Source organism: Rhinolophus sinicus, linkage group LG13, assembly GCF_036562045.2.
Source record: "Rhinolophus sinicus isolate RSC01 linkage group LG13, ASM3656204v1, whole genome shotgun sequence".
Classification (NCBI taxonomy): Eukaryota; Metazoa; Chordata; class Mammalia; order Chiroptera; family Rhinolophidae; genus Rhinolophus; species Rhinolophus sinicus.
Genome location: NC_133762.1, coordinates 44,577,121 through 44,721,299, shown reverse-complemented (window position 1 = coordinate 44,721,299; position 144,179 = coordinate 44,577,121).

The following is a 144,179-nucleotide window of genomic DNA, read 5'->3' as shown; positions in this document are numbered from 1 at the left end:
ATGGCACTCTACTAAGACTGCAAGACATAGCAGCTCTACCTAGTACATAGAAACAAACACAGAAAGGTAGCCAAAATGGGGAGACAAAGAAACATTTTCCAAATGAAAGAACAGGACAAAGCTTCAGAAAAAGAACTAAGCGAATCAGAGATAAGTAATCTACTGGACGCACAGGTCCAAACACTGGTTATAAGGATGCTCAGTGATCTCAGGGAGAACTTCAACAAAGAGATAGAAAACATGAAAATGGAGACAGAAAACATAAAAAAGAACCAGTCAGAAATGAAGAATACAGTAAGTTAAATGAAAAAGATATTAGAGGGAATCAATAGTAGATTACATGAAGCAGAGGATCAAATCAATAATTTAGAAGATAAAGTAGCAGAAAACAGCCCATCAGAACAGCAAAAAGAAAAAAGAATAATAATAATAAAAAAGTAAGGATAGTTTAAGGAACTTCTGGGACAACATCAAGTGTACCAATATTCACATCATAGGAGTTCCAGAAGGAGAAGAGAGAGAACAAGGAATTGAAAATCTATTTGAAAAAGTAATGACAGAAATCTTCCCTAACTTGGTGAAGCAAATAGACACACAAGCCCAGAACGTGTGTAGAGTCCCAGACAAGACGAACCCAAAGAAGCCCACACCAAGACACATCATAATTAAAATGCCAAAGGTTAAGGACAAAGAGAATCTTAAAAGTATTTAGCTACCTACAAGGGAGCTCCCATAAGACTATCAGCTGATTTATCAACAGAAACTTTGCAGGCCAGACAGGATTGGCAGGAAATATTCAAAATAATGAAAAGCAACGAACTACAACCAAGATTACCTTCCCCGCCCTCTGCCCCACTCTCCCCCTGCAAAGCTATCATTTAGAATGGAAGGACAAAGAGCTTCCCAGACAAGAAACTGTTAAAGGAGCTCATCACCACCAAACCAGTATTAAAAGAAATGTTAGAGGAACTTCTTTAAGAAGAAAACGAAGAAGAAAAATTAAAAAATATATATGAATAATAAAGTGGTAATAACTACATAGCTATCAAAAACTGCTTTCCATGTGAATGGATTAAATGCTCCAATCAAAAGACATAGGGTAGCTGGGTAGCTGAATGGATAAAAATACAAGATCCTTACATATACTGCCTACAAGATACTCACTTCAGATGGAAAGACACACACAGACTGAAAGTAAAGGGATGGAAAAAGATATTTCATGAATGTAAAAATGTAAAAAAGAAAAGCTTGGTTATCAATACTTATACCAGACAAAATAGACTTTAAAACAAAAGCTTTGATAACAAGAATCAAAGAAGGGCCCGGAAATCCCATTTCTGGGTATCTATCCAAAGAAACCAAAAAAAACTGCTTTGAAGAGACATGTGCATCCATATGTTCCTTGGAACATTATTTACAATAGCCAAGACATGGAAGCAACCTGGCAGTGCATCAATGTATGAATGAATAAAGAAGAGGTGGTACATATATACAATGAAATATTACTCAGCCATAAAAGAGAATGAAATCTTGCCATCTGCAACAACATGGATGGACCTAGAGGGTATTATCCAGAGTGGAGTAAGTCAGACAGATGAAATGTGATTTCACTTAGATGTGGAATCTAAAGAACAAGATAAACAAATTAAACAGAAACAAACTCATAGATACAAAGAACATTTTGAGGCTTGCCAGTTGGAAGAGAGTTGGGGGAATAGATGAAAAAGGGGAAGGGATTAATAAGTACACATTTGTTGTTACACAGTAGTCATGGAGATGTAAACTATAGCATAAGGAATATAGTGAGTAATATTGTAAAAACTATGGTGTCAGATCGGTACTAGCTTTATTGAGGTAATCACCTTATATGTTATATAAATGTGTAATCACTATGTTGTATACCTGAAACTACTATTGTATTGTATGTCAACTGTAATTAAAACATTAAAAAAAATATTAATAAAAACAGTATTGGGAAATGTAAAAAATAAATAAACCCATGAGAAGCGGAGAGATAAGGAAAGATTGATGGATTAGAGAGGGTGCACTGTTAATAATGTGAGTTGGCCCCAGAACAGAGGTAGGAAAGTTTAAAAGAGGAGCTACTGTACTAGTTCAGCAGGCTCTGTGGCTTTCGATTTGGAGAAGGTGATGGAGATATTTGAATGACCTGATTATTAGGGGCTTAAAGGGGCAAAAGAAAAGGGCAAAAATGCAAGAGTCTTAGGGTAGCAGCAAGATAGCTGAGAATTACATACTCTGGGGATTAGTGAGGTAGGAAAGAAAGTGAGGGCAGCAGAAGCTGGCTTGGAACCAGGATCTGAAACAGGCAAAAGTCAAGAATAGGAATAGTAAGGAGAAGGGAAGGAGAAAAAGGCAGTAAGTGTTTTCTCTTAGAGCATGGGAACCTGGAATTTGAAAGGAAATGAAAGTGATCACCATTGATGTTATAGATAATACACAAAAGTCTATCTGAATCTATTGTTGGTGTCATTATTTTCAAAGAATAAATTTCAATAAAAGTTTAAAGCATGACTCACAAAAATTAGAAAAAAAAGACATTTGTCAAAGATACAATTAAACACATAAATAAATGTGGAACTCACTGAAATGTTGAGTGGGCTCAATGAACATTTGAGAAGCTGAATATTTATAAGCAATTTAATATAAGAGCGTTAGAATAAGATCATTAGGCTAGGTACAAAGCTGGTTAATGCCTTACAGGACAATATATCATATTCTTTAGGGTTTCTTTTCTATGAACTAGAGCTCATTAGTATCTCCACCACTCACAGATCAACAAGTTATCATGTAACTTCAAAAAGCACGTACCTTTAATTCACAGACTATGGCAACACCAACCAATGGTAACTTCTCTTAGAAGATCAAACAATCCTTAAAAGAAAATGTAGCCATCCACTTAGTCTTATTTACAGGTTTGGAATTATTTCTCTTAATATTAATTAGCAAGAACTCATTGTACATTTCAAATTCATATTTTAACTGTTAGATAAAACATGCAGAATCCAACCAAATCTAACCACCTCCACTGTTACCACAATGTTCCTAACTATGACACCTCACTTAGACTATTGCAGTTATCTCTTAACTGGCCTGCTGGCTTCTCCCCCAGTTCCTCACTACCCATCTCAATTTGCATCTGAAGAGATCCTGTTCAAGTCATATCATATCACTCTATATAAAACTCTCCAAAGAATGCCTATACGACTCAGTAAAATTCCAAGTCTTTATAGTGACTTGGGAGGCCCCGCTTAACCTGACCTCTCCACCCTCACTCCTCCTTCAATGCAGTAAGCACGCACCTTCACTAATGTTTTGAACTTAACCACATTTCACAATGGCAAGGAATTTTTTTTTTGTTACTCAATGCTGTATCCCAAGTTACTAGCCACGTGCTGTCCAATAAGGTAGCCACTAGCCATATATAGCTATTGAGCACTTGAAATATGGTTAGTTTTAACTAAGATGTGTCGTGAGTGTAAAACACACACTAGCTTTCAGACTTAGTAAGAAAAAAAATGTAAAATATCACACATATGTTGAAATCATACTAGTTTGAATAGATTGAGTTAAGTAAAATCTATTAATTAAAATTAATTTGCCCTGTTTCTCTTCTACTGTTTATGTGGCTACTGAAAGTTTGTAATAGAATATGCTACTTGCATTATATTTCTTTTGGACAGTGCTGCTCTGGAAGAAGGACTTGGCACATGGTAGGTGGTCAATCAATATTTGATGAAAGAAAGAATTGTAAAAACAGATAGGAGATAAGAGAGCTGACTTGTTTTGAGTTATTTAATGTCATTTATATTGGGCCTCAGATTACTTATCTGTAAAATGGGAAGAAAAATGATACTAATTTCAAAAAAGTGATATAACAATTAAAGTAAGACATCCATATAAAGTGCTTAGTATAGTAACAGGCACATAGCCCATACTCCATCTTAATAACTATTATTATTATTATTATTGATGACAAAATACTACTCACCCACTTTCTTGTCCAAATATATAAGAAATTAATTTGGTTTTGGTCTATTAATCAGTACTTTTGGAAGGTTATGGTTTTAATAGACCTTGAAGGTCAAATAAGATTTTTATAGAAGTTCTTAGTGGTATTTTATCTTTTCATAGCTTGTCCACACTGTTGAGCCATACTAGGGTCTTCCTAGTAATGAAATGCTTTAGGACCTAAAGCAATAAGCTCATGGTATGAGATAAGGAATATGAGATTTTGGACTCCTAAGGTAGGTATTTAAGTTCTACTTCAACAATTTTAGTTTACTATGTTAGGAAGTTAACCTACACTTTTTTTTTTTTTTAATGAACTAAATGTTGAAGTGGGGATGAGGGTAACAGAACTTATTATAAAGCTGATCGCTAAGATTGGATAACACTGTCATTACTCCCAAGGTGGGAATGCAGAGAGGAGGCTGTAAATGAGGAAGGTGACACAAGGGCTTCACACATGTTTGTAATATTTTAATTATTAAGCTGAGTGATGAGTATTTACAAGAGGATATATCGTGATCTATCCTTCAGTATAGTGAAATATTTTAACGAATAACGATGGTTTAGTTTATATGAATATGGTGTTCTACATGTAAAGGTTTAACTGAATATTAATTGCTACATCATTAAGTCTGTTTTTCAATGGTCAAAGAAATACCAAAATCCATGTAGGAAGTCAGAAAGAAAATGGGGTCAGTGAAATCCTCTGTTTGTCCAGATTGAATTGTATGTGTAGATTATCACGATGTTCATAATGAGAACTGAGTTTTTAATTTGTCCTGAAGAGGAGCCATTTGCTCCTTGGGAATCGTCTTATTCCAATGTTCTGAGGCCCCAGGCTTTCCTCTGTTGGAATATGTGGCCACTGTTGTGCCCCATTCATGATGACCACCCACACTCTTTTCCAACAAGGCTCTTGTTCTAGGACAAATTAAATTATTATGGAACGTGTTTCAAAACCCATAGCAAGGCATTACTTCTGAATAACCCAGGGATTTCTCAGAAACAAGGACTTTAATTTGAATGGAGCTGGACAAAAACAAGGTGCCAAGCCATTCTTTTCATACACCCAACCCTGACTTCCACTTTTTCTACCCTACCAGAATCCCACAATTTCAGCAACAGGAAGTACAATGTTGCCACTCTCAATCTATGGCAGTACATCAACGAAAACAAACAAAACAAAACAAAAAAACCTTGTTTTTTGAAAAGCAGCTTTTATTCATTCACATAATCTAAAATGCCTCTTGGCCATGATCTTTATCATCTTTGATGTGGCTCCACATATTGTCTTCGCATCACTATGCCTTCCCAAAGAATGGGGACGCCTAAATGAAAGCAATATGGTAAGGCTTGAAAGAAACGCTTAACTATTGAACACAATGTCTTAAAACAGAAGCTCTGTGGATTTCCCCCTGTTGATACAAAACAATCGTTCTCAAGACCTCACAAACACCTTCTCAGATTCACTGCACAGGTCCCACAGAGAAGCACATCCCTGCTGCTCATTCTGGCACATCTTGGCAGAGTTCCACTTAACATCTCAAGGAAATTCAACTCAGGCAATGGCTTAACAAACGCATCCAAGGTCAGAGAAACTATTTCCCAGCGTTACTGTTGATCTCTTGGCTTACTATAAGGAGAAAAGGAATTGCTAACTTAATTTGATGGTTAAAAGTCCTTTGTTTATGGGGTGCTTAGAAAAACAGTTCTTCGGTTCTCCTTTAATTCTTATATTTCTAGGGCTTTGGTTTAAACAGAAAGAAGGGAAACGTAACCTAATAATCTCTCTCTCTTTTTCTCTTTCCATCTTTCTTTCTCTCTCTCAAACACATAAACATGCAACACATACACAAATACATTTGCAGGAAGCTATGTATTAAAACAAATAAACAAACAAGCTAAATATTAAAACAAACAAACAGAACAAACAAAACCCTCAAAGTTCTTTCAAAAATAATCAGAGAAGTCAAAACAGTGGGCTTCTTTATTAGATCTAATTGATTTTCTCATTAGTCTATGTATACCAGAGCACACAAGCAACAATTTTCATTTACTGTGCAGCGCAAATTTATTAAGATAATGCATTTTGACAAACATGCATATTCTCCTTCACTCCTCTATTTATTCCATCCCCATTAACTTGGCACCTCTGCAAAGTATCCTTTTTGATATTTCCCATTATAGAATTTTTTTCACCATCTCCACCAGAGGCAAGACCAACCAGAGGTACAACCTAAGCAAATCAGTTCTAGGTTTCTCTTCTTTCTTCTTGCCACCCCATTCCACCGAGCTACAGAAACTCAATGACCATAAATCCCTTTGTTCTGACATCACACTCTTATCTAACTTCCCTGAAGTGAAATTACTTGTCCTTTCAATCTGAACATAACTTCTTTTTATCCCAGTGAAATGAATCACAGTTACATGTTAGGAGAGAAACTATTTTTTTTAATCTTTCCTACTAAGACGTAAAACAGATACCTGCTGCTTTCCTGATTCTTTAAAGATTATCTGTGCTTAATAAAAGATGAAGGAACAAACACTTAATGATAAAACAGCGTAGGCACTCTCATTTAGTGCTCTCTACCCCTTAATTAGTTATTTTGGTCTATTTAATCTATACAGATGCTGTAGCAACAACAATAAATGAAAAATGTATAATGGCTGATACCCAATGGTAGATATTTATTTCTATTTCCAAAATGGCTCATCAAGATTGATAGGTAGCTCTACTCCAAGCGGTGGTTCAGGGATTTAAACTCCTTTTATGTTGCTTTTCCAACTCAAGCCGCTCGAAAAAGAAAGAACACTAGAAAGCCAAAAATGGAAGATTTTTTTTTTTATAAGATTGGCCTCAAAGTAGTGAAGATCATATTCTATTGGTTTGAAATGAATTACATAATCACATTTCAGAATAAGAGATGCTGGAAATGAGTTCTAGCCGTAGCCTTGGGATGAAGTCAAGACAGGTGTGAAGACCAGCTAGCCAGTCTCTGCAAAGTTTACTTCCTGTTTAGAAAACGTCTTCTTAGTTATTCTTTATGAGTTGGTTTGCAAGCAACACATTCTCTTAGCTTTACTTCATCTGAGAATGTCTTTGTATCCCCTTTATTCCTAAAGGGTATTTTTAGTGGATGTAGAATGCATAGTTGACAGGTCTTTTCTTTCAGCACTTGAAAACATGTGCCACTGTCTCTGGCCTTTGTGCTATCAGATGAAAATAATGCTGTTATTGAGTTGGTGTTCCCCTATAAATTATGTGTTGTTCCTCTCTGGCTACTTTCAAGATTTTTTTCTTTGTCTTTAGTTTTCATTATGATGTGTCTTAGCATGGATTTCTTTGGATTTATCCAATCTTAGATTCTCTAAATTTTTTGAATCTGTGTTTATGTCCTTTGTCAAATTTGGGAAGTTTTCAGACATTATTTATTCAAATCCCTTATTAATCTCTCTCTCTCTCTCTCTCTCTCTCTCTCTCTCTCTCTCTCCCCTCCCTCCCCCCACTCCTTTCCTTCTGCAACTCTAATCACGTGAATGTTAGCTCTTTCATTGTTGTCCCACAAGTCTCTGAGACAGTTAATCATTTTCAAGAGCATTTTCTCTCTCCTGTTAAGTTTGGGTAAATTCTATTGCTCCGTCCTCAGCTTCAATTCTCTCCTCTGTTATCTCTACGCTATGGTTGAGCCCACCCACTGAGTTTTTAATTTCAATTTATTATTTTTTCAGTTCTAAAATTTGCAATTGTTTCTTAATTTTAATTCTTTGCTGAAATTTTCTATCTTTTTCATTTGTTATAAGGGAGTTTGTAATTACTTGTTGAAGGATTTTTATGATGACTGCTTTAAAATTCATGCCAGAGAATTCCAACCTCTGAGTCATCTGTGTTGATTGGTCTCATTCTAGTTGTGATTTTCCTGGTTCTTGGTATTGTAAGTAATTTTCTATTGTGTTCTGGACATTTTGGGTATTATTTTGTGAAATTATGGCTCCTATTTAATCTTTCTTAGCAGATAGTTCACCTATTGAGGTATAGCCTGAGGATGGTGTGAGCTGGAGTGCAGGGTGTGAGAATTTGAGTTTCTAACACATTTCCAAGGGACGCTGATGCTGCAGATCTGGGGGCTGCATTGCAAGAATGAGAATTAGACTGAAGGAAAGCTGGGCTCCCATGCTGGAAACTTTTCCTTTCCACAAGGCTCTGCCAGACAGAACCATGCCAGCAAGTTTGGCACCAACTCAAACTTCCCCGTTGACCTTAAGTCGGGGTGCTGAGGACTTTTATTTCCCTGCTGGGCCTTGCTAACACCTGAGAAGGAATTGTGGAAGCCTGACTCCTACTGACCTGTTGCTGGATGGTGGGAACTGAAACTCAGCTGCCTGGTGAGAACTTCTGGCACCAGAAGAGTGGAGAGGAAGAAGTAGAGTACAGATTACCCCATCTGCCCACTACCACATTATGCCTTGTTGGTGCCAAGTGTAAGGACGTCACCATTTTTGAACATTGCCATGTCAACATGCTGCTTCCCAAGTCACTGGGACATAGAGAAAGATTGGCGGGGGGGGGGGGACCCTGATTCTCTCACACCTTCTTCAGTTGAGACTTTCCTAGAGGTCTACCGTATCCTGGCAGATCTATCCAGGCTCCAACTCCTGTTTCTCTTTTGTCTCCCCATCCACAATTAGCTAAACCTCATGTTCCAACACGCTTTAAGGGAAAGAAAAGGGTTGAATGTCATCGGTTCACAAAAGTATGAAAATCCTTAAGGCGTAACCTATTAGCAGGGAACAGTCCAGGGATTTACATGATTTACTCAGCGTGGTAGTAAATTTTATGTATCAACTTGGCTGGGCTACGGTGCCCAGATGTTTGATCATACACGGGTTTAGACTCTGAGTAAAGATTTCCCCCCACAATATGGGTGGGCTCACCCTATTAGTTGAAGTCCTTAAAATAAAATGATTGAGATCCTCTAGAGGAAGAATAGATTCAGCCTCCAGACTGCCTTTGGACTCAAGCTGCAACATTAACTCCCCTGAGTCCCCAGCCTGCTGACCTGCTCTGCAGACTTTAAAATAAATATTTCCCTCTCAATCTCTCCCTGTTCTCTCTCTCTCTCCTCTCTCTCCACATCTACACACACACACACACACACACACACACACACACACAAGTGTATGTATAATTGTAATATATATATATATATATATATATATATATATATATATATATATATATATATCTGTATGTTACACATAACATATATATTTTAATGAATAGCTATATATATATATCACACACACACACACACCATATTGCCTCCATTTCTCTGGAGAACACTGATAGAGGTAAATAGTATCAAATTTCATTATTTTAATCTTTACTAATAGCTTGATATTCTCTACTTAAAATTCAAAATTACTGTTTAAGCATTACTATTTCCACTTTTTAAATGAGGAAACTGAGTTACAAAGACATTAAGTAACTTGCAGGTTAGACACTAACATTTGATCTGAATTCAGTCTTTTAACAGCCACCACACAAACCTCAACTGAAATTTAGATCTCCTTGGTAACAACATTAGAGTTGTCTTGTTTTTTTGTTTGTTTGTTTGTTTTTCAGCCTTAAATGCCTAAGTCATGAACATGGGGCACCTTTACTCCCGGCTCTGTACCATGCAGTGTACATACATACATGAACTATATGTGGTCTCTGCAGCCCAAGAGAATAATTCCATAGGAAAGTTCATCTGCTCACTTTTTTTTTTCCCTTTTGCATTTTCCTGACTGTAAACGTGAGTAGGGAGAGATACTTGGGACTTCTTCACTATTGATGAGAGAATAAAAGAGAGTTGGTCACTGCGGTATTATCTTCTATAATCATTTATGGAGCCCATTATGGACATGCTTAGCATTGTCAATAAACCAATACGTGTTTGAGAGTTTCTTCCTTGTTCTTCCCTGTTACTGCAGCCAGGAAGATATAGTTCTATGAGATACAGTAACTTGTGGTGGCATTTAAAGACTGTTGGTGAAGGATAATGAACATATATGAAGCAATTACAAAGCAGCATAATCCAGAACATAGATAAGTGGCAAATTGTTCAGAGAAGTGAATTTACAAATTGACTGCAATATCTATGAAAGATCATGCCAGAACCAAAGCCACCAGGATTAGAAAAGTAAAAATGCTGCATGAGGTCCATGTGGTGCATTATTTTAGGCCAGTGGCTCTCAAACTTGAGTGGACAGTAGAACCACCTGGAGGGAGGCGTTGTTAAAACATAGATTGCTGAACCCCATCCCTAGCATTTCTGATTCAGTGGGTCCGGAGGGCCACCTGAGCATTTGCATTTCCCAGGTGCTGCTGAGCCTACTGGTCTGAGGACCACACTGTAATAACCACTGATCTATGTAGGCCATTCACACTAACTGCCTGGGTCTGTTAGCACCTTATGTACTTCAGAGATCAACTTATAACACTTGATGTTGGCTTTGAGGTCTTCTGAATTTTCTTTCACCTTCTTGAATTTCATTGCTCTGCCTGCAATAAATTTATCCTAACAACAAACTCCAGGCTATGCCACTTCAAAGAAAAATATGGCGATGGAGCAGAAAACTGACTGCCTGAATGAAATCAACATTGGATGTTCTGTTTGAAAATAGTTCAATCTTTGATACTTTCATATACAAATCCAACATCAAAGTGTACTCCCAGGTTCTGTCAGATTTCTTCTTTCTAGTAAGAGATGAAACGTTTGTCTGCTGTCATTCTCTTAACGTGATAATTAGACAGTGTGATAATACAATTTTCCTGGTGTTTATAATCCTTGATCATATATTGTAATCGTAAATATAGGCCACAGACTCAATGACTTAATTATAACCTTGATGGTAGACTGATAGAGAAAAACCTCACTCTATCCTCAGGGTAGAAAAGAAATCTTTTGAACATATTTTAGAATCAATCTATGGTAAACATTTAAAAATGTATTGAAGTGTGATACTCAGTCTAATATGATTTGAATTACCCTGACATACTCACTTTCATGTCTTTACACATGTTCCATTTAGCATGTTCTTTCAACCCATCTTCATCACACTAAATTCTTCAACTTTTTTCAAAGCCCAGATCATGTATGCTCAATCCAATGACGATTACATTACTCCTCTTGTTGACACCCACTTATTTATTAGATATATTTTATATACCACGCTGTGTGCTTGTGGTGAGGGAAACAGATTGAAAAAAATATATAAATGCAATAAAGTGTTAGAGAGGCTGTCATAGAAGTATAATGGCCACATTTGGACTCAAAGAAAAACAATTGACCCTGTTTTTATATTAGTCTCTAAAATATCACATGAGTGCATTCTGTCTGCCTCTGCCAATGCAATCGTTCCATATATCCTCAATAAATCTTCTCTCAACAAATGTTGAAACAGTTATAGATTTATATATTTAACATCAAACTTGTCCTGTGTGAAACCTATTTAGAAAACGCCTCTACTTGTAGTGAGAGCATAGAAAAAAAGTCATCAAGTAGTAAGTAACCCCCACATTCCAATAGGTTGAAGAGTTCAAAATATAGACTCTCTGCATAAAATATAGTTACATAATAAATAAATTGATTTTGAAACATGGAAATTATCAACACTAGTAGTGGGAGACAGAAGAAGTTAGATCATGGCCAGATATTTCCGTAAGATCCCCTTCCCACCATCACCTTGAAAACAAAACAAAGCAAAGCAACCTTAAGAGATTTGCTATGTCCTAGTGAGGGGAGACTAAGAGCAGGTGATGTCTGGCTACATTGCTAGTGTTTACACATATATGAACTCTATCAATAACTACACAAATAACTTTAAATCATGCAATTCCGTCTTTCTCTAAGTGTTCAATGGTGTTAAGAAATATTGTGATAGAAAAACACTCAGCTATCCTACCATAATGACATTTGCAGGCATTTCTCTGGTCACTAATATATGTCTACAACAAGAGGGCTATTAACTATCTAATGGAAAAAGTGGCTGGAACAGTTACATTTCTCTTGGCCTGGGCCATCCTCTAATTCGTGTGATGGATCCATGTCTAAACAGTAATAATAAATCATAGAAACATATAATTATTAACGTGAACCCCTGCTTTCTCTTCTGTGGAGCTCAGTGATCCCTCTAAAACTTTATAAACTCTCAATTCCATAGGTACTATCACTCTTGGACAAACGATATATGAGGTTGGATAATTAAGTTTGCGAACTCATCCTAGAAAAAGTGCTACATACCTCATAGCTAAATATCACTATGGTCATGTTTGAAGTACTCCCCTTGGGAAGCTATGCACCAATGCCAGCGCCTAATCCACCCTTCAAAACAATTTTGAAACTCTTTTTCTGGAATGGCCATCAGAGATGTCGTTGTATTATCCTTGATGTCCTGAATGTCATCAAAATGTCTTGCTTTTGATATTTCCTTTATCTTTGGGTAAAGAAAGAAGTCATTGGGGGCCAGATCAGGTGAGTAGGGAGGGTGTTCCAATACAGTTATTTGTTTCCTGGCTAAAAACTCACTCACAGAAAATGCCATGTGAGCTGGTGCATTGTCATGATGCAAGAGCCATGAATTGTTGGTGAAAAGTTCAGGTCGTCTAACTTTTTCACGCAGCCTTTTCAGCACTTCCAAATAGTCAACTTGGTTAACTGTTTGTTCAGTTGGTACAAATTCATAATGAATAATCCCTCTGATATCAAAAAAGGTTAACGACATAATGGCAACAAGTTCACAAACTTAATTGTCTAACCTCATATGAGTTGGTAATTTAATTAGTTAATAAGTAACTTTAAAGGTCTTCCTTTGCAAAGACACTTTCCCTTGAAATTTTAAAAGCAAGATGTAGCGTGGGGAATATAGTCAATGGTATTGTAACAGCTATATACACTGTCAGAGGGGTAGTAGAATTGGGGAGGATATCACTTTGTGAGGGGTATAAATGGCTAACCATTATGTAATTTTGTATACCTGAAACTAATATAATAAAAAACAAAATAAAAATAAAAATAAATAAAAGCAAGATGTAGCAACTTATACCCTATTTTGAAATGGGAAATCAATTTCCTAGAGAAAATTATAAATTCAGAGAAAAGAAATCCTCAGGGCAATCAAAATGCTTGTTATAAAAAAACTCTACCCAAATGCTTATGATCTCATCAAAGAGTTAGTCCACCACTCATTGGACACCCTGAGTTTTAAAAGGAATATATTGACACTAAATTATTTTATGAAAGCTATTGGGTTTCATGGTTTCATGTTAGTTATTTTACTTTATTTCAAAGGCATATGCATTTTGTTCATTCAAAGGCAACCCCAATGATTCCTAATTGCTTTTCTATCTAGAGTCAATATGAAGATAGGAGGTACTGGGGCAGCAAGAAGGAGTGGCCACTAATTGGTCAAGAGGAAACAGAGCAATTATAAAAAGTTGACTTAATCATTAAAAAAATACATAACCAAACAGAACTATTTAGTATTGGAGCAAACAATCACATACATTTTTAAAAACCCCTCAGTCTACAAGTTCACCATTTATCCATTCCTCTGAGCCTAGACCAGCCCTAGCAGACTCACTCCCTTAAACTGTTCCCAAACAATAAAGCTGAGTCTCAGCTTCGCTATTCATAATATTCTCACTTAACATTCCCAAGTCGGACTCTTGAGCACAGTTTAATCAGTAGCTAGCTTTTAATGACGCCTACCCTATGTCAGACTATAGGTACATGTATCATGACCAATACTTACAAGTAATTGAACAGTCCTATAAAAAAGACTACAATATTCATCTTCCATGTATCCAACAATCAGTCAATGGCCGAATTAGTTTTGAAATGATATCCTCATTTCAAATCCCGTATCTTGCCTCTGTCCTTACTCTGTCGTGCTCTTCCCACACATGTAGCCTCAAACTCTTTAAGAAATGGGCTTAATCACAGTTTCATCACTAAGCAAAGTTCTCCATTTCTTTGTTATAAAGATGCTGCTTTTCTTAAAAAGCTTTTCTTTTTTTTTTTCATGAATCTATGATTCAGAGAGGAAAGGCCCTTATGTGCTTCTGTTCTTTAGAATCAAATTGCTAGAAGAATTAAAACCACAACATTGCATCATTATAAGGATTAACACAAGAATAAGAGGGTGACCTTATTAATCACTCCTCAAGGGCGTGGTATGACTGTCTAATTACATAACTGATAAAATACAGAGCATTACTCTACCTGATTCATACTTAGTTTTGTTTCTTTGAAACTTCAAAAGATTTAGGAGTCCAAGTAAAATGAAGTGGATACTAAAAGATAAAACCATTATATGAGGAAGAATTACTTAGGATGTACCAGGTCTTCTTCAAATCTAGTTTCTTGGGAATGACTATTTACACGTCACACAAACTCATGACCTTGGAGTGGAATGAGAAGTCTTGAAGGCATTGACACAACTTTAATTTTTGGAGTGAAATCTTTGAACCTAACATTTCCCTCACATTCACTATCCGAGTGTAAAATGGTCACACTAATAATTTCCGCTTTATGCTTCAAGGATGTCACATGCTATCATCTTGATTATAACACTTGGAATTTTTGTAAAGTAAACATGGCTATGATTATTTCTTATATGATTTTAATGAGGAAATAAGGTCAAAACATGAGGTCTGTAGTTCTAGAGGTCTGTATGTGCTCTTACTTCACTTGACTTTAGTTTTCTTTCTCCTCTAGATTTTCATTGACAATGCTAACATTTTTACAAAATTAATTTTATAAAATCATCTTATGGGCAGAAAACGTGGCTTGGAATTCTGGCTGAATCACTTAAATGGCTTTGTTATCATGAAAGAAGCCAATTACTTCTTGTCCACTTCCTCTTGTGATATTCCTCTTGTGATGTCAAGAATTCTCCACAGGACTTAGGGGACTATAAAAGGAGAGGGATCTCACCCTACCCCACCAATCTTCTTTTGTGCTCCATCAGCATATTTTGCTCCGGGGAAACTTGACCACTGGAGTTTCCCCCATGTGTCATGTTCTCAATTATCCTGGGGTTTTGCACCACTTGTTTCATTATCTCTGCTCCTCATTTCTCTTCCGTCTTCCCCATTCATCTTCTGCCATCTGTTTTGCATTTGTCATGTGACTTTGCTATCCCGAGCCCTCTACCCCAGTCCCTTACTTTTGTTTCTTCTTCCTGTTCCAGTTATTTAACACTTACAGTGACTTTGCTTATCTCCCCTCCCATCCCACAAAAACTGCAAACCTCTTAAAAGCAAAGACCATGGTGCACCTGCTTCACACCCTCAACCTTACAATACACTCAAATCAGAGTAAATCCTCCGAGATATTTGCTGGATGAGTGGAGAACTTGCAGATCATGTAAGGTTCTATACTACTGTGCTCTGCTTTATGAATAAAAATGGGACTTCTGTCCTATCAGGAGAAGAAGTTGGGCATTGTTTTGCCATGAGTTTTTTTTTCTTTGGGGGGAACTTCATCTCTAGTAAATAACCATATGCTAATAGAGAAAAATAAAAACTTTCCCAATATTAAAAAAGTGACCATATTAAGAATGAAAATAAGAATTCACCTTGTGTAAATTTTATTTAAATTTCATAATTATCTTGGAAGATAAAGAAATAAAGCATAGAAGTGTTCTGCCCAAGGTTATACCGTGAGTCTAGCACAAGTGGTAAAATGCCTGCCTTCCCAACTCTATGTCACAATCAGGCCTCATTCATCCTGTGGTCACAATTCCCCTGTGTCTTTAGGGAGAGTTTCACTATCCCAATGCCTATTCCTCAGGCTAGCTTGGAGGAACCATGCGGTAGTATTAGTCAGCCAGTAAAGGTCAGACTGACTTTCTAAGCCTGCATCATGCTGAGACTTTGCTTAGGTTGCCAAGTTCAAGCATGGTTCCTCTTGCTAGAGAGTTTTGCTATTGTGTAGCTGAGACTTCTAAGTCATTTCCATCCCGCTGTGGGCACTGCTTCAAACAGGACCTCACCTCACCATCTCCCAATGAAGAGGAGCCACAGGCTCTGTTAAATGAAATGACTGCTGAGCCTCCAATGGCATTGCTAATGTTCTTACAGTCGGCCTTCTCCTCTCAGAATTACACTTGAAAGGGAGTAATACCCTAAGGGCTTGATCCTATTCATTTAATTGGTTCTAATTTATGCTCCATCTGGATCTCTATCCTACAAGAGAATTTAAATTAAGGCTAAAGAGTACATCTCTCTGTAGACAGTAGGAAAGGTGGCCATATTTGAAGGAAGAGGGCAGCTGGTTGTCAAAGGTAAGTCCATTTCCAGCTATTTATGTCTGACAACTTCTCATTCCTGTCTTTTTAAGGGTTGGGATGTAGGACCTCTCCAGACATCTCATATTTGAGAGATATGGTCTGATCTCTTTGAGTGCCATAATTAGCCAGGCAATTTTAAATTTTGTCATCCCAGAACAATTCTATTGTTAGAAAGTAACCAAATCAATTGAAAATATGACAACATAATGTTATTTTAAATACAAAAAGCTCCCCTTGCTGTAAAATTTGGTTCTAATGTAAAAGCAAACAAACAAACAAACAAGATCCTGCTCCAATTGGTACATCCACTATGGGAAACAATATGGAGGTTCCTCAAAACATTAAGAATACAATTAGCATACAAACCAGCAATCCTGCTTCTGGGTATCTACCTCAAAAATCTGAAAATATGTATCCATAAAGATATATGTATCCCTATGTTCATTGCAGCATTATATGCAATGGCCAAGACATGGAAACAGCCAAAGTATCCTCCCATCGATAATTGGATAAAAAAGATGTGATACATATATACAATGGTATACTACTTAGCCATAAGAAAAGATGAAATACTGCCATTTGTGACAACATGGATGGATCGTGAGATTATAATGCTAAGCAAAATAAGTCAGACAGAAAAATTCGAGAACCATATGACTTCACTCATATGTGGAATATAAAACTGAAAGCAATAAATGAACAAGACAAGCAAACAAACAAAAACTCATAGACACAGACAACAGTTTATTGGTTACCAGAGGGTAAGGGGGTAGAGGGGGTGGTACAAGTGTGTAAAAGGGGTCAAATATATGGAGATGGAAGGAGAATTAATTTTAGGTGGTGAACACACAAGGCAATATATAGATGATGTATTACAGAATTGTACACTTGAAACCTATATAATTTTACTAACCAATGTCACCCCAATAAATTTAATAAAAATTTTAAAAAAGAATAAACTGAACAAGATAAAAAGAATCCTGGTCCATATTCAGAAATAACTATCAATTGGTATGAATACGTGTTGAATATTGGTGAGCATGAATATTAAGGCCACGTCATACTCAGCTTAAGTATGGATTAATCCAAAATCTGAATAGCCTAAGAAAGAGGTCAAGACTTTTTTGTTTTATTTATTTGTTTCTCTTTAATTATTCTATCAAATTATACTATATGAAGTTTAGGATCTAGAATATGTGAATACCCCACCTCACCCACCAAAAATAAAACCATGAATGACAGTAGGAAAAAGTAAGAGTTCAAAGCCAATCTTTTAGATGCACTAAATGTGGCTGGAACACAATACTAATGCGATGAGCAGTGAACATCAGTTTGGAATACAGTGTAGTACGTTTGGTAGCATCATTTGAAACCATTGGAACAATGTCTTAGTAAAAACAACTGCAAGTAAGTAAATTTAGAGCACATAGCATAGAATTGTTTAAAATACTAAGTTTTGGGGCCAAATTGTTTCTGTTATAACCCAGATCCTTGTTAGGGTCTCCAAACACCTTGGCATCTAGATGATGATAAATTAAGCCACTAGATCACGTCCTATGAAAATTCAAGGCAATCTCCCCTCCTCACGAGTACTGTGATGTTTTAAAGGACCTTACATTTAGGGGAGGGGTGCTCCCATTTTAAGTATCAGCCTCTTTGGTCTCTGAATACTTTAACAATTTTTTTTTTAATTGAGCATTGGCATATGATGAGCCTAGCTATTATGTGGCATCTATCCAGATGAGCCAAACATAACATGCCAGTTCTTACCTAGGCAACATATACTGTTTTCACCCGGTGCTTATCCCAAACCATCAAGAGGTAATTTCACTCTCTAAACCACCAATTGTATTAAGAGGGGCAATCTCAGAGAAATGCTAATAGGGAAAGGTCAGGGTCTTCAGGACTTGGTCTCTAATGATAGTCTTCTATTTATAGCTTCTTGTAACTCCTCTTATTACTCTCCTTCGCCATCTAACAAAGTGCTTCTATTGAAATAAGAGTTATAGCAAATTATCCACCTGAGTCTTATTTGTAGCTGTGTTGTATGAAAAATAAATCCTTCAATCTACAAGACTTTGTTCCTTAAAGGTACTAGTTGGGGCTGGGGCCCTATTTTTTTTTTTTTTTTTTTTAAGAAATGACAGGTTTTAATATCCATACCTCCCAGGAACAATTAAAGCATGCAAGTCTTTCAGGTGATAATAACTTAGCTAACAGTCTTCTAATTGGTTACTTTTAATAACAGAAAATTTTCACCAAGAGTGTAGCCCTTATACATAAAAATGGTAATAGAGGGGTAAATATTTTGGAAACACAGTTGGTATGACAATGCTTTGTTCATTTAACACCATTCTTGGTCTCTATTCTTGTTCTCTAACACCATATTGCTCTACATACTCTAAAAGAAGTATAACGGGACTCAGTTGGATGGGACTAAATTAAGGAGAACTCAGGAAAATAGTTTAAACAAATGTTCACGTCTCCTTGTAGTTATACACAGTCCACAGTTGGTCTTTTACACCTCATGATACTCATGTAGATTGAAGGGTGACTTAAGAAATAGATAAACTGTTGGATGTTTTCATCCTAATTTGCATTCCCTCCCTCCATTGCAGAGTCCAAAATTGCTTATCTAGTACTCTCCTTTGCCTCATGAGTCACCATATGCCTTTACTCAAAAATGAAGAGTTCATCTATAGACACATTATCTTCCTTTCAAGTATAGGCCCCACACACCTCCCTTGGGGAAGGACCCTATTAAATGGGTACAACAAGACCATGTGTCCCATTTCTTAACCTCTAGCAAGTTTTCAGCACTGTTATTCTCTTCCATGGCTCTCTATGACTAAACGAAAGGTTTCGACCCGCAACACCACTGACTTTTCCCATTCTCATTTAAATTTAAACCTTAGCTTTCATTCTGTGAGCATCTGGGTTTGACCCTAGACATTTACCTCTCTCATTTGAAACTAAAGCTCTGTGGGTATCCTGATTTCTGTAAAAGTCTGAGAGGGTGTCAGATGTTCACAAGAAATGAATTTCCAGGACCTCATCAAAAGGGAGATGAATGGAAAACTCATTGCCAAGTCAAATTCATCTCAACCTTGTTTTAGTAATGCTATTTTATCTGTGCAACATCCCCTCAGTGTTCTAGCCACTGTTGAATCTCGTCTTCTGCCACGTTCAGGTTAGGAGATCATGATCTATTTCAAAGATATTTTGATTCAGTCTTCCCTAAGCTCATGATCTGAGATGCCCTGGCCCAGTTACATTTCAGGGGTTGGGATGATGTGTGATTAAAGCCATGATTGGGGGAACCCAGTACTGTGGTCTTGCTTCCATCAAGGACTCAGAGCCTTGAGATATATATATATATATATATATATATATATATATATATATATATATATATGTGTGTATATATATATATATATATATATATATATATATATATATATATATATATATATATATAATAACACCATGAATGACAGTAGGAAAAAGTATATATATATATCTCAAGTGTGTATGTGCATATATGTGTATGAATATATACATATATCCACACACAGTGCTAAAAATGTATACACATTTTAAGAAAGGAAAAAACTGTATTAATTGTAATTCTCAATATATACTGATAACAAAAGATGAATAGAAGTCACGTTTGACGTCTGCTATTACTAGAAGCATCCTGACACTTCTGATTATGGCAAACTACTGCTTGAGCACAGATAACATCTCTTAAAATGTGTATACATTTTTTGGTACCCCTAATATATGTTGGTTATGACCAGCCCCCTGTACTCATCAGGTCACTGACCCAAACAAACTATCTGGTTAAGATGCTGGTCAGCTTGTGGCAAAGGGATAATTAAACCTTTTTGAAATTGCTTTCCAAATGACAATCTTTTCAAGTACAGTCCAATAGTCTAGAGTTAAAAGTGAAATCTCTGTAACTGACCTGTCCCTCTGTCAGGGGCAGTAGGTAGATACATAGGCACCCACAACTCTTGTGGAGTGTTTTAAATTCTCACAGGGTTCTAGAAGTTCAAGGGAGTAAGCATTCTCCAGACTTAACTGACTTTACATGCATACAGCTCTTTCTTTAACCAGTATGTTAAGAAGGAAACCAAAATGCCATGCACTCACTGACACCCAAGAACCACAAGGTGGCCATAAAAGCATCTGCTGGAGACATACAAGCATATATGCTTGTTGCATGAACAAATGGTGTACGCTGGTGTCACTGGGCAGCAGTTCGAATCTCTGAAGGCAAAACTGCAAGGTCCGGGAGCAGCAACTCTGCCTTGGCCCCCCGAAACATGGCAAAGTCGAGGTCCTAATGAAAGTGGTGATAGTGAGTTCATGATCCAGAGGAAAGCACACAGGGAGATCAAGAAACAAGTTTCATGTAGCTCACAGTTTGCAAAGACCAGTTCAGAACAATATTTTAGAAATGAAGCATATGTGCTGAAGATACCCACTTCGGTATTTATGGCTATCTTAAGGAACCCCATTAAGCTGAATAGATGTTTGGTAAATTTTGGCTGAACCTGACAATAGTTCCAATATTTGACTCTGTCAATGAATCAATTTTGGATAATTTCATAGGGTACAGTTTTAGAACTTGAGTCAAGGTCCTTCTTGGTTGTTTAATGAGCTGTTCTAGGGGGAGACATCACAGAAGGGGGATATGTAATCTGTACTGAAGAGAAAACTTTAGCAGGAATAATTTTCTATTGTTAATAAATTGTCATCAGATCCGTATGAACATTAACTCCAATTGAAAAATGAGAAAACTAGTGTAGGAGGCTGGGGTAAGAGTGGGATGGGGATGGACCTCAGTTGACAACCTCTATTACTGTTTCTGTAAGAGAGAGTCACTCTACCTGTTCCAGGTGTGAGCCAAGCCACACCGTCACCACCTGACCCAGCACCAGTTGGAAGGCATCATCTTCTCCTATCCTGTACTGTTTCACCACATATAATGCCACACAGTCTGTCAATCAAGGGCATCATGTGCTCTTCTGGGATCAATACCTGCCACAGACAAAGATGTTTCTGAGAACTGTCTATTTTCTCTTCCCATTGTTTTAAGTCAAGTCATCAAAATCATCCTCCTCCATGATTGGTCGTCTTCAATTCTATGCCACAAATAGAGAAAGCCATTGCTGCTTTACCATGGTTATCTTCATACTATTTTATATTTTTCCCATGGAAGTCAATATTGTTACCTGGGGATATATTTACACAGTGAAGAGGGGCAGAAAAGTGATCAGAAAACTTAGAGCTTGCAAAAGACTAATGTTCAAGGTCACACAGTTGGGTTAATAACAACCAGAACCATATCCAGATTCCTGAATCTCTCATCAGGTTGTTTCCATTCCATCAATCTCTTTAGACATTTCAAGAACACTTGAGGTATTCCTATGTGGGTAACAGAAGATTTTACCCAGGATTCTGTCCCATTCCCCATCCCTAGGTTGAAGTCTCATTTCTCCAATGTGTTTGTTTGTAAACCAGAGACCTTCTCTTTTCTATTTCCTGGTAATGCTTTAAATTTTTTTTTCATTATTTGTGATCAGTGTGTTAGAGCAGGCTTGTCTAAACTCATGAGTCAATTGTGCACATGCTTTCCCAACTTGAAAAACAGTTTGATATCCGCCATGGTAAAAGTGTTTGCAATGAAAATTGGCAAATGCTACAAATCATGGTTTGGGGTATTATTTTGTCTTTTGTTTTCTTAAGTAACAATTTTATTGAGGTATAATTTGCAGAGAGTCAATTGTTAACCTTTTCATTTATCAGTATACTCCTCTTTCTGACTCATCAGAAAAAAGCAAGCCTCCTTGTTCCAGACAACTTTGTTCACTTTTGTTTAAAGCTTAGGATAAAGCTCTGCCTTGTGATACCTTCAACAATACAACCTGCTGCCTCAGCCTGGAAATTCCTCTGTTCCTTAAATCAGAGTGAACTAGATGGACTTGGGCTATCTTCTCTAGGCTCACACTTGTTAACACCTCAAGGAAAACAGCTGCCAGGGTTTTGCCTTGGTTTACCGTTTGTATTTCCCTTTTGTACTGAGAAGGATGAGGCTATTATAGACACTCCAGCTCCAACCAATCCAACAGATAAATTCAGCCACTTGAATGAGCCCTAGTGAAACCAACAGAAGAACCACTTCATAGCCCTATAATCTTGACAAGTAATAAATCCTGTTTTAATGCACTAATTTTTGGAGTAGATTGTTACATATCAGTGGATAACTGATAGAGCATCTTCCAACTGTATAGATTTACAACCAGATATGAGCAACTACCTGGCTGCTTTCTTTGCCTTTTGGGGTATCTCGCCCCAAAAGGAGGTCATCTTTGGGAAGATTCAATCATAGCACAAAGGGGTGAAATTAAAAGCAAAAAACAAAAGCAACCCCATGATTGGGACTACAACATGTGATGGAGAGAAGTCCAATGTATGAAAGCCAACTGAGTAAACAGCAAAACTTTCAAAAATAAACACACACAACTACAACTGGCCACCAGTCTCCTGAGTGAATTCTGAAAAAAATTCCCAAAGATAAGAGCAGCTTCCAAAGATTAGACTAGAAGGAGTACATTTCCCCACCCTTTTTTGCTGTTGAGTCATTACAGTTGCTAATAAAAGGCCTCACTGTCTTTGTTGTACATATTTTGTGCCCTTCTTGAGAGACTTGGAATAACGAGGAGCTGCCATATGCCTTTAAAGAAAACCTGTTTCATAGTCCCCTAAGCCTAGAAAAGAGACAGAACCCAGAACAAGAGACTTAACTAGTGGAAGTGGAAGATGCTTCCTGGAACCATTAAAAAAAGTATCTCCTGGATGCCCACTTGTCTGTATGTTGCTTCATGCACAGAATAGCAAGATTGTATACACTCGGCAGACCATTCCATGGAGGATTCCCTTAGTAACCACCTACACTTGAATTTCCACTTGTGTGGGTACACCTCACGATTTAGCATCAGTCTTTCTCAACCATATGGTTTCAGACTACTATTTACTCTGATAGCATGCCTTAATTAAAGACATTATAGTTGAATTAAAAATATAAAGGACCAACAAATTCCTTCGAGTACTTAACAAATCTTTAATGGTAGAAAAAAGCAACAAACCTAGAATTTATAATTCTGGTCATATGTTACTTGCTGGGGATTATACATTATTAAAACTTATTGAAAAGGCACAATTGGGTTTTTCCTTCTTCATTTAGCCTGTTTTCTCTTTGCACTTCCCTTAGCAGAGCCTATAAAATGGGCCTGAGCAGGTTCCCATTAGCTGTGGTCAGTTTTAATTTCTGATTCTCATGCACAAAGCTGATGTGTGTAGGTTCACATCTTGGAAGGAAAATGCCACAAAACCATTTTTGCCACTGCTTAATTAGAACAAAAATGCAGCCTGCAATTTACACAGCAAAATTTAAGACAATACTTTATGTCATGTGGACAGACTTCTTCATTACAAATGTCCTCAAAGATCATTTGCCAATATCCTACAAAAATTCTCAAGTACAAAGAAAGGTGGTGAAATATTTTAGACATTTTTCCCTCTTTCCCAACCAAAGTTGGAGTATGGCCTGTCTCAACTTTTGTGGTAAAAACAGAGAAAAAACAAGCTCTCAGTATTCAGACCCCAGAGTCCATGCCTTGCACTCAGAGCTAACAGCTGACCACAATATATATCATAAATTGAGAGACTATGGTACCCGAACCCCATCTTGCTGGCCAGCAGTACAAAGAAAGCAAACTGAGATGAAATCTAGTTCATATCTGAATTAATCAGAACTCTTTCAGTTTCGGGAAACAGAAACTTAACTCAACCTGGCTTTCAAAATAGTGAGAGGGGAAATTGGCTCAGATAATTGAAAGGCCATGGGGTTGATCAGAGTTTCAGGTATGGCTGAATCCATTAAGAAAATTTTCCTCTCCACTTCTTGACGCTGTTTTCTAGATTGCTGGCTTTGTTCTCAAAAGGGCTCTTCTCGTGTCATAGAAAAGATGAGGAGCAAGACAGGACTAGCTTATATTTCACACACTGAGTCTCAACAGAAAGTACGCCTCATTCAGTGATCCCAGGAAAAGGTCTGGGTCTGTCACTGTCTGACTTGGGTCAGGTTTGCATCTATAATCAGTCACTAAAGCCAGGGGATGGAATGCTTTGATGTGCCAGGCTTTGGTTTTGTCTTAGTTCAGGTTCCCCCAGAAGTAAATTGTGAGCCAAGTGAAAACAGTTTATTGGAAGTTTCAAGGAGCATAGGTGGGTGACAGGAAAGTGAGCCAATACAGGAATGTTACATCAGATACCAGTGAGAGATCAGAGTTTAATATTGCAGTAATATTCCCTCTCAAAACAAGGGAATTAGCCCAGTTAAAGAGAGAGGTACTTGGGGCATAGTTGGGGTATTTACACCCCCACATCCACTAATCATTAGGTAAGGGCTGCCTCCTGGGTGCATTTACCCCTTCCCCCCCCCAAAGGAACTTCCCACCTGCCTTGTGCAAGTGCCAAGTTGGTTTCATGGACTTGAAGGCAGTCCTCTAACAATCATGCTTTGGGTGGCTATTGGAAGCCAGAATTCCCCTTCTTGAGAAGATTCAGAAATTAGTGTGCTAGCCTTACCTAAGCCACATTTAAGAGGAGAGTTGGTGCTCACTAAAGAAAACCAGGGTGCTGTTCCCAAGAAAAAGGGGGATATGTTTTCTGACAGGCAAAAATAAGAGATGTTCACTTAACTAAACCCTGAATTGTGCTCTTTCAATGTGAATCTGACAATAAAGAGACTGGTACCACATGGTGAGTGGAATGAAACTGAGTTTGGTCCTGATACAGATATGCACCATTATTGTTAGCACTTCTGCTGAGTTCTTGGAAGTGTATACCAAGTGTCAAGAACATGGGATGGTACACTCATAAACCTCCACGCCTCTGGTAGTACTTGGTCAAGAAAATACAATTCTGCAACAAACGGAGGCGAAGAAGTGTTACTGAAGACAGGGCACATGTGATTGGTGCCTTTTGGAATAAAATAATTAAAAGAGAGTATGGCAAAGGCATAAAGACTCTATCTGTAAGGGTCTATGGAGAGAACCATGTTGGCCAAAAAGAACGTGATTATGAGATGATTCTAATCCCTTTGTTTTGCTATTGCTGTCATCATCATTACTTGGTGATGAGCGTATTTAGTGCTTGGCAGTTTATTCTTTTAAAGAAATGTGTGTTGCCAACAGCTCTTCCAAATGAGGATCATTGCCCAAGGAGCACTGTATAAGCAACAGTGAGACATTTGCAACCAAGCAGGCATTAACGAAGTCTGGGGTAATTTCTACCGTGGTGAGCATGAGCAGAATAATGCCAAACCTGCTTGCTGTCTGGATTTCTGGCTGCCTAATAAACCTTTCCTTTGTGTAGCTTGTGAATGTTGGCTCGTGATCTTCTTACATCAGACTGGCTCTAAAGGGGCTCACTAAAATTGACCCCAACATCTCCACATCCTAACATCAACTAAATCAGAAGAGGACTTTACATCACTTATCAATAGAGAGAATTGTTCAGTAATGTTCAGACAATGTGTATCTATTTATTTGCTGTGTTTGTGTAAATGGGGATACAAGTTTGTTTTTTTGTTATTATTTCTTTTTTTTTCTTTTTCTTTTTTTTTGATGCTTTAAAGAGTTGAAGGGCAGGCAGAATTCATGTTTCTAGACTCCGAGAATCTGTTGGAAATACAAAAAGGATGTTCTCCCAGGGGTAGAGCCCCAATTAAATTTCACTTCTCAGCCTCTGCCAACTCACTTTCTAACTCAAAGTCTCAGCTAAGTTCTATATGAACACCACTACCTTGATACCTATCCCTGACTAACTGATTTTTCTTAGTAAACAGAATTTCTTTACTTCTGCTCCTTTTTCCCTGGGAAGGAAAATGGGTAAACACTATTCTATATACTTTAATTCTGTGGCCCACAAGTGCTCTGCGACTAGAGTAAAATTATGGAGTTAAATGACCTATGCACTATTCATTGGGAAAAAATTCTAGCTACAAAACACAACTTCCTTTGTGGTAACAACCTGGGATGGCTGGGGTAGGAAAATATACATTGCAAATGTTCATGTACTTAGGACTACAGATGTCTGCCATGATGAAAGAAACAGGGAAACAAAGGAGAAGTGATTTAGTGGTAACCCTGGTGAATTGTATATTTAGACTCCTTCTCCAAGGGAACAGTTCTCTTCAACGAAAGACTAAAGACCTTCAGCAGAAACTTTTGGCGTATTGTTAATAACCATCTTCAAAGACCAAACACATGCTTTCTACTAGTGGTGATTCACCACTTACATAGTGACACACTATTACATCCTAATTTGACTTTTTGTTAAGGAAGGAGTGTTTTTGGAGATAGTCAGAGTGGGTTAAAGATTCAGCAAAGCCTCAAATCCAAAGGAATGTGGTTAGCTCCACTCAACAGAGAGAATCCTTAAAACGTAGAGTCTGTTGTTCTTCCACCGAAGGCCTGTTTCCCCCTTAAGCAGTGGTTTCTTGGATAAGTAATAATATGTGCTAGAACTCAATGGTAGATTCCCTCAGGAGAGGCCAACAGGAAAATGTCTGAATCCAAAAAGGTGCCTAATAGCAGCCAGTTCTAGGCAAAGAAAAAAAGGGAAAGAAAAAAACCCCTCCCTTAAGCCATTCCAAACTTGGCTTCGGGAGAATATGGAAAAGGGGAAAGAAAATGTTTGGGTGTTTTTCTTCTTTTTTTATGTGTTCTGTCTTGTTGGCGTCTTGTTGCCAGAAGATATTGGAGAGCCAACAATATGCAATGTAGAACTTTAAAAATAAATCCTGTCTTGGAGCAATCCAAACTGCTTGCCATGAAAATGAGACTTTCCCAGTGTGCCAGCACTGAACGAATCTGAAATCAAGCTCCCTAATGTTCACATTAAATATTACAGTGATGAGAAAAAGAGCATAGGAGAGACTACTATGATGGCACAAAAGTGGGTAAACAAAGTGGACAGAAAATGAGTGGGTGAGAACCTGAAGATTGCACATGTTCAAGTTACCAGGATGTGAAAGGATGGGTTATATGTAATGCACAGCACATCACCGAGAGCTATAAACAAAGCCACTTATTTATGTGGTAAACGCAGTAGTGTAAGGTTTAGGGGACCTGGTTTTTATTGTGTAATTTTCCTTATGGTAACTTCCTCACTCTATAATCCTGAGTCTCTAAGCTTTTACTCAAACCGAGACGATCCTCCTCTCTTTTGCAATATTTATCTTCCTTTTCTATTGAGATGTTGACGGTTTGCTCAATGAGAATGAATTACAGAGTTAGACCACTGAATAAATTGTTCTTTTTTTACTAGTCAAGTAGAACAGAACTTAAACAATATGCTATTCCCAATAACCTCTAGGGTAAAAAAAAAAATCAAAAAAAAATCTAGGCATTGGAAGCCAAAAAGAAATAAATATAAATGCCAATATATGCACCAGGAAAAAGCTTTCAAAATCCATGGTTTGATGGCCTTTGATCTAGCATCTTGGTAAATGGCGGTAATTGGTAGAGATAATGATGGGGACTGATGATAACAGTGAGGAAGAGGATAAATGGAGGTAGGAAATCAACAAGTATAAAGGGTCGAATAGAATTCTTGCAAACTCAATTCTTTGGGAAAACTATTTAGAATACAACTTTGTTGGGAAAATAAAATGTTGAAAAGTCCATGAGAGTGAAATCAAAGTTTAGGCACATTCAAGGAGTACTGATGTTCAGAAAGGAAGTTCCAGAAAATAAGCAAAATCGTATCATGTACGGAAGAATATTGCAACGTAAACAGATAAATATTAGGTTTTTTTGGTTTACAAATAAATATTAGGTTTTTTTGTTTTGAAATTAGAAAGTTTTCCCTAAATATCAAGAAAAAAACTACCCGCCCAGCAATGATCTATACCATCGTGTGGAACAACGAAGACCTTTTAGTAACTTTTAGAAGTGATCAAATAAACTTCAGTCTAACATGAAAGAGAAAGCAAAGCAGAATAGGATTTTGAGCTACCGTTTTAACAGTTTAAATTTTCTTTTCCAAGTCAATCATTTATTTCACACACACACACACACACACACACACACACACACACGTCCCACAGTGACCCACAGCACCCTGGGAAGTTCAAATCTAGTGGTGGAGATACCCTCATCAAAAAAAATCACAGGAACAAATTTAAGTTATGACTGTGGCAAGTGCTACCAAAAGAGGTGCTCAACATAGGACCCCTGTTTCATAGAAGTTTTATTGAAGAGCTGAATAAAACATCCAATGCATTTGGTGTCCTTATGTCTGGCGGACAGTCTTTATCTTCCCTGGCCTCTCAACAGCATTAGTCAATGATGACCACTTCTTTCTTCTTCTTTGTTTTATTTTGTTTCAGGGGGGTATTGTTTGCTGTTTCAACTTTTGACCACTGCCTTCTTGAAACATTCTTTCCTTGGCTTTAGTGGCACAGCACGATCCCTGTTTCCCTCTTACTCTTCTAACTTCTCTTCTCTCTCCCCCTCACTTGATCAACCTCTTGTATCCTGCTGGTAAATGTTGGCACTCTTTAAGGTTTGACCTTAGACCCTCTTATCTTTTCTTTCTGTATTTTCTTTTTCAGGTGATTGCATCCTGGTTCATGGCTCCATCTGCCTAAAAGATACGACCATAGATTTTGTCTCCTATCAGATCTCTCCTATGGGCTCTCGCTGGATGTTCCAAAGGACCTTCAAATGCATCCTGTTTAAAACCAAACTCCCATTCCCCCATGTGGTTATCAAGTGCTCTGCATCTCAAATTCCAACTAGTAATGCAAGTCGTGTTCAGAAGTAATCCTTGATATTGCGTTTTCATGAACTGTATATACCCAATTATCACTAAGTGCCGATAATTTTTGCACAGCATATACATTTCTAAAGTGTGTTCATTTGTCTCCATTTCTTTAAGCATCATCTTGCTTTCAAGCTGCCTCTCTTTCTGGGACTCTGCACTAATGCTCCTCCAACTAACCCAGTCCTCTTACAACACATTGGTAGCCTACTATTATCTATAAACTATACTTGATTTTGAAGCATTTTAATAATTTATATTCATTTCTTATGATATGAAGAACAAACTTTTCATCACGCCTACAGAGCTCTTCATGATTTAATCATCACTCCTGGAAGATAAAAATTTCCCTCCATTCCAGCTAACTCCTTGAGTGATAAGGGTCATGTATATGGCTTATTGCACCAAACTGCCTGTGTTCAAACTCCTGCACCACCCTTTGTACTATGTGACCTTGGGTATATTATGTATCCTTGTTCTAAATATTCTCATCTGTAAAGTGTGGGTAATAATAGTACCTTCGTCATAGGCTTGTTATGAAGATTAAATGAGTTAATAAATGCAAATTGTATTTACAAATGTCTGAAACATTGTAAGCACTATATATTAGCTACCAATATTATTTTCTGCCATTTGCACCATTTATCTCACTTTTGCAGTACTTGCCAGTTTCAATTTTACATTTTTTTGTTGTTGTTATTTTCTGATTGATGGCAGACTCAACTGTTAGACTAAAAGCTCTAACAGTCCATTTTTACCTATCACTATATCCTCAGAACCCTGCACATTCTTGGGTCAATAGTTGTTCAACAAACACTTATTTAATAAACAATAAAATTAATGCATTAATAAAACTCAGGTGACCGGAGGATTTCAAGGAGAAATTGTTCAATACATTCAAACGTACTTAAGCAGCCAAGCAAAGGAAGAGATTGTGTATATTACTGATGCATGAAGAGCTATAAATAGCATATTGTTAGACATGAAGATATCGGAAAGAACTATATCAGTGAAGCTGTGGGGTTAGAAGGTAGAAGAATGCAATGAGTTAAGAAGTAAATAGGAGGTCAGAAATGAGACAGCCCTTTAAACAAATGCGTCCAAACTGTGGACTCATACAAATATGCAGATCACATCACATGGAATTCAATTCACAAGTAGCATAGCACGTCAAACTATCTATATCTCACTGTCCAATGCAGAAGACACTAGCTCCATGTGGCTACTGAGCACTTCAGATGTGGTTGTGCGACTTGAGACATTCTGACACCACACACACACACACACACACACACACAGACACACACATCGCTGTAGTTCAAAGATTTAGTATAAAAAATAATGCAAAATATCTAATTAAAATTTTCACTTGATTACATGCTTAAATGATAGTATTTCGGATATACTGAGTTAAATAAAATACATTGTTAAAATTAATTTTACCTGCTCTTTCTTAAAGAGGCTACTAGAAAATATAAAATTATATATGTGGGTTGAATTATATTTCTATTCCACGGTGCTAATTTGTATTGGTTTTAAGGAGACAAGTCTACTGATTCCTGTTTGAACATTATGATAATGCCATATTACTCTCAATGTTTCTAAATGCTTATTCTCAATAAAAGAACAACTCATCTTAACTCTGACAGATAACACTGTACAGTTGGCAGTGGTCCAGAGATCACACTTTGAGTAGCACTGTATTAGACAACATGTAAAAGAAGTTTGGCTTGACATGTGACATCACAGAAAATGGTAGAATAAGGCCTTAAAGAATCGGTCCGTCCACTGAAACAACCAATAAACTGTCAAAGATGATCAGACTCAACCTTTTTGGAACTCTGGAATCTAATGCAAAATTCGCAGGAACCCTGAGACTCTTTAATGTATAGGACAGCTGAAATTCAGTGAAAGAGTTTTGTGGCATTTCTGCCCACCTGACTATCACCCCTCATTCCCTAGAGAAGCAGCAGTGGCAGTGGGGACAGTGGTGGGTGTTCCTTGTCAGCTTGCTGATGCCAGAGGGTTACTACAGACCTGGTTTTTAAAAACTCTGGTGGTGCACTTTGATCTGTCTGGTGCATTCCCCTGAGGGAAGGGGGCAGAGGCTAACATTTGTTTCACCTCCCCATCACCCCATTCCTCCACCGCCCTATTCTTCCTCCTACTATATCCTCTACCTCCTTGGGCTGGAGTAGTTTTCCAGGCTTCCAAAGCTAAGTGTGGAGGCAGCTGTGGAAAGATTTAAAGACATACATACCCTGTGTCCACCTGGGGCAAGGAAAAGCAAACAGGACAAGCAACAGACAAAATCCAAAGGCCTGGGGAAAAAGGAGGCTAAGTAGAAAGGTTAATGAGCCCATATTCAAAGGCTCAGAAAGGCCATTACATATACTGGGGAAGAGAGTGAAACCCAAATGCCCAGTACCTAACGCATGCTCAGAAAAGACTGAGAGATCCCTAGGCTTCCTACCTCTTGTGGCTCTGTGGATTCCATGCAAACAGTGGGTATGACACTCAGGCAGAGTTAGAGGCAGGCTTTAAGAAAATCTTTTAAGGAAATCTCTGTCAAGCCATTGGGTGATCACTGAGATAATAGAACAAAGGCTTTAATAACCACATGTGGCAAGAGATGTAGTCTTTGCAAAAATAGTTTGGAAAAGTCACTAAACAAATGGACATCTATAAACATCAAATATTAACAGCAGCAAATTCTGGAAAAAGAGTAGAACCTGATCTCTATTCTACCACACTGTAATAAAGAACCACTTCACACCATCTAGTATGGCTATAACAAAACAACAACAACAACAACAACAAAACAGTTCAGTGGTTCTTCAAAAATTTAAACATAAAATTACCATATGATCCAGCAATTTCACCCAAAGTTATATACCTCAAAACAATTGAAAGTTGGTTCTCAAATAAATTCATGTACCTGCATGTTCATAGCTGCAGTATTCACAATACCCAAAAGATGGAAACAGCCCAAATGGCCATCAATGGATGAATGGATAAACAAACTGTAGACTATACATTCAATGGAATACTATTCAGCCATGAAAAGGAAAGATGTGCTACTGATAGATGCTACAACAAGGATGGACCTTGAAAATATCATGCTGGGTAAAATAAACCAGACACAAAAGGTCATATATTGTGTGATTTGATTGATCTGAAATATCCAGAATAGACAAATCCATACAGACAGAAAATGGAGTGGTGGTTGTCAGAGGCTTGGAAAATAAAGAATAAGGAGTAATGGGCTATTGAATATGTGATTTCCTTTTTGGATGATGAAAATGTTCAGAAACTAGGTAGCGGTTGTGATTGTGCAACGTTGCTAATACACTAATAGCCACTGAACTGTTCACTTTAAGTTGGCTGACTTTGTGCTATGTGAATTTCACCTCAGTAAAAAAAAGGGGGAAGGAGAAGCTTAACTTGAATGAAGGAAGAAATAGAGTGATTGTAGTGGGGTAGCTTGAAGTAAGTTATCTCTTTTTTTTAAATTACTAATCTAAGAGTGATTTGAACTTGGTGAAATACTATTGAACAGGAGTCAGATAAGAGAGAAGGTAAGGGAAACAAGGCAGAGAAGAAATAGTCAACAAAGTAGATGTAAGTATGGATATAGAAGGATAACTGGAAGTGGAGGTTGTTCCTCCTGTTGGGACACATTTTATCTTTGAAGTAATCTGTGAAGCGATGGGTGCCAAGTTCAGAGAGGAGAAATGTTTAAGAAAATGTTTAAGAAGGGAAGAGAGAGCTGCATATGGAATGACTAAGAGCTGAAGACCCAAATGAGCTTTAAGATGATTCACTTAAGGTTGCATGTGTACATATCTTTGTGAGATTGAGCATGTGCAGTGTGTTACCCAGAAACAACCAACTGCCTGACTGTGGACATAAAGAAAACAAATGCCTGGATTGGTCTAGCCTACAGCTTTGTCAGGTGAGTGTTATAGACATTGGTGAAGCAGGGGGTTAAAGATGGAATGGAAGAGTGTGGTCATTCAGAGTGGGAAATTTTAATTCAATAGTTCAGAAATAAAGCAGGCCTTGTTGAGGGCAGGCTCAGCCATGGAAAAGTGTAACTGAGGTTGGGAGGGGGTGAATTCATAAAAATGAGGTCATGGATTGGGGTCAGGTGGATGCTGAAGTCCCCAAGGATGATGGCAGGAATTGAGGTGGAGGAGACAACACATTCTTCAATGAAAGAAGGAAAGGGACAAAAATAGGAATGAGAAGAAGGACAGCAACAATAGCACTGGATGTCCAGTGGTATAATCATTGTCTGAACATGGCATTGGTAAGTGAGGGGATGACCACCCTAGCTCTATACCTAGGGAGGAAAGGCATATTTAACTGGTGCAGTAAAAAAATAAATAAATAAATAAAAAATAATCTGGGCCAGCCCAGTGGCTCAGGTGGTTAGAGCGCCATGCTCCTAATGCCAAGGTCGCCGGTTCAATTCCCCCACATGGGCCAGTGAGCTGCACCCTCCACAGCTAAGATTGTGAACAACAGCTCTCCTCGGAGCTGGGCTGCAGTGAGTAGCTTAAGGATGGCATAAGCTGCCGTGAGCTGCCACGGACTGCTGAGTGCTGCCGCGGATTACCGTGTGCTGCCATGAGCGGCTGGCAGCCAGCATTAATGGCCAGCAGCCAGCGTGAGTGGCCAGCAGCCATTGTGAGCGGCCGGCAGGCGGCAAGCGCTGCCATGAGCTGCTGTTAGTAATCGACCGACAACTGGCGACCCACGGCCTCAGCCTGGGGGAGTGCAAGACTCATAATACCAGCATGGGCCGGGGAGCTGTGTCCTACACAACTAGGCCGAGAAACAACGGCTTGAACTGGAATGGGGGTGGGGAGGCGAAAGAAAAGGGGGGAACAAAATAACCCCATAAAATCTAACTGATAAGACTTCTAAAGCGAATATGCATCAAACTGAAGAAAGGTGATCGACACAGAAACAGAAAAGAAAAAGCCAACAGTATGCCTCTGGCATTTCCTAAGCAGTCACAGTTATGGTGATGAGAAGAACTTGAGAATAAGAAAAGTGTCTGAGGGGTAAAGGTGTTTCCTAAGCTTTACCTGAGTCTGCACTAGAGTCGCTAGCCTTATTCACATCCCTTTGTTCTTACTCCACAACATCCAAAGGAGCCTCTGCAGTATCATCCAGTTTTCTAGAAACTTAAGTGCCAGAAATTGGGGTCCATCTTGCATATCAGATGTGAGTATTGTAGATCTAAGTTTGGATACACTGGACATGTATATTCTTTATTGTAATGAACCTCCATTCTGATTTGTCAGTTGGCTTCTCCTTCACTTGGCTACAGTGTATTTATAAATTGAGTCAAATGTCATATGAAAAAATGACATATTCAGGGCATCATTTGTTTACATATAACGTTATAAAATGGAGCATCTGACATCTGGATATTTAAAAATCCTGGATGATTGGGTGAAATTTTTAGTTCATGCCCCACTCTTTCTTAGCACATACCCAGAAGCCTCCATATTTTTACTTCCTCCCGTGACTGAAAGCTGAAAAATACCATGTGAACATTGACTCAGCTGATCTGCAGCATATCTGCTTTGAAGTAGTCATGCACCAAGTTAATAGGACGCACACTGAAAGGTCTTTAATTATATAGTTTTATAGAACAGTAACGGAGCTGATTTAACTGTCTAGTGTGCAAATATGTATGAATGCAAGTATAATGACCTCATATTTACTTACTATGCAATAGCTCCTTGAGGGGTTATAGGTGGGGGCCGAGAGGACTGTGGGATGATTTTACTAATAGGTATTCGAGGTAAATGGAGAAAAATAATACCTTTTGTGTAATTTATTAGTGAATTTGGGAAAATCTAGAAAAAAACTCTAGGTCATTATTCCACGATGCCATTAGGTAATCTCAAAGCTTTAATTCTGTATATATCATATTCCCACTTCTATTTCCAATATGCCTGTATCAATTATTCAAATATTTGTCATCCTGATACCAACCAGCGATACTCATCTCTACACAAACCTATACTAGAGAAAAACTGCTGAACAATCAGAAGCTAAGTGGAACAGATTTGACACATTTAAACCAACAGTATTTGAGAAGAGAAATTTGACTACCTGTACATTAAAAGTAAGCACACGGCATGAAGATTCCCTTGCCATTTGGAATAGGAAACCATGACAAATTACTGAACAAAAGGAAGGCCAAACATCAAAAGGGTTCATTAACAATGTTAGTAGCCAATTATTATCAGCTTTTGAGGCTCCTTAACATGTCACATTTTGTTATATCTGACTAAAATTTGAAGTTTCCCATGGTGTAGAACTCTGAACAATACATTACTAGGAGTGCCATTCAGAAATATAACTTGCCCTAATCTATATTTTTATGTCAATATTATTGAAAAATAAAATATAAGAGTCATTTATAAATTCCACTATTTTATTTTTTGGGTATTCTTATACAGAGCATGAAGAGAAATTATTATATTCTGTCTACCTAATATCATAATCTAAAAGTAACCATATTACTGATTTGATATGTAATATTCCATATAATATTCTATACCTTCGAACACACACACACACACACACACACACTATACTTAATGAATTACATTTTTCTTTGTTTTGTCCTTAACAATGTGTCATGAGCCTCTTTCCAGGACATTACTTATGATATTTCATATTAATGGCTGAATAGGCTTTCATAATATGACTAATGTGGTGTTGAGAAACTTTCTCTGTAAAGGGTCCCCCAAAGTACCTCCAAGTTTGGTGATTTGCTAGCAAGACGCACAAGACTCAGCATATAGTTCAACTCAGAGCTATGATTTATTACAGCAAAAGTAGACAAAACAAAATCAGCAAAGGAAAAAGGCTCATGGGGAAACCAGGAGCCAGCTTCCAAGAGTCCTCTTTCAGTAGAGTCGCAGAGGACACACTTAATTCCTCCAAAATTGAATTCTAACAATATGTGTGAAATGTTGTCTACCTGTGAAGCTCATTAGAGCTTCATTAGAAACTCAGTTCCCAAGGTGTTTATTGGAAACTAGTTACGAGGTAACCCTCTGCCTAGCACATATCAAGATTCCAGACTCTCAAAAGGAAAGCAGGTGTTCTGCCTAATCCACATCATTTGCACAGTTTGGGCACAATAAAGGCTTTTACCAGTTAGGGAATGGTGAGAACCTTCCACTATCCAACTTCCCAGACAATAGTCAAGGGCCAACCTGGCAAGCAGGTCTATCTGAGGAATCGTTGCAGGTGCTATATTAATTCTCTTCTGTATACTGACTCTCTGGGTGGGAAAATATCCAAAAATCCTGATTTGTACTCCACTAATTTTCATGGTATAAATACTCCCATCATCACCAATTTCAACATACTAACATAATGACACTGAATACAGAGTTGGGAATAGATTCCAACAATTGCCTCTCCATAAACCAGTACTAGCACACCACTGGAAATACCATTATTTATGACATTTTTCCCTAAGAGTATGTGCCTCCAATAAACTCTGCAACAATCACTGGGATATATATCCTTTCATAGCCAATTAAAGTAAAAAGAGAAAATAATTTAGAAATCTTAGGTGTTACAGAGAACCCTTCGCTCTCCATGACTGTCTTGAGATGGAGCAGGCTGAATACCAGTGGTTCTTTTCCCAAGGACAGTAAAATTTTAGAGTCACAAAGAATTTTTGATTCGCATGTAACATTTCGCAAGTAAACAACTGAAGAACCAGAGATGATAAGTGATTTTCCATGACAGCCCATTGATGATGGGCCAACTATCCAGAAATAAGAATCTAGTTTCCATCAGTGTGCAAACCATCATCGTCAATAGTTAGAAAATAAACCCTAAAACAAAATAAAAAAAAATCATTCATGAATTTCAGATTCAAAGCCTTAGAGAATTTAATCTAATTCGTCAATCCCATCAGAAGAACTAAGTGTGGATGCAAAAATTAAAAGCTGAAAAGAAGAAGTAGGTATGATTAAAAAGTGAACAAATTCCTCATCTTTAATAGTAAGACTTAAGACATACAGTCTAAAGAAGACAACTCAAGAAGTATTTGATTTCACATCTGCAACAGCAATACCAGAGAAAACTAAGAACAGGAAATATGGCAGTGAACTAAAAGGAAGGGTAAAGAGAATTTTACTATTTCATTTTTTAACTTCTGTATTGCTTGCTTTTTATACATGTATTTGCATTTTTATCTTTTAAAAATTTGACCTAGTTTTAAAAGACCAATAAGACTGGGAATCCATATATTAGTAGTTATGCCTCAGTTGTACAATTAGGCGTTAAGGTGATTTTTTTTCTGTTTTGCATTTCTCAACTCTTCTGCATGAACATTTATTATTTCATTATAAAACTAAAGCTTTTTGCTATTATTATTATTATTTTGTTATTAATATTAATGAGTGAAAAAATGATGTAAATTGCCATCTATAAATTGAAGATGTTAGTCTAAGCTAACCCCCCCCCATTTTAGCACTAAAATCTCATATTTCTATACCAAAAGGATACAGCCACAATTAAGTCCAAGAAAGTGTGTCTATTCTCCCAAATGTCATGACACATATGTAGCAGATATCAGGTTAATACAATTATTTGAAATTTAATCTAAGGTCCAAAGCCTCTTTCTTCATTCTCCCTCTCATTCATGGGCACAAAGAAAGTTGTGGGGAGATAATGGCTTCTGGGGGCACAAATAGTAATATTTGATAAAATTTGTTATTATATTATAGGCATATTTATCAGAGAAGAGACAGGAGGAATATTTTAAAAGATGATAATGCACAATATGGTTAGCACAGGTCATAAAGCAATTATTTTTTAAAGTAGAAGTTTCACACAAGCTTTTCAATATGTTAAAAGATTGAAATTAATCAAAAGCAGCTTTCATTTTTCATGTAAAAAATTTTAGTTAATATTCTGGTGTGTCACCTTAATAATAAATTAATTTTTATTCCTTATTGGAAATATTCTCATAAAACTGATCTTAAGTATGTATTTTACAAACTACGTAATTGGAAACACTTTGCAAAGTGTTCTAAACAGCTCAAAGATAAGATTCAAAGAACATTAAAGAGAAAGTATTATCTCAGGAAAAGAAGAGAAAGAGAGGCTGAAAAAGAGTTTGTATCTTACATGTGCCCTTGGGTAAACTTCTAGTGAACAAGAGTTGGGCTAGAGAGTTTATGTTTTCACAGATATAATGAATCAAGTTTGTGGATTTTATTTCTTACAGCCCTGTTTTATATTTATGGTTTCCCCGGTTATTAGATTAAGACAAATCCTACAATTAACATGACACTCCTAAGTAATACTGATTGGTTCCCTTTGCATTGATTGCTTTGTCTTCAAATGTCTCAGGGTAGGTTTGATTACCCTGAGTATGACCAAACAAGACTGAACTCTGAAAAATTAGAAAAGCTGTTTGCATTTGTCCACATCTCTGATCTCAGACAAAAATTACACTCCCGGTGGTATTTTAAAGTCACTAACCCAAAAATAATACCCTTTATAGTTCAGGAATAACAGGAAATTGGGATATGGGCAAATGCACAGGCATTGAGAAACAGAAGAGAGGCATATTCCAAATGCGAACACTTTAAAATAATATCCGAAAAATTCAGTTTATCTAACCATTTAATTATTCATCTGTCTATCTATTCAACAAATATACGTATATATTGAAAATCTACATAATATTTACTAAGTGCCGGACAAATATCCACATACTTTGAAAGACCAAAATTCAACCTGTGATAACTAGGAAGAAATTGTGCTACAATACCATGATGAAGGTCGAACATTCTACCCAACTTCTATTGCGGGGTGCTAGATTCTAACCCCAATATTTTCCTGTCACTAGTAAGTAGTTCCACAGTGAGTGGATGAACTTCATGGAACCATAAAAACACCATCATAGGGATTTCATCTACTTCTATGGCCTAACATCTGAGCCATATCTCTTGGGGCCAAATTCACTCCATCCAAGTTGTGACTGAATTTGTCTCTGGATTCCATTAGGCAGAAAGGCTGATGTTTAATAGAGATGAGGCTCTAAGGATGTGTCCTTTCCCCCCATTCTCCTTCTACTCACTTCCTTCTTCCTTCTCCTCACTTTATTCTTGAAAGCCTCAGGCTTAGGATCAGCTCTTTGTGAAAAGGATCTTCCAGAAAAGATTGATTAAAATGGCAAAAAGCATGGAGATACTGAGTTTAAAGAAAAATGCTGGTGAGGTGGAATCTGTAATTTATTCATATATTTGCAGGGTAAATTTTAGGAGAAGAAATACTTGTGGTCTACAGTTTTCTGTGGACCAGGACCAGGGCATATGGGTGGAATTCACAGAGAGAGATTCTGATTCAATAGAGGGCTTTCTAAACACTGCAGTTCCCTGAATTATGAAATGACCTGCCTAGCAAAGCAATGAGATTGCAGGTGTGCAAAATTTCTGCCAGATAATCTAGTTGGATGTTGTAAAACAAATTCCTTTAATAAGTTACTCACACTACTTGATTACTTCTAAGAGGTCCTGTCCAACTTCAAGATTCAGTGCTTTGACAGCTTGTCTTCTGGAAAGGAAAGTTGGCAGATTCTTCTGAATTAGACCTTGGTTTAGCATCTCTGGACCCTGACATAGGAAGATACAAGACTGGGATCATGGCTTCCCATAGATGCATTCATCAGGAATGGAGGCTCCTGCACTAGCGATTTGATCTTAGAAAAGACACCCAAAGCTCCTGATTCCTCACCCATGTTGGGGAATAGTGAGACAGGGCCACAGTTTCTTTCCAAAGCCCTCAGGGCTACATGGCTTAGAATCCAGAATTTTCCAGATATCATCTAGTCAAAAGTGCTTTCTGTGTATATCGTGTTAACACTGTTAGTGGGACCTGGGCAGTGTACTCTAATAAAATCCATTAATAGTTCTTAATTAAAACATTTGAATATTCCCATGAATTCAAAGAAATAAAGTCTATAAATGAACTTACATCTGTACACACCAGATTTTGTCACAAAATGAATTGTAGGTGCTCTGTTAGTGGCCATTCATTCACCTTTTTGCTTTTCACCATTGTGGTCTTTAGGTAAATGTGAAGATTTGTACATGAGACGTGGAGATTTAGCTTAAAACCACAGTTTGGTTAGTAGCTTGATGTTGTAGAAAACGTGTTAATTATAATCTAATTTCCTGATTTGGGTACAGGTATCCAACACGTATGATGTGCAGTGGTCACTCTCAGTGCCCCCCGGTCCGAGTTACCACTTCACAGCTCCTCCTTTCTTCACAGAATTGCCCTTGACCAAACCAGAGTCACAGTGACTAAGAGCCAGCTCCATCCTTACCCCCAGGGCTAACCAACAGCCAATGACTAGTTCAGGGGGTACAAAATCTGGCCCTCTTGAACCAAACAGATCATCTCTGTGGTTCTATTCATGCTCCAGGCCTCCCCATGGGATCAGGCTAAGGACACAAACGCATGTTCTTACCTTTTCCTACCTTCCGCTTCTCTCATTGCCTCCCATCATTCCCCTGAGAGCACTCTCTCAATAAATCCTGTGCATCCAATCCCTGTCTCAAGCTCTGCTTCTAGAGAACCCAACCTAAGAAAATACTCAATGTGTTTGTTTATGTTCTATTCATGCACAGATTGGTTTAATTGTAAAGATTCTTAAGCATTCACCTGTTACACTATTATAGCCAAGTGTAATAGAAAAGAGCCTAGCCTCTGAGGGCTGTCAGGCTGAATATATTAATCTAGTTATCCAAACTTTATACATCTCAATGTCCCCATTAAGGATAATGGTATGTACAATGCATGGGGTGTTATAAGTGGATATAAAGTGCCTACAATAACTGACAGAACACACACATAATAAACAGATGTTTCATGCCCCCATAAGGGTCACTGCTAACTTTTGGCCCTCTTCATCTTTGTATACATTTGTCAATCATCAAATTATTTTCTGTCTGATAGAACGTGAACCTGAAGTTTAACGAGGTGAGAACAAGATCACCCATTGTAGATACTTCCTTACTGCTACCTTGCCTTGCTTTGGGATGGAAATATCTTCTCCATCTTATGCTTAGTCATTTCCCATGTGCTTGTATCTTTCAGCCTATAAATGTTATATGGAATACATGAGTACTGTTATGACTTTCCACCCTCATCTGAAAACCAAACGCTTGCCATGTACCTGAAGAGCTCTGTTCATTATGAAAGAAGGTTGATGAAGACAGTTACACAACCCCAGAAGGAACACAGAAACAGCTGTGTTTATTTGAGTTTTGTTCTGCTGGTCTCAAAGTCTCATCTGGAAGAGTCACAAACAGAATGAACAATACTCATGTGGCCTTATGTCAACCCTACTCCAGGAAACCCCTTTTCTGTTCATCCTTCTTGATGGAAAAGGAAAGAAATGTTAAGATTAAATTATTGTATGCAAATTACAGGAGCTAATAAGGAAAAGACTTGCAATCTTTCCTATTTATTCATCATCTTTATTCTTACAGCAATTCTACAAAGATGGTATCATTAATCCCATTTAGTGATGAATAAATTGAAGCCCAGAGAATTTTAATAATTTTATCAAGTTATACACCAGTAAGCAGAGGGATTACTGTTTGGACCCAGACCTGTCTGACTCATGTGTCACAATATCTATATACACTGTTCATACAGATTTGTAAGATAGTGACTAAATCCCCAAAGCTAGGCATTTCGTATCTTTTATGAAGGTTAGCTTGAATCAGAAGGTCAGGGAAGTAGAGCCTCTGTAGCACATAAAGATATAACAAAATATTCAAATTATGTTCATAATTAGTTTCAGATTTTATGAAGCATCAATATCTAAATTATAATAAATAAATTTAATTAATTAGGGTTGATGTTACTTGAATCAAATGGCCCATTAGAGATAGATGATTGGTAGATCAATAAATAGATAAGATGATACTTTTCAGAAACCAACTAGATACTTCCAGGATTTGCCAACTATGCAACAACCACCAAACTAATCAATTCCCCAACTTATTAAATCCAACATCTCTGTATAAAATGAAGACTGGACTTTTTAGCATGAAATAAAGAATCTGGATTTTGAGTATTACGTAATAAAAGAAGTTCCTTTTGTGCAGTTTAAAAAGTCAAGTGATCTAGAAACTTGACAGAGAAACAGCACTATTTGTGTCTTTGCCCAACTGAGTAATTTGCTGAAATGTAAAAAGATGCCTACCTACATTGCGATGTTTGATTCCTAACTGTTGTGTCATCTGCCTCCTCTAATTTTCATTTTTGGTATAAAGAAAAAAACACAAACTTTCAAAATCCAAATCCCACAGCTCTAACATCAAATAAATATCCATGAAGTCATCTTTTAGCATGGCTGAAGGAGAGAAAACTAGGGTGGGGGAATATGTCTGCTGCCATTACATTTATTTCATTAGAATTTCACTAAATGGGGCTTTGAATGGATGAGAAGCTTCTAGAGCTGAATAGAGAAAAGCAGATAGATCCCTAGTCAGTTTTCCAAGAGGAAACAGTACCTTGTGAAATAATAATAATAATAATAATAATAATAATAATAAATAATAATAATAAAAAGACAGTGTTAAGTGTACACTATGTCCACCTTTGGGTATTATGAATATTGCATGTATTTTACTCTATCTGAAACAAATATAGAAGTATTTTCCTTACATTTTTTATATTTTGTGCTTTCCTTTATTCTTAATGTTTATTCTTGCATCTTGCACCTGTGGATCTCTTCTTAGATACTTCTTCCTTCCACATAGTGTTTCTTGGCTTCTTTTTTTTCCCTCTCCCTCTGAGGATTTTAAGGGCTTACACCATAGTCTCAGCTACTTACAAGGTGTTGGATAAGTACTTGTTTGATTGATTTATTGTTGACCAGTTTCACCCACTCCCCTGTCACCTCCCTTCTATCCCTCTCGCATTTTCTTTGGGAAGGAAGAGACAGATAATTGAATCCAAGCTGGCAGTCAAGTCAAGGAGAAAGATGTAAGGGAGACAGAGGACATTCATACTATTGGCACTGCTGGACAGGAAAGAGCAAGGGCAAATGGTTCTACTTGGGAAAGTTCATCTTTCAAAAGAGTTTAAATAAAGAGAGAACACCTTCTTTCTCAAAAATGATTAGCAGCTCAAGTAAAGGAAAGCTTAACGATATTTGTTAGAGACTACGGCAAACATAACTCAATGAAAAAAACCTTCTCAGTGGTACAGTTCAGAAATGTGAGTCTTTTCCCAAATTGTTGGGACCTATAGTTACCAATGGACAAACACCAGACCTAACTTTGACTCTTATATCTTCTTGTCTCTCTGTGATTTAAGAGGAAGGTTGCAAACTTATTTGCAATACGAAGTGATCAATGCTGAACAACTAAGTGCTGCCGCAGGACAGAACTACTCAAGGAACATAGTTTGCTTCATAATTGCAGAAATTATGCCTTTCATATATTTTGGGCATCGTTGGTTTCAGGAGAAAACACTGCAAGCTGACTATTACAAATATAAAGTTTGGCATTAAGATAAAAAATTAAATTTTACAACAAAGGTTTCAAGAAAGCAATATATTTATTTTATATATACATACGTCCCTGAAATATGGTAGCTACATTAAAGGACAATTTCAGGAAAAAATATTTATTGATATTACTGTGCTTTCTCATAGACTACTTCATTCTGTCCTAATGTTATCCGGTTTACATAGCAGAAAACTAAGACTCAGGGAAGTTGAGTGTCATTCCCAAAAGCCTGTATGTCATGTACTAGATCCAATTTTCACAGGCTGGAAAGAGCCAATTGTGCACGTTGCTTCCCAGCCTGAGTTCAGTGACTTACAGTCTGTAGCTTAAAATTAGTCATGGTGGATTTGAAAACACTACATGGAAATTGGCAAACGCTACAAATCAAGGCCTGTTTTTGCTCTAGAGCTGGTTGTTAAACATTTACCAGCACGCCACTGTATAGAGGTCACATAGCTGGTAGATTTGGGATTTGAAGCAATTGTTTCTGATTTTAATCCTGAAGTTTTATAAATCTCTCAGCTACTCAAGTACATTTTTTTCATTTGAAATGAAGTTGAGTTGTTGTTTTTTTTTAAATAAAATAAAACCATCATCATTAAATGGCATTAAAATAATTCTCCAAGTCAAGGAGAGAGGTAAGTATATACTCAGTGAGTACAGAATAAACCCAATAAATGTATAACATCTATAAATATATCCACTTTGAGGATGATAATCTTAAAATATCTTAATTGGAGAACCTCAGAACACAAACATATCCTTAGATAAAACTATTTAAAAGAGAAGGATAGAGTCAAACACAATGGAATTTAGAAAGTAAGAGAGGTTGAAGGGAATACTTGGTTCCAGCAGAAAAACCAGGTGGCAGTGGGGAAAAAAAGTTGAATCCAGAAGGACAGTGAGAGGACCTAATGTGCAAAATCAGTAGAAAAGGCCAAGAAAAAAGTGTTATAAAGCTATTAAGAAACCTGCAGGGATTTTTCATGGCAAATGGAGACATAAAACAATACCCTGGTTTCCCTGTATCTACAGCATAAATTGGCCTGAAGCTATCTGGGACTGGTTAAATTTGCTGGTATCATTTTTAGTGAGCACACACGATATTTGACATGGATTTACCTACCACCAGCAGCTGCTGCTTTCTTTCAATAAAAAATAGGGGAAGAATGGGAGAGATCGTCAGATGTGTTAGGAAGGGTTTGGAAATAATTTGGTCTTGTAGTTCTCTCCTTACTTGAACACCTTCATGTGAGCAAAAATGAGCTCAAATTTAAAAATTTGGAGAACAGAGCAAAAACAGTCCCAGTCTTTTAGGATTTGTCATAAGGTCTAAGTATAAAAGTATCCCAGTGGATAATAGATTCAGAATCCATTACATTTGAGTGCTAAAGCATAAATATGAAATAGTAGTAAACAGTCAAAAAAGGACCACAAGGTCACGTGAGTAACCAAGTGTTACATCTTCAGTTCATCTCGTTTGGTTCTCTGATATTTGTTCACTCGTGACTGCAGAGATTCTAACTAAAAATCCAGGATAACCGTAGGCAGAGGGAATGTGAAGAAAAGGCCCATAATGAATTCCTAGTATATATGACTCAATATGATTTATGATCTTGAAATCCGTAGTGAACCGAAAGTTGAACTTGAGTGCGTATGCGAGAGCGCATCTAAATGTCTTTGCTAAAGGGCACTGAATAAACGTACCATGTGCCAAATAAATATGTCTAGAGCAAATTTTTGAGGCCAAGTCTCTGGGAAAATAACCAGGAAGGAAGCTTTGGATTGACTACAACAGACTTTTTCCCCTTCAAGTAAAGAGCTGAGAACATGAAGAGTAAGATCAAAGAGTAAACATTGGGAAACACAGCCTCTCTCCTAGCTTCTTGGCACCTTCCCCTCACTATCTCACCAGGCACAAACTAATCCAGCCAACAGCATCAAGCCCAAAGCCAACTAACTACTGGCTCTACAATGCATGGGGCAAAAGGATGCTAAAAATGAATGAGTGGTTATTATCAATGGGCTCCTAAGAGAAACAACCAGTCAGTGTGCCAAATATCAATGCTCCTTCAAAACACTCACTTACTATGCTTTTTATTGCTTTTTCTTTTTTTTTTTTTGGTCCCCAAAGTAATTGCCAATAATTATTTTAACATTGATTTAGACTTTGCAAGGGTGAGAGGATGGAGGGCGGTCAGCTTATAAAGACCCCTGGGAGATGCCTAGGTGAGATGTTATCAGAAATACGGCTAGAACCACCCAGCTGACCTCAAGTGAGAACAAGAAGCTTCTGAAAAATACCAGCTGACCTCTAGTTACACTTTCCAAAGCAGGTGTGGGCCTCATACCTGCTTGTCAAGCGTCATAAAAGATCCAAGAAATTCAAAATCTGAGTCACTGTCTGCTGAATTCCCAAATAAAATACTCTGTTCTCCAAACAGTGGAGTCCTGCTAAGTTTATCCTCCAGGAGGCCTAAGAGGAAGGTAATTGGCAGCTCTAACCTCAGCGTACTCTTCTGAGGTATATTTTCTAGGATTGTTCATCCATTTACCTGAAAGCAATTAGATGTGACTCAAATGCAACACAGTTTAAAACCCCAAAAAAATATTCTAAAACAGATCTACTCTCCCCACCCCCTTCTCATGTCAGGAACGAAGTGATGCAGAAATAAGAAAATATGAAAAGGTCATATTTTGAGGAAAACTCCTACATTATCGGAGGCAAGAGTACAAATCACAAACACAGGTTAGCACCAGCAGGTGGAGCTGGTTAGAAAATTAGAAAAGTGGTTATATTCTCAAAAGATCTAGATGTTTGTAAATTGTTAGTGGGGGAAGGGAAGAGGGGAGAGTGAACAACAGATTACTCCAAGGCAATTATTCTGAGTGATTTTTTCCCCCATGTTAATCCTGTGGGAAAAAATCCTCTTGTCTCAATGGACTTTCCGTTGTGAGCCCTCAGCAATCTACGAGGATTTGGGTCTTAGAATGAAATGTGAGCACAATACTTGACCAATGAAAGACAGCTGACAAAAAGCTTCAGGGCAGAAACCTATTAGGTTATGATGATGACTGATATTGCTTGCTTTAGACCGTGTTCTTTCTTTTGGATGCATCTATGAGGGAAATTCTTTGGAACGTGAGTAAAAGTCTATGCAAATGAGGTACACTAAGGGAAGGGTGAATTTAAGTCCAAGATAGATAGCTGGAGTTCAGAACTATAGGGGAAAAAAAAAAAAAAAAAGGAAGTTCAGAACTATAGAAAGAATAAAGTTTTATAATATTAATTTTCTCCTTATAACAGTAACATATACACTTTGCAAAATTTAGAAGTTGCAGTAAAATCCCTTTTCAATTCTCTTGGAGACAGGATCTTGACTTGTGCCTCAGGAGCTCTTCTCCACCACCCTCATTCACAGGGTTCAGTCAGAGAATGCACGTCTATGGGAACAGCGATGAGTTCAGAGGTGAGCAGGTGTCTAACTAAACTTTTCGGGGAAGGGGAGAGAAGCTCGCTCTTTTCTGCTGAACTTCACTGGGAAGATGCTGGGCTGGAGTTGCTGTCAGCCTTTTGGCCATCTCCTAGAGTCTTAAGAAAAAATCCAACACGGAGGATATAAAGCCAAGAAGAGATAAAGAGAGGTCAGGAAATGGTGGTATGCTTTAGATGCCTACATCTCAGCTACATGCTGGACTTTTCACTTATGAACCAACACACTTTCCTGCCACCCCCGCCCCAATACATTATTTTTTTCCCCTTAAGCTGTGCTGAATGGTATTTTCTGTGATTGTCAACCAAAAGAATCATTTTTCAAGTCCTCTCAGAGGCCCCTACTGAAAAACAGCCACTCTGCCTTGATTTCTCTTCTCCCAATTTGATGATCAGTTTCTGTCCTCCTTCCAAGATGCCTCACAAATGAATGCCCCTCCTTCCACGGTCCTCATCACACACCATGGTCTAGGCTTTCACTGTCTTTTCCCTAGATTATTATGATGACTTTCCAATCAGGCTCATTGCTCTCTAATCCATCCTTCACAGTGCTGATAGGGGCATCTGCCTAACCAGCAAGACAGAGCAACTGTGGGGACAGAGCCAGGAGTGCAGTTTCCAGGCTCTCACCCTCACATGGAAAGGTGCTGGCTCAGGTAGCAAATGGCCATCAACTGTGATTGGATGGCCATCAGCTGTGGCTAGTTGGCCGTCAGCTGTAACCAGTGAGACATTGACCACTAATATAACTGCTGTGGCTACCCTAGCAGAAAATGGGGGCTAGCAAGAAGATGGTGGCTGAGCTAGCAAGTGAGACTGGTGCAGGAAGACCCCTTGTTGGGGCGCTGGCAGATGTTTGCTTCATGTGTCCCCAACCCAGCCACCAGCGAGACTATAGTGGTATGACTCCCTTATCTATGGCTCTGTGAGTGTTCCTGTTTGGCCTCACCATCCTGCATTCTTGTGTGGGGAGCTGAGACCCTGCATAACACCCCGCGTGACAGCAACTCACTTCCAGTCTCAAAATTGAGCTTAATAAGTACCATATCATGCCCTGTGTTACGTTCCCACTTAGTAGATTTTAAACTCCTTAAGAGCAGAGACTAGACTTTATACTTCTTTCTCACCTTTCAATAAAGAGAACTATGTTTTATGCAAGACATTAATTAGCATATTGTCCATTGCCTGAAAGTTTAAATAAATGAATATATCATTAAATAAACAAACAGCAAAGACCAAAAAAATAAAAGACTTAAGAATGTCCCATGTAAGTACTGATGCATTTTCCAGGGCTTTGATCAGGTCATTGAGGGGAAAAAAATAAATAAACGCAAGATGAGAATGACTGTTCGGACAGTTTCCACACCACAATAACTAAAGTATAGAAGTGCTTATTGTCTCATTACTTCATAGAGACAACTAAATCAGAGAATTTAAGAACCAAAGGGAGAACTGAAACAGTGGACCCACTCATCCACATACAGGGCCCTAGTACCGGTGTCTATGATAATCATATTTTTGAAGAGGAATTGATCACATTCCATTTTTCTTGCCACTGCTTTTAGCTCAGGTAGCTTTCCTAACACTTCTCACTTCTCATGGCTATTTCTCAGCAAGCCCACAAGAAGCTCTTACTTCAACTGTGAAAACAGGAAACCTTTGCTGTGCTTTTGAGCACCTTCCCATGGGCCTGCTTTTGACTCTGTGCCTGGTGAGAATGAGAGATTGAAAGTCAGTGAGTGTCCCTGCTTCCAGAAGAAGTCAGAATAACCCCTTCTAGAAAACGGATGAGAATCAGCAGAAAATTGGCCTGGATGGCTAAGACTCCTTGTGGTCTGTGACTCACCTGAACTATCTGAACTTAACCTTAATGGACTTTGTGGATTAACACAGCTCCTGAAAGCCACAAATAGATCTGGGGTTCAGCAATTGACAAGTGCTAACCTACCCTACATCCCCCCAATCCAGAACTGACAAGTCAAAGACATGTTTGAACCAACCAGTCTCTTTTCCTTGTGAAACCATAAGCCTTTGTAACTTACACCTTTGCCTTGGTTGGGCAGATGGTATTCTCAGGGGCTGTTTTCCTGGGCATATACCCATTTACAAGCCAATTCACAATTCTCTTTCACTTAATCTCTGACACTCTGAAGGTCCATCCCACAGAACCTGTATGTAGTATAAATTTTGCCTACTTTGGTCAGCAGCAAACTCAGTTTAACACTCTCAGTCTTTGTTCTGCTTTTAGTATCACCTTTTTGATTGTTAATGTTTTTGGTTATTGTCCAAAGGGTTCTAAGTTGTCAAAACTATTGCAGTTCAGGCTAAACTAGAATGCCAAGCATCTGAATTCTAGAGATAACTGAGAGCTTTGGCACAGGTGTTCAGTTTAGAACTTCAGAACACATACCAGTCAGGTCACTGGAGCTGAGGAGGGCCTGCATGCACCCTTGGATAGCAGAATGAAGCATTTCGTAGTGGTTGAAATTATTTGCAACAGTCACAGTTCAAATGTTGCTGAAATTTGCAACAATCTCCCAGCCCAATCCTTCTATTTACTCTGTTGCAAATCCTGCTATTCATTTTAGCAAGTTAGAAGCAGACAGTTGGAACAATAAGGAAGTAAATAATACTCCTTCTGGCATTCACCAACATTGAAAGAGAAAAAAACCCTTTAGAAACATTGGAGGCATCATCTTAATTTTTTTAAATAATTGAACTGTTTTGATTATAACCTATCAAAATGTGTCACACTGTTTACAACTTTTGTTCAAAAAATACTTTGGTACATATTTATGAATACAAAGAAATACCATTTTACCAGGGAACTATTATTGTAATATGCTTTTTCCCCTGTATACATATAATATATAAGGAATGACAAACGCATAATATTGTAGACACCTGAGTCATAGGTTTAATGTCTACATTTAAAAAGTGGCAAGTTTAAGAAACAAAATTACATCTACAAGAGCCTTTCATTGGCTTTATAGACCTGAATTACTAGCGTTTCTAATACAATAGTTATTATAGAACTATGAGATCATGAAGTACTAAGCATTCACAGTGGATAGAGGGAAAGGTGCTAATTAATATAATCTCATAAAATTATTACTATTATTACTAACAAAAATACTAATAATGAATGATATGAAATGCACTTAAAATATAGTTCTAGCATTTGACGTATTTTCTATGATATGATTCCCATATCAATTTTAAGCTGTAAACCTTTGATTTTGTTGTGCTTTTTATGTGACAGATATACACACACATACACTTTATTAATCACTTCAACAGTCTGTTTTTCTCTTTTTCAACCAATTGCATATCCTATTTTTAAAAGTTTTGAAAATATTTTGGGAGCAAATCATCTATTTCCCTTATTCTTATCAAGGAAAATATTCAATGTTAGATTCTAAGTGCAGAAATAAAATTACTCTTTCAAACATTGTATACCAAAACACTAATTCAAAAAGATATTTGTTCATTGCAGCATTATTTAAAATAGCCAAGATAGGGAAGCAACCTAAGTGTCTATCAATAATTGAATGGATAGAGAAGAGGTGGTACATATATACAATGGAACATTACTCAGCCATAAAAAAGAATGGAATCTTGCCATCTGCAGCAAAATGGATGGACCTAGAAGGTATTATGCTAAGTAAAATAAGTCATACAGAGAAAGACAAATGCCATATAATTTCACTTATATGTAGAATCTAAAAAACAAAATAAACTAACAAAACAGAAACAAACTCAGATACAGAGAACACTTTGGTGACTGCCAGATGGGAGGGGGTGGAAATATGGGTGAGAGGAAGGAAGGGATTAAGAGGTACAAATTGGTAGTTACAAAGTAGTCACGAGGGATGTAAAGTATAACATAGGGAATACAGTCAATAATATTGTAATAGCTACACATGGTGTCAGATGGGTACTAGATTTATCAGGGGGATCACTTCATAAGTTATATAAATGTCTAATCACTATGTTGTACACCTGAAACTAATATAATAGTGTGTGTCAATTGTAATTGAAAAGTAAACAATTATTAAAATAATTTAAAACACAAAAAGTTTTGAAAATATTTGGGGGAAATAAATAGTCTATTTCCTCTTTCTTATGAAGGAAAACATTCGATGTCAGATAATAAGTGCAGAAATAAAATTACTCTTTGGAACACTAATCTATAAATTATGCAATTTTTCCTCAGCTGCAGATCAAAATTGGAGAAAAAGGAAAATATTGAGTCAGATAACTTTGGTGAAGGGTAACTCCATGAAGACTAGAAATTTCATTACAGTTATTATATTTATAAATTTTTTATAAGCATGGTTTATAGTGCATGTACAAACATAGATAGTCTAAATCAAATCAAACAAAGATTTTTTTATTCCATTCCTTCTTTTTAATGGCTAAGGAAACAGAGTGAATGGCACATTGCAGAATGCATAGGGCTATAACATGAGTCCTCTGACAGAAATCTTTATTGAATACTAAACCTCTAATCATAACCATTTATGTTAAATATACTTTGAAACCAATAGTATTAAAAAGATGGTAACATCAGGAAAATCACGTTCTTTTATTTTTATAAGTAAAATTTAGTTTTGAACAATTTACAAAGTTGCAACTGAAAAAAGGATTTAAAAAACAAAACAAAAATGTTGTCTAATTTTGTCCTTTGCCAACTTTCTAAATTCTAAGGTTTCCTTTCACTGTTTTCCCCAGATATTCTTCTTTTGTGATAGCTGCAATTTCTTGGCATTTAATAGATCATTTAAAAAATATTCTATAAAAATCTGGATGGCAATGAGGCAAGAAGAAGAGGAAAATAGCATTGATTCAAAATGTTCTTCTGCTATTTGGGAGGCCATTTAATGTAAAATATAAATTATCTCCTCCAAGCAAAATATTTAAAAAGACCTCTATCAGTGAGCATAGGAAAGCTCTATGTCAGCATTATCCCTTAGAAATAAGTATAATGTGAGCCATACACATAATTAAATGTTCTAATGGTCACATTAAAAAAGTAACAAGAAACAGATGAATTAATTTTAATAGTATTTTTTACTTAAACCAATGCATCCGACATATTATGATTTAACTATATAATCAATATAAAATTGTTAGAGATATTATACATTGTTTTTTCATAGTAAGCCTTTATAATCCAGTATGTATTTTATATCCAAATCACACACTGCAACACGTTAGCCACCTCCCAAGTGTTCAGTAGCCACGTGTGGCTAGTGGTTCCCATGTTGGACAGCATAGCTCTAGATGATTAATTGTGAAAAATCACGAGCTTTCCAAGACTATTTCAGAGCTAGTCAAGACCCTCGTGCTGCCACAACAAGCCACTGGTGCACAGTGACCTTTCCCTCACCACTGATCCCTGAAGGAGCTGGTGAAAACCTTTTACTCATGGGATACAGAGTACAGTGTAGGGAATGGAGTCAATAGAATTGTAACAGCTATATACTAATACAACGTCAGAGGGGTAACAGATGGGGGAGAGGGGTTATCACTTTGTGAGGGGTGTAAATGTCTAACTATTATATTGTTTTGTACACCTGAAACTAAAAAAAAAACACAAATAACAGCTTTACTTTTAATCAACTAGTTGTTAGGCAGACGTTAAATGGAGCAAAACAAAATTCGAGAAATTAAGGTATTTATATAGAACAGATCTAGACTGAACTTCCTTTACCTGGCCCCAGCTGGAGAACCTTGCCTGGGAGACTTTTCTCAACACTGGATCTCAAATTCTACCTGCCCTCTGTGTTTAAGTCTCTCCTGAGAGATTATTTCATCTTTGTATCCCCAGGCCCCAGAAATTCACTCTTGATAGGTGCCTGTAAGTGTCTGTTACACTGATCTTAGCTAACTAGAATCTCTAAATATGAGAGCAAGAGGTCAGACTTGGTGTCTCTTCAATTAAGATAAAATTGATTCTGTAAGTATATTGTTCTTATCCTACTTAGAACTAATTGGCAGGGACACTGGGTATTCAAGAGAATCTTCTACACCAAGTTCTCCATTCCATCCCGGAAGCCTTATTTATACAGTCTTATTCAGTGAAAAGTAAATTTTACCTCCTAAAGAGTTGAAATTTACCTACCATTAAAACATTCTTTTAGTATCACAACTGTGTATTCAAAAATAATATCTCATGAGTGCTGAGAAAATTATAGTATCATTAATTATCAATGTGACATTATTCTATGAAAAATTTTCAACGAGAGAACATGTGACTTCATGTCTTCATCTGATGGACATGTACAGAGATGGAAGTAAATCTGTTTTAATGTATGAATGCTTGTCTTTAACGTGTCTGTCTTGAAGTCATTAATGATGGATTTTCAGGGTACAGAGGTCACCCAAAGGAGTACTTGCAAATAAAAGCCAATCAGTGTGAGTTTAGGCAAGTTTCTTAGCTCTTTTAGCCTCCATTTCCTTATTGGTAAACTTAAAAATAATGCCTAACTCATAGGACTATTGTGGGAAGCTAAACTATAGATAAGGCAGAGCTCATTCTTAGTAAGAGATGGGGAATCTGGTAAATGCTTAAAAACGGTAGCTGTTCATATAAACTTGTTTGATCTTTTAAAGATGAGGTAAAAGATAGAGTAGGATAGGGTAAATAATGTTTGTGTCCTTTCCTAAAGCTGGAAAAGATGTGAGTCATGGTGATGACTGTCGATTTTCCCAGAATAAACAGAATTTGAGACATTGTCACTCTAAAAAGAGGTGATGATTCTACATCCTGCCAAGTCATTGGGTATAGACCACTTAGAGGCCCAAATTCTTTGAAATACTCTCATTTACTGTCCATGGTGTCTCTGGTCCTTTTCTGTCTGGAGACATCTGTGCTGACAGAGCGAGACAGCAACATCCCGTGGTTAGAGAACAGAACACAGAGTCAGTTTCGGTGACTGATGCCCCATTCCTGATATCTGTTCTCAGAATCACCATCAGAACATCATCTGGATCTGGAGACTTCAAACTCCTTCCATCTTGTTATGTTCTTTAGAAACTACGTAGTAGCTCAGAGGCTTGGGAACTTGAGTATTATCTGGAGAACTATATCGATGTATATGCATGTTTTTATCTGATGATACCCTCGCAGTCATAATAATGACCTCACTGTAATGAACAGTTGGGAGGAAAGGCTAGGTGAATTATCAGAAAATTTTAGAGAGTAAAATGAGTTTCTTCTCAGTGGGACAGGAACCCGAGCTGACTGCTCACGGAGTTGGATCTCGTCTCTATCCCTCTGCATTTGTTTCAACAAACAAAGTGCAACCACAACCCATGGATTTATTTGTCCTCTTACATAAATTCTAAGAGCCTCCACCTTCTTAAGCACATCGTTAGTATTCTTAGCAAGTCCTTTTCATGCATATAATGCAGTAGTAATCAGCAAGGCAAGCCCATCCAAGTCATCACATTCACCAAATTACTGAGAAGCAGACACTTTTCTAAACTCATTTAGCAGCTTGACCTATTCATGTGTACAACTACCGATGTAAAGGCAATATAGTCTCTCTGACGGTGAAGTCCAAATTATTAAAAAGGATAATTGGAGTCAGACATCATGGTGCTAAATTCTCACTCTGCCTCTTAAAAGTTCATTCAACTGGCACAAGCCTTTTAAATTCAGTGAGTTTCACTTTCCTAATATGTAACCATGTAACTATATATGCAATATTCCTTTCTCTATGTGTCGTATATAATTGTTAGAACAACAGTTTTATTTTATTTTTGCCACAATTTTTTTTTTTTACATTTTATTTAAGCACAATATGACAAATATTTGGGTAGATGAACCGATGATTCGTATAAAAATACTAATCGTTACTGATTTCAAAAGTGTGGGTTAATGAGTCCACTTAAAAATAATACCCTCTTTTTAAATTAATTGTCTTTTTTTTTTTTTTTTTTCAAATCATTTGTATGCACTGTCCCAATTTCCTTCACATGGAAATTACTTAATGGAAGTAGGGAGTGAAAACATTATTTTCATTCTTCAGATGTCAAAGCTGAGACAAAGAAAGCAACTTAATCATCTTAGCTTAGATTTACACTAAACAACAATGACAACAAAATCAGCCTTGTAAGAAATTTCCACTCCAGCACTCATTTTCTGCTATCATAATTTTTCCAGGGTCAGAATTCTTATAGCAATTTTCTAAGTTCATAATTACCTTAGTTGCATGCACAATTTGGGTAGTTAAGTAATTACTTGATTTGCACATGCAAATACTGCAATCATTGGCATATAAAAATAATGTCCTTCAAACATTTGGGCTCAATGGAGGACAAATCGCCAGGAAAATCAAAATTCCTGTGGTTCCCAAATGGGATAACTATGAACAAAAAATATTAGAAGCCATTCTCAGATGTTTAGAATAGGTTCACTTTTACCAAGAGAAAAGAAGCAAGATGGTGGCATTCTAACTTCAGACTTCTCATCTCTATTCCAAGAAGATTTCCAGGTTAATGACAAGTTATTTGGAACCATAAAAATGTCTGAACTTAGATCAGAACACTTGAATGTAAAATATAGTCCCACCATTAGAGGGATATATCTGGGCAAATCCATTAATCCCTAAAGCTTCTAATACTAATCTCTAAAATGTGGATAATAATATCAACTTTATAGGGTTGAAAAGAGGAATAAATGAGACAATTATATAAAAGTACTCTGTAAACTCTGAAACCTTGTACAACTAAAACAGATTATTACTGGGTTTGAAATGTATATGATGCTATCAAATATCCCAGTAGAGAAGACAGACATCAGGTTTTTTGGTTGACCAACAAGCGGTCTCTAAGGAAACTTAGTAATTTTAGCACATTTCCCCCTTACACTGAAAAGGAGTGTAGCATGAAAGGGTTGTGTTCTTCCTTTTATACTCAGAATTGATGTGGCTTTTATGTTAGTCCTATATCTAGCTTTTGATCCCATAATTGAGAGTGGATGACAGAGAAGCTGGCAAGAATTTCAAGAAGAGCAAAAATAAATGTCTGACGCTAGAAACGAGGCCCTCTAATGAAAACTAGCGGGACAAGACATTTTTCACAATCCCAATAAATTCATGAGAATTATGGCCCTGCTATGGTTTTTAAGAGATATGAAAATGTGTTTTACATATGAGGGTGAAGACAGAGTATTAGCTGAAAATGGAGCCAGAGAACTGTATGTACGATATGGTGCAGAATTGTCTAAAACTGCAGTTGCAAGGCATCAAAAAATGTTTTCATTTGAGAGTGTGCATTTCTTTCTTGGGGATGATTAACAGAAATAGCTTCAGATTTTGATATGGTCAACCTATGAGAAAGCTAAAAAATGAACTGAGCGACATATTGAAAGATTTTGCAAGAGATGTGATTTTAGAATTATAACACTCCATCCCCATTTGCTAAAAAAAAAAAAAAAGCCACACTGATGAAAATGTGCAGCTTCTCTTTTCCAAAGGCCTCTTTCTAACTCGGAAAGTAGTGGGATTCCATGGAAAAGGGGTGGCTTTGGAAACAGAAAAATTATTGTTACACTCTTGTCCCATTACCAGATGGGTGCATGCATTGATCTGGCAAGATATTAATACTTAACCCCTTAAACTCTTTAAGACATTTTCAAATTCCTAAAGTGAAGCAAAGGGCCAGATCACACACAGTTTGTTCATGATTCCAACACGATCACCAAGATCCGGTTTCTTTCTATCTCTCAGATTACATCCAGCTGGCTACATCTAGTGGCAGGACGGCAGGAGTAGCCTCAACCTGTCCTTCCTGACTCCAGGACACAGCAGAAGGATGGCTGGGTCTGTTTCACAACTTTCCATAAAAATGTATATTTTACTTAATTGGTTCTGATTGGTCCAAATGTCATCAAAGCCACCAGGGCGTCGGAGGGACTCGGACTCTGCCAAAACACATGTGCTGAATTTTGGGGGACAGATGGTATTCCAGAGGAATTTAGAATCTGTTTTTCAGAGACCCAGGAAATAGACCCTGGTGGCAGAAACAATAGATACCCACTACCAGCGATTTAGAGATAAACCTATCTAGAGACATGATAGTGAACGGGAGGGCTTCCTTGATAACTTTTCCATGGTTTATGGTTCCAACGTTCTTATCTTCATTTTTATCGCTTCCTCAAGAGGAGAATCTGCATTCCTCCCAACACTTCCATTTGCACAGGGTAGTCATGCAGTTCCCTGAATGGGCAAGCCTTAAAGCTTAGTCATGTAAGGTCACATCCTACACCTTCCACTGAGTGGCTGCGTGCCCTTGTGCAAGTTGCTGACCTCTTCCTGTCTCAGGAATCTTAGCAGTGAAACGGGAATAATGACTTATTCTGAGAGTCATGATGAGGACTGAAGATCTACATGAGAAGATACTCCAACAAAGTCTGCTGTATAGTGGATGCTCAATAAATGAGATGATCACTGTACACAGTTTGGTCCAGCTCTTGTGCTCTATTTCCTCTCGTGCCGTCACCACCACACTCCACACAAATGGCATTATTCAAAGTGGCCCTCATCTGACTTTCAGGATTTGGAAGAAGTCAGCAGTCCAAAGCGAGCTCGAGGCACAGCACATGAGTCTGTGAATCACCGGATGGGACACCACTGTGCAAAGACCAAGAAGAGAAAGGCTGCCATCTTAGAGGAGTACTCGTCACTCTTGCTGTCGAACATTTCTCTGAAGTGCTGAAATGCAGATGAGAAATTCAGAGGAAAAAGCACAGTCAAGTGTTTTATGAAATGAAAACTCTGTAGGGAAGTTGGCTCACTAAAAACTAGCTGTTCTTATTTATCAGCAGATGACCAGCTGCAACAGGTCATCCTGGAACTTCTTGCTACTTGACCTCGTCAGCAACCACCCCGCAATAGGTCACCATTGCTTAATTAGACAAGGGAGTTTTCAAATGTAATCTCTTTGCACTCAGCAGGCCCTGGGTCAAACAGAATCTGACTAACTTGCAGCTTGTGTTTACAAAGCTTCCAACAGTTCAAAAAGCCAAGGGAAGATCAGAAGCTTATCTTCCAGCCAACAGGGGAGGGAAGGTAGGTGGAATTTGACAGAAGGTTGTAATCATGCACATTGGGGGATGGAGAGAAGGCCTGCTCATCTGTTTTTAAGCATGTTGGGACAAGATGTTACATTTCTAGAAACCCAGATGCAGAAAAAGGTGGGCAGATGCCATTCATGTGATTTAATTAAGAAGGAAAGTAAAGATCTCATATAAGTCCAGCTCTGTTGGCTGGGCCTCCTCTCTGGGAAGCAAGAGTAGCGGCGGGGAGGCCGGAGGAGAAGATGAGCACGGTGGGATGTGCTCGCTAGCGCGTGGCAGCTGTTCATGGTGAATCCTATTCTAGCTCATGGCCATGTGGAAAATTACCTCCAAATAACAGATCACGAAAGAGCAACTCCGTCAAAGCCCTATAATTTAGTCCCAAGAGGAAATGCTTCATTCATCAAGTGTACAGGAGGCTAAATTAGTTCTATACCCACGTGGGCCCTGGTTGGCAATTTTATGTGAGGGTAAGCCCTACCTTGGGGAGGAGACCAGCCAGAAAGGAAGGCGGTCAAGGCCAGGCTGGTGCCCAGCTGGGTCAGACCACATATTGTGCCACCAACTGGGTAGAATTCCTGGGGAATATCTTTGGGAGTCAGTCCCTGTCACTATTTTTTCTTTTTCTAAAAGCACATTTTTCAAGGTTTGGGGGGAATGAGTGAATCTGCTTCATCTCAGCCTGAGATTGCTGAAACATTCTTTACCAGGACACAGGGTAGACTTCCAGAAGTACAAGATGGGGTTGAAGCCAAATATAACCTTTCAAAGAATGCTTCAGTTTCATTCTTCATTAGTAAACCAATATACAAAATAATTATAAATACACATATATTATATACAGATTTTTTTTTTCTTATTTGTTGGTTTACTTTTTTTTTTTTTTTTGCTTTTGTTCTGTGAATCTATTCACAGCCTGGAGTCCAGCTCCACTGTTGGTGCTCATTAAAAACAAAACAAAACAAAACAAAAACACCTTAGAAGACGTTTAAAAAGATAGATATGTTTGCGAGGACATCTCTTTTCCTTCAGCCAAATCTTTATTTTTATGGACTTTTTTTTCTTTTAATTGAGAGGTAGTTGAATTCTTCAGCTGTACAGACCATTTCAAGAAGTCTATAAATAAGCAAGAAGTTTTCTTTGTGCTTAATCAACAGGTTGCCTAAAACAAGATACTTTTTTACATTCCCTACATTTTAAGAACGATGTTGCTAAAATTAGGCTACATTCTGAAGTTTAAAAATCTTGCTTCTCTTCTTAGGAATCTGATTCACTGCCTCCCTCTAGGAATCGGAATAAAATGGCATGGTTCTCCTCTTGCTATCTTTTCAGGAATCTCAAATGCTAACCTCATTTATATTTGCAAGATTTCTTTATAGATTTTATGAGCAGCCACTCTGCGTAAATCAAGTCTGCTTTGTAAATTCACTAAACATTATAGGCAGGACATGTTCAAAAAGAAGGTTTACTAATTTGGGGAGAGAATGATTCTGCAGAAATAGAACATAGATGCTTTCACAAATAGTAAAACAGCAATTCAAAAGTAAAATTAGAATTAAAGTACTACATTTTATATATATATCACTAAGTTCAAATAAGACTATGCAAATAGAGTTGGTTGATTTGTACAACTGTGTCAACCTATTTATTTCCTGTTCTCTGTTCCCAGGTGCCATAAAGACCGATGCTGGCATTACATCTCTAAATTTAAACTCATAGAATATAAAAATGGTTGGCTATTCAAAGTAAAGAATTCTCTGCTCTGAAAAAAAAAAAAATCTCGCTAAAGAAATTCTTTACAGTACAGTATACTGAAGAAATGCCTTAAAATGACTGAAATGCATTTTATCCATTGGGCAGACTAATAAAAGTAGTTTAATATATTCACTTTCATTCAAGGTGTTCATATCAAAGGAAGCATTCCTGTAATCAAAGACTTACCTGTCTTCTTAATTTCAATTTGTTCCCCTTATGGGGAGTGGGCAAGAAAAGAACTCAGACCTCACTACAAACCACGCATGGTAGTAGAGAGGATAAAGCTGAATTCATTGCTTACTCACGTGGGTGCCCTGAGCTTAGTAAGTATTTGACTATCTGCCATTTAAATGGCAACCAGAAGCAGGGCTGCCAGTTGTGCCTGTGGAATAAGCCAAGATTCAGGGTTGCACTCCAGCAATCCTTCAAAGTCAAGAAAAATATTAGAGCATGATCACTGACTGGTCTTGACCCACATTTGTAGAGACCGTAAATCTCAGGCAGACAAGGCCAGGGACAGTGGAGAGAAATAGATTCTCAGTGTGTCAAATGGACAGTGAAAGTCAAGACAGAGCCAAAGTCTTTGTCTTCCTCTAACCAGTGAATCATTCATTTCTCAAGTTGGATAATTGACAGTGAACAAAATGTACACATCATTATTTTTTTGGCAAGTGGTCTCTTCTAAGAAAAAGTCATCAGCTTGTGATGAAGAAATGAAAGACGTGGAAACACAACATCTTCAAACTAAAAGAAACTTGTGGATAAGGAAGCCAGTCAAAACTCTGTCTCCGTATAATTTCAATTTATATTTTCATTCATTTCACAAATCATCACTGGGGGTATATTATATACCCAGGCACTATACTACTTGTTCATAAAATGCTACAGAATAAAACAGATACAGTACCTGGGATTTTTCTTCAAGTGGGCTAGAGTGTTTGTGAGTATGGTGGGGAATAGACAGTAAACAAGAAAATAAATAAGCCAACAAGATCAAATTGTATAGTTATATGTACACAGGAACACAGTGATAAGCCAGAAGGTGACTTAATGACTGCCACAGATGGGTGGCCATGGCAGGCCTCTCTTCGGAGGTGACATTTGAGTTGAGAGCTGAATGACAACGTGTGAGCCATGTAAAGAACTGGGGTAAGAGGGCGGGCAGAGGAAATAGCAAGTGCCAAGGCCTCCAGGCAGGAATTAGCTTGCTCTATTTTGGGAATAAAAAGTGTGCTAGCTAGTGTGGCTTGTGCCTGAAGGAGAAATGATAAGAGAGATAAGCAAGGGCCAAAGCATGCACAGCCTCCTCAGCCTAGGAAATGCCTTGGCTTTCATTTTAAGTGTCATGACAAAGTGCTGGAGGCTTTTAATTGGGAAAAAGACATGATGTGATTTCGAATTTTGGAAAAATCACTTCAGCTGCTGTGCCAGAATATACCGAAGGGGGGCCTGGTGGAAAAGAGAAGAGGCGACCATAGTGTTCCAGGCAAGGAAAATGGTGCTTGTGGAGGAACCACAACAGCGAAAATATGAGTCGGTCTATGTAGGATATACTTTATTCTAGTAACAACGTGACTTTTGTTGCTAAGCAGAGTGTCATGCAAAAGGGGAAAGGGCATTCAAAGGTTTCTGGTATGAGAAGGACTTTTTGGTTCTTTTCTACCTAATTTATTCTGCCTAGTCTACCACGGACAGAAGGAAAGTTAACAAAATTACATTCACGGAGTCTTTCTCTTGGTGCTTGCCAGTCTATATCTTCACAGAATTTTACATCCTACAACATATTTCAAATAAGAATAGTATGTTTCCCTTAGGATAATAAAAGATCATGATTTATGTGGCTGTTTAAAACTTTCAAATAAAACTTGGCAGTCATCACAAGACACAAGCGATTTCATCTCCCAATACCTTCCTTTAAATGACATTGTACTGCGCAGGAAGTAAACCAAAATGATGCTCACTCTAGCCATAAATTGTGGAGATTGGAAAATGGTTTGCATGTAGAGCTGACCAGCAGTGAGCACAGAGGACATGCCATGAGAACTACCGATGGGAAACGCGCATGTGCAGCCTGGATCTATGGGTCCTTGAAGCATCTTGATGCTCACCGTTTTGTAGGTGGGAGAGTGCTCTGCCACCTTTGGAACTGGATAAATGTTTCCAAGATGCTTTATTTGTTGCCTGGCCACGTGGTAAGCTGTCTAGAACAGCCTTGTTCGGTAGAAACATAATGTGAACCACGTATGTAAATTTACATGTTTTAGCAGTCATCAAAAGTAAAATCAATTTGCATGGCTGGATGGCTCAGTTGGTTAGAGCGTGAGCTCTGAACAACTGTTGCCAGTTCAATTCCCACATGGGCCAGTGAGCTGCACCCTCCACAACTAGACTGAAGCACAATGACTTGGAGCTGATGGGCCGTGGAGAAGCACACTGTTTGTTCCCCAGCATTCCCCAATAAAAAATAATAAAAATAATAAAAATTAAAATAAATTTTAATAAAATATTATATTTAACCCAATGTGTTTGAAATGCAATCATTTCAACCTGCGATCAGCATGAAAACTGTTAATGACATGTTTTACATTCTTTTTTCCATACTAAAACTTTGAAATTTGATGTATAGTTATCTCACACGTGGTGAATGGCTACTATTTTAGACATTATAACTCTAGACTATATATATATAATATAGTATACAGTAAATATGTATGTGTGTGTGTGTATACGAGTACCGTTAGCAACAATAGCTGAAAACAAAATAACTGATGTTATATCACAGACATGACCCAATGGTAGTTCATAAATAGTTAGCTAAAGATCTGCAATGATGTACCATAAGAATGGCGACCTTGACCTTTGAGAAAACACAACCACATTATAATAACTCGTGCCCGCCCTTGGACTGTTTTTTGCTTCAACTCTGCTCTCTCATACTTGGAACCAAAAGGAGGGCTGCAGAAACAACAAGAAAAATTCAAAGCTGATGTTTTTCATTCCACTTTTTTTTTTTTTTAAAAAGGATGAAGCTACAAAGGGACAATAAAATCATCCCTAAAATAGTTTTAAGAACTCCTGAATTCTGTGTCTGGATTCCCCTTTCCATGTTTAAATGATTATGACAAGTCTGTCTCAAGGAAGAGCATCAGATGACAAGATTGCAGCTGGGTACCAAGGGAGGCATTTGGCTCTGACCAAGATGCAGACAAGAAAACCGTGACCAGGAAGGTGAAATGTCTGGGCTGGCACCAGAGTGAGGACAGATATGGCGTACACATAACTAACACCTGCCTTCCGAAACCAACATCATTCACATCACTGTTACCTTCTGTGTCCTGGGATGGGCATGATGAGGCTTTGTGAACCTCTCATACAGGGTGCCTTGAAGTGATGACACCAATTTAATTATTTTTCCTGAAGCCAACCTGAACATCGCATTTACAAGTTATTAAAACTGTAGTAATTCTTGCTAACTATGGATAGGTTTGCATAAGGAGAAAGCACCTTCTGAACTCAGTCCTCTGAAAAGACAGAGAGAACAGTGTCACAGGACTAGAAACTTCTGTGAGTGGAGGAATGATGCCCAGGTCCTCTTAGTGACAAGTCAGAACTTTTAGACTGCAGAACGGTTTTCCTTTCTATAGGGTGACCAGTGAACATGCATTTTCTAGGAATACAGATAAAGACTTCACTATTTCCAGAGACCGGAAGACTCTGACCGGGTAATAAAGGACTGACAATATGTCAGAAACACATTTTTGGCATCCTCAGACTGGCAGGTAAATATAAAGACTGGATACATTCATTTTTCTCAACCAAACCAACATTTTAGCAAATGGAACAAAGGAATGAATACATATGTATATACATACATACTTACATATATAATAGTATCTAGAGTGGAATTAGCCATGGTTTTTAGAGAGTTTTATGTTACTGTAGATGCATTTGACAGGGAACTGGAGGTTTGCAGAGGAAAAACCTAATATGGTACCTAACTTACCTGGCTGGGGAGAGATTACCCTACACCCTCCCTTTCCTCTGGAACCATACTCACTTCATGCTGTTAAAGGCTAGAGTATGCTTTCTATGCTCGTTGTACACTTCTCTAGATGGTTGTATATGTGCTCATGTTGGGTTGAGCCGAAGATTTCCTTCTTCTGCCCACCTCCATAGTCATGCAGGAAGCCACCGGGGCAGATGTCCACATAAAGCCAGCATCCAAAGCATGCAGACAGGCCCAGAGACCATATTCGGCTTTGATGCAGAGATAAGGCAATGCATCTACGCTTATCTTTAATTCATCCTGTGGGAATTGAAGGGAGCATACAGCCACGAGCCCAGCCAATTCTACAGTATCTTTTCTAAGTGCTAAAACTAATAATTATTTTCATAAGGAAAAACTTGATATATCAAAGGATTGTATTTTCAGTAAAGGAAGACACAGATAGAAGTAAATTGAATTTGGATGTGGTGGCAAGTTTTGTTTGGTTTCCACTACCTGGGGCAACAATCTACACTCTCTGAAATAATAAGCGTAAAATAAAAACATTTCCATTCATAAATATTCTTTGCAATGCATAACTAATAAGCAATTCTTAAGGGCACTGTTGAGACCATGGCCTTGTTAGGAGATTGCTTTTGGGAGCAGAAGTTGCATTTTAACCAGAAGTAAAAAGGAAGTGATTTTATCCTTTCTCCTTTATTCTCTTCTTTCCTTGGAATAACTATGGTAATAGCATCACTGACTCCTAGGCCCCGGGCTCAGAAGACCCTATTGATTGCCAATTGCAGGCCCATTTCCCTCAGTCTTTTCTAAATGGTCACTCAGTCTCTACCCACACATCCTCATTACTTCTCAACATAGATTTTCTTTTCTTTTTTTTTTTTTTCTTTTTTTTTTTTGGAGGGGGGAATTCTATTCATTAGAAAGTTTTAACTTATGTCGAGTCAAATCATGTCAACTAATAACATATCTATTGGCCTTAGTTCTTAGTAAATAATGTACATAGATAATCCCTCATCCCAGACTCGTGAAGATAGCTGTAGCAGACAGAACAAGAATAACGTTTCCAGCTCTTCAGAAAGATGCAATCTAAGGAGAAAGGCAAACTTAACAATTAGTGAAACGTTAGCTACTGAAAGGGACTATGGCTCTGTGTGCAACAGAAGTAAGCATCCATAAAAAAAACCAAAAAAAAAAAAAAAAAAAAAAAAAACAAAGAAAGAAAGAAAGAAAGAAAGAAAGAAAGAAAGAAAGAAAGAAAACAACAGGAAGGATAGGGAAGAGTGCATGGGGAAGGACAAGCTGAGATAAGCAGAAGTAAAATAGAGAACCTCCTGGGACATAGCAGAAGGAAGAGCAGGGAGGCAAGACAATTGCAGAGATTTGGACAAGCTGAAGGTCAAACACAAAAGAACACTTAGTAGATACCTGTGAAACCCATAAAATGTTTTTCACTAAATGAAAACATTTACAAAAATAAGTGTTTTTCACTGGAGCAATGTGTACGGCATTTGAAATATCTGGCAGGTGTAAATTATTTCAGGAATGGTGTTTCTTGAAAAGTAAGATTTAAACACAAATTACTGTACATTTAATTATGTTTTATGTTTGAATTAGCTTTATGCTTTCTTTGGATAGCTGTATAGAACATATGTCAATTATATCAATTTTCAAATTTCTACATACGTCTGTAAACCTTCAGTTTTTGCCCTTTTCTTATCCAAAGCATATATTTCAAATGTATTTTACATTTTTGTTCCTTCAACTCCTGTCAGCAGTAGGATACCTACATTGCTCATTTTACTGTAAACTTTTGCAGAATCATGTTCACATGTTCCATGTGGGGTAGAAACATTGTAGCCAATCTGCTTTTGATTTAAAAGGAAGGCTTGCTTTAGCCTCGAGTCCAGCCTTTCAAACTGACATGACAGCACCTACAATAGCCACAAATATACAAGATTCATGCATTTTCCCTGCTACATCTAGAAAGATACTGAACATTTCTCTAAACATTTTTCAGCCCATCTTCCATCTCGCCATTTAAAATCAAATGGCCAAGAACATCTCAAGGGGGATGGCAGAGATACAGATGCTTACATCATGGAGATAGTACAAAACTGAAAACAAAAAACAAAAAACAAAAAACAACTTTTGGCGCTTGTAAGATTTTGGCAACAATTAATTAATTAATTAATTAATTAATTAATTTAAAAAATATATTTTGGGCAACTTGGATATAATTGAGTAGGCCCAAGATTGAATGGGCCTAGATTTGAATTTCAGTATTGCCTTTAATTTGGTTACGTGAACTTGGACAAGCCACTCTGAGAGCCTGTTTCCTGATCCATAAAGTACAAACAATTATGTTAAGGATCAAGTAAAACATTTATATTAGAAAAGGAATGCCCGGCACATAGTAGTTATTCCAAGAAAACCTTAGTTCCTTTTTTAGTTTATTCACTCACACATTTCCACTAACATAAATAAAATAGACACCTCAGTTCTTTCTAAATTCTTTTGGGTCAAAATAATATTGAACAATCAGGGTTTATGTGGAAACTGTGTGGAAAAAATTGCAATGGATGTTTTTGTCACAAACTTTGTTTCTGATCTCCTATCAAATGAGTAGGTCATTAGAGCTGGCTGCAGTCTTTTAAGCAGGGCTGCCATATGTTTTGTTCTAATATTGATATTTGGAGTTGAGGACAAATCCTGGATGTCTTCTGGGAGAACTTTGGGCAGGGTATAAGGAAAGGCTGACACTGAATCTTTCACAAGGAAGAGGTTGACCAAATTTCTAAGGGAACATCGTAAAGTATGGTTGCCCAGAGACAAATAATTTACTTTCTAAACAATTTCACTTACTTTTTGTAAGTCAAATTTACCTCACAAAGGCTAACAAAAAATAATTTTTCCCTAATATATGATACAGTGTTTCACTTACCAGCCAACTTTAAATGTAATTTTACTCTGTTATTTGTTATTCCAAAAATTTAGAAGAATTATTGTCTTGTGATCTCAAATCTGATCTGCCCTCCAATTTCTAGCTCTTTAAATTATATTAGTTGTTCTTCAGAAATGGTTCCCAATGGCTTTATCATTATTCTTTTGTTATCCACTGAAGGGCCCAGTTCTAAGACCATTTCAAATGCCTTACTTACATCCAATGAAGTTTTCAGAACACATCCATGAATAGCCTTTAGTTTAAAATTTTAATACTCAAAATCTTGTAATATTCCTGATTTTTTTTTCCAAAAATGTACTTGGTCTTAATATTTATATACACAAACATTCACACACAACTTTTACATAAATCTATGGCCGTACAAATATTTCACATTCATACATTTAACGTAATGTAGCTTTAAAAATTAAACGGAAAATCATACAGGTCATCTTAATAAAGGCTCAGACACCTTAAAGTAATTTGTGTAGACTTCTACATCATCAAACTTTAGCTCTTGAACCTTAAATGACTATTATTTTTATTTTTAATTTAAATTTTAAAATTTAAAGAATTATCTGTCATTTATTTCTTTCCTAGACTAATATAGACACGTGGGTTGTAGGACCAGGCTTCTGAGTAGCCAGTACAAATGAAGGACTACATAAACCCTCCCCACAAACAATCCCTTGTGATTCTACACCCACAACCTCAAGAAGTTAGGAATGAACTTTATCTCGGCCAGGCTGACAATGATAAGATTTCAAACAGGAGGGAAAACTGACCACCCACAGCCCGGTGGTCTCTGGAGCAGATCTAGTGAGACTTGCAAATACCAAGATCACAGGACAAGTAGCATCTCCAAACTGACTGTCCTGTTGATTGTCAGGCCTTTGGGGCATTTTATCTAATTGTCTAAGAACAGGAAGGAAAGGAAAGCACACACTCATTTTCATTTAGATGTAGACAATTTTTACCTTTGAGCCTGGGATGGGGGCAGGGAGATGCAGATTTACTCACACTGTTTTTTTTGTTGGAACCAATATGCCCCAAGTGGGATATCTCTTGCAATTTCTTTTTCTTTCTTTCTTTCTTTCTTTCTTTCTTTCTTTCTTTCTTTCTTTCTTTCTTTCTTTCTTTCTTTCTTTCTTTCTTTCTCTCTCTCTCTCTCTCTCTCTCTCTCTCTCTCTCTCTTAATCTCTCTCTCTCTCTTTCTTTTTTTTTTTCTTCTTTTAAAGATTGCCTGAGAGATACTAAACTGAGGACCTCCCCTTGGAAAACCACCTGGGAGTTGAAGAGACTTGTCTACATGTGCGTGAACACTGCCAAAGGTGACAGGGTGGCAGCTGACAGCCCAGGAAGTGAATCACTGACTTTGTTGGTTTCAATTTTGTCAGCAAAGAAAAAAACACCAAAACTAACCCACAAAAAGAAACCAATAAATATTCCATCATCCATGTCTGGGACCCTAGTTTCTAGTTGCCTCCATCCATCCCATCCCTATTATTAAATGAGTCAGTGGTTGAAAAACTCCAAATGTCTCATATTGAGTTAAATTGGATGTTAAATCATCTTACTGTCATGGCAAGTGGCAAAAAAGAAGCCATCACAAAGAACATGCTGGCACTAAGAGAAGGGAGGAGTTTGAGGGACACACCATACTCTAGCAAAAAAAATATCCTATAAATTGAGAATACGTTATGCCCCAGAACAGCACAGCATGCATTTCAAAAATAAATTCAGTTGCTAAAAAACATGAGCTCTTCCCCTCTGCCACTGATCAGTTTGCTGGAAGGACACAGGCTTTGTGGTTAATAAATAATACTTTTTTAGTTTTATAAATATGTCTAATTACTTGCCAGTAAAGCATGATGAAACCTTCCCCACTTAACCCTCCAAAAGTATCTAAAATATCCAAAGATTCAATAAATCATTACCAAAATACTCATACATCCAACAAAAGTAATCCAGAAAATTACATTGGCACCTTCTCAGGCAGAATAATATTTAGGAGATTTATTCTTACATGGCCAGGTTGTGTGCTGTACTGAAAATATTTCAGATTTTACCTCCTCACCATTTAGGTTCATAGATACTATTTTTACCTCCTCCAAGTTTCCTGGATGACTGAAGTCCTTACGGTCTCCAGTTAGTCGTATCCCACACTGTCTCAGATGCTGGGATGACCGTGATTGAGATCACGATGAACTTCTGAAACTGAAGTCCTGTCTTTATCAATAAGGACATAGTCACTGTTTCATGAGTCACCTCAAACTACCTCTTGCATGTGGTGGCAGAGAGTACAGAGGACAGACTTTAAAGCAGCCGTTTTTGAATTACTGACATAGGAAGTGGTGAGTTGTTTTGACCATGTCAATCATTTAGAGTTCGCTTCCCACAAAGGTTACAAATCTATCCCATCTTTGTAAAGCAGTTAGTTAAAATTAAGATGGATAATTATCTAGTTCATCATATGAGGGAGTCATCATTTGCAAGATCTTGGAAAGCCCCTGTTAAATTCCACTGAAAGCCACAGTTCCCCTCTGAAGCTCAAAACCAATTTAGGGGCCATCTAAACAATTTATGAGTCAAACAGAGGTGATGAGAATAGAGTACAATTATCCTCTTCATCTTGCTTCACCAGGCACAGCTGGAAATGTCAACATCCAACTCCTCTCCAGCTCCCATTGACTGCATCTCCTTTTAATCTGAATTTCCTTTTCACTTTTTGGATGTCAGCCAGCACCTCCTTGGTGATACCCACTTTGTATGGCCTCTTACGGCAGCGCATGGATTCACGAATGCCAGGGGTCAAAGCATGTCTCCTGAATGACAACAACATTCATGGTACTGTGTATGAGGTTGGCATTGCCTAACTGCTGTACTTCTATCTCACCAAGACAACAATGGAGAATTGCTGAGACAGGAAGCTCCGTGCTATTATCAAAGAAATTATAAAAAGATCAATGTTGTTCTAAGAAACATAAGGCCGAGGAGTTCCCAGTGTAGAAATAAGTGCAACCAAAGGAGAGAAAAATGAATGATTTACATGCAGAGAATGGCAACTCCTCATGTTAGCCCATGGCAAGCAACTGGCTCTATGAAATTGATTTAACCACGTGCCTCCCGTGCTTTTGTGGTACTTCCTGTTCTCATCATGTTTCAAGCTACAACATTATAAGTTACAGGAAAGGGTAGAAGAATTTACAGCGCTATAGAATCATAGTTGTTCTGAAATTGCTGTGTAGAACTACTCATGTAAGGGAGCTTCCTTTCCACAACTTAATGAAGAAAGGGAAACACACACACACACACACACACACACACACACACTGTATTACAGATTGAGGCTAGAAACACATTAAAGTTAGTTAGCAGTTATAATTATCTCTAAAATACCAAGACTGTTTATGAGTTGGCATTTTTATATTATATTTCTATTGCTATATTCTACATTGTTATATTATTCTATATTATATATATTTACTATTTACATATTACTATATATTATAGTGTAATATAGAATATGAAAGCATACTATATAATAATATAACAATATACTACACAACAATATAAACCTATATTATCATACTCTATAGTAACTTTCCGTTACCGTATTCTGCTTCTTCTCTCGTGCATGAGTGTAAAAGACAGACTTCAAAAGTTTACTCTTCTAATACATAAATTAATCTTATTCTGCTCAATGAAGGAAGCCAACAGAGACTATAGAGCTAATGATGCCTGTGGAGGATTCAAAATGAAACTTTTCTGACATCACTGTCAAAGTCAAAACATAATCCCCCCCATCTCATCCTTCTATTGAAGTCTTTATGATATCAATGGCTGTTTAACATGTGACTTCTCTGCATCAGACATTTCAATAACTATTAGTGGGCAAGTTCTAAGCCTACAGCACCTATCCCCAATTCTACTACTGACAACATACAGAAAAATGGAGTAACTTGAAAGTGCAAGCATCTTGGCTTGGTCATGTTAGTCTTGACTTGACCTGAGAGCCTAGAAATTGGAGTCAGACATAATAATTGGTACATGATTATTGGTGGACTACTATACCAGAAGGGGCTAACATATGATTTAAACTATAAAATCGGTGGTATTATTGAATAGCAGACCACAGTAGGAATTCCTAGCATGTTGGAAATTATTTTGAGTAAAGGAACAACTATATATCAAGGTCAGTTGACAGTTTCATATTTAAGGTGGCTGTTGAACATGTGTATTTATCTCTCCTCCCTCCCAAAACCCCATAGGAAAAGAAAAATAAAAAAAAGAATAAATTAAGGCAGCAGTGGAAAACTGAGAGGATTACGTCAGCCATCTCAAACAATAAGAAATGTCCAGAAGAGACAAAGCAGGTGCAGTGCCAAACATGATGAAGAACCCACAATGCAACACAAGCTCAGATTGATTTTTCAAAACAAATAAAAGTTCCCATTATAATTGCACATTGACCTGATATTGAAGCTTCAGAGGCAGACTGTGACAAGGAGCAGTAGGGTAGGTAGTGGACCCCAGGGCAGTCTGGCTCCCCGAGCTAGCTGATGAGGGAAGCACTTTCCCTCAGGCAGAAGCCAAGACTGTCTTTCTGAATAAGGCTGGGGATCTGCCTGGCAGGAATTCCAAACACTTATGGGGGCTGAGAGAAGGGAAGTAGCACTACAAGAACAAGGCAAGTTTCTGTCACTACAAAGGACAAGAACACTTCCCCTGACACTCCATAAAGCAAGGTCTACCTCCCCCTAAAGGAGAGCCCACCTTGCTACATCAGTCACCTGCTTGTCTCAGAGCCAGAGAGCTTGTCATTTTTTTTTTTTTAATATTAGCATAATTTTTACTATTTGTGTCTGGTCATGTGTACCTATTTCAAGTACTGGTATTGATAAATCAAGCCCTAATTTGCAGGTATAAACCTATACATCAATTGAAGAAACCAATATGCAAGAGAGACAAAAGCTGAACAAATGAACTGAACAAATTCAGGAGAAAAAAGATAATCCTGAGCATAGATAGATGACACTTATAAAATATACGTAATTAACAATGTGTATCAGGGAAATCAATTTGGGCATGAAGGCCAGGTCTGTTTTCAAACGCACTTCTCAGGAATTTCTTATGTACATTAACATTTACAAACCACAGTCTCAGGTCATCTTTAAAATCCTCCCACCTGAGGACACGTGATTCTCTTTCCAGTGTAATTCCTGAGTTTTATCTTTCTCATGGGATACAAACGACTGCTGATATTGCACAAAGGAAAGAACATATTCTGAGATCCTGAGACATCACAAATGATGCACTGTTCCATTGACTGATGAGCCCAAACAGATTAAAGCCTCAGCAGTGTGGAGACCGCCTTGTAGTAAACAGCACACATGTTCAGTCTTTGGATCATTGTCTCAGCGGTGTTCTCCGCTGAGATGGCCGGGAAATCTAGGGTCCTATGCGGCAGTAAAGAGCTACAGTACTTGAAGAAAAATACTTAGCCAGGAGTTAGTATTCAACAGAGTACTTGTGAAGACTACATGGGGGCATATCCCACATAACTCTTTATCGCAACACTTGATTTATTACATTTCCAGGCTAAACTATCTTTGAAACAATGCTGTACCCCATAGCTTTAAGAGCCTAAGGCAAAGTGGAACAATTGTTAGAACAGTCAACGTAGAGGAACTGTTTGAGAAAAGCCAGCTCCCAAATGGGGATTTTCATCTGTGAATTGTATTTTATTTAATCCTCTAAGTATTTTCAGTTTCCTATGAAAGAACTGATATTTCCTGAACAACAATACTGCCAAGAGTTATTATCCCTTCGCTTACCTTCAAAGAGTCTTTTTCTATTAAAATGGTTTATATCAAATCTGAGCATTATTAAGATTACATGCAGCTCTCCAGACATCTACCTAATTGGAAAGAACAATCCAGAAGGAATATGCAGACTTCCATATTCACATAGCATGTATGGTACCGGTTGGTTAACCCTGGGAAGAGAGCTAATGGAAAAATCACTGAAAAAAATGGCTTTTCAAACTTTTATTTTTATGAAGATGTATTGTCACTAGCCTGTTGGTACATCTATGCAGATAAGTTTTGCACTAAAAATGGTTTATAAGAAAAGATGTCTCTGAGGTTTGTTTGTTGTTGTTTTTTTGTCTTTTATTTTTTAATTTATTTTTTGGATAGAATTTCTGTATCATTTCCAGATCATTCATATTGAGTTTACTTCTCTCATGCTCTAAGGTCCTCGCATCAGATTCTGCGCATATCATTTGTTCGCTGATCACCTGGCACCAACTGGGCAATTTGATTCTTTCCATGAGCATTTAGTCATTCATTTATCCAACAAGAACGTATGGAGTGTCTCCTCTTTGTCACACAGTAGTCAAGGAGTTAGAACTACAAAGCTGCCTTCAAGGAGTTTACACTCTAACAAGAGCCAGCTGGATCCAGGCATTCCTTCTAGATACCTTAACTGTTTGGGGGAGCACAGAAGCCTTGCATGTGGTAGTGGTGAGTTTTAGCATTCTGTTTTGATGAAACATCTAAGAAAGACTCATGACTCTCCTTCTACAACTTTCAGAGTTGATATCACGTTCCTTTTCTCACAACTTCCAAGAGTACAAAACCAATTTATCTGAGAACCAAGGGATGTGGCCTTTCCATTCTCCGTTATGTGTTAACCGTCAGCTTAACGGACATCTGGGCTTTAAAATGTCAACATTTTACGTACTTTCTCTTTATCGGCTAAGAAGAGAAGCTATTTTTTAAATGTATTTCTAAATAGAGGTGGGGGGAAAGAATATTTATAGAAGGAAAAGGACTCATTTGCCCCTTTCCTTTTACTTCAGTAGGTTTAAAATTCTGGTTGTGATTTTGGCTCAGTAGCCAGACAAGAGGCAGAGGTCACAGGGGAGGTCGCAGCTTGCCTCCCCTAGGAGAGGAATAACCAGGAGGGTGTGTGCACCAGGGATTTCTAACCACTCATCCTCAGGGATTGCTCCTGTTCTCCCAAGCCCTCCCTATTTGGTAGCAGGGAATTTTCCACTATGGAATTAGGACACTGTACTGCCTCCTGGATCTTTGCACCCTGAATCATTTCCTACATTGACAGGGGCTGGGCACCCAGCATGAGGTATGCAGTCTGGAAGTCAGTTTAGTAATCAGCTAATTCTTTCCTGAGAAATACACCTCACAGTGAGTGAGTACCCTACGTAAATGCAACCAACAGATGAGACATTCAACTGTTTCCCTTATACCATGCCCTGACTGCTCATACCTACTAAGTGCACTGATGCTTGGCATCGCCAGGACTATTCACTCATCTCCTCGCAGCTGATAGGTCTCCTAGGACCGAGAGAACACCGACCTCCCCAAACCGCTCCCTTCCAATACCAGTGGAAATATTTACACAGTAGTTTTAAAAGGCTACAGACACTGTGAGCAACAGTAAAATTTTTTATGTTGCAATATTCATACAGCATCTTTTGAGAGAAATTCAAATGAAATGTACATGCTTAAAATCTAGAATGATATATAATTTAGAACGGGAATTGATCTTTGAGATAACCACCACCAGCCACTATGATCACAAACGGGAAAAACGAGGAGCAGAGTAGAGGTCGGGCTTATGAAAAGCCCAAAGGTAACTACACCTAAATTTTTTCACTTTGGCATCTCTCAGCAAGCCTTGGGGAAGATAATCTAATTACCATGCTTGGGGACCCATGTTGTTACCTGTACTTTTGCATTGCCAGTAGTAATTTATTAGGAATACTCCTTTTTTTATATTTTGAAAGAAGGTGAAGTTTATAGTGTTTTAGGTGAGCTCATGAAAAAATTGATGGAGAGAATCCATGGTTAACTTACCATGGAAAAAATTCAATCAGTACAACTATTTAAGTAAAATCAGGAGTAGGTCTAGGATTATAGTGGTAGGTTGAATTCCTCTCCCCACCTCCTTGCTTGAGATAACAGAAATGTCAACAAGAAAACAGAGGTCTTGATGGGCAATTTCCAGCACTAGAAAAGAGAAAGCTGAACTGATGTGATTAAAAGTTGCATTATACGACTCTAAGGTCAACAAGTGTAGACGTTAATAGGTAACTCCACAGATAAAAGAATGAATATCAGTTATAGCTAGGAGTGTTTGAGAAGAGAGGGCCTATCTTATTAGACTTGGTGGATAGACCAGTTGGTGCCCTATTAGATAGGAGAAGAGCAGGGAGGACTCCTGGCCAAAACTCTCTGTGGGGTGATGAAGGCTGCCCCACAGTCTAGGGATTTTTCTAGCTGCTGCCAGGGACTAGAGATTAATTAGTCAGTTAGTTAGTTAATTAATCAAAACAGAAAGTAACACCAGAGAAAAGGATAAAGATAGACAGAGAGGAGTTGAGGAAGTGGAAAGAAAAAAATATGACCAAGGTGCCTTTAGCTCTCTAAGATTCCTAGCCAAAATTTCGTATTCCAAAATCAGCTGCTTGAAACTTTCTCTTATTTGTTAAGGGCAGGTTTTAGTGAAACACAGGAAGGAGGCAAATTGGATTAGGGTCTGCAATTTCTTCCAGGGTGCATTGTAGATCCATCAGAGCCTCATGAGGTAGACTGGAGTTAAGAAACAAGTTTGCTCATAATGATTCCTTTCTGAAAATATACAATCTTGAACCTCACATGAAAAAAAAAAAATCTCTAAATCCTGATCATATCCCAGGACAATTAGTTCTTCCATATTTATCACCTCCCCTGAACTGGAAACGCCTTAGGAGATAAGCTGCTGAATCTTTTATGACTCCTCCAGGCTTCTTGGGATTCCTTAGATTGATGTTGATATGAGCAAAATTGATAATATGTTTATCTTTTGAGACTGATATTTCTCTCCAGGACACCTCTTATTATCAGTGGATTCCCTGATAAGATCCAAAGCATTCTCCAAAGCAATAGAACAAGAGTATCTATTATGTAACTATTAGTGCTAAGGGTGGGAATGACATCCCAGGTCTGTCCTTATAGATCAGCCTCATTAGGAATCTAACCACCAATAAAGAGCAGTTGTTTTTGCATTGATATGAAAAATAATTTTACATCTGCAAACAGTGAGAGCTGAAAAGAACTTCAAGGAGTATTCAGTGGAGATCATTTTGAGCTGCTAAAAAGTAAAATTCACAAATATATGCCATCTATAAGCTGCTGACTCTGCTTTGATTTGCTTCCCTTCACACTTTTAATCTTGTTGACATAGGAGAAATCATCTCCTCCAATATAATATCCAGGAATGGGAGTACTGTGAATTCAAGCACAGTTTGTATGAGATTAAATAACAGTAATGATATTAATTATTATTATCATCAAAATGTTGAGATGAAGACACATTTCATAAAAGCAGAGTTTTACAAAGCTATTTGATTACACTTTTACTGTTGTGCTCCATAGCTTAGGGACAGGTATGCAGCCAATGGAAACAGATCCTCACCAACTGCTCTGAAAATTGGTTAGGCAAGAGCATATTTACTGCCATAAGGGGTGGCGCACGTGGACTTCTCTGGGCTTTTCTTCCTCCCTCCATAATTATTAATCTATCTATCAGTGTGCATCAAATCAGTCAGCAAAAAACACCCATGTTTCAATGAGCTTGCATGCCCATGCTTAAGAAATCACAGAGTGAGATTTCAGTGGCTGATACATCGTGTCCTATCATATTTCAGGGGGGAAATAAATGTGTTCAGTTTCACTTAACTTTTTATGCACTGACTGACAATACTGTGTTTAGATATTTGGAGAGTAGGCAAAAATAAGTAAACAATCACATAGGTAAGTCATCCTTTGCTTTTCTTTATCTTTTGGTTGGATTTGCCAAGAATGACTTGCATGAAATGCAGCAAGCTCAGCCTCTGCAAATTAGAAAATCTGCTGCTTTTTGTAGGCAGACACAGCCCCTTGCCAGGAAGGGGATAAGGCATGGCGAACAGTATGACTAGTACATGGGCTGAATTTCAAACTTCATTTATCCCACTGACTGGTCCTAGTGTAGTGGCACAACTATATGCAATGCTCCTGCTTAAGAAGATATAAAAATCCCTCAGGATGTCCTGTAAATGCCTGTGGGGATTGCTAAAGACATTTCTTAGCCAAGAATGAGAGTGTTTGCTTCATGGAACACTGGTGTGAATTAATAAGAAAGAGAAGGTGACTAGGGAGAAATGTTATCATAGGACATGTCAGCTAAGCCATCCAAGTTTTACTAACCAGTTGATTTGGGGAAACTATTTCCAAAAATATTTTTTTCCCTTTTCTCTATGGTTCAACTAAACTGTATGTGACAGAGAGTTTTAATGAAAACAGAGAATTATTTAGGAAATACCTTGACAGGACTATCAAAGCCCTTCAACTACGCCAAACAAAAGGATTAAAATGACTGACAATGTACAGAACATAGAGGGCCTGTATTTTCCCTACTAGATGGAAAAGTGGAGTTTGTCTTAGAGGAATACAAGCTTTCTTTAAGAAACTTGGAATTTAATATGGGTAGCAAGAAACATGGCATTAGGTGTTTTATGCTGTTTTGACTCCTTAAAGGAAGAAAACACAAAAGGGGCTCAAGCCACGGTTTTTACATCTTGTCGTAGGCGTCATTTCCTTGAACTGTCTCAATATAGATTCCATTTTTAAAAAAGGCAAGCTGAGACTTTTTCCATTACTCTTGGCTGGGATCTGGATTCAGTCAAACTGGCCACTGTCACTATTTATGTCTAATTAGAACCACCTGTGAGAATTTTGAGTCAAAAAGAGAGAATGCAAGCTAATGTTCATAATGATTACAAGATTTAATCTCAACGCTCATTTTATTTGTTTTAGGCCTGATAGATAATGAGACTTTCCAAATACATCTCACATTTGTAAAACTGTTGTTCCTTGGATATTGGTTGAAAGGTGTTCATGTGATTTACATATACATACAGATATTTAAAATATACAGAGATATATTTACATATATAATACAAATATAATGTTTATATATAAGTATAAATATAAATATTTATATATTTATATTTATCCTACTTATATCTATGTCTATCTACATCTATTTATATATATACAGCTGGTGCCAAAAAATGTATACACATTTTAAGAAGGGAAAAAAGTATTAAAATTGTAATACTCAATATATACTGATAACAAAAGATGAATACAAGTCATGTCTGACTTCTGCAATTACGAGAGGTGCTCAAAGTGGTTACCATTAGCGTCCAGACACTTCTGATTACGGCGAACTACTGCTTGAGCAACGTTGACCAAACTGTCCACTTGCATACATTTTTTTGGCATCCCTGGTATTTATGTACACAAACATACACACACACACACACACACACACACGGTGCCAAAAACATGTATACACATTTTAAGAGATGTTATCTATGTATTACTTTTCGAAGTTGAATTGAATTATGGTAGCAAAAGTCAAATATGACTTGTGTTCATCTTCTGTTATCGGTATATATTGAGTATTATAATTTTAACAGTTTTTCCCTTGCTTAAAATGTGTATACATTTTTTTTTGGTGCCCTCTGTACATAGCAAGAAAGATAGAGAGGTCTTAAAGAGAGACTTCACTCATTTTTTAAGAAAAAGTGTGCAAGACTGAAATCTGAGTTGGAGTGAAAAGCATGGCCTGGTTGACTTTCTATTACTTAGAACGGTACAGAGAGGGCAGAGCTGACACCCCATCAAAGAGTCAGCATTACCACTGTGCTCCCTTCTCACACCCATTTTCTTCCCAATCACATTTTCAACAATTTCTTAAGGAAAATTTTTTTCCAGTCTTAAATTCACTGACTTTGGTCTTATCACAACAGTATAAACAGTTTTGGAAATTTTGAGGGGAGAAAAAAAAAATTATGTTGAGCCAGGTTAGAATTATAAAAGCAGGACAGGGGGAGAAAAAAGCTTGCGTTTCTTTCCCCTTTTTGTCATCAATTGTAAAATGCCAAATCCTGCAAATGTTTGGTTCTGAAATATGAAAAAGTCAACTTCCGGAAAACAAATGAAGCCCTCTGTGAATGAAAAAAAATGCCACTATGTTGTACATAGTATAAACATTTATAACTGGACTTTTTGTTATAATTCTATGGCATAAAGGACATTTTTACAATGTCTTTTTAAAAAAAGTACATATTGATTGAAAATAATCCATGAACTTAAATTTCAAGAGTAATCTTCATAAAATAAATACAACTGAATCTTTTATATACCCTATTTTTTCCTTTTCTTCTATAAACTGACCCATATTCAATGTCTAAACTGAGAAAATGCCATGTTCTTACAAAAGAAAAAAAATACAAGTCTCTCACCACCTCCCCCGCCCCAAGAAAAGCATATTTATTATAACAATATGAACCCACTCAATTAGCACGAAGAAATCTGCACTAGAACTTTGGTAACTTCCCTAGAGACAATGGCAAAATTGTCATCAGAGAAATCAGAAGACATCACCAAATGTCTTTATTTCACCCTCAAATTCTCAAGGTCCTTGACTTTATCATTACTTTGTCAGCCCCAAACTCTATTCTTTCTAATTAGTGGCCAAAGGGAGGGATTTAGGTATTTTTGCCTCCTGAAGCTGATCAAAAAATGGAAGCTGACACTGTTAGTACTTGGCTTATATGTACTCTGGGTTGTGGATTGTAACTACTTTCTTTAAGAGCCCTATTGGAAATTGTAAACATCCTTGATATCTAGTTTCCTTCCAAGACTCTTGAAGCTCTTTTCAGGACAGGGAGTGGAAGACTTAAATGAGCATTACACTAAGAGGCACATCTAGATTTGACTCTTGCCTCCGCTTTCAACTACTAGCTAGGAACTTGGTCAGGCAAGTGTCTTCCCTTATAGACTCGGTTCACTTACCTGAAAAATAAGCTTGAGCATTCCCACCTCAAAGAGCCATGCAGATTGAAAAGAACATTAATGCAAAAATATTTGAGTAAATTGTTGAAAGCTACATGGATACTAGGTATTGTTTGAACTTTTTTCTTAGAGGTTCCCTTGGTTCTAGCTCATCTCTTTATATACACATGAAAAGGACAGAGAGAAAATTTCTATATCTACCTGGTATCTAGGTCCCTTCTTGTTGGAATGATATCATTTGCTCGTTTTTCTCTTAGGAACCTCCTTTAAGTTGGATGAGGGGCCCTTCTCCAGCAACTTTATCTCCCATAACCCACAAAATGCAAGAGATAACACTCACTCCATAGCCCATTCCTGAAGATAGGGCAGCCATAACATTTCCTGCCTTCAAGTTCACTGTTAGATCTTATATCCCAACTCATTAATATACTTTCATTACTGTACTTTGTACCTCTTTTGTTTTTCTCTTCTCTCTCTTTATAGTTCCAGACACACAAAATTTATCATTGTTCTTTCCTTGAAAATCTTTCCTTATATTTACTCACCTGTTTCTTTTATTTAAATTTGTGTTCATTGAAACAATTGACAAATGTAAAGGGCCCCCCAAAGTCTTGCACGATGCCGGAAACAAAACTGTTGTCAATAGCTGAATAAAAATTATTTGAAAAACGTTTTACCTGGATCTTCAGAAAGCATTTTCTTTTCTAAGTATATCCGCTTGATGACTCCATGAGGATTTTTTAATCATCTCCAGCCCCAGGTTTAATCAAGACCTGTGAAAGAGACAATAGAAGGTCTCACCTTCAAGGCACTCATAACCAAGGTGGGGAAGGAAAGGGGTACATCAACTCATAACAGCAACGTTGGACACTGTGGACCTCTTTATGTTTCGGTACCTTCCTGACGGCTCTTTTCTCCTAAGTAGCATCCATTCCTGCAAACACACATGGCTGTGTGTGATCCAAACAGATGGCCCAGACCCCAGACAGTATGTAGAAAGGATAATGCAGGAATACTAAACAACGGAATTCAAAAAGTCCACTTTTAGACAAAATTGGACCCTTAAAGAGATGTAAGAAGCCATATTAGAAAAAGCAGTTTCCACCAAATATCATCAAATTATAGGACAGTCATCTCAGTGGGTGAAAGTAGGGGTTGGTGTAAGGTTGAGATGGGAACATTGACTAAAGAAACATTCTGTTGCAAGCTGGGCATACCTAGATGTGGCTTATTAGGTGGCTTCTACTGCTTTTGAACATGTGAAAATTCCCACTCCTTGGTTCTTTCATCAGTTTGGGAATCATGGAATTTTCCTGCATAGGATGCTTATGCAGGTTTTTGTATCTGCCTACTACCTATTTTATTACCTTTTATATTGCATGTGAGGCTGAGACCGTTTGCAGCAGAACAAAGCTAATTACAACTCTGGTGGCCTAAATATAGCATAATGACAGAGTGTCATTCAAGGGTAGCAGTGAGCTGAAAAACCTTTTGGCAGGCTGAGACAGAGGCTATTCAGCTTCGTGGGGATGTCTCCAGGGCCCGACTGACTGTACAGCTGTAAGTTACCCAAAAGCTGTGAGCAGGTCACTGAACAATCAGCTTGACTTTGGAGGAAAGTTAGTCTCATGTCCACTTTGCTTGTTTTTATGTTGACCCTTATTTTTAGAGAGTAAACAGCAAGTGGATAATAAGCAGATATTTGATATAGACAGGGTCAATACCAATTTCAGAGATTAAGAAGCTCTGGACTGAGATGGAAGAACTGACAGACCCAAAGGATCTAGAAGAGAATATTCCTGGGAATGTCATTTGAAATCATTTCCCAAATGGCATTCCTGGCATAATTTCTACTAGAGAAAGATTTATCATTGGGATTGGTTATTAAAGATGTCCCCTTTCCAAACCTTATTTGACTGTTTTTATTCATTTGTGTTTCGGTACCTTTCCCTACAGTTGTTACATTTAGTTCTATGGATCTATGTATACAACTTGTTTTTAATATACAAACGTGTGGGAATTTTTATGGCAGAGATGCATGTGTGGTAGTTGGTGGTCCTGGTCCTTTTACAGCCTTGATGTCAAACTCTGAAACAACCTTGTTACCCTCAAGCCATGTCTTCCATTGGCAGTTTCATTGCACTAAGGTGTCTGACTTCAGTTACTTTGAGTGTCTCCCATTCTCCTCATTGCTCATTCTACTGTTTGACTCTCCCTGGAATTTCATAGTGATGCTTTGTATCAATGCTTGTTAATCGCATTTAATGAGAACCTTTTAAACATTCTGAGTGAACATAAGAAACAAAGGACATGCCCAGTGCTGTCACCAGAACTCCACTTTCCACCCTGGAGGTGAAGCCAGTTTTGAGCCTTTGAACCTGAGGCAGTTTCTTATGAACCAACAACTCTGCCTTCCTTTGTGAAAAGAGTTTCAAGAGGGTACACACCGAAAGGGGAAAAGGCAGAGAAATTTTAAAAAGAGAAGTTAGTTATAGGCATTATTATTTGCCTAGACCAATAAGACTCCTCCTGCCAAGCCACCATGCCCTTTGGGAAAACAAACATACCTTATATTCAGGAGAAAGGGAAGGGCATTTTTGATGACATCTCATCTGATCTGAGTCTCAGTGTGAATCTGCCTTAAAATTTACAGTGATGTCTTCTCGTGGTGAAATTAATATATGTGGCTTATATATAAAGATAGGCTGCAATAAATAAATCCTAAAATTTTCTGTTGTTAAATGCAAGCACGTTAAAAAAGAAAAAAAAGGCCCAAGGATATTTCAGTATTGCTATCAGAAACTTTCTAATTGTTTTTGTGCTGCAGAAATGGTTTTGTTTTTGTATTGCTGGAATTACAAATCATTTTTTTTACATCATCCTAGAGTTTTATTAATTTACAGATGCTGTCATATTCTACAAAGTTTTCCCAAGCAATCTATTCTAAACCATTCTATGGGCCGCTTGTCTTACTGAGGGTTTAACCAAGGGTGTAAACTGCTCCTTTGCTACTCCCCTCCTCCACCTACTCTGTGCCCTTGGGTCTTACTATTGGTTCTCTGCTTCCTGGTACTTCCATAGGGGATAGGGCAGAAGAAATAAAAAGGCATGGAACCCATATCAGCCAAGTTGCCTCTTCTGCAGAGTTCTGGTTGTTGGGGGGGAGGAGGGAGATAGGATGAAAATGTTGAAACTTGACTTGAAAGAGGTTTAGGCATAACCTGATGATTTCACTCACAGACCCTCTATTCTCCATGCATAGTTATAACCTAAATTTCATCTTTTTCTGGGATTTAAGTCTCCTTGTCTTTGCTTTGTGTGGTATATTTATTTTTGACAACTTTACAACTAAATCATTATTATATCAACTTTCCAGCTATTGAGGAAAAAGCTAAAGAAAAATTTATAAACTTTAGTAGAAATGTGGCCTTGTGAATGTGGGAAGTGTGAAATACAACATTTTTGACAGCTATAAAATTGTCCCATAATGAAAATAGGGGAACCTATAATTTAGTTTTATATTTTTCACATTAACAATAGCATGAGCAGCTAAAAATATAGTTGAAGTCATCCAAGTAGCACTTCTCAATATTATGTCTGGGTTACAAAAAACATTCAGGTTTGTATTTGGTTACATGAATGTAAACAGCCATATAATAACTTCTTTTCATGCCCCATCCCGTATTTATAACCCAAGCACAGACAGAGTTTATGAAATCAGGCTTCCCTAGAAAACCATTTGAATAATGCACGAGCCATAATGCAACAAAACACCAAAAATATATTATCTCTGAGAGTCTCTACTTTTCTCAAAAACAATATTGCTAGGTATAGAGTAAAGTTTTTTATTTTTCTATAAATGATCGGTGTATGTGTTTAAACTTTTACTAAAGCATAAATATACAAAGAAAGGTGTTTAAATCATAAGTGAACAACTGCTCAATGGATTTTCACAAACTGAACACTTCCATGTAACCAAATCCCAGATCAAAAATATGACACATGAAGAAGCTTTGTGAAGCTCCTTCAATTTACCCTCATCCCAAAGCGCCAAAGGTAAGCCTCTCTCATACTGATCAGATTTTTTCATTTTTGAACTTTTTATAAATTCAATCAAGAGTAGCCAGTTTTAACCATCAGCTCACGTGTTTCAGTGATATTCCCTACTTCTTCATGGAAAATTCTGTCGTGGAAATTGAGTATGTTATTACACAGTTTAAATATGTAAAATATAAGCTAGAACGTTCATCTGAATAAAATTGAAAAACACATGGAATATGTGTGTATGAGAGAGCCTGGACCTCTTTGTATCCCTAACAAGATACTGAAGTATAGATAATACCCACAGGAATAATAAAAACAACTATTGATATTCTCTGTGTTAAACACTATCGAAGTGTCAATGGGACATCAGATTCTTTTTTCCCTCACAATAACCCCATCAGGTAGGATTCTATTTCACACAGAAAGCAGAGTGGAAGTAACTTACCCAAGATCATACAGTTAGAAGTAGTGGAGAGGAATGTGGGCTCCAGAACCTAAATGTTTATCCATTACACTAAAACTGTCCCCATAATAAGAGCATCTCTTTACCTTTCTATAGGCAGTGCTTATAACACAACCATTGAAGAAATACTGCCATTTGCAACAACATGGATGGCTCTTGAGATTATCACACTAGGTGAAATAAATCAGACAGAAAAAGTCAAGAACCATATGACTTCACTCATATGTGGGATATAAAACTGAAAGTAACAAACAAACAAGACAAACAAACAAAAACTCATAGACACAGACTACAGTTTAGTCTTTAGTTGTTACCAGAGTGTAAGGGGGGGAGAGGAGGTAGAAGAGGGTAAAGGGGGTAAAATAATGGTGACAGAGAACTGACCCTGGGTGGTGAGCACACAATGTGATATATAGATGATGTATTACAGAATTGTACACTTGAAACCTATGTAATTTTATTAACTAATGTCACCTCAATAAATGTAATTTTAAAATGTCTGATAATGCAGAGGGTTGGTTAGGGCATGGGAAAATGGACAGTCTTATGGATTGGTTAGAGGGTGTTTGGGGGGGAAGCTCATAGGAAAAAGAAGAGTATAGTTTGTGTAGAAAACAGCAAGTACTCTGTGTCAGTATGTTTTTACCACTAAAAGATATCCACTCAGAGAAATAAAAATCTCTTGTTTTTCGTAATAATAATAATAATAATACTAAGACTCAAACTTGTGAGCACAATGATTAGGATAATTAAGCAGAAATTGAATGTCCTTTTTCATGCAAGTATGGAACTCTAAGAAAGTGGAGAAAACAAACTGGCATCAATTGTGGAAGCTTAAAACCTTGGCTATCTGGAACCTCTAATTAACCAGAAGGGGGCAGTCTCATAAGGAAGAGTTATACAATAGAGACAATCAGATTAAAAGGAGGGATAAATCAAACTACACATATTTCTAGGCCAGTGATGGCCAACCAGAGGTGATTTTGCCCCCAGGGGACATTATGCAAATGTCTGGTGACATTTTTAGTTTTCACAATAGTGGGAGGTGGGGACAGGAGAGGAGGGGTAGAGGGATGGGTTGGGGGGAGAGGGGATCAGGTGGAGTGAGAGGTGGGTGGTCTGCTACTGGCATCTAGTGGGTATTGGGCAGGGATGCTGCTAAATATCCCACAAGGCACAGGACAGCCTCCCCACAACAAAGAATTATCCAGCCTCAAATGTCAATAGCACTGAGGCTGAGAAACCTGCTCTAGTTGATGGCTTAGAATTAAAATCTTCTAATTTTCTCTGAATTGTCCCTATGCAGAATGGTGGAAAGAAGAGGAGATTCACAGTGAGAGAGCAGGGAGTGTAGACTCGCTGAATTGTGCTGTGAGTGACCTCACTGGGCCTCCTGTTTTCCTGTGGGAAATACGATGAGTGATACTCACCTCATGCAGTTTTTCTTTAGAAAAACTACATGAAGCACGAAGCATAGTGCACGTAGCTGTCACAATACTATGTGTTAAGTACTTTTCTTACAAGGTTGGATTAACAGATCCTCATTTCTTAAAGATTTAAGGCTAGTGGATATAATATTTTTGACTTATTGTTTAACAGTTTGACACAAAAAAATTCAAAACAGTTTCCCAAATGAATTTAGGAAAAATTTAAAAATCTGTTTGTCAGAATAATTTTTATGCTGAGCCATCAAGTTATTTGTGTGGTAGAAAGTGTGCTGGATCCCTACTTCACAGGCTGAGCCATTCAGAAGCATTGACCGAATCCTCTTTCACCAGAGCTTCCCAAACTTTGAAATGTATTAGAATCATCTGTGGATTTTGTTCAAGGGCAGATGCTGATTCAGGAGATCTGGTGTATGACTTGAGATTCTACATTTGTAACAACCTTCCAGGAGCTGCGTCTGCTGCCACTGATCCTGAACTCCGCTTTGAATAGCAAATCTGTGAGCTCAAGAATTCTTGAAGCACAGAGAAATAAACATGACATGCTCTTTGAGCTATACACAGAATCTATACTACTACTCACCTCACATAATAGCTGAATATACGCAAATGCTGGGCTCCCTCTGGGAAATGAAGTTCAACTTTCTAGACTTACATTGAAACAAATACGCAAATAGGTTCAGAAGCTTTTAGTGGTGTTGGGGGAATTGAAAAGGGGCTGGGCAGATATTAAATCCAAGAATCCTAAGACACAGCCTGACTATAAGCCCAGGACACTGTACTCCCTTGTCACAAACTTGGCCAAGGATCCCAATGCGGTCTTTGTTAAGTGGCTGAGCATCAGTACTTAAAGCGCTAGACAAGAAGAAGCCCAGAGCTCTCTAATGAAAACATTGTGTGGCTGCTCAGGCCCCTAAGCTCTGCAAGGAATGGATTACTGTCAAGGGATGTGTCAAAGGGTTTATGTTTAGGGCAATGGAATTACTGTACTTAATAAAGTCCCAAAGGGCTAGAAGTTGACTTCTTAAAATGACTGGAAGATACTGATGCTTCATACTAAAGAAAGGAGGAGAGGTGGAAAAGCAAGAGGCCTCTGTAAAGTTACAAGACTGTCAGCTGCTGAGGTTCCAGACATGGAGTCCACGGCCAGTCCTCAGAGATCGGCAAATTTCAACTGGTATGTGCACACACACGCACGTTTCTGGGAATGGAATCCATAAATTTCATTGGGTATCAGGGTAGGTCTGCTCGTTTCTCTTTTCTTCTTCCTTTGCAAATTCTGTCGTTCTATCTAAATATTAACAACTAATTAATACCATCCCAACTCCTACAGCCCTCCTCTCCCCTGGGACATATGCAACTACAAAACTTCTATTCTCACTGCAAATGTTGGTCTCCAGGTTACGCTGTATGGCTCAGAAAACCTCCAAATTGTAAGCATGTCAAACCACTTGGGGACACCACTAGCTTTGTCCCTGTGGAATCTTGGACCTTGTAATGTCACTTGCTGACTAAGACTGGATTACAGTGGAAAGACAAAGCCAACATGAACTGACAAAATTCATGAGAGTGGCAGGATATGACACTGACATGCCCCTCCATTCTCCATCCTTAAGCTCTGGTTCTTGTGTCTCCTGAAAACACATTTTTTTTTTTTTTAATTTGAAAGGAAATTGTTCAAGTTCTTTTTATATAAAAAGGTGGGAGTGTTTTATTGAGAACTTGAGTTAAAAATGATATTTAAATATGAAAAAAAATTTAATATTTACAATCTATTTCCACAAATGCAAATAAGGTTTGCCTTAAAATACTGACTGTTGGAAAAAGTCATGAATAAAAATAGTATAGGCTCAAGAAAAATCTGTCATAATATGAAATATAACACACATGGAATGCATTTCCCATTGAAGACAATATTTCTTTCTTACACAAATGTTTCACTTGCCATTGAAGTAAACGGAAGTTCATGAAGGTTGGCCAAACAAAGGGGCCCATTTTTTTTTAACACTGTACAGAACAAAGTGTATTCTACTGCCAATTACCCTTAACTGCAAAGGGTACAACATCTCAGGGACACAGCCAAGGGTCACGAGTGGTATATGTGCTCTCCCAAGCAACAGAAAGCATGAAGTGACAGTGACACTTCCAATACCCTTTTCCAGTATATAAAAAGAAAGAGCACATGTTCACATGAGTATTAATGCAGAGAGAGAGAGAGAGAGAGAGAGAGAGAGAGAAAGATTATGATGGAAAATAAATTGTTTTTAGAACCTTTTTCCTCATATTTGACCACAAAGCAGTAATATCCTGATCATGAACCAAAATGTATCCGGAATGTCTGGTTGTGTCTATGTGGGGACAGAGGCAGGAGTGCAGTTTCCAGGCTCTCGGCCTCACGTGGAAAGGTGCTGGCTCAGGTAGTAAATGGCTATCAACTGTGATTGGATGGCCGTCAGCTGTAACCAGTGAGCCATTGGCCACTAACATAACTGCTGTGGCTATGCTAGCAGCAAGTGAGGGGGCTAGCAAGAGGGTGGTAGCTGAGCTAGCAGGGGCGGATTGCGGTTAGCGAGTGAGCAGAGAGAAGTGGACAGCAGGTTGCGGATAGTGTGGCTCCTGGCTTCCTGTGTCTCCAACCCAGCCGCCAGCGAGACTATAGTGGTCTGACTCTTCTACCTATGGCTCTGTGGGTATTCCTTTTTGGCTTCACCATATCCTGCGTTCTTAGGCAGGGAGCAGGACTAGAGACCCCGCCTGCCACCCGGCATGACAGTGGTATAGACTTATCTTTAAAGAAGAACTTTAAACATTGTCAATGAATCACTTCCCTGGGTCTCAGAAATGTCACTGCTCTAGTTAACAGTTCATTCCAAAAGTATATTTAATTAAAACCATCATATGTCATATATGACATTGCAATTGTCCTGTTTCAGAAGCAGATTTACTCCTTAGGTATGCCTGCAGCCCTGAAACAAAGCTGTTATCTCTCAATCTCTTTTCTTTAAAAAACCCTTTTATTAAAAAAACTAAACTTACAAAAAAATTTGCAAGAGAAGTACAATGAATTACCATACACTTTTCATCTGGAGTTACAAATTGTTACTATTTTATCGAATTTCTTTTACTTTGCCTAAATAGGTACATATAGATATGGCCTATGGATATCAGCATTGATGTGTGTACACATTTATCATAAACCTATTATTCTTACATTTTCTGTGTTAAGCAATTTGACAGTGAAGTTAATTTATCGTGACTCTCTGCCTTTAAATAATTTAGCATGTATTTTCTAAAAACAAGGGCATTTTCTTACACAATCATGACACAATAATCAAATTTAGGAAATTTGGCATTGTTGGATATATTATATCTTATATATAGTCCAAATTCAATTTTTGCCAATTGTCCTAATTCTCTCTCTCTCTTTTTTTTTTTTTTTTTTGGTTTCAATGTTCCAGAATCCAGCCCAGGATCACTACACACACACACACACACACACACACACACACGTAACCCTGTATAACACGACGTTTCTATAACACAGTTTGAGAATTGGGGAAAACTCTCATACAACACGGCATCCTAGAACACAGTTTCATTCTAACATGGTTTGAGAATTAGAGAAATCCCCAAACAACATGGAGAATAATAAGAGAAAAAAACATCTCATCCGAAATTAGGGAAATCCCTGAATAGCACGGAATGTAATAAAAGCTTACCGTTATTTCCCCAAAAATAAGACCTAGCCAGACAATCAGCTCTAATGTGTGTTTTGGAGCAAAAATATAAGACCGGTCTTATTTTACTATAATGCAATGTTATGTAATATAATACGGGGTCTTATGTAATATAATACCGGGTCTTATATTAATTTTTGCTGCAAAAGATGCATTAGAGCTGATTGTCTGGCTCGGTCTTATTTTCGGGGAAACGGAGCAGTGGTGATGACGAAGAAAACATTATTTAATACATATTAATATGTTATACTTTTGGTGAAAATTGCTTTAATAAAGATATTTCTCTTAATTATAAAAATATAATAGTATGTGCTTTTTTTTTTTAATTTTTGGAACCTAATCCCCTCTTCTTTTGTACTAGTTCTTTGTTTCGTATAACATGGCATTTTTAGGAATCTAACAACCGTGTTATATGGAGGTTACATATATATATATATATATATATGGGGTGCCAAAAAATGTGATTCATCTTCTGTTATTGGTATATATTATTACAATTTTAATACAGTTTTTCCTTTCTTAAAATGTGTATACATTTTTTGTCAACCTCTGTGTGTCCCAATAGTGTCCCCCTCCCCGATTTTGTTAAGTAATAAACAACCCACACATTCTCAAACGCCAGTGGGGGTGGGCTGGCATTACCTCCATGAATGAACAACTGGATGGATAGGTATAGACACAATCTGATTTTGTAATTATTTCTCACAATTTGCAGCATAAAACTAATTCCACACATACTTGCTTCTTAAAACTACTTTGCATGACCTTTCCTTTCCATTCTAGTTTCCATTCAGTGAAAATAAACATTTTCTTATTTTAACATACCTCACAACTCAGCTTATTTTCCTTGTGACTCATTGGTCCAAATACTTCTATAGAATTAACACTTCAATTATGCTTTTTGACAGGATATTTAATCCAGAACTCTTTCACATTAATCTGTGGCTGTATTTAAAGTCTGGATTTTGTCATCTGCTATGGAAGTAAAGCACTGGATAAAATTCCATTAACATCAAAACGAGGGAAAAAGTAAAGAAAAGCAAGGGTGTTAGAGTGCAGTGGAATGGTTTTGACTTTGCGCTCCATTCAAACAACTACAATACTTGTGGAAAAATAATCTGACAAACTTCATAGACATTTGTAGGAGCCCAGAAGTTGGTCCAACACCCTTTTCTGGCTTGCTGCCACTGGTAATGGAGTTTTTTCCCCCCTCTATTTAATAGATTTCTTAGATCCCGCTCGCATCTCTTCAATCACCTCCAGTCATGCCAACACAATCTCAAGCCTGCTGCTGTCTTGTGATCATCCAAAGTCCCTTGCATCCAAAGAAAATAATTTCTGACCCAGGTACAAAACCCTTTCCTGGAAGCAAAGTCTATCTTATTTTGAGACTTCTATTTTAGAAACTCTTGGTGTATTGCATGAAATATATAGACTAGCAGCCATTTGAAATTGCAGCTTTCTTGATTTTCACAAGGGGAAAGTTGGGGCATGTTACAGGTCCAAGGAGTAGTTTTTTGTTTACCAAATATATTAATTTATTGATTCAACAAATACTTATTAGACACATACTATATGCTAGGCCATATGCATAATAGATGGCTATAGCCAAGGATACAATGAAGTTTCTGCTCTCAACCAGCTTACGTTTTACAATAAGCATTTAATTTCCTGGGAGATTATACTAATCACGTTGATTATGGTAATGATAACCTTCAGAAAAGACATCCAGTCACCAGGAGTGATTAACCATAAATAGCAATCAAAAGATAACATGAATTAATATGAAAGTGATTTTTTATAAATCTCTTAAGTAAAAAACATAAAAAGTACTTTGGCGAGACTGTAAGAGTACAATACCAAAGACTAAAGTTAAAACTACAGTTTCAACATACCCTGCCAAAAATTAGCAAGAATTTTAATGATGAAAATAAAAATGGTAGATAACATGTATTATTCTATATGTGATTATTACAATTATTACCCATGTATTAAGAATGGGGATGCAACTTTGGGGAATCTAGATAGACTTGCGTAAACTTGCAGAGCCAGCAAACAACTGAGCCTGGATTTAACCACAGTGGGCCTGGACCTCTAGAGCTCATCACATTAAATACTACAGACTATTACCCTCTTTGTACCCCAAGCCATTCTCATCTCACTCATAGAAATGGCATAAACATTTTGCATCCAGTGTGGAAAAACATAAGTAGTAGTAGTAATAATAATAATAATAATAATAATATAGTAGTTCTCCCTTATCTGCGGTTTCACTTTCCCCAGTTTCAGTTACCTATAAGTCAGCCATGTTCCAAAAAATGTTAAATAGAAAAGTCCGGAGATAAACAATTTAAAAGCTTTAAATTATGCATCATTCTTAGTAGTATGATGAAATCTCATGCTATCTCGTTCTATCCTGTCCAGGACGTGAATCATCCCTTTGTCCAGCATCTCCACACTGTATAGGAGCAGACTCCCTGTTAGTCACTTGGTTATCAGATCAACGATTACAGCATCACAGGGCTTGTGTTCAGGTCGCCCTCATGTTACCTAATAATGGCCCCAAAGCACAAGAGTAGCGATGCTGGCAATTTGGATACGTCAAAGAGAAGCTGAAAGTGCTTTCTTTACGTGAACATGTGAAAGTTCTTGACTTAATAAGGAAAGGAAAAATAATTATATGCTGAGGTTGCTAAAATCTACAGTAAGAACAAATCTTGTATCTGTGAAATTGTGAAGAAGGGTGAGTACAGTACAATAAGATATTTTCTGAGATGATAGTCACTTAACTTTTGTTACAGTGTATTGTTGTAATTGTTCTATTTTTATTTATTTATTTTTATTAAAGTTTATTGGAGTGACAACTGTTAGTAAAATTACATAGGTTTAATTGTTCTATGTTATTATTAGTTATTGCTAATTTTTAATGTGCCTAATTTATAAATTAAACTTTATCATAGGTATGTATGTATACAAAAAAACAGTATATATAGAGTTCAGTACTATCCATGGTTTCAGGAATCCACTGCAGGTCTTGGAATGTATATCCTGTGGATAAGGGGAGACTACTGTAATAATGTTAATCATAATAATGATAAGTGGTGGTGGTATAATTAGCAAGTATGTTTAAATTGATCCTATATACCATGTTTCCCCCAAAATAAGACTTAGCCAAACCATCAGCTCTAACGCATCTTTTGGAGCAAAAATTAATATAAGACCCAGTCTTATTTTAATATAATGCGCAAAAGATGCATTGGAACTGATGGTCCAGCTAGGTCTTATTTTAGGGAAAACATGGTATTCATTAATTTATCCATCCATTCATTCATTTATTTAGATAATAGTACTTTAAGTGTAATTTACATATAGCAAATGCACAAATATATGAGCATAGCTCTATTATTTGTGGCTTTGATAAAAATATGGAACATTCCTAGAGCCTAATTAAGTTTCCTTGTGGCCATACCCAGTCTATCCTCATGCCATCCTCAGACTCAGTCAACTACTATTCTGTCTCCCGTTACTGAGATGAACTTGGCCTGCTTTTTCATTTCCTATAGGCAGACACCTTCTGTATGCCAACTTTGGTGACTGGCTTGTCACTCAACATTAATTTTTTAAGGTTTATTTATCCATGTTGTTGCACCTATCACTGGTTTATCTTTATCGCTCTGTTGCATTCAATTGTAGGAATTTGTCAGTTTGTCTTTCCATTCTTCTGTTGGATATCTGTTTGTTAATGGATATTCGTTTACTACTTGGCTATTATGACTAATGCTACTATGAACGTTTTTGTACAAGTTATTTTGTAGGTGCATGAACTCATTTCTTTTTGGTATATATGTAGGAATGGAACTACTGGGTCCCAGGACAGGTAGGTATAGTTATTATATTAGTTTTTCAAAGGGGTTGTACCTCTATATACTCTGGCTGGAAATATATGTGTTCCAAGTGCTCTATATTCTGAACCACATTAGCCATTCTGGTGGGTGTGCAGTGGTATCTCATTGTATGATAATTCATGCATTTGCTAAGGCATGCATTGGAGTGCTAGGAAGCTGAAGCATGACATCTTGACTTAATGAGGGTTCTCATTCCACCCTCAGACTGCCTTGGGAGACAAATATTATTGAACATTTTGCAGATGATGAGAGTAAAAGTAAAATGGAAAGTATATTTCGTGCAATGCACTACTTTCAATGGACAGCATCTATTTTCACCAATCAATGCCTGTCCAGAATGTATGTTAATTATGATGAAAAAGGTTTAGTTTTTGAGTAAAATAAATAACAAATATGTCTTAATACATGGAATAAGATTGACAAGCCATTATATATTAAGTCTCTTTTTCTTATTATTTGATTTTTTTTTCTTTTGCCTTTCTTTATTCTGTCTCTTCCACTGCAAATGCCTCTGCATCTTCTTTTCTGTCTCCAAACCTCCTGCCTATCTGATAACCATCTTTCTTAGTCTGTCTCAAATCCAGTACCTGGAATGAAATGTTCCAGCACTACCCATTTCTCTGACAGTACAAATTTGTGAGGTCCAATAATTCCAAAGTTCTGGAATTCCTTTTAGCACTCACTATGCCTTGGAAAATAGTCAATATATTTTCATTTGTGCATTCCCGATAACTCAGATATCCCCAAATATAAGTTAGATCCTATTTCATACACTTTTTACTGTCCCATGTCCAGCAAGCTGCTCGTTCCTTTATTGGTACCTCTTGAATTCCAAAGGCTCAAGTGGGGCACATTGTTCTCTGGTCAAATTCAGACAGTAACAGTCAACACAAGGTCACTTCTTCAGTGACAAATAATACTCCTTATTCCTTTTTTTCTTTTAAGAAAGATAGGCAGCAGTCCATCATCTTTTCCTCCCTCCCTCCCTCCCTCCCTTTAAATTCAATTACCAAGAATGTCTTGGTAATTTGCAACATCTATCAAAGCTGAATCCCTGGTAAAGCAAAGCAAATCATAATGAACCCTCCAGAAAATGGTTTCTCTCTTTTCCATGTATGTTTTTAATTCCACGTTGTCATCTTTGAGTAAACAGCCACAGCCTATGAACAGAGACAATGTAACAGATTGAAATTTTACTGCACGTGCAGGTGGCCCAATCTGAGTCTGCATATTATTCAGTCATCATTTTAATAGGACTATTCCACTTATGTCCATTCCCAGGTATGCAAAAGTCAGACACAAAATAGTGATGCTGTGAATTCTGCATTTCACCTCGCTTCCCTGTCAGCTGGTAACTTTGGGGAGAAAAAAACCCGAGAGAATTTAACAATTTCCACCATACCTAGGTCTGCTTGTCCTTTTTCCTTCCTAATTTTCTCTCGAGCTAACTTGCCTGTGCATGTTCCTGAAAATGAATCCCACACCAATTTGTGGGCTTTCCTAAAACATTTCAGGAAAACACAGTATCTTGTTGACATTTAATTAGAATTTACAGACATCCAAACTTTTAACCTAGTGTGATAATAAATGCATTCCTGTGTGTGTGTGTGTGTGTGTGTGTGTGCACGTGCGTGCCTGTGTAATGAAGGCATGCCAGACAGAGATGAACCATTAAAAATTTCAACTGAAGTCAATGCAATGGGTCATGACCAGTTATTATTATTGTGGGGCGGCTGGATGGCTCAGTTGGTTAGAGCATGAACTCTTAACAGGGCTGCCGGTTCAATTCCCATGTGGGCCAATGAGCTGTGCCCTCCACAACTAGATTGAAGACAATGAGCTGCTATTGAGGTGCCAGAAAGGTGACCAAATGGCTCAGTTGGTTAGAATGTGGGCTCTTAACAACAAGGTTGCCAGTTCAATTCCCACATGGGATGGTGGGCTATGCCCCCTGCAACTAAGACTGAATACCACGACTGGACTTGGAGTTGAGCTGCGCCCTCCACAACTAGATTGAAGGACAACGACTTGGAATTGATGGGCCCTGGAGAAACACACTGTTCCCCAACATTCCCCAATAAAAAATTATAAAAATTTTTTAAAAATTCAAAATGATGTTGTAACCAGCACAAGTATTAAGTATAGAAAAAAGGGAACGTAAAAAAAATTAAGATAATATGTTTAAAATGCAGTTGAAACCACATTAAAGAATTCGGTGTTTTCCAAGATAATATTAGATCGAGGGAGTGAAAAAGTTACATTTTTTAAACTTGTGCTACCAAAGTCTTGAAAAAAGTTTACTCGGCACATAGTTTGGAAAGCAACCACTAGCAATGTTCCTCCAAATCACATCTGCCCCTCCCTCTGGCATCACGCTGCAAAGAGGTACTCAGTTGTGGCTCATCTTTACTTAGAAGTTAAAGTTACCAGTGATAGGACAAATAATACCCAGAAGTAAAACTGATATATGAATAGAAATAAGTTTTGCTGAATATATTAATAAACTATAAAAATTATAAAAGCCCTTTATAACTAGGTTCAGAATAACTGTGTATGTATATGTTTAATAACATATTTTTAACATTTCAAAAGGAACAACTTTTTGCTGAAATTTTTCATTCATTGTGTAATGTGAAATTGTGTAATATTTTCCATATGGAAATTTCAAGTATTACAGAAAAGAAGATAATAACTTCAGCCTCCTACTCTAATCTTACGTTCTTCCTCAGAGGTGATGAGTATCTTACTTTTGTTGGTCTGTCCTTACCATTATTGCATCCAAAGATGTTAATACTGAATCAAAAAGATTATTTTAGTATCTGGGTCCAATCAAAAGATAGGAACAACACGATGTGAAACAGAAACTTTAATATAAAAATATGAATCATAGTAAAGGAGTAAGTATAACATACAAAGGGAGTCTATATGGAACCGTAGGACTAAGCAGAGTATAGTAAGTCCTCACTTAATGTCGTCGATAGGTTCTGTAACTTGAAGTGAAACAATGTATAATGAAACTAATTTTACCACAGGCTAATTGATATAAAGAAGAGTTAAGTTCCTACTGCATCTCATCAACTTTATAATGTAATGACATTGAATGAAACGTTATTCGAGGACAAACATGGCTTCATACTTTGGAGAAGAGGTGCGGGGTTCAGCCACCAGATAACAGAGAAGTTCAGATGTTCAGCTACTAAACCAGAACAGGTCGGGAGATTCTGGGTAAACAACAGGCAGCCTACTGGAGTGCAGGTAGGGCTGCAGGTGACCAGGAACTGGTAGCATGGAAATGCATTAGAAATCCATGTGCCAGTGGTAACAGAAGGCTTTCAGGCATGCAAGTTGCACAGGGACTTACACGGGGAGTACAGCTCTGGATGGGCTCCCAGAACTCTGGCTGCACACAGAGGCTGCATTTGGGCTTGCAGAAGGAGAGTCCTTGGTATGTGACCCTCTGCCTCACAGGTGCTGTGTGCAGACCACGTGGGGGCTTTGGTTTCCACACTGAGAGGACGGCAGAAAAGTTATCACCAGGCAGAAGTTGCCAGGTCATAGAGGGATCAGGTGCTGACCCATGGCTGGGCAGTCTCCACTGGATGTCCTTCCTTACACGCTCACCGCCAACACCTCCTCACCTTTCTTCCTGCAATGTCCCTCCAGCACAGTCTGCCAAGAAATCTTCGCATCGTGCTCACGTCAAAGGAGGAATGCTTGAATAAACCGTTGTTCATCACAGAACACGTGTTGAAGGATATAGTCAGAGATGAGAGACAAATAATTGAAAATTGCCACAGTTCACTCTCTTGACTACTCAGCTTCCAGTTGTACTCTTCGACCCATGGTCACTCTTGCAACAAGCCACAGCTATCCTTTTGACAAGTGACGAAGTTTCTTTCCCCAAATGGGAAGACGCAAGTCCCAACAGTCATGGGTCCATCATGGGCTATATTAATTATCCCTAATATTCAGTCACTTTCTCATAAATTATGCTGTTATCCAAATTTAAACTGATAATTATTTATTACCTCCAGTAACTCCAATGATTTTTTACCTCCAATAAATTTATTAACCTCTAATAACTTGTATATGAATATTTTTAATGGGAAGGAGAGAGAAAAGAATGATTAACATATGCAAATAAACATATGCATGTGACAAGTATAAAGAATATTCGCAAAGCTACTCAAGTCCTCATTGGTCACAAGGTCACAGGGTCACAGTTGGTCACAAGGTCACAGTTAATATCTACGGCGTCCTTCATCTACCATCCCATACTTCCCTTGATCTCAGATAGAACTTTGTCTGTTCTGGATTCTTTACTGGATGGAGTGATCCAAACCTTCACTCTTGAAGGGTCTGAGTCTTCAGCCATCCTGCCTAACTTCAGTTGATGCAGTTTTCCATTAACCTTTAGTATTGGATGTGGAAGTATTAACTGTCACCCTGGATATTCCTGTGAATTTCAGACGTAGTTCTCCTTATCTTTATTGTACAGCAGCAATCAGATTTACCCTTTACCCTTGGGAATCAAAATCAATCACTTCAGCCAGCAGCTTCTTCTTCTTTTTAACATTCCGCCCCCCCCCCCGCCTCTGCTTTGTGTTTTTTTCTTGGTTTGGTGGCCTATGGAGCCCAAAATGACCAGGTGGAATTCTCTTCTCCCAATTTGGTGGAGCTATCATATCCCCTGTTAGAAGCATTACCCACTTGTGGTCTAAAATCTACAATCCAGCAGAGCTCAAAGCTGCCAGGATGGGAAGCAAAGATTCTGCAATGGCTTATTAGGTGTAATAGTGAAAAGAACCACTCCTCCCTCACCCCACCTTAATTCTGGCTATGGGAAAAACCATGTCATGCAATGGTATCTGATTCAAAGCATAAACGGCACTCTGTAAATCAGAACATCACCTTTTCAGAGTGTTATTTCCCAGTTGACGCTATAACTGAGTCTTTAATAAGTTACTTTATCTTTCAATTAGGCCACCTGCATTTGGGTGATGAGGTATATGGTAAAGCCTGTTGATTCCAAGGCATGAGCCCATTGCTGTACTTCCTTTGCTGTAAAATACATTTCTTGATCTGATACAAGGCTATGTGGAATGCCATGATGGTGGATCGGGCATTCTGTGAGTCCACAGATGGTGGTGTAAAAAGAAATATTACCGACAGGGATGATAAACCCATAGCCACAATACTATATGTGTGTTCCAATAAGGACAAATCTTTGTTGCTTCCATAATGGAAGAGGGCCAATGTAATTAACCTGCCACTAGGTGGCAGGGTGGTACCCAGGAATGGTGCCATAATAGGAACTCAATGTTGATCTGTAAAGTTGGCAGATTGGGCTACAGATCAGTAATAGTCAGGTCAGCCTTAGTAAGAGGAAGTTCATCTTGGGTCTACGCATAGCCTACACTCCTTCCATCATGGACAGTTTGTTCATGGGTCCATTGAGCAAGAGCTAGGTGTGCTATGGAAAGAGGCTGCCTGATACCTACAAAGTCATTATTTTGTTTACTTATTATTAAGAATCTCCTCTGCAGCGGGTGCCTTTTGTTTAGCATTCACATGAGACAAAAGTATCTTCATATTTTGTGTCCATTCTAAGAGGTAGATCCACATGCTAGTTCCCGAAGTATATTTGTCACCAATCTTCCAGTCTTATTTCTTCAAAGTCCATAGCTATTCAGCCAAACCATTAGGAAGTGCCCCATGAATCAGTATAGATCTTCATTTTGGCCAGCTCCCACTCCAGACATAGGGGACAACCACTATGCTCCATGAAATCAACTTCTGCTTCCTAGAAAGATTTTTGTTCACTACCATCCTTCAGGCTATATCCCCATATCAATTAATTCAGCCAAATCCAGTGTTACAGTCCTTCCTTTTTTGGTCTAACACTTTTAGAAATCATTCTCACACATGTTCCCCACGTTTCTGCCAATAGATGTTGGCAATGCCTGCGATTTCATCCTGGATTATAATGTCTAATTGTCACCCAGGAACATGCTGAGATTTGATCCTAGTTATGGGTTGCCTTTTCCTTTATTCAGCATTTGTTTCATGCTGTAAACTTTTGACAATTTTCCAAAGGTCTGACAAAGTTGATTGTGACAGTTTTTGCTCATTTTTTTGGTGCTTCTCCAACATTTTCATTGATGTCATTCCACCAATGAACTATCTTCACTTTTTGTGACGTTCAAATTATTCTCATTTTCCCCTTTAAGCCAACACATATGTACTTTTCATCAATCATGGTTTAACTCCTTGACCCTCAGTTTTCCTACCTGTATTATAGAGCCACTTCTCGTTCAGGGTTTTGATGATTAGAGGTTGTATTTGTATGACACTTAGCATACTTTTGGCATGGAGAAGAAGTTCAATGCTCTCCATTATATGGTAATATCAGATCTCCGTCATGACCTGCACAGTTACTTTTCTTCCTGAGTTATTCAACACGTATTTACTTTCCACTCCTAGATGTCAGTCACCCAGCTAGGAATGGAAGATATATTGGGGAACAACATACAACACCTGCCTCAACATGGTCTGTAGCTTAACGACAAAAGTCAAGTAAATATGCAAGTACCGTATTCAGAGGTTGAAGGGTACAGCCTTAGGGGAGAGCCCCACAGTTAGTCCTAGTGCAGTCTTGAGGGAGATTAGAGAATCTTTGTAGACAAAATGACATTTGAAGTTATTAGTTGATAGAAATTGCATAAGCCATGTTTTATAAAATGACCAGAAAAGACAGTAGATGCTAGCCACATTAAGGTAAAGAAAGAAAACACTCCAGGAATAGGAAATGTCATAAGCAAAGGCCCCCAAAGATGCTAAAGAACGTGAAATATTTGGAAACTTCAAGAGGCTCTTCCTTTATACTGAGGAAACTGAGAATGCAGAAAGGGGAGACTACTGGAGAAAACACAATCATATTTTAAATATTTGTTAGACATGTAATAAGACCAACCACTGATTAATTCACAGAGAAAATATTACCTAGTGCCAAATAATAGGAATTATAGAGGCCACATTCTGTTTACAATGCTATAAAACTAGAAATTGCCATTAGAAGAATAGTTTTCAAATCTATCCACTTGATGATATAAAAAGTATTCTTCTAGGTATATTAAATAGCACTTCAGTGAACATAGGAGTGCATATATCTTTTCAAACTAGTGTTTTGGATTTCTTTGAATAAATAACCAGAAGTGGATTTGCTGGGTCATAAAGTTCTACTTTTAATTTTTTGAGGAACCTACCTACTGTTTTCCACAGTGGCTTCACCAATTTGCAATCCTATCAACAGTACATGAGGATTCCCTTTTGATTTACTGATGATAGCCATTCTGAAAGGTGTGAGCATCTTTTCATACATCTATTGGCCATCTGTATGTCCAAGATATGGAAGCAACCAAAGCGTCCATTGATAGACAACTGGATAAAGAAGAGTGATACATGTATACAAAGGAATATTACTCTGCCACAAAAAAGAATGAAATCTTACCATCTATGACAACATGGATGGACCTTGAGGGTATTATGCTAAACGAAATAAATCAGACTGAGAAAGACAAATACCATATGATCTCACTTATATGTGGAATATAAAGAACAAAATAAACAAACAAAACAGAAAAAATAAAAATAAAAAGTATTTTTCTACATGTAATTTTATGTATAAGAAGAAAATTTTAAATGGAAATTAAGTATGATTTGGAAATAAATGTCAGTGCGTGCAATATTCTAAAATTTTGGAGGCATGGCCAGAGCAACACTCAGAGACATTTAGAATCTTTAATACACTCATTAGAAAAATACTAATAAGTAATAACCCACTCAAAAAGCTAGTAAAAGCAAGATTAAATAGTTCATTAATTCACAGAGAAAATATTTTTAAAATTAGGATGGAATGTATAATTTTATGTTAATAAATCTAAAAATAGGTCATTTTAGCCAAATATGAATAACCAAATACATCTAAGAAGAGCCTCTATAAATAAGAAATAAGGAAAATTGATATGCTCTTTGTGACCAACGTATGAGAAATAACTAGCACATAGGGCTGTGAATCTAGCTTTCACTCTCTTACCCTCCTCCCATCTCATACGCTGTCCCTCCCCATAACAGCCACTGGGGAGTGTGCTCCTAAATATAGTATCCCCAATTGTGGAAGTGCTTTGCCTTGAGTTTGAAACATATGTGCTTGGAAGGAAGGAAGGAAGGGAGGGAGGGAGGGAGGGAGGGAGGGAGGGAGGGAGGGAGGGAGGGAGGGAGGAAGGGAGGAAGGGAGGAAGGGAGGAAGGGAGGAAGGGAGGAAGGGAGGAAGGGAGGAAGGGAGGAAGGGAGGAAGGGAGGAAGGGAGGAAGGGAGGAAGGGAGGAAGGGAGGAAGGGAGGAAGGAAGGAAGGAAGGAGGAGGAAGGAAGGAAGGAAGGAAGGAAGGAGGGGAGAAAGGGAGGAAGGGAGGGAGGGAGGAAGGGAGGGAGGGAGGGAGGGAGGGAGGGAGGGAGGCAGAAAGGAAGGAAGGAAAGAAGGAAGGAAAGAAGGAAGGGGAGAGAAAGGGAAGATGAAAGGAAGGGAAGAGGAGGGGGGAAGAGGAAGGGAAAAAGGAAGGGAGGAAGGAAAAGAGTAAAGGAGGAAGGAAAGAAGGAAATGAAAGGAAATGAAAGGAGAAGAAAGATTAAAATAAAAGGGGGTGATTCTGATGAACTTTCATTTGTTCCTTTGATGGAATATATTTAATCATTTTCCCTAAGATATCTCCAAGATATGAACGGTAACAGGATGTTTATATCAGAGCTAAGACGGACTGAAATCCCAGTTCACTCTGGGAGCTAATAAAAGTAAAGATTTGAATTTAAGTATCACTTTCTCCTAGAAGCACAGAACAAGGAAATAGGGGTCAAAAGGGCAGCGACAGTGTTGTAAGCACTTTATCTGAAACATAAACATCACTGGAGTGCATTTTGGACCAAATTACCTCTCTCAGATCTGGGATGTTAGCATTCCTTCCCTACTTAAGCTTGCCAATTTTACTGTGGCTTTGAGGAGGGTTGATCGGGGCTTGGTGAGGCACTTGAGAAAAGGGTCTTACCTCAAGGACTAATATAACTCAAGCAATTAAAAGGTATCCCACTGAGGAGAACCTCATAAAACCCCACATCCCTGGAACAGAGTCCTCTCCATAAATATCACAGGTGAATGAAGCATGTATTTACTCCATTCTGGAAGATAATGCTGCCACCTTTGTCTTATAAACAGATACGAGCTAATGGATCCAGAAATGCTGAGCTTGAAAAACTGGACTTTCTGCACAACATAAAGGTTTCCAGGAATATCTTACGGACATAAATAAATAAATAATATCTATAATTCCAACACAATGTATCTGGATCTCAGTTTTCCAATGGATTTTGTTGTCTTCAGATTCACCATGACACGGTGTAAAGAAACAGTAACTCTTTGGGTGCAGAGCCCCTTTTCCTTTTAAAATGAAGATGACCTCATTATTCACAATAGCCAAAAGGTGAAAGCAACTGAAGTATCCATGGACGGGGGCATGGAAAAACAACATGTGGTATATACAGACAGTGGAATATTATTCAGCCTTTGAAAGGAAAGACATTCTGATACCTACTATACCATGGATGAACCTTGAAAACATTATGCTAAGTGAAATAAGCCAGTCATTAAAGGACAAATACTGTGTGATTCCACTTACATGAGGTACCTAAGGTAGTCATATTCGTAGAGCAGAAAGTTGCATGGTGGTTGCCAGGGGTTGGGAGTAAGGAGGAATCGATAGCTGTTGTTTAATGGGTATAGAGTTTCAGTTTTGCCAGGTGAAAGAGTTCTATAGATGGGTGGTGGTGACAGTAGCACAACAATGTGAATGTTCTTAATACTCCTGAACTGTACACTTGAAAATGGCTGAGAGGTATAATTTATGGTTTGCATATGTCATGCAGGGAGCCATGTGGGGTCTCTGGTCCCGCACCCCACATAAGAATGCAGGACATGCTGAGGTCAAACACGAATACCCATGGAGCCATAGATGGGGGAGTCATACCATTATATTCTCGCTGGCGGCATCCGCCTCTCTGCAATCGCTCTTGCTAGCTTAGCCACCATCTTCTTGCTAGCCCCCATTCTTCTGCTAACGTAGCCACAGCAGTTATTATTAGTGACAATGGCTCACTGGTTACAGCTGACGGGCAACTAGCCACAGCTGATGGCCACCCATTCACAGTTGATGGCCATTTACTACCTGAGCCAGCACCTTTCCACGTGAGGCCGAGAGCCTGGAAACTGCACTCCTGGCTCTGTCCCCACAGCATATTTTTACAACAAAAAAATAATTAAAAAATTTAAGTAAAGTTGAATATGAAATTACAACTTTCTAATTTATTTTGAGATATCTCAATTTACCCACTCTAAAAATGCTGTCTTGCTATTAACTTGAGAAATAGGCCATTACAACAGTCCCAGTCCCTATACACTTCTTTTTAGAATGTCCTTGACTGAGGAGGCAGTTAGTAGCTATTACAAGTTGAAGAGAAGCAATTTGAAATGTTAACAATTATACTTTTTATGTTGTATCATCAGACGCTCTCAGCACATGGAGTCTTGCCTCTGGGATTGACGTGTATCCTGAAGGATTACACAGTTGCTAACCCTACAACCTTACTAATGAAAGAGGAGACGAGGATTGCTTTAAAACCCAAACTTTGCAAAGCTGTAAATTGATTGTGAATGTTGCTTCCAACAATATTAGCCAAAATGTTGCTCAGCTGTCTGCTTCTCTGCTCATTTTGTCTGTTTCTGACCCTTCTAGAAATACTTCCGGCGGGAACTCTTCCTCTCGGGTTAGTAGCTTTGGTTAACCAGACGTTTTACTTGCTATAAAATATGGAAGTTCTAGGAAAGATGAGAGCAAGCAAGTAAGTCAGGATTTGACTGAAGGAGGGTAAAAAATTCCCAAGAATAAAAACACAAATTAAAACTGAAATACGCTGCACTTCGCATTGGTAAAGATGGGAGAGCTTAAGTTTTTCAACAGGGTAGCTTCTATTGGCTTTGAATTATCTTTCAGAATCCTCCCATCTTCACTTCACTTACTTTGGGTCCATGCTTTTAAAGACAATGGTGTGATAAGAGTCATATTTATATAATGAAGGGATTATATATAACAATGAAGGGATTGGGAAAGTAATAAATAAAGGCAGCCTATCTCCATCATGATTTGATTTTATGTAAAGGCCCATTCACAAGTTTAATGCTAGCAAAGATTTGGCAGAAATACAATGTTTAGACTGGAACAAGAATCTAGACCTTTGCTCTCAGGCTGACATCAGTTCTTTCCTCCGGTTTCCATTAGTGTAAAACCTTTTTGCCCCCAACACAACTGCACAGTATCTCTTCTGGGGTCCCATTCTTTCCCTGAGATGAATAACTCAGCTGCTTAGTGCAGGATCGCCTACTGCTCTTCTTACTGAAGAGCAACAGAGATGAGAAACTTGGAGATAGGGTGGATAGGATGATGTCACATGTAGGATAATAACTTCTGGAATTCATCACCCTAGTTAAAAATAACAGCCACGTGTGTTCTGAGTGTCAATCACCGTAAGACACAGAAGCAGTCTACGACTCAACAACATGCTGGCTCTCTCAGTCGTGGGAAGAAGCAAGTTCCCTCGAGTAGTTTCCAGCTTAATGATGGAGACAAAACAGATAAATACATATGATGAAGAAGACACAGGAATCCTTCCAAATAAAAACAAGTTTAAATCAATATATGTAAGTAAATGCAGAGGGCTTGTAGAGCCACAAGAACGTACAACGTCAAGAGTAAGGAGGATAATTTTAGACTCATGTTTTGGTCAGGCTTCCTTCTTTTTATGTATCTTTCATTTGATAAAGTTCATTGATGTGTATAATTCAGTAGACAATGCAAATACACTTGAGAAAACTGATGGTGAATGAGAAGAGAGTGGCTACAAGACACATGAAGAACTCTGCTACGCTAAATTCATTTATACAACTATTTGGAAATCCAAACATCTTTGATCAGTTAACAAAAATTGGGCCTTAATTCTTATGATAAAAATGAAATAGAAACAGCTAAATGTCCCTAACTGAAATTCAGACAAAACAACTGCTTCCTTAAAATACTTTCATTTCTAAAAATAGTTTTCACCTTTTCCCTATGATATTTAAATAGCCCAAAACATTTTTAAAGCCAATATCATAGCTACCTTTCAGTAGCTGACTGTCACACAGGGTGTCAGGCGGGGTCTGTAGTCCCATTCTCCATATAAGAACGCAGGACATGGTGAGGCCAAAAAGGAACACCCACGGAGCCATAGATAGGGGAATACCACTATATTCTCGCTGGCGGCTGGGTTGGAGACACAGGAAGCAGGAGCCACACAATTCGCAACCTGCTGTCCGCTTCTCTGCCAACCAACCAACCCCTTACTAACTGCAATCCGCTCTTGCTAGCTTAGCCACAGCAGTTATATTAGTAGCCAATGGTTCACTGCTTACAGTTGATGGCCAACTAGCCACAGCTGATGGCCATCCAATCACAGTTGATGGCCATTTACTACCCGAGTGAGCACCTTTCCATGTGAGGCCGAGAGCCTAGAAACTGCACTCTTGGCTCTGTCCCCACACTGACTCCTGTTCCTAAGTCCTCAGTTGTTTAACTTTCTCTTAAATAATTACTTTTTCCTTGCTCTTACTAGTTTGCATGAAAGCCTTTTTCTAATATTGTTCTAAGATTAAGCCTTTGTGTATATTTATCACCAGATAGCCAAGGTGGGTAATGCAAATAGCCAGGAAAACTAAGAGGAAGCAGCTGGAAAGCACCAATACAAAGTATTTAATTTGTTTAAATAAATACCAGTTCTTCCCCATAAATGACTGGAGCTGCATGGATCAGTCCACAAATCTTCCTATTGCACAAAATTCTACTGAAGACAAGTGGACATAACCAGACAACTCCAAGCTCTCAGACATGAACATCAGCTTTCAAGTTACCACTGGTTCGTCAGGGAACCTAACAGAGGGACAAGAGATCCCAGGAGGAAAATATCAGTGTTCACTAAAATTCATTAACCTCAATAAACAATAAAAGGGCAATTCCCAGTGATGGTGTGCACAGACATACATAAAGCACACACATCTAGCCACACACATACATGCACACGCACACACATCTATCCAGACACGTGCTTGCACGCATGCACACACATACCCACACGCCCAGGAGATAGCTCTTTACATGAAATAAACACTTGATAAGACTTGATCAAATCATGGGGAAGAACTCAATCTGCCAAAAATCTTATACTTTTACCTAAAGAGAGACAAGTTGCTCTTTTTTTGTGAATAAGTTCTGATACATGCTACCACATAGACAAACCTTGAAACATGCTAAATGAAAGAGTCAAAAAAAAAAAAAAAAAAAGATCACTTGGTGTGTGGTTCTATTTATATGAAATTTCCAGAATAGGCAAATCCATAGAGACAGAAAGCAGACCAGTACTTGCCAGGCCTGAGGTGAGAGGGAGTATGTAGCAACTGCTAAATGGTACTGGGTTTCTTTCTGGGGTGATTAAAGTGTTTTAAAATTGATTGTGGTAATGGTCGCACAACTAATAGGCGAAATGTACTAAAGACCACTGCTTTATATATTTCAAATGGATCGATTTTATGGTATATGAATTATATCTTAATGAAGTTGTTAAAGCCTGTTTACTCACTAAATTGCTTAATCTACTGCTTGTCTTTTTTCCAGTATTACTGAATATCTGAACTTGTCTACAAATTAGGAAACTGAGAGCATAAAAAAATAAAAAATAAATAAAAAGGAGGCAAGAACCACTTAAATAAACACATTGGAATTTAGCAAATGTCCTCATTCCTAATACATATAAGCTTAAAGAACACTCTTTGTGCTATTCCTCTTCGTTCCTTCTCAGGCACCATTATTATGTCTTCTAATTCAAGCAGTAAGAGTAAGAATCCCTAGTGACAATTTTTTAAAACTGCCTTAAAGTCATACCTAGAGGTGTTTTCCTTCTCTCCATAATACTAAGATTTTGAATCAGTAGTGTCAGTTCAAGGATCGCTTGTCCCCTCCCTCTCTCTGATCTGGAATTACAAATAAAAGGATGGCAGCTGCAGTGAGACCCTCTGAAATTACATGATACAGCAGCAGAGTTTTTAAAAAATGGAAACATTTCATGCAAATATAATTTACCTGTCTAAATAATGTGAGCAGAAATCAAAGAAACGAATGTTGTAACTTATAACAAAAGCCCCCATGTCCACCGTTTTAGAGCACATGGATCTGCTTTGCAAAGTTACAGTTTCTACTTTGCAGAAAAGGGAGGAAATACAGGGAAACGACACTTACAAAACACTGTGGAGAGAACTCATTTTATAAAAATATCAGCCTCTATGTAATCTAGAGGAATGCATGTAATAGAATTTATTAAGGCCACACTTTAGAACTAAAAGTACATATTTTGGCCGTAAAGCACTTTCTAATAGCAAAATTTACTGTATAGTGAAATTCATTATAAACTCAGACCATTCTAGTTCTAGTTAATAAATTATCAAAAGGACGTGTGTTTCATGAAAAGTCCTGCAGTATAGAAGACATACAACATAAATGTCAATATCAGGTCAAATTATCTTTTATTAAATGTGCCATAAAATCTTATTGAGGGAAATAACTCAGCGGATTCCTGGGCTAATACTGGAGATTTCTCTGACAGATTTTGAAATCGTATTTTCGAATTTTGTTCCACAAAACTGAAGTCCCTTCCTTGTAACTACTTGTTCTCCTTCCTTTAAGGTGAGACCTCATGCAACCATTAAGGGCCTTCTTTCCCTGCCTTCCTCTTCAATTTCTTTCTTCAAAATCCATCAACTAGGGCATTTTCATGTAAGTTAATGCTTTCCAAAACATAAAGTGCATTTGAATCACGGGGGATCGCGTTAAAGTATAGATTATGATTCTGTAGGTCTGGAGTATGGCTTGAGAATCTGCATTTCTTAGTGCTTGCTGGTGTGGCCAGTGCTGGTAAGCCACAGTCCACACTTCGGGTAGGAAGGGTTCAAGCCATAAATTTTCATGCTGATTGTTTTTCAACTCTTCCTTGTATTAGTACATCCAACTGGGAGTCTCTTGAATACAGGAACAATTTCTTTTCCATTCTCTATTTGCCTCCGACTCCTAGCATAATGACCATTAACACTGTCACCAAAAAAATAGGTATTTGTCAGTTGACTCAGCTAGAAGCAGGGCAATATTTAACCATTAGTCACAGCAATGTGGACAGTTCATGGGTAAGTTTGTGGCAACCAGAGGGTCATTTTTACTTACTGCCCAACTGACATAATCATAATTCTGTCAAATGTGCTGACTGACTCTAGTAAGTCTCTATGAAGTGATGTCTTGGAAGCAAATAAATTGAGTCAAGCGAAAAGACAGACTAAGATGGAAAGAAACAGCTGTCCTCCTACTGTGAACACTTAGAAATTCTGGATAATGTAGGCAAAGAAAGAAAAGACCATTTTCCTGTGCCCAGAATGAAGAGGGAACCAGGGAGGTAAGCCAGAGCTGATGCTGTGGCAATGCATTTGGGTATCAGAGCACAGCAAAGCCCTGTGAGTTGGAGCAAGGGTTTTTACACAAACCCAGTGACAGAACAAGTGACCTTAAGCAGACACAGAGAGGCACTGCCAATCTCCCTTCAAGAAATTGTCTAGCTGTGAGGAGTGTCAGTAGCTAACAGTCTTTAGGTGTTAACTCCATCAGGTTCCCCTCAGATTCACAGCCTAGGAGTAGCCCCAGCCAATGACTGAATCAGCCTGTGGTTCAAGGGCCTGGCCATTTCTATACAACCCAGGAGTCCTCTGATGAGTCATCTTTGCCCTGGAGTCCCCTGTGGGGTTGGCAGAGACATTAATAGATCTGTACTGAAGTCAGATGGCTCCTCTCAATCGCCTTCCTCTCTTATCAGTTCACAAGTTATTCCCCAATAAATCACCTGCATTCCTAACTCCATCTCAGCAACTGCTTCCCATAGGACTCGACAGACACTTGACCATGGGTGTCTTAGACCTGGGGAGCCAGAACCAACTCCCTCAAAGAAACAGCCCGCTTTTGTCAAGGTGTGACCACCGTTGATTGAATCAAACTCCATTGCACCCTCATTCTGATTGGAGGTACTGAAAGCAAATCAAAACAAAATAAATCAGAAACAAAACCATGAAATTAACTACATTTCCCAGATTTCCATGCAGCAAGGAACCTGAAGAATCCGGGCCACCTGGCCTTGCATTCCCATGAGACTGGAAGGTGGAAAAGACGGGCTCATTTGTCAATCACTTTTATAAGCAAAGCTGTGGCACTGTGGGGTTTTCTGAAGTAGTGGTTGAATGCCTGTTCTTTAACTTCCTGAGTAGTGGAGGGGCACTGGTGGTAGTGGCAGGGGCGCCAGCAGTAGCTGTGTGATTTTACCATAGTACTAATGGTGGTTTCCAGGTTACGATGATTTTGCTAGTCCAGGCTATTTCTAGAATCCACTTCTTCAATTCTTCTATCTTAATTCACTGTTAAATCTTTCCCTGTACCTTAAAACGAACCCTGATAGATATGCCAGAGAAACAATGAACTGGAAACGCAAAGCCAGCACCATACTCATATGTAGGAACACCAAGGCAGAACTTTAACACGGCGGCTCATTCACAACCAGTAAAACTACCCAAGCCCAAGCAAGAAAAAAAAAAAATCTATAGAGACCCATGCCAGATAGAAATTCCACAGTCAAAGCAAACTATGCTAAAGGCCGTATACAGCATATTAAAGGTCCCCAAACCACATCAGGAATCATATTCCCAAGAGGAAAGGCAGGGGATGCAAGAGGCAGAAGACATATCCCTGCCAAAACCTAGAAAAATGAAGGTAATCTGATTTTTTTTTTTTATTACAATGGAAAATATCAAAAGAAAACATAATGAGAAAGAAACCTAGAAGAATATGGAGGAGGAAAAACAGATTCAAAAATTTACCAAACAAATTTAAGGGTGAAAACAGTTAAACGATAATGATAAAAAAGTGAAATCACGACTCTCATGGAAATGTGAAAATAAATATATGCTTATGAGTTTATTTAATTTGTGAGAGAAACAGATGTTAAAATTACTTAAAGATTAGTTGCACATGCATTTATAGATTGGAAATATTAAAACAAATGTGCAAAAGAGGGCAAAGCGTAGGAGGGTAGGAAAGAAGGGAGGAAAAGAGGGAAGAGGGAAGAGAAAAGGAGGAAGAAAAAACTACAAGAATTGTAAAAGAGTCTAAATTTCATTATTCATGGATTAAATACTCATCTAAATAAAAAACTCAGGCGATTCCTTAGCAAATTAGTACAATCAATTGGAGAGTTCAGTAAATATAAATATCATTTATAAAATGCAATCATAAATATTTATTGGTACTCAAAAATAAATTTAAAGTACATAGGAATAAATCTAATAAAATGTGCAAGAATTTTGCATATTTTTGTACATGGGAAAAGATACAATTTGATCAAACTACATAAAAAGGCCCAAATACATGCAGCTCTATACCATATTTCCAGCCCCTCACCCCCACATTAATCTATAAATTCAACACATTTCCAAGCAAACTGCCAGAAAATGCTCCGGGCCTCCTGCCAAAAAAAAAACACACACAACTAATTCTGACCAAGAAGACTTAAGGGGGTAAAATCACTTTCTTGATAAAAGAGATGGATGAAGGTGGTATCCCCATGACCTTTCTTGCTGCCTTGAGTACAGACGTTTTGCCTGAACGTATGTCAGCCATCTTGCATATGGGAGGCAGTATTTGTGAGAATGAAAAATCTGTACCTCCAGGATGATGGCATTAAAAAAAGAGAAACAACAGGAATTCCTGATATCTTTGACCCACTAGTCATGGGCTTCTTAGCTTACGAAATGAGATCACTTTTTATGTAGGTGACGATATAGAAGCCTATCACTTATTTATACCCAAATGGATTCCAAGCTGATATATGACATGAACAGAAAACTCACAATGCAAAAGGAAAATGCACACATAACAATATGCACAACCATCTATCCACTAATTTTAAATGTATGTAAAATACAAGAAGACAAAACTGATGGTTGCAGGGCTGGGGGTTCATAGAGGGTTTGGCTATAAAGAGGCATGAGGGAACTTTCTAGGGGGTGATGGAAATGTTCTATATCTCAACTGTGGTTATGGTTACACAATTGTATGCATTTGTCAAAATTCATAAAACGGTACACTCACAAGAGTGAGTTTTACTCTATGCAAGTTATACCTCTAAAATATACACAAAAATAAGATATCATTTAATATCTATAGGTGAGCAATGATTAAGGAGACTGACCATCTCAAGATTTAGAGAGGATGTGGGGATATAATGAGCCTCTGGACATAATCTGCTGGTGGCATTACAACCAATTTAGACAACAATTTGAAAATATCGAGGTTAGTTGAATATATGATTATCTATGACTCAAAAATTTCTTTGAAAGGGTACAGTATAGAAAACCTATTCACAATAAAGTAAGTGCACGGTGTTCATTACAATTTTTTAATAGTAAATTTTAGAAACAACATAAATGTCCATCAATGTGGAAAAAGATAAATAAATTACTGTGTATCTAATGGAACATTACACATCACTTAAAATAAATGAACTACTTCCACCTGCATAAAGTTGGCTAAATTTTTAAACATATTGTTGAGTTATAAGAAATTAAGTTGGAGATACTGTACCATACCATTTATGCACATTAAAACCTCCCAAAATACTACATAGATTTTTGTAAAACCTTATTGGTAGCAATACACAAATCCGAAGACAGTGGTTAACCCACAGAAGGAGAGAAGCAAGTGGAGTTGAAGAGGGGCACACATTTGCAGCTTCACCCATGTGTGACATTTTATTTCTATTAAAAATATATGTGAAGCAAATCCAGTTAAACGTAATTCTTTATGACATCTGGACCATGGCTGCATGCACTGGTAGTTTTACATTATTGTCTGCTTTTTCCTATATGTATGAAATATGTCATGGAAGGAGGACAGGAGAAGAAAAAAAATAAAAGAAAGGAATGGAAAGGAAAGATGAAAACCAAGAAAATAAATGAAAAAAAGAAGGTAGTGTCACATTGTAGAAAATAAATCTGAAATCAGTTGTCACATTCAAAGTGCTGGTCAGAAGCTTTTTCAGCCCTTTTCTTAGTAAAACACATCTCAAGAAAAATAATCACTAAAGTGTGTGTGTGTGTGTGTGTGTGTGTGTGTGTGTGTGTATTTATAAAGAGAATGGCAATTGAGTTGCAGAGAAATTAACAGAAATGCAACGACCAAGAAGGAAAACACTGAAATATGTTAAATCTCAGCCCTTTGGTTTTCAAAGGTCTTTAGAAACCATTAGGCAATTAATCACTTCAAGGACCCTTGAGGAAACCAAGTCCAATCTTTCTCATTTTAGAAACTGAGAAATGAAGTTAAAGAGCAGCATTTGTTCAGGTTTGCAAAGGAAGTCTGGTCGGCGCTGGGATTACAGCTCCCGTCTTATGTTTTTTGAGACTTAAGTTCAAATGACTTTGAAACGGTTTCATTCCTGCTTATTTGGCTTTTCTTCCACATAAGAGAATAACTAATTGGCACTATTTAAGACCCTCCTTTATTTTGTTTTTTCCAAATTCTTTTTTGGGAGTTTTCCAGCATTTTCATAAGGATGCCTATCAGAGTGTTTTAACTATGCAACATTTTCGTTAATGCACCATATCCCAGGGTAGATATCACTTCCCAGAGAACTAAGATACTGTTAAATATTTACTCTTCCTACCATACAAATATTAATTCCCCCATAATGCTCTGTGTCTGCTATGGCTACGTTCATTTTTAGGATAACTGGGTATTTCATGGAGGATTTAAAAATTATTGGCTACCACAACATCAAGTTGAGCAGTTTTCTACCAGAAAGTGTCAGTCTTTGAATGTGCTATGTATCTATTTTGCATCTTCATCAACTTAAGTTATGATTAAAGATAGATTTTGGCATTTAGGAAAACTAAACTCCCAATATTTTTAATGTTAGAGAGAATCTAGTTTCACAGAGTTTATACATACACCCATCCCCCCACACAAGATTTAATAAATACATATTTTAAGTAAAAATATATTAGAAATGTTTTGTTATCTCATTGACCCACTGCTTATATTCTGTCCTCTGAAATCTTCTCAGGATAGGAAAGCCATCTTTTTTCAATTAAACTTGACCCAGCAGGATGTTTGAAAGCCACATGTTAGAACAAACAGTTTGGGCAATTAAAGCTCTAGGCCTTGATGGCTTGGTCTGGGAATTCAACTGGCTGTTAAATAATCATCTAATTGAGACTGTGGAGAGGACATTGGGAAGTCAAGCAGGAATAACTCTCCTGCATCTGGAATTGAGATGAATTATGTGGCCATAAAATATGAGGCGGATATCAAGTTACTCATTATGTTACACAAAGAATCAAGAAAACAGAGCAAGCAGTGCAGCCAGTTAAGAGAATCCATAAAATTAAAGCTCATCTATTTGAAAATTAACTTCGACTAGACAGAGAATACCTATCATTATATGTACAGTAGGTAAATTGTGATTTGAGTGGAATGTATTTGTATACAGTCTTAGCTGATATAATGTCTTTTCGTAAATTTTCACAAATTAGGCTCTCTAAACAAGACTGATTAGGTTTATTCTCTATCATTATCTCTCTGGCTCAACAACACGCGATAATTTTTTTTTTTTTTCCCATGTGGCAGGGTTGGGTGGAGTGGCAGGAGGTTGAAGCAGATACTGACTGGACAGGATAAATGACTGCAGGTTGCCTTGGATTGGAGACTTGGGGTATACCAGTTACAAAGAGTGAGGAAAATAAATTTCTGCCTGGCCTTTCTAGTCCAAAGAAGTCCTTGATGCCCTCATGACTTTATATATTTGGAAACTCCCAGTTTAAAAAAAAACACATTTAACTGATTTCCTGTTACCAGGGGTCTGTTCTGAGGAGCTTCTTCTATCTTATTCTGTGTGCTGATTGGGTCTGGTTCATGTAACAACATCAGTGGTTCCAGGTATTTTACAGAAATTAATGTCAGCATTTCTCACAGAATTGGAATTTCCCACCAAATTCTAATTACTGACAATGGAAATTCAGAGTTGGGAAAACATTCTCTTTCAAGGGTGAATTTCCAATAGAGCCTCTTTTTTTATTATTATTAAAGTTTACTGGGGTGACAATGGTTAGTAAAGTTACATAGATTTCAGGTGTACAATTCTGTATTACATCATCTATATATCACGTTGTATGTTCACCACCCAGAGTCAGTTCTCCTTCCATCACCATATATTTGACCCTGTCCAATAGAGTCTTAAGCTACGTAGCTACATTTATACCCAACCTTATTAAGCCAAGGGAAAGGTAATCCAGAGAAATACAGGAATATATAGGTTACATGTACACACATTTACACATATGGATACACATTTGAAAACAGAAATAAGTGACATTTCAGTCATTAGGGACATTTTAGTATAATAAAGAACTTGTATTCTAATTGATAATGAAGATGATGATGATGGCAGCCACAACAAAACACAATAACAACAACAGCAACAATAATTATAAGTACAGCATCTTAGTGAGATACATACGCATATAGATTTCAGGACAAAAGCATCATAATTGTTCATAGCTGTCATTCCCACATAATCTTTTCTAAAACCAGGGAGAAACTGTGAGAACCATGTCTGAAATTCTCTGAGTTTATTATGTCCTTTAATAGGGAAGAAGAAAAAAGTGAAGTATAATGCCTTTTCTGAGGATTTAAGTGACTGTCACATAGTCCAACAACTGTGACACAACCACTTTGAGCCTTTTACTCCTGATGAGTAAGATAGGCTAACGCTATTTGACCGATGAGAAAATAGTAGGAGCTAAGTAGAAAGTAAGCAAGAAACACCAAATGCTTGTTGACTCTGAACCTCCAGGATGCTTACAATTTCCCAATACTGTTTCAGTAGCTTATCTGTGGGAACCCAGAGAAGGCATGGGTCAAGTTTTACATTGTCATCATCCACAGCAGAGAGTAAAGACTCCATTTCCAAGGCCCATCCTTACAGGACAGATACAACCACATTTGATGTTGCCCCTCAGTCAATGTCAGAGGCAAAACAGGTGAGAATGACATCAGTCCTGAAGGGGAAAGAAACAAGCGCAACCTGTAGATTAACACAATTTCTTGGAATTCAGAGCAAAAAAGATCCATGGTCTCTCGGTAATTTCTTCAGTAAGTCAGTATTATGTTTAAAGGAGACCTGGCTGACACTGCCAGTTCCTGCCCACTGTCATATTCTTCCCTTTGTTATTTAGTTTGGGGTGGCAATGTTCTCAACTAAAAAATGTTCACTTCCTTTATGGTATACAAGTTTTGTATTTTACATAGGGCTATTAAAATTACCTGTTTCACATTAGGTGAGTTGTGATACTGCTTTACAAAGAATTGATCTATTTCATCTAAGTTGTCAAATTTATGTGCATAGATTTTGCAATATTCCCTTATTATTTTGAAGTCTGCAGGATCTGTGGTGTTATTCTGTACATCTTCTCTAGTATTAGTAACTTGTGTCTCTTTTCCTTCTTCCTTTCTTTCCTTTCCTTTCCTTTTTTTTTTTTTTTTTTTGGTCATTCTTGCTAGAGTAGAGTCTTGTCAACTTTATCAATCTTTCCAAAAAATTTATTTCTGTTTCATTGATTTTTTTTTTATTCCCGCTCTTGTCTTTATTATTTCCTTACTTCTTCTTGCTTTGGGCTTATTTGATCTTATTTTTCTAGTTTCTTGTCCTTAAAGCTTCCTCTTTGACCCAAATATTATTTAGAAATGTGTTGTTTCATTTCTAAGTGTTTGGAGATTTTCCTGTTACCTTTATGTTACTGATTTCTACTTTGGATACATTTAATATGTATCATATTAAATGATACATATTCAGTATCATTTAAATTCTTTTAAACTTACTGAGGGTTGTTTTATGGATTAGAATAAATTCTATTTTGGTATACGTCCCATAGGCGCTTGAGAAGAATGTGTAGTCCGCTATCGTTGGATGGAACATTCCATAATTGATGATTAGATCCTGTCGGTTGCTGGTGGTGCTGAATTCTATATCCTTGCTGATTTTCTGTCCAGTTCTTCCATCCATTGTTGAAAGATGGGTGTTGAAGTCCCTAATTATAATTGTGAATTAGTCTATTTCTCTTTTTAGTTCAGTCAGTTTTGTTTCACATATTTTATAGTTCTGTTATTTGATACATGGAACAAGTTGGATAAATCTTAAGGGCATTATGCTGAGTGAAAAAAGCCAATTTCAAAGGTCACATAGTATATGATACCACTTATATAACATCCTTCAAATGACAAAATTAAAGAGATGAAAAATAGATGAGTGGTTACCAGGTGTTTGATATATTCAAGTGGGTGGGTGGCAGTGCAATGATAAAGGGATGGCATGAAGGAGATCTTTTTGGTGACAGGATACCACCATATCGTGAATGCAGTGATGGTTACGTTAATCTACACATGTGATAAAATGACATGGGAACCACACACAGATTGTATCAATATTAAATCCCTGGTTTGGACATTGTAACAATATGAGTGCAACCATTGGGGGGGGAAGGGGAACTAGGTGAAGGGTACATCTCTGTATGATCTTTGCAACTTCCTGAACAGCTATAATTATTTCAAAATAAAAAGTTAAGAAAAGAAACAGGATGCCCAGTTAAATTTTAATTTCAGATAAAAAGAATGAATAATTCTTAGTATATATAAGTATACCCCATGTAATTTTTAAGACAAACTTATACTATTTATTTGCTGTTTATCTGAAATTTAAGTTTAAGCATCCTGCATTTTATCTGGCAATCCTACTTGGGGTACCACAGCTAATTTCCCTGGATGAAGGAAAAAGACCAAACGATAGTTTCAAAGTACTTGGGTCTGGTAAGCAGAGGGAAATAGAACATAGAGATGGTCAACAAAACCCACTCATTCAACCTATAATAATGAAAACTGCTGCTCTTTCTTTCTCCCAGCCTTTAGTCTAGCTTGGCCCCAGATTGAATGTAGTTTTTGGTGCTCAGTTTTTTTTTTGTTTTTTTTTTTGTTTTTTTTTTTGGTGCTCAGTTTTTAAAATATCAAATTTTACTCCTAAAAGTTAAGGCTCCATATTGAAAAAAAATCTAGAATGGGCTTGTTATCTACCCTGTTCCTTTCCAGGGATCCAAAATTATAGGAATGATCTTCCCTCCTTCTATAAGCTTCTCTTTGTGCATGGAGTTTATTCAGACTCCGAACACGGTTCTCATCTAGAGCCCAGCAATCCTCTGCTACAGGGGAGCCTGGAAACAGCCCTCAGAGTCTGGAGCTCCTCTCCTGAAGCGAGGCTGGAGCTTCAGGGGCAGCGGACTTCCCTACAGCCATATGCTAGGAACACTGGAGAAATTAAACCCAAAAGCAACACCACTGATCCAGAAATGCGCACATCACAGAGGAAAAGAGGGCAATAATAGACATAGGTCTAGAATAGGAAGAGCTTATTTCTTTTGTAACAAAGAAGGTAACCCTTTCCTGGGTTTTCCTTGGCAAGAGGGGATAGTGAGGATGAGGTAGAAAGGCACACTTCTCAGCTCCATTCTCAGAAGCTAGGCCATCTGGGTGCCTGACTGCATGGCTGATGTCTCAATAGTCATGTACATCCCACAGCCCAATGGACATGATGCCTCTACTTCACCTAAAGTCAGACAGGGGCCCATGTCCATAGCAGGCGAGCAGCTGGTCCATGCATCTCTAAGGAGTGGCTGCCCAGCCTGGCCCCCCGGCCTGGATCCTCTTCTATCCACAATCAATCAACACAGAGTCGTATAGTCTAACTCTGAGTCTCTCCACTTAGTCCATTTCTAGAGATCCATCCACGGTCATTTTGTTTAAGCAACACACATTTGCCTCTAAGGTCAGCACTGAGGCCACTGCAGCAGCCTCAGACCTACCATCAAGCCACCTCACTGCCACCAGAAGGGCCATACCTTTTATCTTTTGTTAAAACCTGAAACACGAGGAAGATCTTTCTGACCCAATCACTGCCACACCTCTGGCTTCTTCTTTCTCCCTTTTGCACAGTGGCTTTCTCTGTGTTTGAGCAAGTTCTTCCATCAGACCCCTTCCTTCCCCTGGCTGGCTCCTACAAATCCTTCTAGACCCAGATCAGCCATCATCTCCTTTGGAGAGAACTCTCTGATACTTTGATGTCCACACCAGGCTGAACTTGTTCCTCAGATGTGCTCCTCCGATCCTTTATTCTGTGTACTCTGTGAGCGCAGGGTCTGGATGACCTGCTGATTTTTCAACAAGCCCTTACAGGTAGGTGGGTAAGAGTCACTGCTTTGGGAACACTCAAATGTGGGTCTTCTTCTCAGCTCTTCAACATGGGCACATTGTTTAATTTGTCTGAATCACAATTTCCTAAGTAAAATGGATAATAATATCTTATGGTTGATAGGGTTGAATGAATGAGTTTAAAGAATTTGGTACAATGGCTGGTACACGGTAAAGACTCCATAAATGTAGTAATTTACTCAGTAAGTATGATTAATTTATAACTGTTGAGAAAATCCAAGAAGTCTTCACCTCTCTAGTCTTCCTTGCAGTTAGAGGTTGCACGGGACCTGGAGCTACTTAAGGAGATAGGAATGGAAATTTACTTGGTGGGACTTTTGGGAAAGCTGTGCTTTTCCAAATAAATAAATAAATAAATAAATAAATAAATAAATAAATAAATAAATACTCAGCGATACTTAGCTTTACCTTTCACCCTCTATCCTTCTTCCTACTTAGGATGCAAAGAAGGTTGTATTAGTCATGGTTCTCCGAAGAAATAGAACCAATAGGATATGAGTGTGTGTTTGTGGTGTGTGTGTGTGTGTGTGTGTGTGTGTGTGTGTGTAAAATAAGGAACTGACTCATGCAGTTATGGAGGCTGATAGTCCCATGATCTGCAGTTGGCAAGCTGGAGACCCAGAAGACCTGATGGTGTAGTTCCAGACCAAGTCTGAAGGCCTGAGACCCCAGAGAGCTGCTGGTGTAGTTCCAGTCCAAACGCCAGCAGGCTCGAGACCCAGAAGCCAGTGATTCGGTTCAAGTCTGAAGGTAAGAAAAAAAATGATGTCCGAGCTTGAAGGCAAGCAGGCAGAAGGAATTCTCTCTTATTCAGTCTTTTTGTACTATTCAGGACTTCAGTTACTGGTTGAGGTCCACCCACATTAGGGAAGGTAATCTGCTATATTCCAGCTATTGCTTCAAATGTTAATCTAATCTACAGAATTTCTCACAAACACACCCAGAATAATGTTTGATGAAATATCTAAGCATCCTGTGGTCCAGTTGACACATAAAATTAATCATCACAACTATCTTATAAGCATAGTATAGAACAGAAAGGCAGAAAGAAAAATGGACTTGAGTCCTTGATAGCATTAGAGAATGACCATAAAAATTCTAAACTCCTTAGCCTCAGACTTGTTTCACTCATAAAAAATAAACCCATATTTGATCACTGGTATAGGATCTCTCTCACATGCAGGTGAATGCATTTCTAAAAACGCGCTAAGTCATGGCACATAGAATGACTACACTCTATCCCATGCCCATCACAGACATCAGTAATTGATCACCGATTTCCTTCCAACTGGGTTGAAGTGAGGCCTCAGAATCTTTATAACACAGTAGTCTACAGACAGGAAGCAAACTGATCAGAACCGGCATGCAAGAGGAAATCTATTTACCACTTTGGCAGGTATATAGGTCTAGGCTTTCTAAATTTGGCAAGAAACTATATTGTGAAGTCTCAGACTTACTCTTCTATTATTTCCTATGATCTGAGTTGCCCCGAGGACTCTGTTTTCTTTTTCTCTAGAATTCTGCCACCACTAATGACATCTAATTTTTCAATAAAATGTATGTGGTAGGGTCTGATATTTCCTGACTCTCCTCTGCCTTGCTATTTTGCTATCTCTAAATACTCTTTATGCCTTAATGCTAATCACAACAATGAAACAGAAAGGACTTTCAAAAATATAAAACTTCATAGAGTTACAATGGTTAAGAACATTTAAATTTTTAATTAAGGTACTTGATCTATAACACTATTTCTTTTTAGAGTAAACAACAAATATCTTCCTTCCTTTCATTTCCTTTCCTTTTGTTTCCTTTCATTTCCTTTCCTTTCGTTTCCTTTCCTTTCCTCCTTTATTTTAATTAAAGTTTATTGGGGTGACAATAGCTAGTAAAGTTACATAGATTTCAGATGTACATGATCTATATATTACACTGTGTTTTCACCATTCAGAATCAGTTCTCCTTCCATCACCATATATTTGATCTCATTTACCCTCATCTCCCACCCCCTTACCCCCTTACCCTCTGGTAAACACTAAACTATTGTCTATGTCTATGAGTTTTTCTTTGTGTGTTTGCCTTGTTCCTTTGTTGTTTTCAGTTTTATATCCCACATATCAATAAAATCATGTGGTTCTCAACTTTTTCTGTCTGATTTACTTAGCTAGCATAATAACCTGTGCTGGAAGAATATCTTCCTTTATTTAAACCTAAGATCCTACTCTTAACTCAGTGGGAAAGAGGTCTGTGGTGACTTACTAACGTTTGTCGGGGGCATGGGATATGCAAGTCTATTTGGTATTCATCATTGAGGATTGCATTCAGCAGCTTGTAACACAAGACTGCCATGTCTATACTTTCTTCAACACATTCCTTTTTCAGCACATCATGATATTCCCTTTCTGGAAACATGCTTTGCTTTCTCCTATCTTTCAAGGTCCAGATAAAGGTACCTCTGCCCCTCAACATCCTTTCTAACCTTCTCATCCCTTGATGGCAACTTACTCATCCTCACATGGCTCCCACTGTGCCAGTATGGATTACCTTGTTTTGTTATGTATCTATGCAGATGCCCTACCTTCCTTCAAAAACCTTTTAGCTTCTTGGTGTCTCTTCTGTAGTGATTGTGTTTCCAACCTGTAGCTCACAGATTGTTAGATGATAATGGCTATTCCAAAGTACCCTCTCTGCTCCCAAATATTAACTGTCCTCCATTCTATTTGCCTTCAAGTTCTACTTTTTGTCTTCTAAAATACAGCCTCCTTGTTGTTCCAAGACTATATCCAGCTTTGTCACAATCCAAAGTCTTTGCAGCTCTTGTTCCTGTGATTGTCTTTCAACTCTTGTAGCAGTTGCTGCTGATGAATTAGCCATATTCCTCTGGCTTTATTGAGTGCACACAATATGATTTCCAACTGCCAGGATGTGCATAGCCACCTGACAGCTTCCTTCAAAACCAGGGAATTCCACTCTGTCCTTCAGATCTCGAGAGTTAACTCCCCAGACACAATCCTCACCAATAACTGATGGGGGTTGATGTATAAACAGCACAACTTTCATTCCCTGGTGACATAATATTGAAAACGGTGTTCTCCACCATTTCCAGATTTCTCCCGCAGGATTGAGTCTCAGTTGCCCACAGAGGTGGCTATTCGATAGCACACCCTATATTTGGCTGTCTTCTTTACTGCTTTTCTAACATACAGTCATCCTTCTGGTCTTATGTTAGTGATCATTACTTTATCAAAAACATTTCTAAACATCCACGATGCTTAGGACCCCCTGTTACAAATTTTCATAAGACCTTTCACTTTTTCTTTCATAGTATTTATAATAAGCTAAAAGTATAGTTGTTTCTGTAATTATATGTTTTAATATCTGTAACATCCATTGCCATATCTTAACACAAGGTTTAACATAAAGTGGGTATTTAATTAGCATATATCAATTGAATGATTAAATAAATGAGTAAACCTAGGAGTTTCTATCTGTAACTCATATCAGTTCTACCTCCAGGTTTTCTCCTTTGCTGTATCTCTATCTCCAACATGTTCAAACCACCATAATTTCTGAAAAATTAGTACTACTCATCAGAGTGGTCTTCCTGCTTCAGGCCTGTCCTCTACCAACCCAGATGTCACCTATAGTGACCTTTTATTGCACTTAAATTCACATTCAAACTCTTTACCCTGACTTACTAGCCTCTGCATTATTTTGTTCCTGCTTCTTCCTTCAAACATATCTCATGCTACTTTCCTCTTTGCACACACTACTCAATCTCATAAGGTTTATACTTGTTTGTAGAATGTGCCAAGCCCTTTCAACCCTCAACACCTTGGTCCCTGATTTTCTTTTTGCTTGGGATCTTCTTGTGCCACTTTTACCTTGTATTTTGAAGAGTACTCAATGAATGGAATACCAATAAGGATATAGCCAAAAATCTGTGAATCAACAAGAGGATATGGAGACACCCAGGGAGCTGTTACTATCTCTAGGTATGTAGAGGAAAAGGAAGGAACTGCTGACACCAGAGAGTTCATAGAGATTTGAAGCTATTATTCATAGAGAGACATATTACTACTAGAGCCTCTGAACTGAGGTAGAGAAGATACAGGAGAAGAAATTTCTTTCTTTTTCTATCCTTCTATCTCTGACTATTCTCTCACTAGTTGAACGAATTGGGAGCCAGAGAGCAAGAAAACCTAAGTGATCAAGATTGTAAGAGTCAATTCCACAGGGAACAAAGCAGAAAGAGTAGTGAGGGAAAGAGATGTAGGAGATAAATATAAAACAATTAGCAAGGAAAGGCCATTAGAAATCACTCAACTCCTTCACTCAGGAACCTATCTATCTCTGTAGGTGTGGAGTTTGGCAATCCTTGCTGATAGGGCAAAATTTGTCTGCACACTTTTCTTAAATTGTTTACATTTTAATTTTAACCTAGAGTAGGCATTCAAGTGTAGCACCAAAGCCATTCCGTTCAATCCCAGATAATTAACTCTTCAAAAAAGGCCTTGAAATCAAAATATCAAAAATTGCATTGTATGTTCATATAGAAGCAACATTATCATCTAGTGCTACTCTTAAGATCAGCGGTTTGGTGTCAAGTTATAACAAAAATGGCAACAAATGTTATTTATTGTATGGTTTAATCAAATGTAATATACCAACATAGGATATAGCTTTCTAAAATATGCCCAAATTCAATGCTTGTGATACTTTATTGAGATATGTAGTCGAAGGTGGTTCAAGTTCTATTTGTCTTTTCACAAAATTCTAAAGTCAATGAAGAGATGTCCCGGAGGATATATGAAGTAGGGATGACTTTGAGGACCATAAATGGTAAATATAGGGGAGGGAAGTTTTCTGGAGGTTAGGAGGAGGCTATCATCTAGACCTTATGATTACCTTATTATCTAGGACCTAATCTCTGATCCAGAAACAAACAAACAAACAACAATCCAAGCCGAGAAAAAGCCAGGGGACAGAGAACCTGAGGAAATGGTGGCAAAGTGACCAAAAAGCCAATCAGCGTTTTAGGCAGACTACCAGGACAGAGTGGAACAATTTAGAATTCAGGTCCTACCAAGGAGAAAGAGACCTGATATCACCACAGACTTTCAGGTGACGCTCAGAAGGATTAAAGCTTAGTAACTAATCCTGACTATAAATTAAAGGAAACATAAATAAATTAAACTATTACAAAGATTAAGCCCAGGCCAATGCCACTCAATCTCAGCCTGGATTAAGTTTTACCATATTCTAATCAAAACTGCCTGCCAGAGGCAAATGTATAATAAACTCTGTCTAGAGGAAACTAATATAATCTCAACTTATCTTTATACTTTTTCATTCATAAATTCATAAATTGTACACCATGAAACAAGAATTACTTTGCACACCATAAGACAAGACCAAATTATTAAAAACCAAGAGAAAAACATAGACATTAGAAAAATCCACAAGAGTTCTCACTGTTGAAGTTAATATTTCTAAGAAAATAGAATACAAAATAGAATACAAAATTTGCACAGATATATAGGATCTATCAAAAACTAAATGGAAAATGTAGAGCTGAAGAACATGCTAACCAAAGAAAATAATTCAAGTCAAAAGATGCAATTAACAGATAAACACAGGTAAAGATAATCACAGAAAATTATGAAAGAGAAGATAGGTAGTAAAAAATACCCTGACTGAAGCACAGACAAAAAAATAATAAAAAAATGCATGAACGAGCATAATAGACATATAGGACTCAGGAAAAAAAAAAAAATCCTGTAATTGAAGTCCCAGAAAGGGGAGAAAAATAATGAAAAAGGACTTTATAAACAAATGTATAATAACTAAGAGTTTTCCAAAATAATAAAAGACAAAGCCAAAGATTCAAGAAGCCAGAGATTATTCGCCATTAGCATAGCTGCACTAAGTAATATATTAAATATTAATGTTAGAGGGAATTCTATAGGAAGGAAGAAAAGTATCCTAGATGGAAACGTGGAGATCAATGAAGGATTGAAGAGCAATGGAAATGGCGAATATGTGGGAAAGCATAAATGAATATTGACTATATAAATAAAAACGATATCGTTTAGCATTCAAAATTCATGAATAGTTTAAATATTTGAAAAAATAACAAATAAACGGGAAAGAAGTACTTGGAGTTCAAATGTTCTAAGATCCTTGAATACCTGATAAGTGGTAAAGAAATAAATTCTAATAGACTCTAATAAATTAAAAAGTATATTATTATCTCAACAAAATATACCTAACATGGTAAAAAGGTGAAATAAATTAATAAAAAACTCGATTCATCCAAAGAGGGCAAAAAAGCAGAGGGAAAAAAGATAGGTAACAAAATGGTAGATATAAACCAAGTATGTCAATATGTTTTCCAATCAATGTAATTAGATTAAATAAGCCAAACAAAAATAATCAGAATGGTTAATAAACAATATCAACAAAACCAAATTATATGTTGCTCACAAGAAGCAACAATTTAAATGTGAGTAGAGAAAAATCTTATGAGAAAATGTAAGAAAAAAATGTATATCTTAAAAACTATAAAAGAAAGGTGACATAATTATGCTAATAGATAAATTATATTTCAAGGAAAGAGACGTGCTGGAGATAGAGAGGGATATTTTGTATATTAAGCGTTTAACATTTCAGGAAATTAAAATGAGTCTTAATGTGTATAGATCTAATTACATATCCTGAAAATACATACAGCGAAAATGACAGAATGAAAGGAGAAACAGACAAAGCCAAATTTATTGTGAGAAAATTTAACACAATTCTCTTAGTAACTGATACAGAAAGCAAACAGAAATTACCAAGAGTAACATGATTAATAAGCTTCACAATTAATAAGCAACACGATTAATAAGCTTCACCTAACTGGCATACAGAGAACATTGCACTGGAAAGTATGCAAAACATACTTTTTCCCTTCTTATTTTTTAAAATGCACGTAGATGTCTTGGCCCATAAATAAATTTTCAAGAAATTTTATGGGTTAAAATAACAAGAATGTTATTCTGTGACCAAAATGATATTGTTTGAAATCAATGAATAAAAATATATTTTAATTGTCCAGATACTGGAAAATTAATAAACTCATAAATAACTCCATGGGTCATTGACAAAATCATAAAGGAAATTATAAAATATCTTGAAATGAACTATATACAGTTACTGTTCTGTTCATATGTAAGTTTATAGAGTTTTGTATATATTTTCAGAAGGAAAATGATTGAAAATCAATGTTCTCAGTTCACAGCTCAAGAACTTAAAAATAATAACAAATTAAACAAAAATGAAAATATGGAATGTAGGAAATAATGACACAAAAGTTGAAATTAATGAAAACAACTGCATAATAGAAAAAAATCAACATAGAAAACGTGTTTATCTGAAAACTCTTGACAAGAATTATGAGAAAATGCAAAAATTACCAACATCAGAAAAAAGGATTCTATGGATTCTGTGTCATTAAAAGTATTATTATAATAAATTTGAATATTTATATGGAATGTACTAATCCTTAGGAAAATACAAGATACACAAATACCTAGAGTGTCCTAACAAAATGCAGTAAAGTAGCTGGTGGCATGGGTCTGTAGACTGTTCAGAAAAGGCAAGCAGAATGCCTATATTCTACAATTTCTAATCTCCACAATGAGCCCTGTGGTTAGTGGCCTCAAACTACTAACTATTTGCGGTCTTTCAATCAGCTTTACTTTAGCACCTACTATTCCCTCTGCCATTCTCTCCACTTTTTCCCACTCCTACCTTTTAAAATTCTACATATGCTTGAAGCATCAACTGTACTGATCTCATAAGGGCAGCTCAAATATATCCACAGAGAAACACACAAACACACACACAGAAACACACACACTAAACTGATGGTTAATAAACAATTCACCGTATAATTTCTTCATACAGCAAATCCCACTCATCTCTCTGAAACATGTTTTATTTATGAAAATAAATAAACTTCTGCAGAATTTGATAATTACAAAAAGTTAGATACCTGCCCAACCAACCAATCTCACCTAGAAATAGAAATACTGGCTTGTGTCCAGCGTGCCATTAAGCATTCAAACCTGTTCCAGACTATTTAATTATGTTTACCACAAGCTTCGATGACGAAGCCAAGTTATAGGGGGAAATATGCTCTTTTTTTAAGAAGTCCAATTGCTATTAAAGTCATTTGAAAAAAATATTAGCATGTTTTGTGTGGCTTGGCAAAATAACTTTTTGGAGATATTTTATGTAATACTCAAATCAAAACCATTTTAGGTGATTCCCCTAAGGAAGCAGCAAAAACACATTGCAAAAAAACAGAAAGGTTAGGAGTTCAACTTTCAAAAGTTCAAAGATTTGCTGCTGCCAATTTGTGTTTATTGGCTTTCTACTACCATGTTACTATCTTCTTCATTTGCACAGGGAGAATTTATTACTCATTAGGCTCTATAAGTAGATTTATACACAACACACACACACACACACACACACACACACACACACACACGGTGCCAAAAAAATGTATACACATTATAAGAAAGGAAAAAACTGTATTAAATTGTAATACTCAATATATACCAATAACAAAAGATGAATACAAGTCATGTATACATTTTTTGGTACCCCGGTGTGTGTGTGTGTGTGTGTGTGTGTGTGTGTGTGTGTGTGTAGAGATAATAATGAATATATGAGAACCAAGACATACCATGTTTCCCCGAAAATAAGACCTCACTGGATAATCAGCTCTAATGCATCTTTTGGAGCAAAATTAATATAAGACCCAGTCTTATTTTACTATAATATAAGACCGGGTCTTATATAGTATCATATATAGTAACACATATAGTATCATATAAGACTTTTGCTCCAAAAGACGCATTAGAGCTGATTGTCTGGCTAGGTCTTATTTTCGGGGAAACATGGTAGTAGAAAGCGACTGCAATGAAAATGAGGTAGAGAAATGCAGAGGAAGAGAGAGTGAAAGAATGAGAAAGAAAGAGAAAAATACATAACAAATTGTGTATAGATGGACCATAGCCCATATACATATACGTATAAATATACATACACATACATTCTATGTGTTAGTTTCCTATTGCTGTGATAAGATATTATCATAAACTTGGTGGCTTAAAACAAAATACATATCTTATGGTTCTGTAGGTTAGAAGTCTGACAGTGTCACCAGGCGAAAATCAAGGTGTCTGCAGAGCTGTGATGCTTTTTGGAGGCTCTAGAAGAGAATCTGTTTCCTTGGTTTCCTTGCTCATTAAGGTTGTTGGCAGAAATCTGTTTCTGGAGCTTTTGGTCTGAAGTCCTTGTTTCCTTGCTGGTTGTCAACTGATGACTATTCCCAACTTCTTGGAGTCTATGGCATTCTCTGGCTTATGGCCCCTTTCATCTTCAAAGACAGCAATGGCAAGTTGACTCCTTCTCAGGCCTCCTCTCTTTGACTCTCCGGCCCCCTCCTGATTTTAAAAGGCCATGATATTACATAGGGCCCACCCAAGTACTATAAGTCCTCACTTAAGGTCATCAATGGGTTCTTCTACTTTAAGCAAAAGGACATATAAGGATTACAACTCTGCCATAGGCTAATTGATATAAGAAAGAGATAAATTCTTAAGACATTTCATTAACATAATAATGAAACAACATTGAATAAAAGGGTATGTAATTCAAGAACTTGCTGCAATCCAAGATAATCTTCCTGTTTGGTGTCAGCTGATTAGGAAATTTAATTCCATCTTCAAAGTCCCTGGTGCCATGTAATTTTAAGGTTTTCTGATGACTAGGATATTAGGGTATGGGCATCTAGGAGGGGCCATTATTCTGCCTAAGAGAGCCTGTTTAAATGGAATCGAATATTTATATAAAATCTATTTATCTATATATGTATTGACCTATTTTTCATTCACCTAAAGTGTCCTAGCTGCTCAGCATCTAATGATGACAGTTTAAAGTAAAGCATTTAATTGTATATTAGAGAGTACTATTATGTTAATCATTTCTTTATTTTGATAATTGTACTATAGTTGTATAAAAGAATATCTTAGTTGAAGGAAATAAACACAAATATTTAGTAGAAGAAGAATATTATGTATTACGCTCAAATTATTTAGAAAAAAATTAATTAATATGCATGCACATAGATAAATAAAATAGTAAAACAAATGTGATAAAATATTAAAACTTGCAGAATATGAAAGGGAAATAAGAATTTCTTTAAGTTTTTAAGTTTTATATAAGGCTAAAATTATTTCAAAATAAAAAGTAAAAGTATAAATCATAAAAAAAGGTGATTGCTGTTTTTCACTCTACAGAATTACAATTTGAAATAAGTACCATTTATGTGATAGATTCTGAATTAAAGATCGGTCATCTTTTAATTAACAACCAGAACCTTGCTATCAATGGGGATTGATTGGAAAAAAGTTTTATCAGGAAACTTACTAATGCAACAGGTAGTCTCAGTTTTTATAATATAAATTTAACGGCAGGTGTCTAGGAATGTTTTTAAGGGAAGTTGAAAAAATGTGGATCCATTTGGGAGCAAAACAAGCTCATGGACTCCGAGCAGAAAGAGCAGAGTTAGAATTAAAACTCTAGAATTGGAGCAGAAAGCAGTGTTTATCAACCAACAGCCACTTTTGCATTTACAAATAAGGAAAGCAGGAAATGTCAATTAAAACTAAATGTAGGAGATGAGTCAGGCAAATGAGAACTTCTCCCCTTTAAATACATTTTAAAAATTCCTTTCCCAGTTTCCTTTATTTTGTCCATAGAAACTATTACGTAACATAGTATGGGCACTGGAGATTTATTAAATCATTCTGTGTATCCATCAAAAAAAAATTGCTTATACCAAGTGTTGGTGAGGATGTGTAGTGACCAGATGACCAGACCTCTTATGCATTGCTGGTTGGATGTAAAAATGATGCAATCACTTTGGAAAACTGTTTGGCAGTTCCTAATAGAGGTAAACATACTCTATGGCCAAGTGACTGCTCTCCTAGCCTTTACTCTGGAGAAGTGAGCTCCACAGACTGACTTGTACATTCATGAGTGTCCATAGCATCGCTGTTCTTAAGAGGCCAGAACTAGAAAAAAAAAAAAAAAAAATCCAACAACTGCAAAACGGATAAATTATTCGTGACACATTCACACAATGAATATGACTCAGAGATAAATAATGACAAACACAAGCACATGCAGTGACATAAATCTCATAAATATTACACTAAGCCAAAGAAGCCAGACAAAAAAGGGTACATAGTGTATTACTCCATTTGTATGAAGTTCGGGGGGGGGGGGGGGGAGAAAAAACACACAAAAACACCTAAATTCTGGTAATAAAAATTCAGAACCCTGGTTGACTTTGAAGGGAAGGTGGATGCATTGATCAGAAAGAGCACCAAGGAACTTTCTGAGGTGATGGAAATGTCACTTAAGATGTAGGTGGCAAAATTCATCAAGCTGTATATGCTTAAGATTTAATTGTTTTACAGAATGTAAATTAAATGACAATAAAATACTGTTAGCATGAATAAAAACATATTTTCCGCCCTTTAGACTCAGTGGTCTTCATGACACTCAGCATACAAAGGCTGTTATCACCTCACACTCTTGCCTGCTTAACTTAGGAAGTGCTGCATTTACAAGAAGTTTCTGTCCACTGGAAGACAGTAGTATTGTTTCTTAAAGAAGACCCTGCATACGGACTAACTGGAGAGCTGGCTACAAGGCGGCCAAATCACTTCAATTTTTTTATTAGGAAAAGGAGTTTGAGGAGCTCTGACTCTTCTCAAAACTGGGACTATAAATCCACCAGTTGCTTTTAAACCTCATCTGGCCTTGTACAGCCGTGGGCACCGTGGGTCTCAGATCAAGGGCCTAACAAGGTGGAGAAGGTAAGAAACCCAGGCATTCCTCTCACTGAAATAGTCGCTTGGAGATATTTCTGTTCCTGAGAATGAAATGCAAATTTGTTTCCAGTAGCCTGAGGTGGGATAGTGGTTTTTATGGTTTGCTTCAAAACCTGATGAAAACGGAGAGTGAGTTCATCTCTTTTTATAAGGTTATTTGGTGAGGTTTCCAACATGATCTAATCTTGCCCTGGAAAATGAACTAAAAGGAGTTGACTGGTTATTAGGAATGAGTTCACTAGCCCCACTTTACAGCCATCCAAGTGGATGTCTTCATGGAAGTCTCGAGGCTGCTCCTGTCCCAGCTGGGTTCAGGGACCTCCCTGTGACTTCAGAGAGGCTTCCCAGGGCAGAACAGGGAAGAATCATATCCAAAGCCTTTCATATTTTAAGTGTGCTTGTCTTTCCATTACCTACTCCTATTTTCAGAGCTATATAATTTAACTTCCCAAATTAAGACCAGGTTAAAAACCAATAACCTCTGCTCACTCTCAGACACAATCTATTGTGCCTGAATTAAAAATAACACCCACAAATCTATTTTTCTCTATTGCAATGACATAGGTGGGTGAAACCTTTCCAAAGTACACTTGATTAGCGTGAAAAGCAATTATGCTAGTCTAACAAAATGCACCAACTTCCACTAAAGGGAAGAAAATGGAAGGACTCTCACTAGATAATATTTTCATGTTGGTTTATTACTTCACACTCCATAAGGTGAGCCAAGATCTTTTGTGGCTATTCTTACACTTGGTTTTGCCTGTTAAATAAAGACTTGCTTCAGTGCCTACCTTCTTCATGAAATTAGATTAAATGAATGTTTAATAGTTCTAACCTCCAAAAAGTTAGGAGGTAATTAGGATAAATAGTATATACATATTAAAACAACAACAACAAAAACCTAAGAAGTTTTTACATAATTGTAAACAAAGCTTTGAAAAATGCTAAATAGAGAGTGAAGTAATAATGAGTTTAGAGTTTTTTGAAAAAAACCTTTTGGGAGGTCAAGTTTTGAGCTGGGCTCTGACAGAAAAAGGAACTTTTACTTTGATTCTCAGGTCATTTTCTCTGAGAAGAGTATCCTTTAGGATCGTGGTTCTCATTGGGGGACAATATGCCACCACCAACACTATCACCCATTCTGAGGACACTGACTATGTCTGAATACATTTTTAGTTGTCCAAATTGGGGGCGGGGGGTGCTACTGGCATCAAATGGGTCATGGATGATGCTAAACATGCTACATGACCCAGGACAACCCTCCTTACCCCATGCCCCAGTCCCAACAAAGAATTATCAGGTCCAAATTATCAATAGTTGAAGAACACTGTTTAGGGTTATTTAGGACTTCCACAGCCATAATCTAGGCTATTTTGTTTTTCATAGCTAAGCCGCTCATGGACCTCAAGAGCAAGGGAAGATCAAAATAGTATTTAAGACTTTTCAAGAGTCGATTTAAATACATTTTTAAAAAGAAGCACAAATCTCGAAAACTGGACTTAAACCAGCATTTCTGTTCTTCCCATTATGGAGATGTAATTGATATGTAACACTGTGTAAGTTTAAGGTGCACAACATGATCTGATACACATATATACTGCAAAATGATTAGCACAATGAGGTTCGTTAACATATCCATTATCTTACATCGCTACCTTTTTTGTGTCTGTGAGTGGTAATAAGTTTTAAGAGCTGTTCTCTTAGCAATTTTCAAGTATACAAGACAATACAATATTGTTAACTATAGTCACCATGCTGTACATTAGATCTCAAAAACTAGTTCATCTTATGACTAGAAGTCTGTGTACTTTGACTACCCTTACCAACCTAACCCTCCACCCCCATGGGTCACCCACGCCTCCCGCCACGCCAACCCTGGAAACTACCAAACTACCATCTGTGTCCATGAGTTGGGTGGTTTTTTAAGATTCCACATATAAGTGAGATCATACAGTATCTGTCTTTCGCTGACTTATTTCACTTAGCATAATGCCCTCAAGGTTCAACCGTGTTGTAGCAAATGACAGAATTTCCTTCTTTTTTATGACTCAATAATATTGCATTAGATAGGTAGGTAGGTAAGTAGATAGATAGATAGATAGATAGATAGATAGATAGATAGATAGATAGATAGATAGATAGATAGATAGATAGATAGATAGATAGATAAAACATACTTTTTATCCATTCATCCATCACAGATACTTAGGTTGTTTCCATGTCTTGGCTATTAGACATAATGCTGCAATGAACATAAGGTGCAGATATCTTTTCAAATTACTGTTTTCGGTTTCTTAGGATAAATACCCAGAAGTGAAATTGATGGATCATATAGTAGTTCTATTTTTATTTTTTTTTGAGGAACTTCCATACTGTTTTCCATAGTGGCTGCACCAATTTACATTCCCACCAACAGTGCACAGAGGGTCCCCTTTTCTCCATTTCCTCACCAGCTCTTATCTCGTCTTTTTGATAGTAGCCATTCCAACAGGTCTGAGGTGATTTCTCACTGTGGTTGTGATTTGTATTTCCCTAATGCCTAGTAATGTTGAGCACATTTTCATGTATCTGTTGGCAATTTGAATATCTTCTTTAGAAAAATGTTTGTTCAGGTCCTTTGCCCATTTTTTTAAATTAGTTTCAGGTGTACAAAACAATGTAATAGTTGGACATTTATACACTTCACAACGTGATATTGCCTCTCCCACATCTGACATCGTATATAGCTGTTACAGTTCCACTGACTCTATTCCTTATGCTGTACTTCATATCCTGTGTATGTATGTATATGTATATATACATATATATATAAAATTATAGTTGACATTCATTATTATTCAGCCTCAGGTATACAGTGCAGTGGTCCTTTGTCCATTTTTAAAAATTGGATTATTTATCTTTTTTTATTTCTTTTTTTTTTTGCTTGAGTTGTATGAGTTTCTTCTTTTTTGTATGAGTTTTTCTTGCATTTTTTTTTGCTTGAGTTGTATGAGTTTCTTACACATCTTGAATATTAAACCCTTATAAGATACATGATTTGAAAATATTTTCTCCCATTCCATAGGTTGCCTTTTCATTTTCTGATTGTTTCTCTTGCTGTACAGAGACTTTTTACTTTGATATAGTCCTACTTGTTGACTTTTTTTGTTATTTGTGCTTTTGGTGTCATACTCTAAAATTCATTGCCAAGAGCAATGTAGAGGAGCCTCTTCCCTACATTTTCTTCTAGTTTTATGAGGTCAGATCTTATATTTAAGTCTGATCATTTCGAGTTAATTTTTGTGAGTGCTATAAAATAGAGATTCAATTTCATTGTTCTGCATGTGTTTATCCAGTTTTCCCAACACCATTTGTTGAAGAGACTATCTTTTCCCCATTCGGTGTTCTTGGCTCTCCTGTCGAATATTAGTTGACCATATGTGCAGGGGTTTAATACTGGGCTCTCTATTCTGTTCCATTGGTCTATGTGTCTATTTTTATGCCAATGACATACTATTTTGCTCATCAACAGATGAAAGGATGAAGAAGATGTGAAACACACACACACACACACACACACACACACACACAGGAATATTATTCAGCCATGAAATAGGGCATCTGGCCAATTGCAACAACATGGATGGATTTTAAGGACGTTATGCTAAGTGAAATAAGTCAGACAGAGAAAGACAATTACTATATGCTATCACTGATATGCAGAATCTAAAAAAGCCAGATTCATAGAAACAGAGACTAAAATGGTGGTGACCAAGGGAAGAGGGATGAGGGAACAGGAAAGATGTTGTTTAAGGGTAGAAACTTGCAATGAGTAGTAAAGAAGCCCCGGAGATCTAACACATAGTATAGTGAATACAGACAACAATACTGTATTATTATCATCAAAATTCCTAAGAGATTAGAACTTAATTATCCCAACCACTAAAAAGAAGTAATAATTATGTAACATGATAAAGGTGCTAATTATCACAATGGAAATCATATTACAGTACATAAATGTATCAAATTGACAGTGTACACCCTAAGTTTGTATAATGATATATGTCAAATATATGTCAATTTTAAAAATAAATAATTTACAATAAAGTTAAATTTAAATAGTGAATAGTTGATTAAAAAATATTTGTTGAGAACTGTTGTGAACTGAATGTTTGTGTTCTTCCCAAATTCATATGTTGGAGCTCTAACCCACAATGTGATGGTATTTGAAGATGGGGTCCTTGGGAAGTAATTAGAGTTAGATACGGTCGTGAAGGTTTGGCCCCAGTCTGGTGGAATTAGCGCTGTTATACAAAGAAACACCAGCGAGCTTGATCTCTCGCTATCTCTCTGTATCAGCACAAAGGAGAGGTCATGTGAGCACCCAATAAGATGGCAGCTGCCAAGAGAAAAGGCTGTAGAATGGAACCCTACCTTGTCAATGCCTTGATCTTGGACTTCCCAGCCTTCATAACTGAGAAATACATTTCTACCGTTTAAACCACCCAGTCTTTGTTATTTCATGGCAGCCCAAGTAGACTAATGTAAGAACTTACGATTTTCCAGACCTTGCCTTAGAGAGTGGGGAACTAGTAACAGTAAGAAACTCAAGTCCTTGCTCTTAGATAATACATATAGGATGTTATTGGAAACAAGGAATGTGGATGAGATCATCTACAAAGGAATTTTATGTAAAGAAGGGAAGAGGGAGAAGAGATCAGAGGATAATGAGAAGGAAGGAGAGGAGAGCAGTGGACAAAGGAAGGGGAGGGAGAGGGAGACAGAAACAAGAGAAGGCCTCAGAAAACTCCAAAGTTTAAAGTTGAAGTAAATAGAGAAGAACCAACAAAGACTCAGTCAATGAGTAGGACTACAATGTCAGGGAATATTACTGAGAAGACAGATAGGAATGAACAATGAGATCAATGGCTGATATGAGACTCAAGTAACGGGAAGGCAGAAAGCGTTTGGCTACTGGAGGTTATCATTAATATTGACAAGAGCAGTTCCAGTGGAGACTGAGAACGGGCCCCAGATAAAAGTGAACTTAACAGTAAAAGGGCAGTGAAGACATGGAGACAGAGTAGCCAGATTACCTTTCAGAGAACAGTGACGAGAATGGATCAGTAAGTAGTGGGGGATATCATGAGATGGAAGAGCTATAGTGGAAAGTGGTTTTCAGGGAGATATTTGACTTGTTATTTATTTCTAATGATATAATCATATTAATACACAAATGGGAAAAATCCAGCAAAGCGGGAAGAGTGTGACTGATAGCACAGAAAAGAGAGGAAATAATTAAAAGACTGAAGTCCTTGAGTAAATAAAAGCAGAAAGGTGACACCTCCTTTGATAAGAGCTAGAGAATTTTTGAAATAGACATTTATAGAAAGGAAGACAACGGAGGCAGATGGAGGCAAAGTTGTAGGTTTGGTGGAGGGAGTGAGAAGAAAGGGTTTCCAACTAATGGCTTTTTATTTTCTCAATGACGATAGCAATTTAATAGCTATTTTCATGCTTTCCTACTCTGGATTTGCCTGCATATAAACCACTTGGTCATCCATCAGCAACCATAGTATCATAATTAGTAGTGTTACCGCTTCAAAGAGAAAGAATAAGTTAATATTAAAATTTTTTAATATCCAAAAATTATTCTTGAAGCCCTCATGAGAATAAAATAATAAACTTGAAACCCAAATATTTCGCTTTGAAAGATTCAAAACTTATTAAGATAAGAAAATGAAGGAGCAGGAGGAGAGAAGGAATGATGGCTGAGAATTAAAAAGGAAATTTCTGAAGGAAGAAGGATGAAGACTTCATGCCACAATAATGCTACACTGGAAGGTTAGCAGAGGAAAGCTCCAGCTCGCTCTCCTGGATGACAGTAGGTGAGAGTACCCAGGCCGTGAGGGAGAACAGAGAGGGAATGAGGGAACATCCTTGGAGGGGGTCTGTAGAGACTGGGATCGGAGAGCAAGACCTGGTGGGTGGGAGAGAGCGACATACAAAAGTGAGCACAGACTTTTACTGGTACAGGGCGGCTGGAAGCTCTGCCCATATGTGTCCTAGGGAGCATCTGAATTAGGCTGAGGGAGCACTTGGTCTGATATGTGTATAGGAATGTAAGTGCCTTCCCAAGAAAGCTTGGAAAGGGGATCAGAATATACCACCCCAAAATATGCCATTTTGGCATGAGGATTATTTTGAGCTGAAGCAATGGAGAAACAGAAGAGCTCTCTACTCTCCCACTTTCTACCTACAGGCAGGGCATAAATTTCCCTTCATAAAGGTAATCTCTCCTTCTCCTCCCTTACCAGTTAGGAGATAGCATCAACTTGAATTTCATTAGAAAACCCTACTAAAATAACCCTCATCTTCCATTACTTTCCCCCATATATTTACCTGATCACAATTTACCTCCCATAGAAGCCCAGCTCCTTTCCTTTGTAATGTCACTTATTCAAAAATCTACCGCTCTTCCTTAAAATGGTATATAAGCTCTCCGGCTTAACTGTTTCTTTGGGTTTTTCACTCTTTTTTCAGTGAGAACCCTCCATATATATGTAAAATTAAAATATTAACATCAAATAAAACTTATATGCTTTTTTTCCTGTCAATCTGTGTTTTGTCAGTTTAATTTGCACACCCCACCCCAGGGTATTGAACCTAAGAAGATACAAGGTAAAGATTTTTTCCTCCCCTACACTTGGAATTCATGGGCTGACCAGAGAAGGCCAGATGTTAAGCATGCTTGGTAAATAAGTCTCTTAAAGGAAGGTGGATAAAAGATTCTACAAAAGTAGCCACAGAAATCTTGGGAAGACTTTTGGGATGGTCAGTCCCTAAGGCTACTGAACAAGTGGGAGAATGATAAGGGTGAATAACCCACCATTCAACTGAGGCAAAGAGGAAAAGCTGCAACAGCCTATGCAGCAATCTCCTTAGATGTTGTATATTCAAAGAGGCAAGTGTCTTAAGAATCTCATACTTTTTCCAGATGGTTGGCCATTCTTTAGCTAACATCCTTAAGTAAAACTCAGTTACATGCTAAGAACAATTTAGAAGGGCACAACACACCTCCACCCCTCACCTAGAAAGTAAATGAACTTCTAAACCCAGAGTCTGGCTAAACGATTGTTGGGGAAGAAATAGACGTTCAAGTCCTTCAAAGAGTTAGAACTGAACACTTGAGTTTTTTTCATTTGTACATTCTTATAAAAGATTTATTTCATTATTCAATGAAAAGAAGGTAATTTTCTTTCTATTTTCTGTTTACTTTTGGTGCATTTGGCATTTGACCCGACATCTCTTGATACTGAATCACAGCTTTTCAGGGATTTGATGTTAACCACTAAAGGGCCAAGAGACGGCAGGCTAATTACAATTGTGCTCCTTAATCCTGGTTATTAATGCTTTAAAGAGAATAGAAGGGAAAATAAGATTTAAGTAATTGTTCAATGAATCCTTTTTGAAGAAAAGACATAGTGTATATATTCTGTATGCACAAACCACTAGAGCAATTTTTTTTTAACTTCAATAATTTTCTAACTGTAGAAAGAAGCTTCTTGAGATGGATGAAAAACTTTCTAAATAAATATCTTCATCATTTTATTAATTTAAACTTTAGAATAATTTCAGTTAATAACCATTGTTCTTTAGAAAATTAATCTCCTTAATTACTGACATTGAGATGTAAGTTATGAAATATGGGGATAAAATTTTGAGAGGTAATAGTCATAAAATACTGTAGGGAAGCCAATTTTTATGACAAACAGATCTCATTTGGTAAAGCATTTCAATTGTCCTTATTTAAAAATAATCCATCCCTTTCTGAGTTATCCCTTCCACTTCTGTTTGGGTGGGCTTCCTGCTTAAAATTTGGCTCCGGTGATTCCATTCAGATTTTAGATCAGGTGTTGAAACTACCTGGTTTGGGAAGTTTCCATTATAGGCAATAATATTGTATTATTACTATCAAACTTCCTAAGAGGCTAGAACTTAATTATCCCACCCACTAAAAAGAGAGGAGAAGGAAAGCACTGCTTGTGTTTTAACAAATCCTGCTTGCTTGCAGACTCATAAAGGGACAAACATCATTAGCTTTAGGTCCTGTCACTTCAGATGTTTAGAGAATCTTATGTAGGTTCTCAGGGCAAGACCTCCGATAACCTTGAGTCAAAAACCATTCTCTCTTTCTAAACCAAATTGAAAAGAAGACCTAGAATATATTATTAGGTTTATTTAGAAAGCAAAATCACCAAGTTAGCCCAGTCTGTCATGAGAAAACAGGTGTCCAGCTATAGGCAAAGGTATAGTTATATATCACTAATGACAACAGAATAAAAACAGAAAAATGAAAATAGAAACATGGCTCATTAATGGAAATACAGTATTCTCTATAAAGCCACTCCTCTACCTGGGAGGCACCCAAATGTCGTTTGGATGACTGAGAGGAGTAATTTGCTTTAAAAAATCACTATGGACTACATTGATACTTCACCAAAAAAGAAAAAAGGCTGTCAGTATTTGACACCATTCTTTTCAATTTCTTCTTAGGGACTAAAATAGACTATGCACTTAATATTAAGAATATTTACGTTGACCTGAGTGTAGGTCAATAGTGTTGCAACTGTGTTATGGCTCCTTTAATAATTCCAGAAAGATTTATTGGACACCTACTTGGTGAGAAGCACCATACCAGATGTTGTACCATACATCCTAATATGTTTTAATTTATTGTCAGGAGCACTATAGGTAAACTGCATGAAATGCAACCCCTTTTAGACTATGATGAGTGCAAAAGTGAGAGGGATTCCATTAGACTGTGCCTTCAGGGAGAGTGACCACTACCAATGGACATACACAGGAATGAAAATATTCCAAATAAAGGAAATGGCAAGGGCTGTAGGGTGGAAAAGGAAAAGGAGAACTCAATAGATGGCCAGAGCAAGGGGTTCATAAGGAGGGTTATAGACATTGAGGCTGAAAAGTCAATGAAGGACTCTGAATGCTCCACTGAGAAATTCAACAATTGTTTTAATTTTTAACTCCAGTATTTTTCAGAGCTTCTGATACACTAATGTGCACTGTGACTCTCTGAGAAAGAATGTAGTATGCCACAATCTCATTTTTTTTTGGTAATGGAATTTTGTGTACGAGGTGCAAAGCTACCCTACATATTTGTGACATATACTTCAGGAAAACTTGTTTAGGAATTTGAAACTGCTTCACAAGGTGATAGTATAACTATTTATTAACATAATTAGACCAGACTAAATACTTATTGTGGATGATCTAAAAATGACCAAATCCTAAATTGGAGAATCGTTTAGAGTCCATCTGTTCATCTGATGCTATCTGATGTTTGAACGGCCTCAAAAACAAACAAACAAAACAAAACCCCATAGTATTTAATTGTCTAGCTTATGGTGACAGGAAAATCAACTGAAGGAATCCTTTCCATTTTCAAACAGTTTATTATTTTGAGCCCAAATTTGCCTTCTTTACCTTGCTAGGTCCTTCTTTTGTGGCCATCACTAAAAGCCTAAATCTTCTCCTACATTAATTGTTTGAAACTGTAGTTTCAAACAATTATCTCAGTTCCCTCTGTTTTTTCTTTTCCTGTTTCCTCCAACTGTTCATGACATGGCATGATTTCTAGGTTCTCACCAGCCTAGTCATTTTTCTCTGAATATTTGAGTTTCTCAGTGTGTCTCTTAACTCAAACAAAAGCCATCTGGATTAATTTGATTCAGTATGAAGTTATGATCCATTAAATTACTGAAATAATTTTCATACACCTCTGCTCGCCCCCATCTCCTCCAACCTCCTCCTGTGTTGCTGATTTTCAAGACTTACATTGAAGTTTATCCCATTACCATTGTCGTATCCTTCATTTTGTGCAATAATCTTTTTCATCTTATTCTGCGACCCTCCTGGTTTCAAGTCATCTTCAATTTGATCTTCAGTCTTCATCTGAGACTGGATAAAATATGAGCTAGGAAAAAGACCTTGCAATGGGTACCAGATACTCCTGTTCAAGATGTAACAATCCATTGATCACTCAAATGTTATTTATCTACTAAAACGGATCACCTAGCCTATAGAAGTTAAGGTTCACTCAGATCTACTTACGCTACACCTGCTCCATTGGACTGAGAAAAGGAAGATAAAAGCCGTAACACAGCTAGTCATATATGTCTGGTTAGTTCCTTAGTTGATACCATTCAGCTTTGAGTAGGTCTCAGAATTTGCCTTTTCCTTTTTGAAAACTGGTACATCTATCTATCTGTGGATTTCTAACTTTTTTCCTCTTCTCCATATTTTGGCAAAGTTTACTGACAGCACTTCTGTCATCTTGCTTCCATGTTCTCTTAGTACCATGGGTCTTTCCTCACTTGGAACAACGATGTCTTCCTTTTTTTTTTCCCTCCCAAATGACAATGTTTTTCTCCATGTTGGAGCAGGAGAGCTTAGCTGAGCCTCATCTTCTAAACTTATACTACTTACCCTAAAGGAAAAGCAAGATACGTTCCCTTATTTGTTTTGCTCTGAACCAGGTTTTCTCAACCTCAGCACTACTGACATTTTGCATCAAATAATTATTTGTGGGGAACCGTCCTGTGCAGTGTGTGATGTTTCGCAATATTCCTGGCCTTTACCTACTAGATACCAGTAGGTACACCCCTATCGCAAGTCGTGACAATCAAAAATGTCTTCAGGCATTGCCACATGCCCCACAGTTTGGGGGTGAAGGGGTGTGTGTAGAAATTGCCTTGGTTAAAAACTACTGATCTGAACAGAAATAAATAAATTAAAAAGAATAACCTTTTTGTCCATGGTTTTTGTCCTTAATATGTACTCTTTTTATTTAATTACATCCATACTAATTCAGTCAATGAACAGCATATAATTAAACTAAGGAAATATGCTTAGAATTCTTGGTTTTAAAAAAAACAAAACTGCTTATGGGCTTACAGCAGAAAATGAGAAGGCAAGTGTTACACGTCCAAATTAAGGAGAGCAAAACAAAGGGCAAAGAAGTATTGATTGTCTTAGTTTGGGCTGCTGTAATAAATATCATAACCTGGATGACTAAAAACACACACATTTATTTCTCACAGTTCTGACATCTGGAAAGTCCAAGATCAAGATGCCATGAACCCTGACTAGGTTCATGGTGAGAAACCTCTTCCTGGTTTGCTGATGGATGCCTCCTTGCCGATCCTCTATGGCAGAGAGAGAGCATTTCACTCATGCCCTCTCTTATTAAGGCACTAATCCAATTCATGAGGGCTCCACCTTATGACCTAATTACCTCCAAAAGGCCCCACCTCCAAATACTATCACATTGGGGTTTAGGGCTTCAACATACGAATTTTGGGAGGGGACACAAAAATACAGTGCATGGCAAATAGTAAACACAAGAATCATGAATACCAAATGACTAAAATGTATTTTTCTTGATAAACATTTAAGCCTCACTCAAGGCTTTCAAAGATCACATAGTCTGCAAAATGTCTGGTTGAATTCCCTAACCCTCTCACTTGTACCACCAGGCTTTCCTCTCTTTCCGCTTTTCAATCCCAAGGAATTTTTGTGTCATTTATTTCTCTTTACAGTACTATTCCATGAGGAAGGGCAATGTTTTCCCCTGGATACAAAATGTCCCAAGGACACCAATACGAAACTACAAGAGAAATGACAACACACCCAATCCCTTTCTTCCAGGCTATCTCCATTGGAGCATCTATCACTCCCTCTTGGTAGGATAACCTATTTTGTTCAGCTTTTATTTCTGGTTTGTACTTAGGGGCTAGGACTTATTTTCAAGGCTGTTTTATATCAACTCTGTCAAGGAGCCAGGCAGGGGAATGTCATGTATTTTTTCCCCAAGAGAAAGACCCAGGCCAGAGTAAAGTGAGGCATTGTTTATTTTGGCAAATGGTTGCATTGATTTTTTCTTTTTTTCCAGTTAGAAAGGTGACATGTTTGACATGTTGGTGTCTTTGAATCAAAAATAAGGTTAAGGTCAAGTTTTGATCTAGTGTGTATGTTCTCTTTTTTTTTAATTACAATATTGAAATTTTAAATGCACTCATGAGAACAGACAGGAAATTTCACGAGTCTCATTAGGTCAACTTTACACTCTTTCTTTAAAAGTGTTCTAATAAAAAAAAATCAAAGGCCATTGTTCCAATTGTGGTAAAGCTCAGACTATCAAATATTTGAATCAGTAAAAAGTTATTTAAGAGCTGACAGTAAATTGACTCTTCTGCTATTATGTTATCATCAATTCTGCTCCTGAAATGGGACTTGACATCTGTATACTGGTAGGTTAGTGTGAGAGAGAGAAAAATCCTTGCCTTGTAAGATTTTAATTTTCATGGCTTCTAGTCATTGTAATATAAACTTGGCTAAAGAAAGGGAATAAAAAATCAGAGAAAACAACCTGGCTGAACTAAATACATTGGTCTGGGTCAGTGAGAGTTTCAATGCTTGCCAAAATTGATTTTCAACAACATGCAATATTTTCAGTGAAGAGAAGGTGGTGTTATTGAATGGATTTAGCATGGTTTTAAAGTTTTTCCAGATAGACTATGAGAGTTGGAGCATAAGTTTTTGATTCCTTGTTTCTTAACACATTGTTCTATAAAATAATGCATCAGCCTTAAACCTATTATGTCCAAGGTTGTATGTTAGGCATTGGGAAATAACCTCAATAACAGCCTCTCCTTTCAGAAATATAACAAAGTCTCTTGTTATAAATGACAAGTGCTTCTCTTCAGGAAATAATTTTTTCTTCGAAACAAATCCACCCCATTGAGAGGTGGCCTAAGAGGTGAACTTTGTGTTGACCTAAAAGAGTTAATTCACTGTAATTCCAGATTGGCCTAGAAGCACTTTGGCAACATGAACGAAAGACAGTGTATAAATCCAAATAATGAATATGATTATTAACCAGATCAGAACTGTACAAACACTCCCGTTTCACAAAGGCAGAGTT